The 144,179-nt window shown below is 43.2% G+C and overlaps 1 protein-coding gene and 2 long non-coding RNA genes across 16 annotated transcripts in view; 2 read left to right on the plus strand and 1 right to left on the minus strand.

Annotated features, from left to right (window-relative positions):
* Nucleotides 1–18,980: 18,980 nt before the first annotated feature.
* Nucleotides 18,981–97,537, plus strand: LOC133502110 (uncharacterized). 13 transcript variants are annotated; one of them, XR_009795353.1, is made up of 8 exons: nucleotides 18,981–18,995; nucleotides 19,065–19,142; nucleotides 48,172–48,306; nucleotides 60,694–60,926; nucleotides 68,448–68,615; nucleotides 77,277–77,344; nucleotides 80,350–80,424; nucleotides 89,658–91,061. It is a non-coding gene; the product is annotated as an uncharacterized LOC133502110 (long non-coding RNA). The 13 variants fall into 13 exon arrangements; XR_009795350.1 differs by lacking the exons at nucleotides 18,981–18,995; nucleotides 19,065–19,142 and adding exons at nucleotides 37,698–37,996; nucleotides 91,877–97,537 and having other exon boundaries at nucleotides 89,658–91,773; XR_009795348.1 differs by lacking the exons at nucleotides 18,981–18,995; nucleotides 19,065–19,142 and adding an exon at nucleotides 37,725–37,996 and having other exon boundaries at nucleotides 89,658–90,639; nucleotides 90,718–91,061.
* Nucleotides 60,773–66,681, minus strand: LOC133502111 (uncharacterized). Its single transcript, XR_009795361.1, has 3 exons — nucleotides 66,187–66,681; nucleotides 63,982–64,170; nucleotides 60,773–60,909 (listed from the first exon to the last, which is right to left on the minus strand). It is a non-coding gene; the product is annotated as an uncharacterized LOC133502111 (long non-coding RNA).
* A 2,690-nt stretch (nucleotides 97,538–100,227) lies between the features above and the next one.
* pparab (peroxisome proliferator-activated receptor alpha b) overlaps nucleotides 100,228–144,179 on the plus strand; it is a 44,497-nt gene continuing 545 nt past the window's right edge. Inside the window, exons 1-8 of one of the 2 annotated variants that reach the window (XM_061822527.1) lie at nucleotides 100,228–100,374; nucleotides 120,072–120,216; nucleotides 124,634–124,894; nucleotides 128,621–128,787; nucleotides 132,038–132,176; nucleotides 136,647–136,846; nucleotides 139,021–139,474; nucleotides 140,312–144,179. The exon at nucleotides 140,312–144,179 is cut by the window's right edge and continues 545 nt beyond it. In XM_061822527.1, the coding sequence (XP_061678511.1) occupies nucleotides 124,687–124,894; nucleotides 128,621–128,787; nucleotides 132,038–132,176; nucleotides 136,647–136,846; nucleotides 139,021–139,474; nucleotides 140,312–140,556 (1,413 nt within the window). In that variant the 5' untranslated portion in view covers nucleotides 100,228–100,374; nucleotides 120,072–120,216; nucleotides 124,634–124,686 and the 3' untranslated portion in view covers nucleotides 140,557–144,179. The remainder of the gene's footprint in view (nucleotides 100,375–120,071; nucleotides 120,217–124,633; nucleotides 124,895–128,620; nucleotides 128,788–132,037; nucleotides 132,177–136,646; nucleotides 136,847–139,020; nucleotides 139,475–140,311) is intronic. The other variant, XM_061822526.1, reaches the window with a different exon arrangement.

Consider the following 144,179-nt stretch of genomic DNA (forward strand, 5'->3'; position numbering starts at 1 on the left):
ACGAGCAGCTGATCCTCTCTCATACTGGAGGTGTTTTGTCCCACCCAACTTTAGGTCGATACATGCTGACGTCAGCAACAAAAGACAGGCACATTTCCTCATATTGGTATGCCTTTTTGGCGGCTTATAATATACATATAAATTTTCTCGAACACACAAAATGTCTGTCGTGAAATGTTCCTGTTTTGCGGAAGCCATGTGGCGTAATTGTCACTTGTATTGAAAGTCTGGATCTTTTTTTTTTTTTTTTTTTTTTACATTTGAGTAGGTTTGTTTTGTCAAAATTGATCTCTGCAGAAGAAAGGACATTCATTTTCACCTTTATACACAGGTTTAGTCAGATGATTGTTGCACTGCTTGCATCGATAAGATTGTTGACAAATAGTTTGGAAAGATGATGTAACGGGTATTTGCCTTTGAGAAGTTAAAAGCTTTTCGTTCGTCTAGTGGTGTTGTGGGACAGCAGCGGACTTTGATCGTTCTGGTACTTGGTGTGAACGCACACTTGGTGCGTTGGCGTCATATTCTACCATTTCCATCAATAACAGTATAATAAATGAGCAATATTTTCGAGCTTATTAAATTGGTGAAATCTAGCTGTGCTTTTGTGTTGTGTTGTGAATTTCCAACAGTTTATGATAGCAAATAAGTTAATTTTCTTTCGTCTTGTCCGGTTAGGAGTCGTCACAGCGTAACATCTCAGATGAACGCTCATATTTGTTTGGCACAGTTTTTGCACTGGATGACCTTCCCGACCCCTCTTGAGATACGAACTCACAACCCCTGGTTCACCAAACCAATGGTAGAATATTCTTTCAAGTGGTGTGTGGAAAAACTGAAGCAAAAGTTTTCATTTTGGAGGTGGATCGATTCCACCTGACAGCACCGATGCATAAAATTTGAGGGAATATTGCACCGTTTTCAAACTCTCACTCAAGCCTGCTTTCTTCATTTAACAACCTATCTCACCACACCATCGCGCATCTGCTCCTTTTTTTCATTTCTGAACACATTCCTCCCAAAGAGAGGAAAGCGGGGGGGAAAAAAAAAGACCATCTCGGCTGGGATCGTGTTGTATTTTGGCTCGCTCGGGCTGATGTGTCGCGCTGTCGCTTGAAATGTTATGAAGCGCTCTTGACCGACGGCGAAATAAGCAACGCCAGCCGTTTGCCCCGCGTGTTAGCTTGGGAGTCGCTTCAGCTGGAAACAGTGAGATGACTGAAAGGCGCCACTTGCCAAACCATGGAGTGGCGTCTGGGGCTGGGTCCACCAAATCCGCAAAGGGGTGGGGGAATGAGGGTGATGAGCGAGTAGTTGTGGGGATAGTACTGTATGTACTCCCAACAAAACCCCCTCCCCCTCCTCCTTCTCCCTCTCCCTCCGTTCCATCAACCCCTTCTCCCTGCATTCCCCTCTTCTTCCCTCACGGAACTAAGCTAAGTTCAATCCAGCAACCGAGGGAAATTCAACTCTGACCTGGATGTCACATGACCTATCGTATATCTTACTGTGAGGTCGGAGGTTAAACCAATGCTGCCGCTCCTCCCGTCCTGACCAATAGGTTTGACCTTTTTCTTGCGCCTCCTCACTTTTGGCTTTTAGGGGTCTGGGGGGGGGTCGGGGGATTAATTCTTCGCCAAAATCACTGATACGTCAGGGCCATAGTCGCTCATTGCTGCACAAGTGTATGAATATTGTAACGGTTCATCTTTTAATATCAAATAGGTTCTAGCTTTTATTCAGCACGAGCATCAATGAAAACCAAAAGTGGGATAAATTGAACACCCAGGTAAGTTTAGCCACCCCTTGTTTCCAAGAAACCCTAAAAAAATTGAACGCGATTAAATGTCAGTGTTCTTGATTCAACAGTCAGGAAGAAATTGGGAAAAAATGGCAACCCGAGTTTCAAGTTCCAAAGCAAAAACCGCTACCTACCAAAAATAATATAACGCTCATCTTACAATAGCAAAAAAAAATAATAATAATCTTAAAAAAAACATTGAATGACTTTTAGGAGGGCGGCAATGTGGATCCGCTGGAGTTTGCACGTTCTCTCCGTGCCTACGTGGGTTTTCTTTGGGCACTTCGGTTTCCTCCCACATCCCGAAGACGTGCAACATTTGTTGGACACTCTAAATTGCCCTTAGGTGTGATTGTGAGTGCGGCTGTTTGTCTCGATGTGCCCTGCGATTGGTTACTAACCAGTTCAGGGTGTATCCCGCCTCCTGCCCGTTGACAGCTGGGATAGGCTCCAGCACTCCCTTGTGAGGATGAGAAGCTAAGAAAATGGATGGGTGGACTTTTAGGAAAGTGTTCTAGGGGCTGACGTGACAAAAGCTTTTTGAAGGAATGTTATTTGTCAAACAGTCAAAGATGTTGGTGGGAGTGAGGTGCTCTGGGGTTGCTTTTCTCCTTAAGGACCTGGACAACTTGCTGTGACTGACTGAAGCATTCTTGACCTCAAGCTGACGATCATTTCCCCTGACCCAAGACACACCGGCAAGTCAACTTCTGAATGATGATCCCGACTTGCCGACCACGAGGCTCGCCTTGCCGCTCCACGACTAATTCAATGGCTCGGTGTGCTTGACTTCAGCTGGAATGAGAAAGAATTGCAACCCAATTAGCCATTAACTTTCCTCCCCTTTAAGGCAAACTTTGCGGATACATCAAATGCATTGCTTTGACATTGAAGTTGACATACTTGTGAAAGCTCAACAGAGAGCGTTGACTCAAGGCGTGCCCCCCTCCCCCTGCAACCCCCACTCCTATTTGCACCTGACCACGGCTGCGCACTGGCCCACGGACACTTGGGCAGACACACAAACGCAACCTAGCTTTGACCAGCTGGGAGTGTTTGCCATGCGAGAGGCTCGCACATTGTATACTCCGCCTCGGCCTCGCACAATGGGGCCTGTGCGCTGTCTGTGTTTGCACTTCGCCTACCTCAAACAGCTTGCCTTTCCGCCCCCCCCCCCCATTTGCTCTGATGCTGGCGTTTGTCGCAAACCACCAGGGCTTGGCTTCGGGCCGTGACAGGGGGAAGAAACGAGCGGGGCCAAGTTCATTGAGAAATCAGCTAGAATTTGAGCAATGTGACAGAGTAAATTCGGTCGCCGTGTTTTGCTTTCGATAATATTTTTCCCCTCCCCGGCATTCCGATGAAGGTCACGCAGATATTAGTCCTCGCAGTATTTCATCGCCTGCACAATGGCGGTGACAAAGACAAACTCTCCAATGGGAAGCGGCTCGTCAGGGGGAGGTCAGGAGGAGTCACAAGAAGAGATAAACGGAAATAAAACATGCTTGGTGACTAGGAATGCTCGCATCAGAGTTGGCAAAAATGTGCTTCGACTGCACCTAAGAGACCAAAAAATTTTAAATAAATGTAAAAAATAAATTTGACACACGGCACAGAAGTGTTTTTTTAAGAGCTTGTCAAATTTGAATGAATAAATGAAAAAACACCATTTAGTAGGAAAGTATAATTAAGGCTCTGAATTTATGAAATAAAATAAAAAAATCACAGTAAATGTGATTTATGAAATATACTGCCTAGTAGGCTTTTGGATGACCTGATTGGATGGTTAGTTTGTGCAACTGGGTGAGAAAGAGTCAAATTGTTTGCAAATCTTTGGAATTTTATGATTTAAAAATGGGGGAAAAAAATTTTTGTGTCCCCTGTAGCCTGGTACACGGTGGATCAGCTGGTAAAGCGTTGGCCTCACAGCTCTGAGGACCCTGGTTCGATCCCGGCCCCGCCTGTGTGGAGTTTGCGTGTTCTCCCCGTGCCTGCGTGGATTTTCTCCGGGCACTCCGGTTTCCTCCCACGTCCCAAAAACATGCAACATTCATTGGACACTCTTGCCCTGAGGTGAGATTGTGAGTGCGACTCCTCCTGCCCATTGGCAACTGGGATAAGCTCCAGCACTCCCCGCAACCCTTGTGAGGATAAGCGGCTAAGAAAATGGATGGATGGATATGTGCAATATTAAATGAATCGTTATTCATGTCTGGCTGTTTGTCTCGATGTGCTCTGCGAATGGCTGGCAACCAGTTCAGGGTGTAGCCCGCCTCCTGCCCGTTGACAGCTGGAATAGGCTCCAGCACTCCCCCGTGACCCTTGTGAGGATAAGCGGTGAAGAAAATGGATGGATGGGTGGAATTTTATGATAATTAAAAACAGGGGAAAACATTTTTTGGTCCCCTGTAGCCTGCTAACCAGCCAAGCACAGACACCAGTAAACAATTTTTATTAAATGATCATTCACACAACCCATTTGGTAAATTACGGCAGCATTGTTTTGTCAGCATTCGCACATTACAATCAATAATAATTAACCATAATAAAGACTTTCCGCAAGTAGTTAACTTAATTTCCCTCGGACATTTTCACTCAGGAGACCTCGACATAAATCACCGGCGATGAGCACACTCGCGTCGAAAGCATTCCCCGAGCGTTTGGCAGTTCACGTCTCTGCATGTTGAATTCATACCGTTTATCCTCACCAGTGAGGGTTTTTCCATTCTATCAAAAGCTGTTATGCATGTTAGCGTGTGGTTTCACTTGTTTTTTAGTTTTTGTTTTTTTGCACCGATCAATGAGTCTCCCCATGTACCATCTCGGAATCAAAAGGTGCAATGTTATAGAGGCCTACCAAAGTCTCGGCGCCGTAATGATACCGGATCGGCGTGTACAAAAATGGTGTTTCCTTAGGGTGCTACTATTTTACACCGAGCCCGATGCTAAGCGATATTCAGGCACCGTTTACTGTTGATATAAGGGAGCAATGAGCTCAAGCGATCATCCGTCAAATCATATTAACAAATGCCAAGATTTTAATGTAGTCCAATGCTAGCTTTAATTCTCTGGAGTGTGTGGTCTTGGATGCTTAACGAAAATGATGAAAATCTTCAATTGTATTCCAGGCCTCCTCTTATTAGCTGCATTCTGGATGTGCTCCAGCGCTCCCGTGACCCTTGTGAGGATAAGTGGCTTGGAAAATGGATGGAAGGCAAGAATTTTATATGTTACAAGGTGGAAATTCTGACTTTATGCATTAGTCCGGCAATCCTAATTGTTACCAATTTTGACGAGTGTAGGTCACATTCATAGGAGACATTTTGATTATCGCCGGGCCGTGGATTTGGTTCAGGAGAAATGTACCTATCACTGTCATATCAAAATTATACAAAACAGCAATACTAAACAACACCAAAATACGACAGGAGTAGTTCAGTGTTGATATTTGTCTAATAACATGATGAAAAGAAAACATTTAAATAAAGGATCTCATACTCCTTACACGCACATATTGTGATCTGCAGTGAAAGCAGGGAGCAGGTGGAGGAAGAATTAGAAAGATGGAAGGCACGCACTGGAAAGGAGACGAATGAAGATTAGCTGAAGTAAAACAGAATATATGTGCGTGAATGAGGAAAGTGGAGGGGGAAGAGTGAGGCTCCAGGGAGAAGAGATTGCGAGTGTGGACGACTTCAAATACTTGGGGTGAACAATCCAGAGCAATGGTGAGTGTGGGAAGAAAGTGAAGAAACGGGTCCAGTTGGCGGAAGGTGTCTGGTGTTCTATGTGACAGAAGAGTCTCCGCTCGGATGAAGGGCAGAGTTTATAAAACAGTGGCGAGGGCGGCCATGATGTACGGATGAAATGAGCTCAGTAGAGGGACAGAAAAATTTGATTTTTTTGGAGACAAGGTTCGAAAGAGCAGACTTCGATGGTTTGGACATGTCCAAAAGCGAGAGAGTGAGTATATTGGGAGAAGGCTGGGACAAGCCGAAAGGAAAAGAAGAAGAAGGTACTCACCAGAGTATTAGCATAGCAGTAATCGCAAAAATGTTTACACATGAATACAGATGTTTTGCTATTCGACATCAGCTGTTACAAGTATATTAAATCTTCATTAATATTCTCATCAATTAAAGTAGAAGCAATGAGATGATTCATTTGTTAGATAATAAACCCATCCTGGGGAAAAAAAAACACGATCACAGAAGACTTTGTGCTGAAAATACTGTAAAAGCTTTTGACACGCGGTGCACGGATGTGATGGCATCCACCCCCCACCCCCCCTCCACCTTTACTAAATGTTGATTAAGAATCGCCTGCAGTATGGAAGTAAATTAGTGTCACCATGATTTGAATTTGAAATCCCACAGAAAACAAGATTTGAATTTGAAATGTAAAGTGATCACATTTTCAATAGTTGCTACAATTCGCTGTCTGACATTCAACTGGCTACAATTCGCTGTCTAAAATTCACAGTCTGTGCCACCGGGTAGGGTTACTTCAGGTCAGAAAGGAACACCCAGCCAATCGCAGTCACGCTTTCTTAGTCACATGACATCACACACGAAGAAAGCGTGACTGGATTGGCTGGCTGTTTGGTTTTGACCTGAAGTAACCCTGCCTGGTGACACAGAAGGTGAATTTAGACAGCCAGTTGTAGCAACTATTCAAAATGTGATCACTTTACATTTCAAATTCAAATCCTGTTTTCTGTGGCATTTTAAATTCAAATCCTGGTGGCACTAATTTACTTCCACAGTGCAGTTAGTAACGTTTTTATGATGAAAGTTTCAACTGTGAAATAAATGAATTCACTTTACATTATTTCCTTCATTGAAAAAAAAAAAAATAGCATTCTGCCAGTAGCAACTTTCAACATGTCGTCACTTGAATTTTTATCTTCATGGATCTCGATGGAGTCGCCGTTTTGAGGATATGCACTGTGAAACGTGTTCATGTGGTCTCAAGTTGAAGGTCTTTTCTTGGCTCGGTTGTAGCGGACTTACCTGGGAGTCTCGGGTTGGGGGCTTGTGAAACACTGCCTCTCTTTGTTGTGTCAGACACACATTGAACCTTGCTGAGGCCTCACGCTCACAAAGGATGGATCTGTTACAAAAGACACACACACACACAGACTCGCACAGTGCTTGTTTGCCTGTCTGACTGCGCGACACTAAGCTGACATTTCCAATCAGGTCAGGGAGGTTCTTGAAGTGCTTGGAGGCTCGGCTAAGGATGACAAAGCAACCGGACCTTTGGCCTCGGCCGCCTCCAGCGCCCGAGATCAAATGTCATTCAACACCGACAGGATTCTTGCGCCCGTATGGAATAGAGCAGAACCTGAAACGGTGGCAAAAATTGCTAAACCTTTACCTCTGGCCTTAGCTTTTGTGCTCACGTTTGCTCCATAGCGTTCGAAATGAATCGGAGTCTCGTTTCACCGAGATTGGCGAACAAAACGAAGGTGCATTGCGATACAAACGTGGCGTCACCCGCCCGCCGCGGGGTCTTTTGTTTGGGGAGCTCACAGTCTTGACAACACTGGAAATCAACAGCTCTGAACTTGGAGAAAAATCATAATTGTGGGAATTTTGTTTTTACAATGAAGACGTAAAGGGAGACGAGTGCACATTTCTGACATTCATAACAATTTTTAAACACATGTGGGCTATTGTTTATGAATTATTACATCAATGGGTGCCTTACTAAAAGAATATTTGAGCTATCTCAAAGGTGGAGTCATACAAAAAAATGACCCATATATTGTTCTGAGTGGCCTGATGGATACATTATTGTTCTTATCAGATTGTTGAAGTATAAACTAAAAATTTATTACGGTATTGAATATGTCGCTCTGTATTTATGGTCAATAATCAGTTTACAACCATCCTTCCATTTTTGGATCCACTTACAATGAAAAAAAAAACAAGTATTTGAACACCCAGCTATTTTGCAAGTTCTTCCAGTTAGAAATCATGGAGGGGTCTGAAATTTTCATCGTAGGTGCATGTCCACTGTGCGAGAGATAATCTAAAAAGAAAAATCCAGAAATCACAATGTACGATTTTTTAACGATTTATTTGTGATACAGCTGCAAATAAGTATTTGAACACCTGTCTATCGGCTACAATTCTAACCCTCAAAGACCTGTTAGTCCGCCTTTAAAAGTCCACCTCCACTCCTTGTATTATCCTGAGTCAGATGCACCAGTGTGAGGTTGCTAACTGCATAAAGACAGGACGACTGCACTGTATTTAGGAGAGGATGACCGCAGCCATGTATTGTTAGATTTTGGGGGAAGTACCTCTTTCAACATGACAAACCAAGGAGTGGCTCCGTGAGAAGCGTATCAAGGTTCTGGTGTGGCCTAGCCAGTCTCCAGACCTAAACCCAAGAGAAAATCTTTGGAGGGAGCTGAAACTCTGTGTTTCTCAACGACAGCCCAGAAACCCGTCTGATCTAGAGAAGATCTGTGTGGAGGACTGAGCCAAAATCCCTCCTGCAGTGTGTCCAAAGCTGGTGAACAACTACAGGAAACGTTTGACCTCTGTAATTGCAAACAAAGGCTACTGTACCAAATATTAACATTGTTTTTCTCAGGTGTTCAAATACTTCTTTGCAGCTGTATCACACTCATAAATCATTGAAAAAAATCATACATTGTGATTTGTGGATTTTTCTTTTTAGATGATCTCTCTCACAGTGGACATGCGCCTACGATGAACATTTCCGACCCCTCCATGATTTCTAAGTGGGAGAACTTGCAATATAGCGGGGTGTTCAAATACTTAGTTTCTTCACTGTATGCTCTGAAACCCTTGTTCCCATTTCCAATGGTGATGGAGTGTAGGTCACAGCAGCCATTTTAATAAAGTCAAGTTGTAAGAAAGAATTAAGGAAAAACTTTAAGACCGATTTGTGTAAAACTGTGTTGAGGGGTGATGGGTTCCACTACATTTTGCAGATTGCATAAATTCATTCATTAAATCTCTTTCCCTTTTGGCCATGACTGGGAATATTGAAACTTTACATGCTTTATATATTTTGTTCTTTTCTGGGTTTGCAGTAAGACCGTTCAAGGAAGCGCTTGAATCAGTCCCAAGAACTGTCTGTGATCCCATCATGCTTGCAAACGTACCCACAAAAACATGCCGCTCTCGTTCTTTGTACCGTACAACACGATCATCCATACGTAGTGATATCATTTAAAGCATTTAAAATCGATTTAGAAGTGTAACAATGCAATGTTTAATAACTTGAAAAAAGATCTTTCTAAGAAATAGTGGTTCTGGAGCAACTGGGAACAGAAGTCATAGCGACTTCAGAGGGTGCCTTGACACAGGCCAGAGATCTGCACCTGAAAAAATACTTTTCTTTTCTAAATCATTGATTAAAGGTTAATCGTCCATTTTCCATCCATTTATTAATGCCAGATGGGCTGTTAACACATTTTCAAAAGATTTATTGTGCACCGTTCGATACAGACAAAGGTAATGAGATTGTTCTTGGCCAAGGTTAAAAATAGACCCTGAACGTCATGTTTCATGAATTGGGAAGCGAGTGAACAACGCGTCGGATGTGTCGAGGCACTTCTGCACAGATGCATTTTTATATTTCATTGATTGAACATATCTTGCTTGGTCATTGTTTTTTTGTTTCTCCAACTGACCAATGGAGGCCATTCTCATGATGTCATGATGCCGTCGACACACACACACTCTCAACTCCGGGCCTGCGCTTGGCCTCCCTTTAACCCCCGCGTGTGTGTTAAAGCCCACTTTGTTGTGTCTGAGCGCCGAAGCATCCCAGTGAGCAATGGCTTCCTGTGCTAAGTTATTTCAGCTCCCTCGCCGGACTCGCTGCGGTTTGCCGGCCCCGGAGATATTTTTGATTAGCCGAGTAAGGCCCAACTCCCAACCCGGGTAACTGGAATTTGACAGCGTGAGGTCAAAGGGTACTTTAAAGTTCTATTAGATTTGGAATGGGGCAGCGCTGTTTGGATTGTCCTCTCTCTATCTGCCGTTTGTTTGTTGTGTGGTTGCCCAAAAGGCCTCCGCATATGTGGGCATTGGACGCCAGCCATTCGTCCATTTTCTTCATTAGGCAGGTGAGCTGAATCCTATCCCTTAGTACACCCTGGACCGGTCACCAGCCAATTGCAGGGTAGGTATTGACAAATGGCATGTTCTTCATGTCACAAAGCTATTAAATGCTAGGAAATGTCACACGAAGATGTTCTAGGAAGAAAGTACTGTAATTTCCGGCCTACAGAGCGCACCGGATTATAAGCCTCACCCAGTAAATTTGTAAAGGAAATACCATTTGGTGCATACACAAGCCGCATCTGTGTAAAGGTTGCAAGTGCCCACAGTGAAACCCACATTGAAATATTTACAAAGAAAGACAGTATGCAGAAAGAGTTCTCAAAGTTTTAATACTGTAGTTTAACTTAACATAGCAACAAAACGGTAGCATGAACAGGGCTGGTTTGGAAGAAAAAGAAAAAAACATACAGGTAAAAAAATCACTGAGACGTGGCAGTAACACAGCAGCAACATGCTAGCACAGTGCTAACAAGGCCAGTTAAAAAAAAAAAAAAACATACCGGTAAAAATCACTGAGATGCAGCAGTAACACACTAGCACAGTGCTAACAAGGCCGATTTAAAAAAAAAAAAAAAAAATAAAAAAACATACCGGTAAAAATCACCGAGACACGGCAGTAACACAGCAGCAACACGCTAGTACAGCACTAACACTATCGCAGTGCAAACAGGGCCAGTTTAAAAAACAAACAAATCATACCGCCCGAAGCTAGCTGGGATAGGCTCGAGCTTTCCCGCAACCATTGTGAAGATAAGCGGTTTGTTTAATGACATGACATGACATTGTTCCACAGTGCATTACCTAAGACATCTTCAGTTGTGCTGCAGGAAATGATGAAATTACTATTTATTTACAACAAATAATGTTTTTCTTCAACCGTCTGCGCCAGCGACTTATAACGACAGAACAATTAAGTTCTTCCCGATGGCAGAAGGTCCAACAATGAACTTGTGAATTCACCTGTTCTCGACAATCAACCGTTCACACTCGCGTTTTACTCTCACTTAACGATTTTGGGTTTTCAACGAAACTTAGCTCCGCGACTTTGGAATGCGCGAGGGAGCCAGAGCACCCGGAGAAAAGCCAGGAATTGCGGAGCCGAGATTCGAGCCCGCGCTCCCGTCAACCGGCCGCATCCGTGGGGAAAAATATTTGCGGTACGGCTCCGGAGACAAAACACATCATTCACGTCTCCGAGGCCCGTCCAACCCCCGTTTGCCGTACAACTTCCATTGCGTATTTTAGTGCTTTTTGGCTAACCACGGCAGTGCCAACAGCTGGTGAGAAGCATCCGCCGTCGTGCTTTCTTTGGGTCGGGCCATTACCTCAGCATGACAGTGATATTTTCCGCCGCTACAAACTAAAGGCTTCCCAGCGTGTTTTATCATGCTGTGGCGCAACACTTTATTTACCCATTATTTATTTTACTGCGCCCCTTTATTTATTTTACTGCATGCATTCCCTAAATTAAAAGGATGGACCCGATATGAAAGGCGCCATCTGCGTGTGATGACAGGCCATTGAAAGAGTGGAACTCCATTAATTGTCACATAAAAGACATTTCGAGAGGGGATGTTTGAAGGAGTCGCGATTTTCCCAGATCCCAACTGCCACTCGTAATCAATGAACGCACAAATATGAGCTGCTTCGATGCAACAAACAAAGACGGCTCCAAATTCTCACAGCGGTACATTTACAACATCTGACGATGAGCGGCAACGTTGCATCCGGCAACTGTATACGATTAATAAATACTACTGTGTATATATATGCAGAAGGGAATGGCAAACTCCATATATACGTTAATAATAAATAGATATTACAGATGTAAACAGCAGTGACAATGGTCAGCAGCCATATATGCGGCAACCGCATATGAATAATAGATACTATACAGGACTGGTGTCAAACCCATGGCCTCGGGGCCAGAGCTGGACCGCCACTTCATTTTATGTGGCCTGCATTGTCTTTGTTTCTTTCTCCATTAAGTAAATTGCAAATTGTCCTCACTTAACACATTCTTGGGCAGCGTCCCATTTTTGGGACATCATGATTTTCACGCATTATATCCTTCAGTATAATCAAATTATTTAAGTGTTTTAATCTGAAGCCATAATTTGGTATCAGGAGAGGATAATTCATCGGTCAAAGTTAGCACGGAATTATTTCCCTTCCCTTCCTGACCCAACATGGGGGCCTCAAGTTATCATATAACTTAACCACAAACGAAAAAGATGATTGATTGTGGCTTGTTAGGAGACTTTTATCTCGATAAGGCAAAAAATTGCCACCCTGAATGGGTTAATAATGTTGAGCGAGTGATGGAATTTTTTTGTTTCCGACCCCCTTTTGAAAGAATTTTAATAACTGTAACAGTCACTCACGTTTGACGAGCGCGTTCGCGCCATCCTACTCACAAATCATCACAGTCGAGCACGAAAAATCACGCGCGTAAAATTTGTTACAAGGAGAAAAAATAGATATTGAAAGACGTTGCTTATTTTGTGTAGTCTTGAAATTAATTTATGTGTTTATTTCAGTGATTCCCAAACAGTGAGCTGCGGTACATTAGTGTGCCGTGAGCGCTCTTCAGGTGTGCCGTGGGAAGTTATCCAATTTTACGTAATTGCTAAAAAAAAAAAACATTTATTCCAAGAAATAATGTATCTTTATTCATCTATTTATGCCAGTGAGGCACAATGACAGAACAAAAAAAATCTTCTTCTATTAGATGGCAGGAAATACATGCAGTAATTAATCTATGCATTTTTGGTGATATTTACTTTTGTTGGTGTGCTGTAATTAATTTTTCAATTGTAAAATATTTGCCTTGGCTCTATAAAGGTTGGAAATCACTGGTTTATTTCATAATTGTCGTTAGCGAAACAAGCCTGCTCCTAAACAGTCAGTATTTACCCGGAAACAGGAAATGCAAGTTAAGCATGTACGGAAGTGATGACAAAAGCGCATGTTCAGAGATTCTTCACGTACTGCGAACGCATTTACGTCGAAAGTCATCAACATCATGAGCCATGTCAAAGGAAATTCAGTTACACCAGGGGGTGCTCAATGCGTGGATCGCGAGGCAGTTTTGGTTGATCGGAAAAAGATGTTTGACTATCATCCACCTCGTCGCTTGATCAGGTGTGGCGAATACGTCGAGCGCACTCGCATAAAGGCGCGTTCTAGCAAGCCGTCCTCCTGTTTACGGCAGTTGCGGCAATCGCAAGAGGCTGCCTCCTTGAAAAGTAGATCTTGGGGGATAAAAAATCTGGGCACTCCTAAGTTACATTGAAAACATTTCTGGGATATAACTCAGGTATTGTTTCAATACGTAACTATAATAAGTATGAGATTGTGATTTACTTTGACTTGATCCAAGTTCTAACGTTAGACTATTCTGTCCATATATCTAAATGTGAGTGGTCATTTTCCACCGTGGTACCGCGTTATCTTGAAGTTGAAAACTTTTCCCCTCTCCATGCTTTAGGACGATATAGATCATCTCCTGCTGGCTTTCATCAATGGATTGACAATAGATAGCGGCGTAAATTACGCTAAATTATAACAATACATCATGCTTGAAATAAAATGGTTTGATTCTATGAATATTTAGTTTTGAAATTGGATGTCTGCTGATCTCTTTAAGAATGTCTGTCTCAGTTTGTGCAGTGTCAATAAATTATGATTATGGTATTAGGTAAGAACTACATTCTCGGGTATAACAACTCAGTAAATTATTTTAAAGCCGAAGTGTCACCCCTATAAACATTCTAAAATAGATATTGAAATGAAAAATACATAAAAGATTATTCACTTCAATATCTACACGAAAAAAATAAACATGAGCAGAGAGCACGTCATCCATGCGCAAAGTTGCGGAAGTCTCATTCGACATCCAAGTGGGAGCCATATTGGCTGCATCTCCTGCCCGTGATGTCACACCGCGACATTCGCCATTGAAAACACGCTGTGGGCCCTACTGTGAGAGACGCGCCTTCAGACATGGAAGCTTTTTTCGAACAAGACTTCTCACAACCGAGTGAAGTGAAACACAATATTACCCGATCGTTTCGAGCCGTAGTTAGATGATATGCGGATCACGGCCAAACCACCTCCCCACACTATTCACCTCCGCGCGGCGGTGATAAACGCCCACTTGCGCGGCGGACACGAGCGACCACTGCGACGAGCCACCCCAGCAGACAAGGCCGGTAGCGATCCACGAGACCTGCGGGAGCCGTCCTTCAGTGGCTGCCGCATGGAAGCCTTCCGATGCGCACATTGACACATTTAGCAACCCTGATTTATGGATTATGCCCACCCCCAACTATTGGTTTTTTTTTTAGTACCTCTATACACACCTACCTGTCATTCGGAACCCACGAAGCTCTCGTTCTTTGCAGCCGTGCAATCCATTTTTCACGACGAACCGGGTCTCTTGCAAACTTATGAAGGGTAAATCCATCCTCCCGAGTGTTCAAGCAATATCCAGCAATGCAACGAGCCGGCATTTTGGCTAACAGGAAGGAACAACGAGCTACTTTCCAGCAAGTAAAACTAGTATCAACAGACGAGACCGCTTGAGCACGTTACTGCCCTATACATCACTTCCTGCTTTTTCTCGAAAACAAATCCCTCGAGAGGATTTTCTTGGCGGGAGTTACAAAAAGCTAAATACGTCAAAGTCATTGTGAAAAAACGCATGGGTCCATGTCGGCTGCCGTTTTTTCATTAATAACGTACTAAAAATCATGCATTTCTTGACAGCGGCACTTTAAGGTCTTGAGATTCCATCTCTAATCACACCCGGAACTTTATATCTGCGGGCATGACTGACCACCCCCGTACATTTTTCAAATGTGAGTGACTCCTGTAATCAAAACACATTTTTTTTAATATTCCAGTATGAAGTTATTCATCAATTGGTTGTGTGGAAATAATTATATGAGGTGATGATTCATTTACCGGTATATGGGTTCACAGTCATCATGGGCCTCTGTGGGAAACCATAACTATGGTGATGCGTGGAAAAAATGACTTTGACGGGACCGCGATACAATATATGCACCGTGCACAATGATACACTGTACAGTATGTTGATTAAAAATTAGTCAGCAGTATTTTATGCCAACTGTACGTAAATGAGCACTACCATACACACAAATTATGCAGTAGAGAATGACACCGGCAGTAACAAATCCGAATATTCCAGATCCTGTCGTCAGAGGACTGAGAGTAACTTGTAAGAAAACAGAAGGCCAAATCTTCTCCTGTTTTTCCCCCCAGCCCGTTACACAATTTATTTGTTTTCGGTCAAAGTCGTCCACCTCCGTATCTCCAGCAGGCAATTTCACGCTCGGTAGTGGTCGGCCTATGAGTGGATTAAGACGTTTCCATTGACCGCTGCTATTGCGGACGTTATAATCTTGCACCCCAAAGACAGACTTCCCGTTAAGGCCAGGAAAGTTGTCAGACACCACTTACCGGAATCCCGTGGAATTTGCAGCAAATGCTTGTTGGCAAACGCGGACAATGCGTTTGTGTTCAGCGAGTGGTGCGTGCGCCTTTGTCTTCATTCTTGCTTCGCCGGGAATAATGGTTCCCGAGTGTGCGCGGCCCTGGCGCCGTTCGCCGGCCGACAGATAAATCAATGCTAACTGAGCGATTAATGCTAGCGAAGGGATACAATGATGACGGCGGTTAATGCGCTATCGGGGCTTGGAAGCCGCCGCCGTTTTTCAAACTCACACTTGAGTGATGTCATCAAGAGGCCGTGGCTGCGATGATATGTGCGGGAATGTCGGAATGTCAGCGTGAGCCGGGATGAATGAGGCGCTCTTGAGCTCGTAAATGACATTTAAATGCGTTTAGTAATCGCCACTCACGCGAGGCCTTGGCGTATCTCGCCAGACTTCAGATCAGTGACCGGCTCGAGAATTAGCTCCTGTGTCAGCGCACGACGGGAACGAGTCGAGAGGAGAAAAACGATGGCAATCATCAATCTGGAAAGCGCTACACATCTCTGTCCTGACGTTTTTGGGAGATTTTGTTATGGTTTTGATTGTAATTCTTCAAGGTATCATCAAAAGTACGCCTTCGCTAATGTGAGTCAGGAAAAGCCGACTAGAACAACTGAACTTTATTTGGAGGCACTTCATACGGTAGCACGTGTCTCCTACAACACATTAATTTTGAACATTCTGGTGACTGTTTGCTTGCGTGTTCATTTTTTTTTTTTTTTTCAAAAAATCTGAGTTCCGAAGGTTAAAGGTCAAGTGTCATGCCTATAAACATTCTGGTGACTGTTTGCTTGCGTGTTCATTTTTTTTTTTTTTTTCCAAAAAATCTGAGTTCCGAAGGTTAAAGGTCAAGTGTCATGCCTATAAACATTCTAAAGTAGATATTCTAATGAAAAATAAATCTAACATTATTCACGTCAATATTTATACATGATATATATATATATATATATATATATATATATATATATATATATATATATAATATGAGCAGCCAGCACGTCATCCGTGCGCATAGTTGCATTCGCAATTCAAGTGGTAGCCATATTGGCTGCATCTTCTGTCCGTGATGTCACACTAGGACATTCGCCATAGGGTTAGGTCTGATCCACCTCCGCGGCGGTGACAAACAACGCCACCCGCGAGCGACGACAACGCCGCGGCCAAACCGCCTCCCCGTCCGATCCACTTCTGCGCCGGAGATAAACAATGCCGCCCGCAGCCGCTAGCGGCGGCGACGCCGCGGCCAAACCGCCTCCGCGTCCGATCCACCTCCGCGGTGGAGATGAGCCGCCGTGATGAGCGTCCGCCGATCACGGCTTGTCGCGGCGCCGCCGGGGTGGCACATTGACACATTTAGCACATTTGTCACCTGTCATTTGGAACCCACGAACCCTTTGCACCTGTGCAATCCATTTTTCACGACGAACCGGGTCTTTTGGAAAAGTATGAAGAGCGAATCCATCCTCCCAAGTGTTCGAGCAATATCCAGCAATGCAACGAGCCGGCATTTTGGCTAACACGAAGGAACAAAGAGCTACCTTCCCGCACGAAAAACTAATCGAAACATACGAGCCCGACTGAGTCCGCTACTGGCCTGTACGTCACTTCCTGCTTCTTCTCAAAAACAAATCCCTCGAGAGGATTTTCATGGCGGGAGATCCAAAAAGCCATATACGTCAAAATCATGTTTTGTGGTGAAAAAACAGATGGGTCCATACCGGCTGTCGTGTTTTCATACTTTTTCCAAATATTTGAGTATTTTTCAATAACATACTAAAAATCATCCATTTCATGACACTTGACCTTTAAAGGTCACATTGGCGGTACAATTTTTTCTGTTTTTTTTAAATCTTGCATATCACAGTTCAGTTTTCACACTTCAGTGACACAATGAAATGCTCTTCCTCTACGTTTTGTGTCCTTTTTCTTTTTTTTTTTTTTTTGAGGGGGGGGCTCTGACAAATGACAAAAGAAACAAAACCTGTCATCCAGAGAGTGACGTTTGAGAGAGAGATTTCCAGTAGATGGCGACAAAGTCTCCTTTTCTAATTTTTTATTTATTGTTCTCAATTGATCCACAAAAGATAATCTTGCGTGCAGGATTACTCAATTTGATTTGAGATTATGTAACATATAAGAGAAAAGAGAGTTGGTTATGTTATTTTTTAAATCAACACCCTCACATTGTGTTTTAGACTATCTTCACAATTGCAATTTTATCTGCAATATGACATGTTGATTTATTTTTGCTTTATACTTTATATTTTCTTGGTTTGCAAAGTCTGCGCTTTTATTGTGAAAACGGGCGGAAGTGATATAACGTGGGGCCCTCTCATCAGTCTGCTTTGACTCTGACTGCTAGAGGTCTGTACCTGAGGCTGCAGTAACAAAAAGTTGTTTTCATAAGTTTTATTAATCATTTCATGAAAAAACGTGTTGTAAAAGTTGTAATTCACAAAACGAACTGTGTTGTATTTGATTAAGGAAGCAAGTTGGTAAGCTTTCCCTGCACGTGTGTGTATGTGAGTGTGGGCCTCGGCGCAGGTGCTAATCCACCTCTCCTGTAATTTTTATGCTAGGTGTATGGAAGTGGATTAGTGCCACTAGGATTTGAATTTGAAATTCCACAGAAAACGGAATTTGAATTTGAAATGTAATCACATTTTCAATAGTTACTACAATTCGCTGGCTAAAATTCAGCGTCTGTGCCACCAGGCAGAACCACCAGCCAATCGCAAGCACCCTTTCCTAGTCACGTGACATCACATTCTGAAGAAAGCGTAACTGGATTGGCTGGGTGTTCGATTCTGACCTGAAGTAACCCCGGTGAATTTCAGACAGCGAATTGTAGCCAGTTGAATTGTTAACATTGAAAAGTTACAACTATTGGAAATGTGATAACTTTACATTTTCAAATTCAAATCCTGATTTCATTTCATATGATACAGATATGTGCAAAATTGGTTGGGTTCAGAGATTATGAGATTATGAGAGTTCATATTTAAAATCTATTACTGACTAACATGGAAGTGTTCCTGTGAGAAATGTCTTTTTAATTTTTTTCATTATGTGTATATCTATCTATATATATATATATATATCTATATATATATATATATATATATATATATATTGGTTTGATTAGTTATTTTTTTGTATTTTCTTTATTTCTCCTAATCCCGTCACATGTGAGCCGGTTGTATTATTTTAATACCGTGAATTAAGCACTGCCTTATCATTTGTTATTAATTTTATATACAATTTATTCATACATTTCTTGTTATATTTTTCATAAAATTGTGAGGTTGCAGAGCATAATAAGATCAGTCTGCCAGAACACAACGGAATGTTGTCAGGGTTTGCGGACTGGCCCGGCTACAATTAGTTACCGGCATCACACGTAATATCATATTTTTAAGATAAGGGCAAAAAAAGGGGGGGGGGGAGGAGGGATCCATTACTGATTAAAGGGCGTACTTTTTCTTTCCACTCAGCGTGTCACGTGTGACGAACTCCAGTGCAAGCAGCTTTAAGACAACAGGGGGCGCTGTTGCACAGGTATTGAGTTTCCTTGCAGGCAGAAGACAAAGCGCATGCCCGCAGTGACACTTTAAAATTTCAAAACAGAGGTGACCAAACTCTCCAGAGGGGTTGCAGACGGAAAGATCAAACCCCCCAGAAAGCACTCCAGCAGTGGATGTCAAGGTATGTAATGTGATTATTGTTTTGATAATGTTTTTTTCTAAATATTTACAGTATATGTACAAGGTCAAGGTCCAGTTTTTTGTGATGTTAATATTTATATTATATTTATATTTCATTAATTTGACCTATAACCTGTATAGCTCAACTAGGGGAAAAATGTTCCAAGAGAGGAAGTATAAATAAATGAGATGATATCATGAGAGCAAGGTAAGTGCACACACCCCCTTATACTGGGATGTGGTTGTGTTGAGAATCAACGAATCACAGAGAAACTTTTTTTTTTTTTTAAATGCCACACACTTAAAATGCCTTTCATTGACATCATTTAGATTTCTGGTGTTCTAGTAAGCTTTTCTTTGTAATAGATGACTGAGGGTTTCGCTTTAACAAAGGCATTTAAACATGCGTGTGTAGATCCCCCCCCCCCCACTCTTCACACAAGGATGAGAATTGTCCGCGAAGTTGCAGAAGTATGACTTTTTTTCAGCTGAAAATTTTGTTTTTGTGAAACGTGTAAATCTGTTGAGAAAATTTGGGGCGCGGGGGGGCACGCCATGATATATATATATATATATATATATATATATGTGTACTTATTTCTGAAGTATGACTTGTAAGTGCAGTAGCCTATTTGATATAAATTTCACTGTCTACATTTTTATGTCTGTAGTTTGGCAAAATTATTGTGGTTGTTTGGACTCATATTTTAAATTTTCATAATGTTATGATTGCCCTGTATTTACACTGTTAGAAGTAAGCAGAGGTCAACATTTAAGTGTTTTATTTAAAAAAAAAAAAAATTCCAATGTTTTTCCAAATTGGTCATTCTCATCCTCGTTCACCGTATAGATTACAAAGCGAGGTTATATTGTAAAAACAAAAACAAAACAAAAAAAAACTCAAATTTTTATGGATTTTTGAGGCGCCAGAGGTCCTGTACGCCACTTGAATAGATCGATGCCTGTTCTGAGCAGCAGCAGAATAACAATTCTGCATTCAGAACTAAAACAGGAGCAATCTGTACTCAGATGAGCAAAAAATGGAGCAAACAATTGTGATTTATAGGTGCACTTGTGAACGGTGTGATTGGTGGAAAACAAGGAAGTGGGAGATAGATGGGGATTTGCAAACACGGATCATGCGCTCACAAAATATACTGTAGCTAATAGTTTGTCCTTCCGTGTAATTTATTTGCACCACGGTCACCGTCTTAAACGGGCCTTCTGCTACGGGGAAACCCATGTGAATGGACGGTGGCCAGATGTTGTGAAGTTTGCTGCCGTACTGCAAAATCTCACTTGGCCGAACGATAGCTGGAGTTTTGATAAATGCCCAAGTCGAGGTACTAATATCGCAAGACACCGCTGTAATGTATACCAGAAAAAAAAAGAATCTGACCGTAGTAGCATGCGAGCAAAGTTTCAGCCGCTTTACTTGTTGTCAGGCTCGAAAAAGTGATGCGTGCAAGTCTCCTTGGCTCTTTGCTTCTCTTCTCTGGTGACTGCCAAATGTTGAGACAATCCAGCAGCTGCCTCACGGAGGACCGGTGCCTGCACAAATATCACTAATAACTTCATTCGCGCTCCGTGACTGCTGCCAGGCCTGGGTTAGATTCCACGCTCAAATATCCCCACAGAGGGGCTATCGTGCGTGCGTGCGTGCGTGCGTGTTTTAAGAATCAGAGCAGCAGATCTCGTTCACGTCTCCAGAGTGCAGAGTTAGACAGGTCCAGAGATTGTGGCAAATATAGCATGCAAATGCTCCGTTTGAGATGTAAATCTGCCAGCAACCGTCACACGGAATCCTGGTCCCGTGCCGGGGATTAAGGAGGTAAAAAAAAGCTTCTAAATGCTGATTTAATGAATATTTACCAGGGCTCGCAAAAGTGTGATTAGTCCCCAGTGAGGAAATGTCATTGATGACAGTGATTATGTTTTGTTTAGCTTTCTTTTCTTTTCTTTTGGTCGGAAAATGTTTTCCAGGCTTTTTGTGCGCCACAGGCTTACATTTTCACGTGCATCTCTGTTTTCATTTAAAGGCAACCTCAGTCTCTTATTGGGAGTTTAGAGGGCACACGCCAATGTAGGCTCTTTGTTTGGGAGGAGGAAAAACATGCATTAAGGATACAGTACAAGTATTCGGTGGCGCCAGGAAGTATTAATGACCCGAGTTACATTGAGGTTTTTCAGCTACAAGCTGTCGTGCGAGCAGTTGGCAAATAGTAAACATCCATCCATCCATTTTCTTTTGCCGCTTATCCTCACGAGGGTCGTTGGGAGTGCTGGAGCCTATGCCAGCTGTCAACGGGCAGGAGGCGGGCTACACCCTGAACTGGTTGCCAGCCAATCGCAGGGCACGTACACACAAAGAGCCGCACTCACAGTCCCACCTAGGGGCAATTTGGAGTGTCCAATGAATGTTGCATGTTTTTGGAGTGTGGGGGGAAACCGGAGAGCCCGGAGGAAACCCACACATTCACGGCGGAGAACATGCAAACTCCACACAGGCAAGGCCGGGATCGAGCCCGGGTCCTCAGAACTGTGAGGCCAACGCTTTACCAGTTGTTCGACCATGCCGCCCCAAATAGTAATCAATTTAAAAAAAAAAAAAAAAAAAAAAAGTTTACTGTCAAATTAAGCATGAAACAAAAACTATTACATTCATTGGTGTCACGTTTCTGAAGACCGGGGTTCAAATACCAGCCCCGCCTGCGTGGAATTTGCATGTTCTCCCCGTGCCTGCGTGGGTTTTTCTCCGGGCACTCCGGTTTCCTCCCCCATCCTAAAAACACCCAAATTAATTGGGACACTCTAAATTGCCCATAGGTGTGATAGTGAGTGTGACTGTTTCTCGATCTCTGTGTGCCCTGGGATTGGCTGGCGACGAGTTTAGGGTGGGAGCCGCCTCCTACCCGATGATAGCTGCGATAGGCTCCTGCACTCTCGTGACCCTTGTGAGGATAAGCAGCTCAGAAAATTGATGGATGGGTATTATTATTACTGTGGGTGTTAGAGAGGAAGATCCACGAGATAGTCTTAGATGGAAAAAGATTACACCCTGTGGCGTCCCCTAATCGGGACAAGCCGAAAGGAAATGAAGAAGATTAGCAGCATGGTGGACAAGTGGTTAGCACGTCTGCCTCATAACCCTTGCGTCAGATGGGGGGGCCTTGCTTGTTTCCCTTGGTCTCTTTCTGTTTGCTTATCCTGCCGTTGGACCGTGCTGTCCATCCTGACTCCCTGTGATGCTTTTTTTTTTTTTTTAACTACATAACAGGGGGAGAGCCCGGTGTGCACTTTGTGATTTATTGAGGCCGTTCGCCCTTAAATCTCTGCTGGGATCAACCTTTGGGGGAGGAGGGGGGCCTCCGCTTGGAGCCATTTTGGCTGCTTCAAAACTCTTCTTATCGCCCACTCTGGCCCTTCTGGCTCTGTCATTGAGGCTGAAATGAAGTAGTAAAAAAAAAAAAAAAAAAGGGAGGCGGGGGGGGGGGGGAGTACATTATTTTGTATATGTCTTGCTTGAGGCCTGGGCTTGCACATTGAAACAAATTTGCACTGCTGTCAGTGCAAATTGACACCAGGGGGACCCAGTGTGCTGAATCAGAACAGAGGAGGAGGAGGAAGAAGAGGAAGAGCAAGAGGAAGAGGAAAAGGAAGCGGTGACGCAGGCTGTCTCCATGCCTCAGACCACATCTGATCTTTGACTGAACAGTTTGTCCCCCTTCTGTTATTTTATTGTGCGTGCATAGTTTCCACACTTTAATGTTTAAGATCATCAAATGGATATAAATATTAGACAAAAGATTACCCGCGTCATGCCATTTTTAAATGGGGATTTTTTTATTTGTTAATGGGGGAAAAATTGATTCAACACTACCTGGTCCGGTGTGGAAAAACTAATTCGCCATGAAAAATGAATAAGTGGTTGGGACACGCTCGGCAGCAACAACTGAAATCAAGCGTTTTCTAGAACTGGCGATGAGTCTTTCACATCTCTGTGGAGATATTTTGGCCCACATTTGCCAAATTGTTTATAATTCAGCAGTTTTTGAGCATGGATGTCTTTTTTTTTTTTTTTAAGGTCACGCCACAGCGTTTTAACTGGACTCAAGTCCAGACTTGCTGGTGCGCTGTTTCGCTGCAGAACTCGAGTCCACTTTAGCTTGATGTCACAAACTAATGACTGAAGATTCTCCTTCAAGAGCAGAATGTATGGTTCCATTAATCACAGCAAGTTTTCCAGATCCTTAAGTGGTAGAGGAGTACTAGACTGTCAGACCCCAACACCGTGTTTGACTGTTGGTATGCTGTTCTTTATCTGAAATCCCGTTTTATATTTACATTGGATATAATGAGACATGCACCTTCCAAAAAAGTTCAACTTTCATTTAGTCAGTGAATAAAACATACTCCCAATGTTTTGTAGCAAAAATAATAAGAGCCTTTTTGCTCTTTTAGGTCAGCGGCGGTTTTTGCCTTGGAATTCTGCCATTTTTGCCCAGTCTCCTCCTTATTGTTGAGCCCAGAGGACTGATCTTAACTGAGGGAAGGGACGCATGGAGTTGTTTAGATGATGTTTTCTTTGTGACCCCCTGTATATAGTTGTTGTTTTGGTTTTAGGGTAAATTTTGCGGACTGGCCACCCTTAGGAACATGCACCATTATTCCATGTTTTCTACAATTGAGGAAAATGGCTCTCACCGTGGTTCGCTGGAATCCTTAAGCTTTAGAATTGTCTTTGTAAACCTCGCCAGACTTGAATTAGTGACATTATGTTGCATCGTTTTGAGATGCTTAGTGATAAACTGTCTTTTAATTTATAAACCCTGGAAATATAATACCTATCTCCATATTACATTTATTGCTGCATTTAGAATTAATTAATTTTGCTGCTGGCTGCTTTTCTGTCACGCTGCTCGGGTTGAACAAGTCCACAGAGTCTCGTGACCCAAAATAGAGAGTTCATGGAGTGTGTTATCAAGTCCCAGCCCACATGGCCTTAGAGCCTCCTATCATGGCGCCCTGATGGAGGAGCAACAGCACCCAAGTATATAAATACTTCAGTCCTCCTTCCAGAAGTGTCCTTGCAAAGCAGGTCGTAGGTGAGCTCAGGCAAGAGCCTCGTGTACGACCTCGCTTGACCCCCACGGCGGTGTCAGGCTGACATGCTGGCGAGTGCACGTGGCACCTCGCTCGTCAACAATAACACAATGACGGCCCGGAGCGCAACGGGCTCCCACGTGACGGCTTTCACCTGAGCTGAACCCTGTCGCCGGCAAACGTGACTCGCTCTAATGGGCTTTTCACACCTCCCGTAACGATGTAACGTGACCCACTTTTCACCAATGTCGGCTGCTTTCACTGGCACTTATAAAGATGACAACGAACTGTTGTCTTCTCTTTTTAAATAATGCTGCGACTATTTTGTTTTCTTATTTGTACACACACCTTACAAAAATCTCAATCCTTTTCTGATGATAAACAAACCCTTCTATGTCATTTGAAAAAAGGAGACCCATTTGGAAAAGCGAGGAAATGGCTTGAATTGAGATTTTTAGCCTTAGTCTCTGCCACAATACTTTGGCCGTTTGAAGTGTCAGCCGGAAAGATGCCACGTGAGGTAAATTGCTTCAAAATGAGAGAGTATGTTGGCCGTAATTCATATTTCAAGAGGTAAATGGATTCAAAAAGAGATGTCAAAACTTAGACATAGCTACCATGATCAGTGAGGGACTGGCTAATAATCTCTATAACTATAACGTTATACTTCAACATATACAGTAATGACGATTAAATGGAATTAAAAACAATTGAAATTTCTTTGGTGGCACGGTGGAGCGACTGTTTAGAGCACGGGTGTCAAACTCAAGGCCCGGGGTCAGAACGCGAGCTGCAGCATTCTAAATGAGCTGCAGCTGTTTAATACTTTTTTTTTTAAACTGCCACTACGTATAACAATACTCACAGGCATAAATTCTTTATCCTCTGTGCAAAACCACTATGACTGCATCTTGGGGAGGAATTGTGACAATCTCCTAGTACGAGTGATGCCTCGGTTCTCAACCACAATCCGTTCCAGAAAACAGTTCGAGAAGTGATTTGTTCGAAAACCGAATCGATGTTTCCCATTACAATGAATGGAAAAAGAAATAATGCATTCCAAGCCTAAACAATTGGGCTTTTTAAAGCATTTTTTAGCCTTTCCTGATAATAAACTGCATAGTAGAAATACACGTTTAGTTGTAATATTTTGTATGATAAAATAATTTAAGAAATATATTTATATTTATTTTTTGCTTTAGTAGTAGAGTACGTGAGGCTGAGAGTGCATTACCTTATCTGTAGTGGCTCGGCCTCCAGCCATGTATACTTTTTTTTTTTTATTAACAAAAGTGCAAAATAACTTTAAACAAGCAACTTCTTTAGGGGTTAATACGATAGTCCTCGATAAGTAGAAAAACAGTCACCACTTGGACACATCTGTGTAATACAGGGTGCATTAAAATGAATAACAAAAGTGCGCTGGTTGCCCCGCGCGCGTTATGTCATTTCTGTTTTTTTTTTTTTTTCGGGGGGCGTTCGAATTGACAATAACAAAACGCGTCGTGGGTGGGTCAGCTGGTTGCGCCGCGCGCATTATGTTATTTCCGTTTTCTTTGGGAGGCATGGGAATTGACCCCTCCGTAGAAATTGCGTCATCCACGTCGCTGACCAATCAGAGGCCAGAGATCTGCATAAACCACGCCCCTTGTTGGCGTCCGCTATTACCTCAGACAATGTTGCATGGTCCAGTATAGCTTTTGTTAGCGTTTTATCGCGTATTTGGGTTCTTTAACAATAGATATGGTTAAGAGGTGTAGTCACGGACTTTGTAATAGTGACGACAGGTATCCTGAAAGGCTAGTTGGTGGAGTTCAATTCATACCCTTTCCAAAACCGAAGACCCAGTTCGAAAAAATGTCTTCGATGGATCAAACTTTGTGGAAGACGGCATGATCAACTGAATCCATCTAAAATCAACCGGAACAGAAGACAGAGTACGAAAAATGTTTTCGATGGATCAAACTTTGTGGAAGATCGTATGATCAACTGAATCCATCTAAAATCAACCGGAACAGATATGTTTGCACGAAGGTAAGCCCTATATTTGATTTTCAATACATGTCTCATATAAATGAATTAGCAGTTCTTCGCTTGCATAACATAGCTACGTGTGAATGACTGACACACTTGATCTTTGTTGAGCGATATTTTGCGATGATCTGACTGCACAAACGTGTCCCTTTGTTCGCGGCTAATGAGCTAATCTAAACCGGCCTAGCGAGTCTTAAAAGCCTTCGATGTGCACCGAGACACCAAGACTGAAGGAAGGATGTTTGAGGACACTAAAGTAGTGATTGTCGTACTCGGTCGGGACTTACGTAGGTTCGGCACTAATTCAAGAATAATTATTGAGGGGAGCACGTGACGATACACAAAGAAAACGAGAGAAACAACTCGTAAATCAAGCCTCGCCTTCTTTTCCTTCATACGGCGGTTCACAAACAGCTATACAGATACATATACAGATTCTGCACACAAGTGTGATATGTAACACGAAAATAGGAAACTGTCAATGACGAATTCGTCTTTGGGTTATAATATATTATATTATGTGGCTTCTCGGTCTTCCTCTGACTCTGGAAAGTTCTCGCGCTAATATCAATGGTTTCTCCGTCGATATGCATGTAAATACCATTGAAATACCCCTCGCTGAAATACTTGAAGCCCTGCCGTCTGCTTTTCAACGATATTTCACTATTCGCTAAGAATGCGAGTGAGAAATCAGCTGGTAAATCGGACAATTTCGCTCTAGTCTTTTCTTCCTCCGCCGCCATTTTTGCTAATTGTTTGTCTGAGGTTAGCACACGTGGGGTGACGTAACTTCAGGAGGCGTGGTTAAGTGCCCTGTACAATTCACAACAAAGTGTGTTGTGGGTCAGCTGGTCTGGCCACGCGCAATATGTTATTTACGGGTTTTGTCGGGGGCGTTCGATTACCGATTTTCGTTCAAAATCATGCAGAAAAAATCTCAAAATTTCCAATTTGTTCAAAAACGGGGACGTTCGAAAATGGAGGCTTTACTGTATATGGTTACAGTACATGTGTACACGAGAAGGAGCTGTACAATTGCAATACATAAATGCATTTTCATGGACAAACTGTAAAATCTTTACTGGCTAATTAAACCATATACATAAGAGAAGACCGATTGTGGTACGAGTGTCAAAAAGCAACATGTAGCGCAACACTAGCATACCGTCATGATAGAAGTATTCAAAATGTAATGTTTTGCTTACTCACTCACGCACTATGGCCAGTCGAGAGCAAGTGTCACCCAAACGTCAATAAAGTTTATTTTATTGCAGAACGTGCATTCTTGACCTATCTGCCTGTTATTCCTGGGAGGATCGTGTAGCAACGCGGCAACTTCTCGGGCCAAGTGGCGTCAATCCTCGCCGTGTTGAGTTTTCTCTCTCTCTCTCTCTCTCTCTCTCTCTCTTTTTCTGTCAAAACGTTTAACAACCTGTTGGCAGGGCGCAGCGTCAACCAACACGCATCCGAACGTTCCAAGATAAGCTCAGGCAGGATTTAAACGCTCTGAAGCGGTTTGACTAAATATTGTGTTGCTCTCCCGACACTTGTTTGTCTTTAAAAAGAAGACACGGACCTTTTTAATATGCAGGAACTCGAGATGCCTGATGAATGATGTTTTTTTTTTTTTTTTTTTTTATTTTAGAGCGGTCATTTCGTGGGCTTGTGCGGAATCGTACGGAAAACAATCCGCAAGCCGCAGAGTTTGGAGATATTAACAAATATCAGCTTTGGCTGGTAGCTTATACAGATAATACGGTAATTACCCAAGTGTATTAAACTGGTTATGGAAATGCGAAACTTCAATTTGGCCCAATGAGACCACAAGTAACACAGCACTGATTCTGAATAAAGCAGGAAAGTCATTTATTACATTTGAGATCAGATTTCAGGGCATTTCAATGCCTTCTAAAAGATATTTTTCTTTGTTCTTCCTGTCATTTTTGCTTTATGATTTTTCCACAAGATCTGCCACCAAATAGTTGGCCCCTGCACTGCATTAAGGCCTCGTTCCTTGTTGTGGAAAGCGCACTGTAAATAAATAGGCTTCAAATGTTCCATCTGGTTTTGAGATTAGTCCCAAGTCGGACGCTGTCTCCAAGCGTAAACTGATCAACAAATGAGTACACCCAAAAGGATTTCTTGGAAAACCTGCGGAGCAGGTGAAAATAAAATTCTGTCCACCATGAGAAATATCTGGAGAGCAAACCAAAGCAACAGGTGGTGCTATAATTCCGAACTTAGCGTTGATAGTTAAGTCCCCACAAAATGTTTTAGTTTATGATTACAGTGCTTCAAAAATTGTCTGAGCCCCCCAAAATTGGTGTCAAGCCTACCTTAAAGGGTTTGATCGTTCGCAAAATTGACGAAATGTAGTACAGCGCTTTTCGGGTGCGGTGCTCCAATTCATGTTCTTAGAACCACACATGGATTTTTTTTGGAATGCGGTGCAGGTGGCACGAGCTACTACGCATCAATTGCGATTCTCCACTCCGTGTCTGTGCCATTTATACAGACATAGAAGAGAGTTGGAAAAAAATTCTAGATTTTTTTTCAACAAGCGAATGTGTCATCGCTGCTTTTTAGCCAAGTTTCCCACGAAAAAAAAATGCAGCCAAGGTATGTTGACGTTATGTTTTGGGAGGCGTCGGAGGGGAAGTCGTGGGAAAGGTGGATCGTCGACCAGGGGAGTACACCGTGCCTGTGCCAGCAGATAATCCCTCATCAAGTGGCGTCTGGATCAAAAATAAGGTTTCATGAGGCGACTCCCCCATCGGCGCTGTCGAAACAGAGACGCAGCCCCGTTTAATTAGCGGTCTTGCTAACAACACAGGCCGAGGTGGGACTGCGATGGGGTGAACTGGCGGGGGAGGGAATACCTAACCACCCCCCCAACCTCCTTCACTAACTGTGGAAAATGGGAACGGGATTTTGCACAGAGTGAAATCTCTGCCCCGCTGCCTCCCCTGCCATTGTCTCCCACGTTTTTTTTTTTTTTTCTTTGAGCCTCTGCCCGGCTCGCAATCCGTTCTGAGTCATTCCTTCATCTATCTGTGACAGGGTGAAGCCCACCTACTGGAATCCTGCTGGGACTCTAATGAACATATTATCCTCGTGAGTTGAAATGTGAGAAAGCCAGCGACGGGAGATTCAGATCGGGTTCCAGTTTGGGTTTTGTGAGATTTCATTAGCAGATCTTCAGACTTGTGAGGATGGTGGTCTGGACCCGTGACTTTATACTTGTCAAGTTAAAAGCTAGATTTCCTCATGTTGTTGCTGCAATGTTTTTTTTTTTTTTCGACATTTAAAAAAAGATCTTACTGTGCGATGTAGTAAAGCACAGGTGTCAAACTCAAGGCCCAGGGGCCAGATCCAGCCCACCACACGATTTTATGTGGCCCACGAAGCCAAATCTAGAGTTTCCATTTCCATGATTCTTGGAAAAATCTGTACCAAAATTTCTTATTGTCATACAGTGATGCCTCAGTTTCTCGACCACAATCCGTTCCAAAAAACGCTTCGAAAAGTGAATTGTTGGAAAGCCGAATCGATGTTTCCCATTACAACAAATGGGAAACAAAATAATGCATTCCAAGGCTAAAAAAATTTGGAAATTTTCATTCGAAAACCGGTTTGTTAGAAACAGGGGCCGGTCGAAAACCGAGCCTTTACTGTATGTCATAAGTGATCAAATTCAGATATTACAAGCATTTTTGTGTTACCAAACACAAATAGATGAAAAACACGTTACCTTTAATTTCTGATTAGGATTCTGGTTCATAAATTATGTAAACATGATGAGACGATTAAACATTTTCATTGTTTCACAATCAAAACGGCCCACTGAGGGAAACCTGAACTCCAACGTAGCCCACGAGAGAAATGAGTTTGACACCCCTGTAGTAAAGTGAGGAAGGCGCATTATTATCTTGATATATAACATTGGAAAATCTCCCCAAATACATGTGGGGAAATGTATATTGTCTGATGAAACTCTGGTTGAATATTTTTTCCATAATTCCAAATGGTCAGTTTGGCCCAAGCACAACACTGGTCATTATCAAAAGAAGCATACCTACGGTAATGCGTTGTGGTGTCAGCATCATATGACGCCCATCCCCCCCCCCCAACCCCCCACCCCGCTTTAACTACAACCTTATTACAAAACTAACATCTAGCTTCTGCCATAAAGCAGAAAAAATGAAAAAGGAAAAGCCTACTAGAGGATCTGAACTTGGATTATTCAAAGGCACTATAAATGGTGGCAAATACTGTATGTGGACTCCCATTCATCACTAATTTGAATGTGATTGCTGACTTCTATTTTGTTTATTTTGTACACCGTTGATGATTTGACTCCTCAGTTCACGCATAATGTGATCCAAAATGCACTTTGCGTATGCAGTTATGTGCATTCACCAAAGCTCGGACTCGCGCTCTCAATTCCCATTCAGTAACGAATGACTAGAATTAGAATCACATCGTTACACCTTGTACTATTCTGTCTTCGGTGTAATTATTTGCAAAGTATTGAGAATTTTTTTTTTTTTCGGGAGGGTGGAGTGTTGCACTACTTGAGTAAAAAAAAAAAAAAATCACTTTCCTGAGATGAAAATGTACTCTGTGTTCGTACTGGTAACAAGAGGGCTGTGCACTACTTGAGAAAACTCCTCTTGACTTACTTTCATGTGCGTCCTTCCCAGTTTTTCAATGCATATTTTAGATGTGTGTGTGTGTGTGTGTGTTTCTATTCTGCCCCAAACCCACACACACACACACAGAAAAGGGCACACGGAGCAGCGAGAAGGGTTTCTTTGTGTTACTCGGCGGCTCTCTGGAAAGTGTGAAGAACGTCGTCAAAGCATTCTGTTGACAAATAAGCACGACTTTCCGTATCAAAGACCCTCCAGACTAGTCTGGGAGCGTTCAAGTAAAACAACTCGGAGGTAAGTCTTCTTCAGAGTTCACACGGCCAACCGCGTCCGGCTCCGGCAGAAGCCGTGATCCTTTCTCTTGAACATGGAGCGGTTTTGCATTTCTAAGCGTGTTGTGTCTGGACTCGAGATCAGGCCGAATGAGAGAAGTCATTGTCTGAGGGCCGAGGACTCGCACAGGAGGAGGCTGTGTGCATTCAGGGCTCGCCGCGCAATTGTTGTTGTGACGACCCAACCGAAATGAACTGTTGGGCGCCTCAGACTTTTACACTTGACTCTGAGAAATATTCTCTTGGATTGATATAAAAAAAAAAAAACTGAAGCAATCCAAAGTGGTGTGCGACCCTGCAATAACTAATACTCAGAAAGAACAAGGACAGTGTCTCTGATAAGATGCAGATATTTATTTTAATAATTATGATTGATAGCCTAGCCCAGGGGCGAGTCTTTGTCAAGTACTTTGGGTGGGGTGAGCACCATGACCGAGTTTTGGAAAGTACCCTTCTGAAATCTGATCGAACTTTTTTGACCTCGGCAGAGACCATTTGTTGGATCAACCGAAATGGCCTTGTTGCTTATAGACAATAATAATAATAATAATGTCTCTATTTATTCATCTGGATCGTTGTCAGAAAAGCACAGACCTCTTGCGCCAGTGTGAATATTTCAATATATAATATAATATCAATATTTGTATTTCATCTCAGGAAAGTGATATATTATTTTAATTTCTCAGGACACCATTTGATCAATAGACAACACTGTTGGAATTGTAGTAGATAAAAAAAAGTGTATTTAAAAAACACTTCACTAACAAGGAACAAAAACGAACTCATTGTGTGTGTATTTTTTTTTTATTTTATTTTTATAGCGGATGTCCATCTATTTAAAAAACAGATATTTGCAAATAGTCTTTCATGTAGGCAATGGCAATGAAAGCTAGTTTTTAAAACTGAAAATAAACACCAATACTGCGAAAAAAATATTTAAAACAAAAACACCACCTTCTTTTTAAATAATGATCACTTGTTTCAAGCTCATTTTTACTTGAAAGTAGTTGACAAAAATTTTGCCGAGTCGTACCATTTTTTTATAATCCACCGGATTATTAAAATATATTTTCTATTATGCATTTTATTAATTAGAAATTAAATATTTTCAAGATTTTGCGTTTTTGCAGAACATGATATTTTTCTGCTCCATACGTTTAAAAGAAAAACCAAAACAAAAACCACCACGTATGAATACCCCCTATCTTGGCATAACATACTTCAAGGAGATATTTCGTATTGTATCAGATACTTTGGGCAAAAACTCTTTGCGATTCAATTTGCTTGCGATAGCCCCAAGTGCCTTATTAGCTAATAGCTACACAGTACGCACCATTACAAGCCCCTGCAGAGTAACATAGTTCCTGCATCGCCGTGTGGTCAACTCTCATTTCATAGATTGTCTCGGGATTTAAATTAAGCTTTATGTGGTCATTTGCATTAATAGAGAGGAAATACACGCATTGTAGCAACCCCGTTAAACGACGTCACTACGTGGCAGCCATGTTGGGAAAGTTCCCTTCAAAGGCAATACATGGACATTGAAATTAAGTCATATGCTTTATTTCTCAACCATTTTTCACAGTTAACTTTTTTTTGTACAGTTTAAAGTGATGGAATTGGAAGTGTCGTTGGAAGAGGCAAATAAACATTGAGTAAGAGAAAGCAAAACAATCACTCCTGTCATTTTCAGGGAGACAGCGACCACATAAAAGACATATTTTGTTTGATTTAACATGTCCCAAGTGCCCAGGAACTGAACACTGCGCTTAAAACTTTCAGACTGCACACTGGAAAAACTGCTCTGGGAGAGGTTAGCACTAATTGTCCAAAAGCAAGGAAATGCAGAGAGGACTTGAGAGGAGTCCTGAAATCATTCAGAAATTCTAAATGGCATCGTTGTACGGACGACACGTCGAGGTCATTTCAAAAATGCATGACACGATCTAAAAAGATGCCTTCTCCCCATTTCCTGTTGACATCGCATTCGAAGTCACTTCCTTTTGGCCCGAGCGTGCGCCGCCTTCATTTTGCTCCGAGCCTGCCGCCGAGTGAACCCGTTTACCCCTTCGCAGTAATCCTCGCTCGTCTAACCGCGGCGGTTTTGTCACATGAACTGCGCAGCCTGGAAGCCGCGCACGCAAAATCTGGAGAGGACTCGTCACACCAGCGACAGTCGAGCCGCCCGCACGGCTAATCTCATTACCCTTGTCCCCGTGCGGCACGCGGGTCATCGGGGTTAGCTTGTTCGTGGTGCCGGGCCATCGGTGACTACGCTGGTGAGTTACTGAAACATGATTCAGCTTGTAAGATTGTATTAATAGCAACTGCACAGGCTTTCAAATACAGAAGCGAGCATGTTGCTGGGTAGAACAATTATAATCATAATTACGCAGTTTTGGCAGGACAACCAGTACGTGAGCAAGCAACAGGTGCAATATTTAATACAGTGGTGTTATTTTGAGTTGACATTCGCAAAGTATCCCTGAGGCAAGTCGGCACCCCCCCCCCCACCAACCCCCACTCCCCAATCTTTTATGAATTGCAGATTGATTAAATTGGACACTGAAGCGACACATGGTGCGTGACTGCTGAGATTAACAGTCTTTCTATTCTGACCAAAAAAATAATAAAATAAAATGAAAAAAATCCCCATCGACAAAAACGTGGCTGATGGGAAAAACAGGGACGCTTTAAAAATGTGCTGCGCAGATAATAAATAGTGCATTGCCATCCAAGATGTTTGATTTATGGCTATTCTCTATTGAAACGAGCAGCGGGATGTCAATCTGTCAGGTTTTTTTTTTTCGACCAGCATTCTGCTTTGACAAGATATTTGCGCATACTTAATGTCTGTATTTCATTTTTTGCAGCCTCATGATGGCATGCCGACAATCTTTGCTCCCTCTTGAAAACGTTGAATTCCTCTCGTATAAAGTTCCAGGGCTAGCTTGTTTTAATATGTGCGCAATTTAGAGATATCGATGCCATAACAATCGTAAAATATCTGTAATCAAATATTCTGCATTTAGAAAGGTGAAGTTTGAACATGTTTCTTCTTGTGCTAGTAGATTGCACTGCATCATCACGTTTAATGTAAAATGATCCAAATATTTGCTCGCAGTACAGTTGGGCTGCACACCCAACCACAATAATAAACATAATTTTGCAACTGAGCATTATCGTCTTTGTAAAAGAAGGATTAGGAGCGGTTCGGCCACAGAAAGGCCTGTGCAATGCCGTTAGGGTTTCTAAACGTGAGATATAGACATATTTCAAAATGTCTGCAAACAAATGAAGGATCGACGTCCAGCTGTTTCGCTGGATCCAGAATCGCCATAATTCACCTACTGTAGCGTTGGAATTTATGATCTGCAAAACACATTTTACAACGGCGCTCGTTTTTCAGTTCCCATCCCAAAAGTAGGATTTGCCGGACCTCATTTGCCAAATTGTCTTGCCGAAAGGAAAAGAACCGGTCCAAATATTAGAAGGCGCTCCCAAGTGTGGTGCGGTTGCGGTGCTACAATTACAATAATAAACATTTTGTAGAATTGATACGTCTCCGACAGTGTTAATCAAAGCTGATTATTATCTTTGAAAGGCCGCAATTTTTCATCGAAATCTTAAATTGCGTGTCATTAGACTTGTGCCTGTACGTTAGATGAAGATTTATTTTTCAAAAAGGGTTTGTAGTATGTCTTATGGCAGCGGTTTTGAAAATGTGAAAACTGGAGAACTTCAGTTGAGCTGCAGCAGCTGGGGGCGAGGAACGGGGGGGGGGGGGGTCATGCCGCTTGAGTCATATCAAAAGTCAAAAATGGCTCAAAGACAATTTTAATTGACGCGTAGCAGTTACGCATACCTATAATTGTGTTTTAAGGTCCAAGTGCAAGGATTTGATGGCATTCGGTTAACATTCACATTTCCGTAGCGATTGTTTTTTTTAATACAGCAAGTTGTCACTCATACATTGGATGAAAATGAGGTTTTATCGTGCAGAGCGGATTGGAAATACTGTACAGGCTGGCATGTACAGAAGAGCCTCGGTTCTCCACCACAGTCCGTTCTAGAAGGCGGTTCGAAAGCCGATTTGTTCGAAAACCGAATTAACCGCCGCGCGCGTTCTGTTAATTAAAATTTTCGTTCGAAACCCGATTTGTTCGAGAACAGGGACGTTCGAGAATGTATTTGTGTACATATTTGCGCCAGCAGGCTGTCTCGAGTTAAAAAAAAAAAAAAAAAAGCCTCAAATTCATGTAAACAGCACACCGGTCTCGTTTAGTTAAATGCAAATGATTAGAATAAAATTCTACTACGCAATTACCACCAATAGTACATTCGTAGTACATACAAAGAACGCTGTCCTGAGTCCTGATCCACTTTTCCCATGTACCATGGTGGCCGGTGTCCGCTCCGATGTCACGATTGTCGAAAGGAAAATTATTTGGCACAGCAACCTCAACTCTACCCGTGCTAAATGTTTACAAAAACGTAGCTTTGATAGTTACTAATACTTACTCGGCACCATCCACAGACGGTAAAGTTTCCAACCCGCCTAGCTAAAGCTAAAGAAGCTCTATAAAACATTGTGAAATAGCAAAATATGCTGTAATAAAACGAATAATGACATGCGTGTGTAACCCAGGCCGAACGGAGTTTGGGCCATTTGTTAGGTCACGGCCGAAAATAGCCGACGACAAGCGAAGATGATTCAACGCTAGATTCAAAACGCAGACGACGCTTTCAGTTATGTTCACCGATTTGAACTGCGTTATAATCACCCCAAAATTGCAGTTGTGGTTTGTAGAAGACGTTTCAGAGCTATTAAGAACTTTTAAAAAATAATATTTGCACTCTGACCTTTAATCTAGGCACAGCAGCATGAAAAAAAAAGAAAATTTGAAACCTGCTAAACTAGCTTCAGACTTAATTTGATTACCGTAATTCCCCACCTACAATTTGACTTTTTTCACAGCTGCTGCGCTAGTTAGCGTTACCTCCTCCATGTTAGCATTAGCACCGTCGTGTTAGCATTAGCACCGCCGGGTTAGCGTTAGCACTGCCACGTTAGCGTGGCCGCGCTAGCGTTAAACTCTTTCTGTGTACCGAGGCTTATCACCAGGTGCGCTCTGTAGGCCGGGATTTACGGTACATTTCGATTGACAGCTAACAGACAAATGCATCTTAAAAATTAAAAAAGTGTGCAGGTTAGGAATTTACATCCATCCGTTTTCCAAGCCGCTTATCCTCACAAGGGTCGCGGCAGTGCCGGAGCCGATCCCAAATAAATTTGAGCGAAAGTGAGAATCGAACCCCCAAGTTAGCCGAGTGTAGCACGACACCATCAGTGACTCAAGTCAAGAAATTGTTGAACTTTGACCCCATAGCATTTCAGCCTTTCAACAGTAAATAAGAATTGTCATAAGCAGGATCAGTCTTGTTGGGGAAATAGCGGCAATATTGACGCTGCCATAAATGCGTGTAGTACTTGAAGCAGTCCTCAGAACTATCGGAATTATTGAAACAGTGAAAGAGGCGATTATGCATCCTTAACGTGCAGAACAGAAGTCGTATGGCGGTCCAAGGTCGCCTCGACACAGGCACAAAACCTGCAACGTCGTAAATGCACTTTCCCTTTCCCCTTGATTGAGGAATTAATCATCCTTTTATTTACAAACGCCAGACAAGTAGACGGCTCTGCCGGCAGTCCAGACTTGTCGCTTAATAAAAATGTCAACAAGAGACCCGACGCTGCTGAGCAAATGAAGTTGTTTCGCAAAGCAGGAATGGGAAAGAGTGAAAAAAGCTTTGGAGTACTAGCTTTTTTTAAATGATTCGTTTATTTATTTTATTATTAGTATTACCTCAAGTGCTTAGTGAGTGTTGTTATAAGTAATGGAACATGGTGGTAAACAGTTTAAACACAAAATATCTTGCCTTTGGAGTGTATTCCATTGGATCCGTTTTCAAGGATTTGCAAATATTTGCCTTCAGTTTAGTTTGCTTTATTTCATTTTATGTAATGTAATGTTATCGGAATCGGGGTTTGCAGATAATCATTTTGAGGGTATCGCCGGAAACAAATAACCGAGCGTGTGAGGTTTAACTTATTCTCAAAGGCAGAGAAGTCAAGCGCTGCGCGTTACTAAAAGCGCACTTAACGTTTTGGCCACGTGCACGGCGGACGTCTTTTGTTACGTCACAAAAGCAGCGTCATCAGTGACCCCCCCCCACCCCCACCAAAACAGAAAAATTGATTGATGGGTGGTTAGAGCGGAGCCGTGTAACCGTCGGATTTTGTGACGTGTCAATTATTTTATATTTTGTGCCCCCCCCCCCCAGTAAGAATCATTTCAAAAAAGCAACGTGCTGCGGATTTACGCACAGGACTCGCGTCACGAATGTCGGGGATGGAGGGGGGGGGGGCACGGTAGACGAGATGAAAGAGGATAAAAGAGGTTAAACGCTTTCACTTGTGAGGAGCTTCCCCCCCCCCTCACACACACACACACACACGCGCACACACCATCTTTCTGAATCCTGCTGCTATGATGATGACCACAGTCGTTCTCGCAGCGTTTTTATTTTGGGGGGGGGGGCGCCATGACGCACGCAGTTTTTTGTTCTCTTCCGTATTTTTTATTTATTTTTTTGGGGGGGGTCAGACTGAGAGACTGCAAATTAATACACGCCTCCTTTTTTTAGTGAGCTTTGGACGAGAGCACACGACGGTGAGTGCCCCCCCCCCTTCCCTCCTTATTCGTAGAACGACTTTCTTCAACTAAAAGGTTGAGGCTCGCTGTGGTTGTGTCGTCTTTGATGAACATTTCCTGTTGTTTGGGATTAATGCCAAATTTCGTCCGGTGTGTCACAGGGTGAAACAAAATGGTGTTGAGAATTTTGGACTGATATGTAGATGTTGTATGCTAGCATCCCAAGAAGCCCTAGCTTGTCATTTTTTGATATATTTTTTGATTGTATTATATATTTGTTCACTTTGTAGTCATAAAAACATTAACATTTTGTCTCCGTAACGGCGCTTGCAGTAACATGCACCAAACGTCTTCCATGTTGAAGACTTTATTACATTTTTTTCTGGTTGAAATGGGAATTGTTGTGTATTGATTGATGCGAGGGGCTACCAAGTTGTTACATATTTGTGAAGTGACCTATTTGCTCATAAGACTTTTGATTCAATATATATGTGTGTGGTGTTTTGGGATATATATGGATGTGTGTGTAACAAAACAGAACAGTTTTTCTGGAAACACTCTTTCTGTTTAATATCATTTTAACTATTCCGACCAAAAAAAAATGGTTTTAGGGGACAGAACAGGGAATAGAAGTGCGAACCGAGGAGGCCTTGGGTTGCCCTTTTGGGGATGCCTAGAATCCTCTTGGCATTTTCGATATCAAAGCTGACCAATATGAAATATATTTCATCTAAGGATGTGATTATCACTGGACAAATGTTGTGTGTGTAACACATTATACTTGAGATTGCGACATGTGCCAAACGTGCCCTGAATGAAGAATTTGACTTTTTTTTTGTTTTGTTCAAAGTTAAGCGATTATAAAGAAGTATAAAGAGGGCGTGGATGAGTGTAAAAGAAAGTTTTCAGAGACATCCTCGAGCAGGGGTGCTCAATGCGTCGCGATCACAAGAATTTAAACAAAAACAAACAACAAAAAAAAGGATTTGAGCCGTATTTTTCTGACCTTTAGCTCACCGCGCATGTGCAAACGACGTTTAGTACAGGAAAACACCCAAGTCGGCGAATTCCCCCTATTTTAAGCCCTCGCTTAAGAAATCTCATCAAACGAGTATGGATGATGGAGTAAAGAAGACAAAATTGTATCAATTTCAAATGGAATGTGAGGTGGACTTTTTTTTTCAAAGTAGAGCGAGTATAAATAACTATAAAGAGGACGTGGACGAGTGTAAAAGAAAGTCTTCATAGACATCCAAGAGTAGGGGTGCTCAATGTATCGCGATCGCGAGGAAGATTTGGCAATTTGCGACAGCGTGCCGCAAGAATTTTTTTTTAAAAAAAAAAAGGACTTTGGCCATATTATTCTGACCTTTAGCTCACCGCGCATGTGCGAACGACGACATTTCGTACAGGAAAACACGCTAGTCGACGAGTTCCCCCCTATTTTAATCTCATCAAAAATGTATCAATTTCATTCAGAATGTGAGGCGAACTTTTTTTTCATTTTCGAAGTGCGTTGGCCTCACCTGCCTGCATTTTCGAATTGTTTATGGAAAATGCGACGCCGACATTCCGGCGAAAAGCTAGCTAAGAATGAGAAAAGTGAATGAACTAAAATCCCAACTGGCCGCGCAGCAGTCACTTTTCTCACATTGTAGTTCCTTCCAAGACGGAGATACGGTAAAGGAGACATAGCTGACTCGTTGTTCCGACCTTTTTTTCAAATATTATCTTCAATAAAATCTCTGCAGCTGCAAAAGGAGTACAGTTACACGGCGCTGTGAAGCCAGGGCAGATGTGTGGAAAGACGTCGGAAATTGTGTTTCTCTCTGCAGTTGGACGAATCCATTGACGTGAGTGACACGGCCCAGGTGTGCATTTTCATTCGTGTGGCGTTTAGTGATCATCAACGTGAACTCAGATAGTGACAAAAAATGTTTATAGTCATGTTGTGTTGTGCAATATTGGCTCATGCAGTTATGCAAGTCACACAAACATACATTTACACATAAAGAATCCTCAATATACTCTAAAATAAATGTTTTGCATTTTTGTAGTGGGTAGATCTTTGTGACTTGGTCATTCTATTTCATCATTGGTCATTTTAAAAAAATACCGCAAGAGGATGGCTACTTGAAAAGTAGATCTTGGGGTAGAAACGTCATACATATGTGATTATTATTAGACAAATGTGTTTACCATATTATGCTTGAGATCGCAATATGTGCCAAAAGTGCTCTGAAGGAAGATTTTTTTTTTTTTTTTTTTTTGCTCAAAGCAGAGCGATATAAATAAGTATAAAGAGGACGTGAACAAGTGTAAAAGAAAGCATTTGCTTATGAATCATAGACATCCCAGAGCTTGTCAGTGAACCGTTTTCGCCACCAGGTGGCGCAACGACACATCGTGTTGACGCAATCCAGAAGAAATCTTCATTAGCTGGATGTTTTGTTGTTAGCTGAAAATGAAGTTAACTGCTGAAAAGTACATCAAAAATAAAATAAAAAAACATCTAAATTAAAGGAAAACGACCTCCCCTTTGACATACATAATTGACATTGAGCAAGTGGAATGGATAAAATAATAACCGCACTTTAAATGTGTTCTTCCATTGCCGAACCCTCCGAAGAGTTTTAATGACCTAACGACACTGCATTGCTGGTTTTTACAAAAATGGTATATTTAACAAGTGCTTAAAAAGTTTGTCCAATCTTTTAAGTATAGTCTCGTTTTTTCAAAAGTGTTGATTAATTAAATAACATAATTTAAGAGCTACAAAGCCACCTCGAGCTATGGAGCGAATATACACTCCAACATCAACTAAAAAAAAAATAGATCAATATCATTTGAGGTTTAATATGCAGCAGAAAAAATCCTGTAGATGATCATACTCAGCGTGCTGTGTAATTATTATTAAAATAGTAAAAAGTTGGAAAATAACTATAACTTGGCAATAGCGACTAACCCTAATTGGTGAAGCGTGGCCAAAAACGACTAAACTGGACAGTCGCTAAAACAAATGGTCGACGACAACTTCCCGCCGCACATACAGTATAATATTACTCAGTACCAAGGGAAAACTGTGACGCCCCCCCCCCGCCCGGCCCCTGCGTACATACCCGGAAACCGCAATAGCCCACATAACCTTTGTATTAATACAAATGGAGGAAATGGGTGAGAAATACGAGTGTGGATGTTTTCCAGCGACTCCGTTCTTTGAGCGTATCGCTCTACTTTTTTTGAAATATGCTTTGTTGTTGTGACTTGTCACCGGTGGCGTCAGGCCACCTCTCGCTTTATAACCACAAACCTCGTATCTTGGTTTTGAACGCTCCCGTGGTCCGGCTTTTTTGATTGAACTTTACTTGTGCGGCATTCCAACGAACGACGTTCGTAGTTCTGGATGGCAGCAGGCTGACATTTCGCCGCGTGTGGAAAACCGAACCCAGCGTACTGCACGAAGTTGGTTTTGGCTGGGTCGCTTTATGTGCGGCGAACCTTGGAAAAAAAAATCCTGTTATGATTTTTTTTTTTTTTTGGGGAGCGATTAATTGAGGTCGAGGTACCTAGAGTATTCATTACAAATACTGTGGCAGGAAACAATTTGGGATTAAACCAAGGACTTAATACTTGACTACTGTAATGGTCTTCTGACTGGACTTCTAAAAAAAAAAAAAAAGAGTATTAAACAGTTACAGCTAATTCAGAATCCTGCAGCTTGCGTTCTGACCAAAACAATCCTAAAATCCTTGCACTGGCTTCCAGTCAGCTTTAGAATAGATTTTAAAGTTCTGCCTCTTGGTCTATGAATCACTAAATGATTTAGGTCCTGAATACATGAAAGAAATGCTTACGGAATACGAACCCAGTAAAGCTCTGAGGTCGACTGACTCGGGTCAGAGTCCAAAGCAAACTTGCTGAAGCAGCATTTAGCTATTATGATGCACACAAATGGAAAAAGTTGCCAACTGAGGTGAGTTCAGCCCCAAGTGTGAATATTCTTAAATCCAGGTTGAAAACTCTTCTTTTTTCTCATGCTTTTAAGAATATATCCACTTTTTGATCACATTACTTGCACTGTATGCGGTTTTAATTGTCTTTTTTAAATATTTTGTCATTTTTATTCTTTCTATCCCGTTGTAAATGTTTTCTCTCTTTGTTTTCAAATGCCTTTAATCATGCAAAGCACATTGAGTTACACCGTGTATGAAATGCGCTATACATATATATATTGCTTTGCTTTGGTTCGCGGGCTCCATAAAATCATGTGGCGGGGGGGATCTGGCCCCCGGGCCTTGAGTTTGACACCTGTGCTCTTATCTAATCAGTTGCTCCACCGTGCTGCCCAAGAAAGTTGAATTCTTTTAAATTCTATTTAATTGTTATTACTTTATATGTAGAAGTATAATGTTGTACGGTGTTATTTTTTTATTATTGTTATTAGCCAGTCCCTCACTGATCATGGTCGCTATATATTTTAAATATTTTGTTTGTCATTTTTATTGTTTTTATGCCATTTTAAATGTTTTATCTCTGTTTTCAAATCCCTTTAATGATGTAAAGCACATTGAGTTACTTGGTGTATGAAATGCCCTATACAAATACATTTGCTTTCCTTTAATGGTTAGACAAAAAAGAAAATATTATTAAAATGTTTTGTTATTTGATGTGACAGTCAAAAACGCAAACTTTTCCAAGTCGTGCAGACTTTAGAACAAAAAAAAAAAATACACACTGGTTGTCTTGCAGTCACGTAACGAGCGGCTGGTGCACTGCATAACATGGCAAACCCTCCTCCGGCCCCCCCACCCCCCCGAGTTCCAGTGCCCTTATTTGGCTTCTTTTTCTCGCACGGCGCCCGTGTTTGCGGTCCACGTCTGCCACTTTGAAGATGTCTTGTTAAAACGGCGCATGTTTGGGGCTTTTGCGCACATGACCTAAATCCACAGTCGAGCGAAGAATCTGAAGAGAAGAACACGTGTGTGTCCATTTGCTGCCTGGGAAATGCTGACTTAGAGCTCACTGAGTTCATCTCTCGACGAGGAAAGCGCTCTCTCTCTCTCTCTCTCGCTCTCTCTCTCTCTCTCGCTTCCAGTTTGAATCACTTTGCAAAAAGAGCCTCTGGATTGAATTGCTCCGGCAATTTGGCGTGTTGCTTCATTCTGCGTTATTGTCTGCTTTGGCCGAAATTGCACTTCACATCCCGCGGGCCGAGAACGCCTCGGGGGTCCGATACGACGGGAGGCCGAAAGCCGGTCCGGGTCCAGCCGGGGCCCGAAAAGGCAAATCAGCGCCGTCTCGGCAGTTTGCTGCTTCCTGTTTAGCTGGGAATTCCAAAGAAAGACGCGGGCCAAGTTGGTGCAGCAACTGCGGCCCCCCCCCCCCAACTAGACTTCAAAGTACAAATGTCCACATCCTCCTCCAGTGTCATAAGACGTATCAGTCTTGCTAAGTGATGCTGAACACTTATAATAATAATAATAATGGAAGAATAGCATGTCTCCAGTTTATATTTTGTGTCCAAATCAAAACTGGAAATGTTGTGTGTAGGATGGATTTAAGTTGACATTGAAATCTTGACGTTGACTAATCACTGGTCGCGTACTTTTGACATCTTGTCTTCCAATCAAGCAATTTCCCTGAGAACTTTTTTTTTTTTTTTATTTATTTTTTTTTTTTTTTGGGACACAACTTCACATTATAGTCGACTACAAAAAAAATCTTTTGTCATGAGCCATGATGACTACGGCATCTTCTTTTCTTTTCGGCTTGTCCCGATTAGGGGTCGCCACGGCGTGTCATCTTTTTCCATCTAAGCCGATCTCGGGCATCTTCCTCTCTCCCTCACAACATCCATCAACCTTTTCTTTGCTCTTCCTCTCGCTCTTTTGCCAGGCAGCTCCATCCTCAGCACCCTTCTACCAATATACTCTCTCTCTCGCCATCCAAGTCTGACTACGGCATTGTAATTGCTTTTTGTCGAAGTCTTGGTTTTCGTCTTTGTTTTGGCTGCCATCTGAAACATTTGGTCCGCCTGACAAATCCCCCCCCCCCATTTCAAAATTTCTAATTCCTACCAGCAAGCCGCATAACATCCCCTTTGGTCAACATTCCATCTCAATATTTCATATGGCCTTTGTTTTCCACTTATCCTGTCTTTCCACATTTTGGTGGTCTTTAGATGGGTTGAAATCAGGTGAAAATCAAAGCCTGAATATTTTTCCTTGAAGGCATCCTTGTGACTGTTAGCTTATAACACTGCAAAGAACTTTGTCCCTTGATGTCTTTGCCGGCTTTCACAATATGACCCACTAACTTTTCTGCACATCTACCGTAATTCCCGGCCTACAGGGCACACCTGGCTATAAGCCTCACCCAGTACATTTGGAAAGGAAAAACCATTTGGTACATACATAAGCCGCACCTGTGTAAAAGCCGCAAGTGCCCACATTGAAACACGAGATATTTACAAAGAAAGAGGGTACGCAGAGAGTTTAATGCGAGTGCCGCCGCACTAATGCTAATTCTAGCGCCGGACTAACAGGGCCGGACCGGTAAAAGTCACTTCCTCGGCACATGTATTCCACCGGTCTCACGCTTACCTTTTCCGCTCGAGTGGCCCCTTGCAGCCGTTTGAAAAAATTAGCCGCATCACCGCATAAACCGCAGGGTATTTACAAAGAAAGACTGTACAAAGAGAGTTTAACGCGAGTGCCGGTGCACTAATGGTAATGCTAGCGCCGGAGTAACAGGGCTGAACCCGTAAAAGTCACTTCCTCGGCACATATATTCCACCGGTCTCACGCGTACCTTTTCTGCTCAAGTGGCCCCTTGCAGCCGTTTGAAAAAATTAGCCGCATCACCGCATAAACACCAGGGTATTTACAAAGAAAGAGGGTACACAGAAAAACTTTTCAAAGTTTCGATACCTTAGCTTAGTTTAACATAACAACAACACGGGAGCACGAAGAGGGCCCGGTTAAAAAAAAAAACAAAACATACCGGTAAAAATCACTGAGACGTGGGAGTAACACAGCAGCAACATGCTAGCACAGGAGAGCCCGTTGGGGGAAAAAAAAAAAATTGGTAAAAGTAACTTCCTCGGCACATATATCCCGTTGGTCTCACTCTTACCTTTTCCAGCTCAAGTGCCCCCTTGCGGCCGTGAGAAAAAAAATGCACAAATTAGCCGCATCACCGCGTAAGCCGCAGGGTTGAAAATGTGCGAAAAAAGTCACGCCTTATAGGCTGGAAATTGCGATATTTCAAATTTAAAATTCCTAGCAGAAGCAGCATAGCCTGCATTGTTTGTGCCTGTTGTTGTTGTTGCCGCACTTCTGTGGCTGTGTTCCTAAACCAATTTTTGCAGGTTGTTTCATTTTTGCTGTTTTAAGTCCAAACCCTCCAAAATTTGGGGTCGTGTTTGGTCCACAGATTTTGACACATCTGAACACAAATCTGACAATATATTGTAATTTTCAACTTTGTGTCACTGTACCATGCGCTGGTGTGGGTATTAGGGATTTTTGGCTTTTTTTATTTTTTAGTATCAGGCCACATGTTTTTCATTTTCCAGCAGTCTTTGATTTTAGGTTCCGTAGTAAAAGAATTTGTGAGACGAGCGCTCTCAACCGTCACGTAGATTGTAAAAACAATGGCTGCAGTGAAAAGAAGGGGGGTGGGGGGGGGCGAGGACAAATGGTAGGGAGGGAGTTTTAATTTTGTCGCCAGCCCACTTTTAATTCATCCGGCTCCCCCTTTTTCTTTTCCCGCCCGTTCCCCAGGCACAAACATCAGAAAATGTAGAGGGGCGTGGCCTGCGTCGAGGTTCGGACGAGGCCCGGTTGGACTGCTTGCAGTCGGCAGCTGGCCTCTCGCTTTGCTCGTTTCAGACGTCGTCCAAACGCTCGCCTGAATCGTTGCCGGCCGGCAAATTGCAAGGACTCGATTGCCCGTGTGTTGTTCCTCACGTCGTGATTGTTGGGCGTTTCTCTGTGACTCTCGGTCGAGTCTGTTCGTTCTTTACATGGGGATGGGCAGATAATGGTTTTGGGGGGGTGGGGGGGGGTCATTTTTGCCAAGCTGTCATGTTGTCGCTTTTAAGTATTAATTAAAGTGACGTTGCAAGTTTGCAAACACTTTTTCGTTTTGGGCATGAATGAATGAAAATAAAAACCCTTGAGAAGTGCAATTTAAGACAAAACATAATTAGGTCTGCCTAATCCCCTACCAATGCTAAACAAGTTGAATCAGCACCAAATTATGCATTCCCCACGAAATCTGACCCAGAATTTACACAATTTGGAACCGTTTTTCACTGTTCACATCAAATTGAAGTCATTTTAATCATGTTTTTATACTTGGGCCATTCCACCGACTCACTACCACTTGCACCCCCAAAAACAGAATGTATAAATGCTTGATGAAATGACCTGTAAAAATAATAATAATAATAATAATAATACTCCACATTGGTGTGATAGCATATTTCCGCTTAACCTCCTGTGGGGTCACGGCTGTGCTGGCGCTTATCCCGGCTGACTTGGGGCGAGAGGTCGAGTCCAACCTGAAATGGTAGCCATATCTAATCAATACAATTAAGTTTTCGAGGTTTTTCGAGGTATCGTGAACACTCGAAAAATAGCATTTGTTGCCATTCACTGCTTCCTAAATCATTGAATTTAGTCATTTATATTTTTTACGTACAACCCATGCAATTTTTTTTTTAAATGAACATTCATAGACGTCATGGCAGTTTTTAATAATAATGATTTACAAAAAAAAAGCTGTATTATGATACATCAAAGCACAGGACAACTGTACTTTTAAGCTTTTCTTAAAGAAATTAAAATTACACTTTACTGTGGAATTTCACTCAATCCTGATGGCCTTTAACCCCCCCCCCACAGTACACATCATACACAAGGAGTTGCGCATTTATTTTTATGTATATTTGATATTTCAACTATGACTTGGGGATGTTAAAAAAAATAGTAGCTCAATTCTCTTCCCTAAATACATTTTTCTGAGTTCTTTTATTTTTTATTGTCTCACTGTCACATCTTAGTATCAACATGCTATTAGCATAAATGTGGCTATATTTCATGCACTATTCAGTGACTTTATGTTTTAGTCTTGTCTCTCAAATGAGGAGTTTCAGTACAATTAAGCAAGAACATCATGAAAATAGTTGCCATGGATGGCCCAACACGCATTTTTAGTCGTCAAACATGCACAATTAATTATACGAGAGTTAATAATAAAAAAAAAGTTATGAGAATAGGACAGAATTTATGGAATTCGCTGGAAACCTATATAATTTTACGTTTTTTATTTTACTTATTTTTTAATGACCCTTTTTAGTTGTGGATTGGTTTGCCGTGAGAAAACATGTTTGACCCAAAGTATCGTCAGACTGATTTGGAACGACTTCAACTTAACGTTTCTCCGTCTTGTCGTTTGAGGACGTCCTCAAGAATGCCAAACTCGAACCTGTTGAGCCGTGCTCGTCCGCGGCCGCCGGACTCGAGAAGGCAGACGCAGAAGGCAGGAGATAGGGGAGAGGTTTAATTGGCCATTTGTATGTCAGCAGAGCACTCGGAGGTGTGATGTGCGTGTTAAGTGGGAGCTGGTTGGAGTCGGTCTGCCCTGCTTTGTCCGCTGCCTTTGGCTTTTGTTCCTGCCGTAATGAATGGCTGAAGCCTTGGCTCCGGCTGCAGTGTCTCATAGCAACTGGAGGGCGAGGGCGCGCTGGCGAATGGAGGAAAGGCCAAGCGAGATCATGTGCTCCCTTCACAAAGGGCACACTGCAGACAACCGCACTTTTGGGATCGTTGGAGGACTTCACCAAACTGTAAATCTCAGCTTTATTGCAAAAAGAAGTCCATTGTCATCATGTGAAAAATATCAAATTCTAAACTTACTTTTTTTGGACGCTCATAAAGCCGGAAAAAAAAAATATTGCTGTCGTGGGATTATGCCAAAAACCTGAATATAATTCTGGAAATGTTTTAGGCATTGCGACAGCACACAACACACAAACTGGATCAAAAATTTGTACTTGTTGTATCTTGATGACTAATTATTGACTTTTGTAAACATTTTCTTTCTCAATCTTCTTGCAAAATATTTAAAAATGAAGCAATCGCATCAACTTGGGTGTAATCTTGTTTTTTTTCAACATTTTTTTATAGAACTGGGAAAAAAACAAGGATGCATAAGTTCTGCCCTGAAGAGCCGCCGGTAACCCAAAAGTTTCTCCACCGGGATCCATGTTTGCAGCGCATTTTTTCCAGATGGATTACAACCGACATTGTTGGGCCACGTCTGTAAGTCATGTTGTATATATAACAAGAATGAGTTTTTTCTAATCTAAAATAGTAATAGCTAACACGCTAATCCTTGTTGCAAATGCTAACCAGTCAGCAAAGGCTGATTTTGTTGTTTCAAATTCTGGATACAGTTTATGCCATACTCAGTATCAGCATATGCAGTTGAAGAAGAGAAGTTTATCGCCCCTGATTATTATTATTATTATAATTTTTGGGAGGGGCGCGGGGGGGGGGTGTCATTTACTCACGTTTTGGCTAAAATATTTTGAGGGTAGTTGAGATCCGATCATGACGGCCCTCGATTTTTACGACTTTCTGGGCTCATCGTGCAACGGAGCTCCCTGTGCGTATATTTAGTGACTGCAGATGGTTTTTCGGGTGCTGAATATCCAGTGGCGCTGTTCATGAAGTGGAACCCAGCTGGCACGTGTTCAACAGTATTCACCTGCCAATTTGTATTCACGCCTGTTTCATTATTATTATTATTTTATATATATATATATATATATATATATATATTTTTTTTTTTTCATAATGAAGCCAAGGGGTCCGAGTGCCATGGCTGCCCCGTGACCCAGACACTACCTGTCTGCTGCCATGGTTACAGGGACAGAGCAGGTTTAGCGGGCCGACTCCGGGGATTACTTTCCCTGCTTCTTAACAATCGGGTCCGTGCCCTGGCGACTGTTAAAAAAAGAAAAAAAAAAATGGGCACCCGAAAAAAAGTTGAGCACATTGTGCCCAGGTGGCCTTTTAAAAAGTGCTTTAAGTGCTGTGTAAGGGCTAAGACCTGCGCTGCATAATTGCTTTGGTTTCAGCGTCTGTCCCTTTGTTGAGCTGCTTCACTCCCAGCGATTAGTGCTCATTAATAAAAGCAGCACAGCGTTACCGGACTTGTTTTTGTGTGTGAAGACTGGAAACTTGACGCTGGAACATGATTGGGACCTACAGCATCGAGCTATGATAATGTCTATATAAAAAAAAGACATGGCACATCATTAGGTATGCATACACAGTAGCACGCTAAGGCGGTGGTTCACAAAAAGGTTTGATGCCAAGTACACCCCGCCCCAAAAAAAATTCTGCCCTCCAAGCACCAGCAGAGTGACCAACATTGAATCAATATCCAAATGTTTTATTTTTAAAAAGAAATAAGTTTTGTTTCCCAACATAATGCACTAATAACCCATCAATCCATCCATTTTCTTCGCCGCTTATCCTCACGAGGGTCGCGGGGAGTGCCGTAGCCTATCCCAGCTGGAGGCAGGAAGCGGGGTACACCCTGAACTGGTTGCCAGCCAATCGCAGGGCACATCGAGACAAACAGCCGCACTCACAATCACACCTAGGGGCAATTTAGAGTCTCCAATGAATGTTGCATGTTTTTTGGGACGTGGGAGGAAACCGGAGTGCCCAGAGAAAATCCACACAGGCACGGGGAGGACATGCAAACTCCACACAGGCGGGTTCGGGATCGAACCCGGTACCGCAGAACTGTGAGGCCAACGTTTTAACCGGTCGCCTGCACTAATAACCATTTATCTGAAATGTAATGCATACAAGTTAAAATTGTTAAATCTAAATGTAAATAGTTTGAAATCAATTGACCAATTATGTCAACAATACTAAGGAATTAATTGCTGATAGTTGGAGCTGTAGTTCGATGACGGAACAGACCGAAACATTATGAGAACAGTCACAAAGCAATAAAGGTTGCTAGTAATCTGGCAATGACTGTGCAAGATCGTAATTGTAATTTTAAAAAATTATGAAATATTAATACAAATATTAATACAAGTGGGCGGCACGGTGGTTCAGCTGGGAAAGCGTTGGCCTCACAGTTCTGTGATCCCGGGTTCGATCCTGGACCCGGCTGTGTGGAGTTTGCATGTTCTCCCCGTGGCTACGTGGGCTTTCTCCGGGCACTCCGGTTTCCTCCCACATCCCAAAAACATTAATTGTTTGACACTGTAAATTGCCCGTAGGTGTGATAGTGAGTGCGGCTGTTTGTCTCCATGTGCCCCGCGATTCGCTGGCGACCAGTTCAGGGTGTATCCCGCCTCCTGCCCATTGTCGCAACCCTCGTGAGGATAAGCGGCTCAGAAAATGGATGGATATTAATACAAGTATGATTGTAAGTTATCTGTTAACAAGACAAATCGTGGCGACGATCTGAAAGTCGTGACATCTGCAAAACGTTTTCTGAGAGGAGCGCACCGGTGCGGACCGGTTCAACAGCGCCCGGTCCAGTTTTGCAGCCAAGTACTGTGCTCAATTTTGCTCCGATAGCTTCATGATCCAATTACTCAAAAGTCAATTCCAAATCGACACTGCGGCTTTTTTTTTTTACGTCCATCGCGAGGAGACCTTCAAGGTGACCTTATAAAGTACGAGCGAAAGAGTCGTCAACACAAGTCACGGGTGGTCATGTGGTCGACCGGGCTGCCGTCGGCGAAGTCATCGCGGGTTCATTTCGCGCTCGCTGATTGTCTTAAGAACTGTACGTGACCTGTCCCGCGTGGAGTCTGCTTTTGGTCCAAAGTCAGCTGAGATAGACAAACTTCCTGAAGCCTTCAACAGATCACAGATAAATGCCATAGAAAATGCATAATTCGAAGAATCAAAACTGTTTTCAAAAACTCTTCCAAATAGTAAAATAAAAGCTCATGACGCCGTATATGTGTTGTTTAGTGAGAATAATTTCCAGTTATGATGAATGTGTGTGCTAATTTAACAATACCGTGGTTATAGGCAGTTTGTAAAATCGGCATTCTGACTCGCATCCATGTCGTATGTTGTTAGCGGCACGTGTGAGCTGGAGACTCTTGACTTTGGATGAGAGGCGGGGTACGCCCCGGACTGGTCGCCACACATGCAAGAAACTATTCAAACTCACATTCGCACCTACGGACAATTTGGACCACAGGTGTCAAAACTCGTGGACCGGGGGGGCTGGATTTGGCATCGTTTTATGAGGCCTACGAAAGGAAATCTTGTGCGTTTCCTTCATGTTTCTTGTTAAAATGACAAAATTGAAAAAAAAAAACTTGGTAACATTGAGAACTCGATACTGTCAGCATTTTTCTTTTTTTTTTTACTAATAAAAGAAATGCTATAATATAATATTGTAGTTGAAAATATAGCCATTGTTCTTGGCTTCTGATTTCAAAACTTAGCCATCATTTTGTTTTGTGTATGTAATTAAATGAGGCAATCATTGATCGACAGGTTCACAGTCATAATGGTATAATAAATAATGAATAATAATAATAAAGTCATAGCGGTCCTCCGTGGACAGCCTTAACGACAATATGATGGACCGCAGCCGGTTTGGTCTTCATTTAGCCTAACTTGCATGTCTTTCAAATATGGAAGGAAACCGGGGTCGAAAACCCACCCAACCACGGGGTCGGATTCCATCCTCCTCAGAACTGTGAAGCGAATGTTCAATGTGCCACACGTATTTGTCAATTTTAAAAAATATATCCTGAAAAGCGTGCAACGGTGGGTCAGCTGGTAAACCGTTGGCCTCACAGTTCTGAGGTCCCAGGTTCAAACCTGGATCCGCCTGTGCGGAGTTTGAATGTTCTCCCCGTATCTGCGTGGGATTCTTCCAGGCACTCCGGTTTCCTCCCACATCCCAAAAACATACAACATTAATTGGACACTCTAAATTGCCCATAGGTGTGATTGTGAGCGCGGGTGTTTGTCTCGATGTGCCCTGCGATTGGCTGGCGACCAGTTCAGGGTGTAACCCGCCTTCTGCCTGTTCACAGCTGGGATCGGCTCCAGCACTCCCCGCGACCTCGTGAGGATAAGCGGCAAAGAAAATGGATGGATGGATATCCTTAAAAGAACTGTTTTGAAGCAGCCCCAGCAATGCCGGAGATACTCAAAACAAGTCAAAGCGATACGACCAACATTTTGGTGGTCTTGCGTGAGCTGGTAGGCGCCGACATGTTCATTGCCTCTCCAGGTTCACCTCGTTATTTATGCGACCTTTGATTTGGGCAGCGCTCAGGTTGAGTGCCGCCACATGGCGTCTGCGCTTGAGACAGCCGAGCGGGTCGGATCACGCTGTGAGGGTCACGCCCCCCCCCAACCCCCTCCAGGGTGCTTGATGCTGGAATGGTGGAGGCTGTCGAGACTTGCAATCTTCCAGGTGTCCAGCAGATGCTGCTTACTGCCTTGCAAAAAAAAAAAAAAAAAAAGATGGTCCACTCTGTTACCGTGACGTTAGGGTTAAACGCAATTTAATGGCGCGTCATCGCAAATTTGGGGCCATTAAGGAGCTTTGATGACGTGCTTTGTTTTAGACAGTGGCTTGAGGGCAGCGCGATTGAAGACGCGTCCTTTAAGTGCAGACAGAGGCCTGGTTCAAGTATGCGGCGACGTGATGAAAGTAGCAGTTGGATATAAAGCATTATGTCAGCTTTGACCAATGTTGGGAAGTTTGGAAGCGGCCATCACGCCACCGCAACGTTCAAATTATAGTCGCGCATGCAAAGGAAGAAAACAGCCTCGCGAGACGCGCTCGAGAGGACATTTTAATTAGCGTAAAAATGAAAGAGAATGTCAGTTGAAGGGTTGTAAATCTGCATGAAAACTTAATTGTGCTGACAGTGTTTTGCAGCTCACATATTATAGGAGAAATAAGTGAAATGAGCACCAGAGCTCACGCAGGATGTTGCTGCGGGGGGGGGGGGGGACAAGGCATGCTGGGAAATGTTTTACTTTTTGTTGTTTCTCTTTAAATAAGATTATGCCTAAAACAGAAGAAAACTTTTCTAGTTTTCATTTCTATACATATAGCATGAATCTGATTATTTTCAAATTCTGGTCTATGCATATCTGTCTTCCACTGTCAATTTTATATTAGTATATAGCATTACCTCAAGTTACTAGTGACCTGACCTGACCTAGACGTTTTTCGAGGTTTTAGGCATCGCCAAGGCAATCTTTTGTTTTGTGTTGCAAGCAGAATGTGGTTTGCGCATAATGATTCCAAAAAGAAGTACTTGCCTCGAGCTATTTATTGCCTCTTCCTAGTTGAAGTTTACTGGCTGAACATGTTCAGAATGTAACCAAAACACATTAACTTTGTCTTAAAAGTCCGCTAGCGTAATGCTAACAACACCAAACACCACAGACGCCGTGCGAATTAAACTAAATACTCGTTGTTGCAATAATTATAAACCTTTAAACCAATACACAAAAGTGGTAGGAACACCTGGAGCCAGGAGAAAACAACACTCACAGACATATACCACATTTTCCGCACTATTAGGGGCCCATTTTAAAATTTTTCATATATAGGGCGCACCGCGTTATAAGGCGCATGGAATAGATGCTACAGTAGAGTCCGGGATTATGTTATGCATTCATGCATCCATTAGATGGCGCTGCACTAAAGGCTCAATATTGATGCATATATAAGGCGAACCGAAATATAAGGCGCACCGTCGGCTTTTGAGAAAATTAAATGCTATTAGGTGCGCCTTATAGTGCGGAAAATACAGTATTTTTCATCCTCTGCGTAAAAAGGGACTTTTTGCTGATTAGTTGAGACGCTCTCCTTGGTTATTCATCATTGACGGTACATGTAGTATATATATGTATGTATGCATGCAATATACACACAAACACACACCAAAATGAGCAGCACAATGCTCCATGATCCGCAAACGGTTCAATTGCTGTATTCTTTTGCAACATTCCACACTAGATTGTTGTTTTTGTTCGGGTGCTGGAACAGATTAATGTTATTTCCATTCATTTCAATGGGTCCAGCTGATTCAAAGTTTGGGTGCTTAGAGTTACAAGTGTGGCCACGGAGAAAATTAAGTTCGTGGGTCAAGCCACGACTAATTAACTGGAGTGTAAATCCCAATGTCGCTTGCGTTCAATACTATCACAATATTTTGCCAACATTGACAATACTATTACGGTACTGTGATAATTTGGATAAAAAGGCCACCACAGTGCATCGTGATAATCTATTGAAACAAATACAATTCGCTTTAGGACTTAGCTGTGCTGACAGGACGTAGTCAATAAAATGTCACACTCCTCATTAACCCTGATATAGATGGACTGATAGTGTGCACTGGATGATAGTGTTTTCCTCCACTTTAAATTGTAAATGGTAATAACATGATAATAATTAAATTTTTTTGGTTTTTCAATCGCTGGTGCTACTCAGAATAGCGCCTCTCCATTTCATCGGCGCTACCATCAGTACTCACGTGGTTCAGTTCAATTCCTCGGGTGGAAATAAAAAAACATAATACCTTGTGAGAGCAGCCTCGTAGGAACATGCAGAACTTTGCCATGATGTCCCCAGTTGTATTGTCGTATAATGATATAATTATAAAATGTTAATCAAAGGCTCATAAACCCGGCGGAGTTGAGTGACAGGTCAAAAGCCGAGCTAAAGTTTGCACATTCTCAGCGTGTCCGTTTCCTAAAAACAGGCAGGTTAACTGCAGTGGTCAGTCCAAATCCCTGGCAGGTGGGGCTGTGAATAATTCTCTCTGTCTTTGCAGATGTAAGCTGCGCTGCGCTGCAGGCATAATGTGACGTCGTCGCGTGTGCAGTTTTAATATTTATCGAACCGAGGCCACGCTCAATAGATGCACGCGTCTCGTGTGTTGCTCGTTTCTTTTTATAGGAGCTCCTCGGTTTAATTAGAAGGGAAAAGGGACACATTTTTGTTAATCTCCCGGAAACGTGTTTTCTGAACAACAAGTAGAAATGTAGGATTCTAGACACGCCCTTTTTTTTTTTTATCCATAAAACTGTATTATTACTATACCTAATGTCGAAGTTTATAATCAAGATGTACAAATATGGACGTCGATACTATTTCCCGATACTTGATAATGCCATTATGTCTTGCAATTCTGATGGAAATGTGTTTTATTTTAACCAGATAGTGTTTAAAAACACAACACTGAACCTGGCAAAGTTTTCACTCCAATTTCTGGCGCTTTTTCGGGAAACATGCATGCGCATGTTTTGCTAACGGACTTTTCCCACACGCAGTCTGTCATACCAGGCATTTTTTGGTCTAAAATTAAACCGTCAGGACAACGGAAAGGACACAACATCACACAATCATGTAGTATTTGTCTTTATTTGGATTCAGTTTTAAAAATGTGAAGGGCAGTGAGTGATGTTTGTAAATATGTACTGAGTGGTGTAAATGTGCTGTGCAGAATGAGCAGAATGTGAGTTGAAGAAATGGAACAAAAAAGTGATTATTATTCTTGTGGATTTATTCAACTTGTGTCCGGATCTTGAGTTAATAAAGATTCTTGAATGAGTTCTAGAATTCCACTATCGGTTGCAGAACGATGAAACGAACGATTGATTTAATGAGCTATTTGTAGTTTTCAGCAAGTCAAAAAGCCTCGTGCATTTGTCGAATTAGGTGGCATTTTTAGGCAATGTTGATTTTGCTGTGGTATTATCGATTGTACAGCAAAATATTGACTCAAAAAATACTGTGCAGACAAATACATCAGCCAAACTTTGCTTTTATTCAGGTACACCCACTGGGAATGTCCCACAACGGCGTCACTGAAAAAATGGCCCCAAAATGGCCACGTGGCTCCTTTATTGATTTTTCCTCCATGCTTTCATGATGAATTTAGTGTAAATCTGATATTTTGTGGGTCTCCAGGGGGTGCTACGGAGCTTGTTTGAGGTTGGTGAATTTACGCTGGGTTGAGTTTTTCCACTATCCTCAAGCATGGGTTCTCAAACGTTGTGGCCCCAGGGACTCCTTACTGGGGAAAACCTTCAAAGTAATGAAATATAACTACCGTATGTACCCCTTAAAGCCACAAGATTTATTTTTGTTTTAACTTTAGGTATTTATGAACTGTGTAGTAAAAATGAACTAAATTAAACTTCTGTATCCCGCTACAAGTGCTACCTACATGCACACAGGGGAAGTTGGTTTTTGTTTTTTCGGACCCCCAAGCTGTGAATTATTTGAGAGCCCTCTGTGAAAGCACTCAAAACGTTCCATTTGGTTGTCAGAAATATTGTGATTTAGAAATGACAGACAAGAAGAAAAAACATTGCATTTTCATCCGTGTGTTTTTGTGTCTTAAAGTTGTCCAAAGGAAAGCACTTTTTTTCCCGATTTTATGAAAAGACATTTTGGAGATACGTCCCTGATTTCCATCCGCCAGTGATTGACATTTGACTCGGCTCTACCTGCGGATCGGGGTTACGAGCCGGCCCGATCGTACGCTCAGCGAGCTTTTGCGGCTCCGCCCACCTTTTTCCCTCCTTCTCCCCGACGAGCCTGGCAGCGGGGTGACTCGGTTTGCCCCTCAGACCCCCACCCCCCACCGCCAGACACAGTGATGGCACTCAACGCCCCCTCGCCCGAGCTCCCTCCCTCCCCTGGCGGCCGCGGGTAGACCGAGGCATGGGATCTCCATCTGTGCACAAAGGAGCCTCCTCTATCTGCATACGCTGCACATAAAAGGGCCTTTTGTCATGAGCCCTGCACACATGACCGCCAGCCTTTCACTCCGCTGCAAAATCTCTCTCTTGCTCTCTCGCTCTCTCTCTCCCGGGCAAGCTGACCCCACCCCCAACACCAGACCCCCACCAACACCAGTGTGTTGAGCAAGTGAGACGCAGCGAGTGAGACGGCCAACTTTTTTTTTTTTTTTTTTTTTAAAAAAAGGGTTTTCTCCTTTTTCCACTTTATTTTACACATGTGCTCCCTTATTATGCCCCCCCCCCCACACCCACACTTTTCAACCCGCCCCCTCCCTCCACTCCCTAATCCTTGTGTCACAGGGTGCACCCGCTAGCCTCACTAAAATATGAATGTGCTCTCTCTCTCCTGTCCCAATACGTACCGGCTGACATTTAAGGGGCATTAGCGTTTGGTTGTGTGCCATCTTATCACCCAAACACCCTCTGCCAATCCGCACTGCCCCCCCCCCCGACCCCCACCCCCCCACCCCACAATTACAGAGCAATTTGATAGCAGTCAAGAGAGCTGCTACTGTTTTGTTCACTCAGTCGAAATGGAGTTCATTTCAAAGAAAAAATTATATATATATGCATTCTATTAACATCTTTCATACACAAGAATGATTGTTTGTCTGCAAAATATGTACAACCAAGCTGTTTTATATTTTCTTTATTTTGAGCACATGAGCAGGTAACAGAAAAGAGACCAAATTTCAACAAAAATAGAAGAAAAGTAAAATAAAATATACATAGTCGAAAAGGAGTAGCAAGAACTTATTTACTCCTTACCGCTATGTCTACTTCCTTATAATTTTATGCAACTTTTTAAATACTGGCCAAAAAGAAAAACAAGAAAAGAAGATAAATATGAATATATATTTATATAATATATAAATATAATAATGCTTGATTAATTGTGTGGATAAATACAGGAGACTTCAAATGAAAAAATGAGGATTTTTTTTTTTCCATTTGACAGTAATGATGATGCACTGATAGCTACCGAAACAAAACTAAAGGTTAACAATATGATCGAGTCAACTGATACCAAAGATACAATATGAATGCAATATTTATTTTTATGTACTCCTTACAACCCTTCAAATGGAAATCCCACATTTATGTTGATCGCACGTGAATGGGGCGCGCAAACCGTGCTGCACCTTTTAAGTAGGGAGGTCGTGAGGGCCAGTGCCTTGCTCAAGGGCACCTCGAAAGTAATTAGCAGGCACACCAGCATCTCTCCAACTTTGGTAGTTGCCACGTTATATTAGTCCTCGAACTGTGACCTTTGGGTTGCGAGGCCTTTGCAAATGAGCTGCATATGAAGCAGTTACATGAAATAGATATGATATGCAAGTTACATTTTAGCAAGTTGATGAAGATAAAATACAAAAAAATGTACATTATTATTACAATTACATTATTATTACTGTTATTGTGATTTCACACTGCGTGAAAGTAAACTCATTTTGGCAACATTTTTTTTTTTTTTTTTTTAGTGTAGCAGGTGTAAAAGATAATGAATCCACATTCCAAAAGGAAAACTTTGTACGTGTGCCATTTTGGCTCCACAAGATGGCCGACGTCGCCGTTTACAGCGTTTTCGTGCCGCAAAGACACGTGGGGGCCGGTGCGCCCGACGCCGTCGAGCGAAAGGGCGATTGCCCCGAAAGTGCTGAGTCGGCGTCAGCCTCACGCCTCCTCGCCGGCAGCCGGAGGCACAGTGTGAACTCCCAAGGCCGCGTTTGCCACGTCCGTGTGGATGACGACGACGACAATGACAAGGGGACGGGGACGGGGCCCTGACCTCTCTCTTCGCGCGACTAATATACGGGATCGCGTGAAGAATGCACCCAAAGTGGCAGTTATGTTTTAGTATCAAAACACCGCAGTCGCACTGTACAGCCAGGGCTTAATTCACACGATAAACAAAAAATAAATACTATACATAAACACACACACATATATATATATAAATATGTACAGCTAACTTAAATATTAAAATGTAACAGCTGTTTGTTTACAAGCAAACTCTAAAAAAAAAGCACAAAACATAGTGAAAATTTTCTTTCATATGAAAAAAAATATTCCTAATACTGCAATATCTAAAACAATTATTTTAAGATTTATTGCTTCAAATGTAAATAATTAAAATAGCGCATCCCTATTTTGGTGAAATTCACCAAAAGGGGATCTTTTGCTACATTTGGAACACAAATGGAAAATGTTTCATTCTAAAGCCAAACAAGATTGCAAATTCCGTCATTTTGAAATGAAATAATGTAGTAAAATTAAAAAAAAAAAAAAAAAGACTTACACTTGCACTTGCAGACAAACTTTTTTTTTTTTTAAAGGTTCCGGTCAAGTTTGTGCGGCAACCAAACTGGAAGCTTATGTTGCTCCTGCTAATTTCAGTTTAAAAAAAAAAAAAAAGCCCCAAAATGGCAGCTCACGTCAAACCTGTGATTAGGCAGCTTTTACATAAAAAGCCCACCCGACATGAACATCACACTTGCCTGCAAAATTGCGTGCGAATTTCAATGGAACAAAAATGGGATGCATTCGAGCCACAATTTCTAAGCAGATAAATAATTTTCCATGCGGGCATGGCCTCGAGATGGGTCAATTATCACCATGTCTTGTCCCTGATTTCATTCCATTTTTTTTTTTTAATATCTAGCAAAGAGCTCTATGTATTATGACTAATTGAAAAGAACTGGCGTCTTACTGCTATGTGTAATTACATTGTGCCAGCATCCGGGAGTAACTTTCTCAAAATGGTCGAGAGGTCGTGACCATTATGGACGTTTCATAGCAGTAACATGCAGAAAATATTTATGGCATCGAAACAAAATCGCAACCGAACTTGCACGTTTAGTCGTGGGTTTGGTATCATCAACATCATTGTGCATTTATATTATTTATAACAGCGATTCTCAAAATTGTGGTACACGGGCTTCCTCTTGTGAGGACGGCAGTTCATTTGTATTGAACTTTTAATGTTCAAGAAATTAGTATTTATTATTTTGGATGTTTGGGTTATTTAGGCACTTGTGTAGTACATTATATGTATTTTTATTTTCCTTTGTACAAGCACAGTGTTAAAATGAAGTCTCATTATTGATGAGTGTGACTAATTTATTTATTATTTTTATGTTGCTCAATATGTTGTGTAAAAAGTTTCATTTGTGAGTTACACCATCAAATTATTCTGTAATTTTTTTTTGGTTTTTTTTTTCCTTGTACTTTTTGATGACCTGTAGTATTGCAAAATTTGGAAAAACTTAAGCTGAAGCAATATCAATTATATTGTCATTCGGACAAAGTGAGAGTTTTGAATGTTTGAAATGAGTTAAAAAATTGTTCACGTGCAACCACGAGGGGCCTGCGATGAGTGGGGGGGGGGGGGGCAATTGGGACAGGGTGGCCATGTTTGAATGCTATTAATATTCGCATCACTGAATTCTACGTAATTTGATATTCTTAAAAATGAATTTACATTTTAATATGAAAAAAAATACTGGATATGTTTGATTTAATATGATAAATACCGGTGTGATGGCTTTGCATGGCAACCACTCGATTAATCAAACTATATTTAATGCCGCATCACACACGGAACAAATATTCTGACCCCCTTGTGCAGCCAAATAACCAAAATAGTTGGAATATGGATTCATCTTTTGTGTGTGTGTGTGTGTGTGAGAACAGGATTACAACAATATGAAAATAAAAAGAAAGGTTTGGAAATGCAGTCATTACATAAGCCAGTAAAATGCACCATCATTCACTAATATAATAATGTTATTAATCACATTCTGTTCACATTGATTGGTGTTTTAATGTTCTTTTTTTTTTTTTTTTTTTTAATCATTTTAGTGGCCACACAAGTACGATGCTGATGCAGGACAAAACGTGTGATCGCTGACTCGTCGCCAGCACGAGCTATCGCGAGGGGCGCGTCCGTCCCTCTTGGCCGAGGTGGACCCGCACGCCGAGAGGTCCGAACGCCACCGGGTCCGCCGCACTCCCCCCTCTGCCCGCTCGTGCTCAGCAGAAGCTTTCCTGCCGCTCCTCGTCGCTTTTCTGCTGCTCCTGCCAGACACGATGAGGTGAGTCTTATTAAATGTTTACAAAAAAAATGTCTCACCGAAGATAGAAAGATGACCCCTGTTGCTCTCGCAGGCGTTTATAATCTGTCCTTAAATTGCGTGAGATGTTTGCCACTCCTAAAAGTATTTACACGTCTGTTTACGTAACGTTTGAATTGAAGATAAAATGTGGGAAAAGGAGAAAAAACGTCTTGAACAAGTTCTGGAGAACTTTTGGAGTGGAAAAAAAATCCACACACACACACATGCACACACAGACTGTGACCACATGACTACTGGAAAATGTCATTATAGTGGTATACATCGTTTTTTAATGATCAATCCATTTATTACAACAAATACATTGAGATGTATAATGTTTTTACTGTAATATAACAAAAAATAGACCCTGAAAAAAAATTAAATGCTTTATTAACTTATTTAATAATTTCCAACAAGTGAGCACTTATCAATTCTTTTTTTTTTTTAAATGTTATAATCAAATCACAAATAGACTCAGCTTTGAATTTTTGGCTTGTGTGAAATATTATTCTTTGATTCACAGTCATGTTTCCTATTCATCACCTAATTTTTTTTTTTGTTTGATTCCAAAAGGACACGATGGTCTTTCCTGGCTTTTTGGCCAAAACAATCGAGGGTGAATTTCATCCCCCCCCCCCCGATTTCCTATTGTTGTCGTATTTGGACATCGCAGATTTGCTTGTGGTCGCTCCAGAGAACACACGCGGCCTGTTAATGACTGAAATCGGGAGCCCACAGTTGAACGCGCCCGTCCGGTACTTGACTGGACTCGGCCCGCGCAGTCGCAATGTGTCGATGCGGCGCCTGTCTCACGGCGGCCATTTTGTGCTGATCAGAGCACGCGCGCCCATTTTAAGACGTTGGAGGGCACGTGCTCGCAGAAACCCCTCGGAGCCCGGGCTTTTCGTTTTCTCTTTGCTGCCCTTGTGAAATAATCCACGAAGAGGGAATTCCAGCGTCCAGGAATTTTCCTCGTCATTTTGTCTGATTGAACATTACTTGTCATATTTTGGACTGCCTGTGGTTGAGGCTTGATTACAAAAGAGGAACCTGGCCATTTTTTTTTCCCCATTTCTTTTTTTTACTCTGACGTGGTGCAATTTGTTGACGCTGCGCATGTTTCTTGTTGGTCCTCGAGGGATGGGCAGACATCCGCCCACATTTCCAATTGTGGACCACGTGCTTGCTTTTTTGAACTGCACGGGAGCTGCAAATAAACGACGCGGTGTGCTTACAGAATCGTCAGATACCATATTTCTGAAAAAAAAAATGTTAATTCGGATTGATTTTGCTTTTTAAACTTTTGCACAAATAGAGGCCTACAGGAAAAATATCATCATTTTGCCGTCTCTCTTGATTTTAATAGTGTGTGTTTGGACTGCCAGGTAGCTTTCATTTTTGATATGGTAAGGATGGAAAAAGACTCGAGTGCATAAAGGGTTAACGATCCAAAACTTGAACTTGAGCTACAAATTTGAATTTGACCAAATGTACAATATATTGATGTCGGACTGAACTTTTGATGTGGTGCAATTTGTTGACGCTGCGAATGTTTTCTTGTTGGTCATCGAGGGAAGGGCAGACATCCGCCCACATTTCAAATTGTGCACCACGTGCTTGCTTTTTTGAACTGCACGGAAGCTGCAAATAAACGACGTGGTGTGCTTACAGAATCATCAGATACCTTATTTCCCCCCCAAAAAAGAGAGAGATGTATTTATATATTTTCTTGCGACCCTTGTGAGGATAAGCGGAAAAAAGAAAATGGACGGATGGATTTATTTACTTACTTACACAAATAGAAGCCTACAGGAAAAATATCATCATTTTGCCTTCTCTCTTGATTTTAATAGTGTGTGTTTGGACTGCGTGGTAGTTTTCATTTTTGATGTGATAAGGATGAAAAGGACTCGAGTGCATAAAGGGTTAACGATCCAAAACTTGAACTTGGCTACAAATTTTCGAGTTTGATGCTGCACTTATCTTTTGTTTTAAAGTGGTCATAGCACGGCTGCCCATTTTTACGACACTCGCAGAACCTTCATACTTTATTCACATTTATTTTAAAAACAAACGGGAATATACTTATTTTGTTTGTATGGCATTTGTTCAAAAAAATTCTGTGAAGATTCTTATCATTTCGACTTTCTTCGCAATTTCAATTTTGTGTATTTGGATGTGGTTAATGAAAATAAAGCACGTAAATGGTTAATTTTTATGCGCTTGAATTTGGGCCACTCCTTTTTTTTTTTACTTGAATCATGTGGTCCGATATGGCGATTTTGTGCTGATCGTGGCATGTGTGACCATTTTAAGACATGGCAAACATGCTCGCGGAACTTGCTCATTTACGAAAAAATGATTTTGTGTTGCTTTTATGACTTAGTCAAATAATGGTGATGGAACTTTACCAATTTATTTTTTGGGACACTGCTCGCAAGAGGGTACTTGGGTTTTCTTAGTAGATCGTCCCAAAAATAGGACCTTGCTCATTAAAGGATATATTTTTCAAGGGAAAAAAAATGGAGGATATAATGCGTGAAAATCATGATGTCCCAAAAATGGGACGGTGCCCATGAATGGGTTAATATATTGTGTATTTGGACTGCATAGAAGCTGTCATTTAGTTGTGTGCAAAGGGTTAAATCAGAAAAGAGCCTACACTTGAACCTGCCTACCGTTGTCTACGATCACTTGGTACGATACGTCGATACTGCGCATGCCCACCCCCCCCCCCACACCCCGCCCCTCTCGTCAGCCATTTTGTGCAGACTTGCGCGCGTGTGCCCATTTTTAGAAGAGGGGGAGAGCACGTGCTCCCGGAACCTCCGAACTCATTATTTGGGCTTGCGGACCGTGTACGCTCTTCAACTAGAGAGCCCGAAGCGGCCGGTCACAGTCTGTTGCTCGAGGTGACTGCTGGGGTCAAAGGTCAGGGCCTGTTAATAGGACGCGACATGCTCCCGGGGGACCTCCGACCCCCAGCCGGGATCACCTCCTAATCGGCATTAGTTAATGTGTTTGTAATCTTTACCTTCTTTAAGCAAACAGCGGCAGCGCGCTCAATGGGCTCGCCCGGCCTCCCCTTGTAACGCTTTTGACCCGGGGGTCGTGACCCCTCACCCTGACTCGGCGGGGCAGCGCCCTCAAAGGTCTGGGGCGTAATAGAAAGCTTGTGTTTGAACACGTGCGCCGCTCACGGCCAGAACGCCTCCTCCCAACGCTGCGAAGAGGATGTCGACTTGTGGTTAGTTGTTAAATATTATGACACACACACACGCGCAAACAACTTGTTTCAACCTTGGCCCCGATTTAATGCAAATAAATGTAGTTCTCCAAAGTAGCCTTCAAAATTAAACGGCTGCCATGTTTGAAACATAAATGCGTGTCAATACCTGCGTGATGTACATTTTGGAGTACATCACGTGAGAAGGGAAGTGAAACGAAGTGTCCAAATTGGACAAAAGGCCTCAAACGTAAACATTTCACATATGAGTCATTAAAATAATGCACACTGCACAACATCAATAAGGCCACAAAGATATTTCAAAAGAACATTTTAAAAATCATGAACTGTATTCATATCCTTTAGTAATTATTATAGATTTCTGTCTCTCCTCTAAAAATCAACTCGAACTTTCCAAAAATAATTTCCAGTGCTGACATTTTCAATATTTTTGAATACAAAAATTCTTAACAATTGAAGCAAATTATGCGTTAATTAAATTAGATTTAGTGTTGCAGGTGGCGACCCAGCCGCTCGAGAATCAAAAAGTACGACAATAAACAAATTTTCATTCATTCACTCGGACCATAACGAGCTAATGACATCAACCTATCCCACTTCTTTGCCCCCCCCCCGCTCAATATTTTGCATTGATTTCAAAAGCTATGGATGCACATTCAATTTACACCTGTGATTGCTTTCATTATTTATTTTTCGACACCTCCCAAACCCAAAAAGCCAAATTTACAAAGTATAAACAGAGGTTAATGAACCTTATTTATTGTACCCTACCCTGCAGTAAAATCATGTGACTTGTCCTGGCCAATCAACTACGAAATAGCGAAATATAATTTAATAGAATAAATAGTGGAAATCAGGAGCAGCAGCCAGCAGCACATGAGTGAATATGAATATTGAATATTATTCAGCTCTGGGGAAAAAAATACAACATCAGTGATAGGTGATGACCTTATGCTAATAAATCTTCATTAAGATCCAAACGTTGTTGTCATTATCTGTAAGAATAGTGACACGTGAACTCCTTACTTGATTTTGAAGTCCTTATTTTCTTTTGTGGTCTTTTTTTATTTTAATTTTTTTTTCCCCAGAGCTGTAGATGTACATATTAACAACACAATGCAACAAGAATGGGAAAAATGGCCGTTGAGTGATGGCTTGTGTAATAAGCCGATAATAACTAATATTCTGTATAGTACTAAACCGTTTTAAAGTATTTATGTGAGCATTTGTCTTTATATTGTTTGTACGTGATCATATTTGCTTAAAAATTAACTGAAAAGATGCATGCAAATAAAATGGTCTTGTAATACACAGCAATAGCATTGGAAAGCATTATGCTAATGATGTGCATGTAACACAAAAAACACGACAAAAACTGCTTGTCGGCTCAATCAAAAGACGACCCAGTTTAAACTTAATTGCGTTTCGGACCCCTAGACCCCCTGAGCCAAAAGTTTGCCAGAAACTTCCGAAGTTATTTTATGCACATAGATAATGACCCGGCGCCATCTTTTGCGTCACATTCGGGCCCCGTTTACATTCCATTTGACTTTGTTTTATTACGCCTCTCTTAATAACTTAACAACCGGAACATAATGTTAAATCGTTGATGGCTAAATAATATGTTTTACTCAAGTCATTCAAGTTTTGGAGACTATAAAAGTGTGCGGGCAGCTTAAATGTGCTGAAAAAAATGACATGGCGGCCTGCGAGGGGCACCGCATCAACTTCGTGTGTGTGCGTGCGTCATTTAACGCACGCGCACACACGCTGGATGTTTGCACGTATCGGCGGCAGCTTCATCAATGCTTATTTCAAAACAACTTGCACTTTGCATGACTTTTGCATTTTGCGTCGTCGTGGTTTCCGTGCCCGCCTCGAAGACCACAACAAGGCCAGACCGAGCTTCGCGTGGCACCGCCGCAAAAAAAAAAAAAACACAACGCGACAAATTCGACGGAGTAAAAGTGAGAAAAAGCTGGAAACCCCCACCTTGTCTCTTTGTACGAGGTGCGTCGTTCCCCTTACTGAGCGACGCGCTCGCGCTACGAGCGCTGCCTGGTTTTTTTTTTTCTTTCTTTTTTTTTTTTTTTTGTTTTTTTTAAACCGAGGCGAAAAGAGGCAGGGTGTTGTCGCACAATAGCGTTACAGTAATGTGCCACAAGAGTGGAAAAAGCCAAACGCTGGTGGCTGAGATGGCAGGGAGCTTGAGGGAAGAGGAGGGGAAGGTACGCGGGGGCTTGAAGGACAAACGGGTGGAGGGCAGGAGGGGGGCTAGTGTGCTAACAACAGAGAATATTCGAGAATAATCGTAAAAAATCCAGTTGGGTTGCCTTTAGACCAGCTCTTATTTTGGAGGGACCCTCTCGGCGTCTGTTTAGTACAAAACGGGGCAGCTGTTTTTCCTCTTCTCCACTATCCACCCCTGAAATAAGGGGTGGGAATGCTTATCAGCCGTTTTGACTCGGTGCCAGCAGCAGCGAGGCTGCAAGCCATCAGCTCGCTTGGCGTTGACACAAGAAGGCCGGGCACACGGGCGGCCGCGCGCTCGCCGCCGCCGCGTGTTCCCGAAAGCGACGCTTTCTGGAAGCTTATCTTCACCCCCCCCACACACACACACACTTTGTACGTGTTGTGTTTGCGGTGCTGTGGAAGTACAAAGTTCATTTTTGGTGACATTATTTTGAAGGATCATTTATTTAGGTTTGCTGTGTCTTCCCCATCCCCTCTCTCTCTCTCTCTCTCTCCTTTTCTTTTTTTTTTTGTACATCGGGAGATGCTGCACCGGATGCCATTATGGCGCTCGCCGTTTGCACTGCGTCTGCGCAACTCGTGTAGGCGTGTCGTCCTGTTCTCCCCCCCCCGCCCGCGCCTCTCTCTCGCTCTCTCCTTGGTCTTCATGGCTGCGCCTCCTGTTTCATCATCAGTCTCCTCCTCCATCTCTCGATCGCTCTCTCTCCCTCTCTCTCTCGTTGCTTCTTTTGCAGTCTGTTTCGTTCGCGCCTCTCTTTCTGCTCCAGCCCCACGCAAGGGGGAGACTTAGAGTGGAAGAGAGAGAGAGAGAGAGAGAGATGGGGAGAAGGGGAGGGAGGGAGGAGGGGGGAGTCTGCTGCTATTTCTACAGTCGGGCCTCCCCGCCGCCGGCACCCTCCCGCCCTTCCATAGACTGCCCCCCCCCCCCCCTCCTCTCAGCTCACTTGGATTTTAACCCTCTGCCTCCAACTTGCAGCTCTTGCAGAAAAAAGCTGGCAACAAGTTACTCCTCCACGAGGTCTTTTTCTTTCACTTTTTCAGCGCAGCCATTTTTTTCCCCCCACCGTGCTCTCGCGCTTTCGGACCTTGCTCCTTCCAAGTCTGCGTTATCGTACATTTTATCGGCGGAAAAAAAAAATGTCCCTATTTGTGTTTGAGGTGTTGATGATATGTGAGGATTTGAGTCAAAAATAGAGGTTTCTCACCCGCTGCCATCGGCGGCCGGACGGGAGGTGCTGGTTTTACAACCCTTCCGCCATCCCGACGACCACGACGGCGAGGGAGCGTGGGCCGACCTTCGACGATATTCAACATTTTTCCCCTCCTCTTCTTCCTCCTCCGCTCTTCCCATCCCTTCGGCTCCGTCCTCCCCTCGCGACTCCCCGACAGCGCAGGCAGACGAGCGGCTTTGGGCTCAGCCGAGCCGCCGCGACGCTATTCTGGGACGGCTGCCAAGTGCGAACAAAAGGGGCCGAAAAAGCGATGATGAGGGATCGAAAACGTTAGTAATCGTGCATTTATTTTTTTTTGGGGGGGGGGGCGTCGGAGGGGCTTTTCTTGTATCAGATTGCCTTCCTCGCATGTTGTGTCCACTTGGTGCACTTCTAGCCTGTGTGTGTGTGTGTGTGGTGTGTGTGTGTGTGTGTGTGTGTGTGTGTGTGTGTGTGTGTCTGTGTGTGTGTGTGTCAGGGGGGGTGGGGGGTTAGATTTAGCAGGCCGGGCTGCAGCTTTGAATACTTTTGTCAGTCTTTGCACGAGAACTGAAGGCATCTCGCCGGGAGACGAAGGAGAGAGGGCGTCCTGCCAGAGAGAGCGAGCACATAAACGGTTTAATTTTTCACACGTCGAGCCGTAAGACCGAACCGGAGCGGACCGGCACGCCGTGTCCCCCTTTTTTTTTTTTTTTTTTTTTTGTCTCGTACATCAGACACAGCGTTTTTATTTGCTAACATTCCTCACGCGCACTGGCACAGCAGCCTCATGGCCTCCTATTGTTTCAGGCCCAACTTGAACTCAAAGGCTCAGCCCGCGGGATGGAGGTGGCCCGGAGCTGAGATTGCGGGCCCAAACCGGGAGATGGAAGAAGAAGACGAAGAAGATGAGGGGGAAAGACGGACTGAGAAGGAAATCGGCCTGGCTCGGACGGAAATTCCACATTCTCAAGACGGGTGAGTGACATCTGACTGACTCGGCTGTTTTTTTTGTTTGTTTACGATCGGAGTGATAATAAGCACTTGTTGTATCAACTTCACTGAGGAATGTTTGCCACGTCGAAGTGCTTTTGTTGCCGTAACTTTTCCGACACGTCGGTGGTTGAGGAGCAGTTTGCTGGTGCTGGTGAGAGGATGCAGGACAAGGCCGAGTCCCTGAGCTACTTTGTGAGACTGATGCGGGGGCCGAGCGCGTGCGGACAGCGAGCGAGCGACGGGCATACGTGTGCTGTGCCCGTTGGCGCAAACGCACCGCATTTGGTGAATCTGGACCATTTTCGGACGGTTTTAGCCCGGCTCGTCGAAAGGGAGCGTCGGATAATTCGGAAGATGTTTGTGAAATCCTGTCGTTTCCGGTCCCTTTGTGCAGCCATGATGATTTATGGCTGCATACGTGCTTTTTTTTGTGTGCGATATACGCCCAAATGAAGCTCATAAAAAGTGCGGTTGAAGAATACGTTAAGTGTGATATGAGCTACAAGTTGAAATTGTGCTAAAATGAGAATCTTGCATGTGGATCAAATGTCGAATTGTGCATTTCTGCTTGTTTGGTGAAATCTTTTATCACTTGTTGTGTTGCTCAACTGCGCATACACGAGCGCACTCGAGTTTCATCCAATATAACTTAACATTTGCAGTCAGACTTAATTCAGACATCGTAAGCCTTCCCCCCTCCCCCAGCCCCTTCCCCTCCCTAACGGTATGCCCTGCTTGTTGGTGCATGGCGCGGCCTCCACGGCGAGCTGGCACGCGAAGCCTCACATAGCACCATCCTGTAGCTTTTTGCGTCTCACGTGGAAGTTTTACTTTCTGAAACGGAAAAGTTCGCGAGGCACACGGGAGCACATTGAACAAATGCATATGTGTGACTTTTTTTTCATTAAGTTCTTTGTCTCTTTTCACATCGGGGGGCTTTACTCAAACATTTCTCAAGTTAATTTTGTACAAAGTGTACCGTTACTTTTAAACGGGCGAACGTGACGTGTGCAACGGGCCACAAAGGACACGTTGGTGGGGGGGGGAAGCAGGCAGCCGAACTTGAACTTCAACCTCTCGGTGACTTTGAACTTGAACATGAACTGGGAGAGAGGAAAGTGTATTTAATGGTTTAAAGATTTTTTTATAATTATTAGTTGTATTTTTTAATGACTGTGTACCAACTACTTGTTTGTCCAAAGCAAGCACATGAGAGGAAAATATATTCATTTATTTATGGTCTTGTTACACGAGGCCAAACCATTTTTATGTCAAAGTTAACTGAAATGGAAAGTGTGTGTGATTTTTTTTTTTTTTTCTTTTAAGCAAGTCATTTTTTCCATTTTAATTTACTTTAATTGCATTATAATCCGAGCAGTACAATGTATTTACTAGCAGTGCTTTGTTTAAAAATGATAAATTGTGGAGAAGTCACTCTGATATCATATTAACCCCTTTTATCCACAGGATACAATATTGCATATTGTAAAATGGAATTTGCTATGCTTTGATTTTTTTTTTTTTATGTTCACATTAACTAACATCAAAAGACATTGTAAAAAGGCAAATTAGTAATTAAATTCCAACGGCGGAGAAAAAAAATGATAAAAAAAACAGATGCGAAGCACCACGTATTCATTGTTTGGCTATTTTAAAAGAGTACATTTAGAAATAGTTAATAAGATTGATTAAAATCAATTTTTAAATTTAAATTATGCAAGGGATAAGAGTGCAATGGGTAGATCTGATGTGTGTGTGTGTGTGTGCGTGCGTGCGTGCGTGCGCATGTTTGTGCTTGCAATCAGGGAAGACGTTGATATTTAATGTGTTGTGATATTTTGTTTGTTTTATTGACGGTTACACTTTGTGCCCTCTCACGAGGTCCCAAAACGAGCCGTCGCTAAAACGACAATGCTCGCTTTTGATTGACGGCGTCAGTCGCGCACCCTCAGATGAGGCTCGCGATATCAAAACAGGTGCGAGGGAATATTGTCAATCAAGAGGGAGACATCTTCGTCACGGCAGATTTTTGGATGCTGCTTCTTGTGTCGGCTGTAATTGGATTGCGCGGCTAATGAAGTGGAATGGGGCCTCCTCGTACTGGCTCGCCAACGCCGTGCTGTGTGAATTCACTCGGCTTTTGTGCAAAAAAAAAAGGAAAGTATTGTCCTTTGGAAGGGAGGTTCCGAAAGCAAATTTCTTTCTAAATTTCTCAACGCTATTTAGCTATTGTAATAACTTATCCAAACCCGGCCCTCGTGCTCACTAACGCGTGGGTGCCATGTTTTAAGTGGATGTTACGGAAGGGCTCGTCACGATGTTGCAACGTTGTTGTTGTGTACTTAATGTTGTATACAAGCAGCATGTCACCCATACTTGTAGACTTTATTACAACAGCACTTTCCATATGATTTGGAGTGACTCTTATGTCGTGTGGAAAATATTCCCAGGTACATAAGTATATGTGCAGAAACTTTGGATCATGTCCTTTTCCGTGGTTTGGGTCAACTAGTGCCGTATTGTAACACAGTAACCTGTAAATAATTGTATGAACAAAAAGATACACGCTTATTAAGCGCATTATTTGTGTGGTTTTTTTTTATTTTCAACACAACTTTTAAATAGTCAACCCATTAAAATAGGCGCTTGCACAGTAAAGCTTGTTTTAGCTACACACAATTTCGTAGCGATGCTCATGTAACCGTGGCCGCTTATCCTCACGAGGGTCGCAGGGCTTTAGTATCTTAAACCATGGCAAATGTGTACCCCCTGTCAGCAGAATTTAGTAGCATGCCATAAAAAACGTCGCAAACGATTTGCATTTTTAGCGTTGCGTAATTGTGTGAAGCGGTGCCCGGAAATGATAATGATCACGTGTCATAACGTGTCATGTACTGTAGCCTGCCGCCACGGGATTTTCTATTTAAAAAAAAAAAAAATGTTACTGCAAATTTGTCATCAAAAAGTTGAATAGTTGAACTTAGCAAGAAGCGCAGATATACGCCAAATCAAACTTTATTCTGGTGGAATTTGTTGCAAATCAAAGCGTTCTCAAGTTGTCCAATGAAAAGCGTGTAACAGTTTATTACTAAAAAAAAAAAAAAATTGGGGTGAAAAAAAAAAATCTAGCAATGTGTAAATGTAATTATTGCTCATGTTGCTGGAAAAAAGGAAATGTGGCGGCCTCCAAATGTATCGCACGGAGGCGTCAAAATAACTTTGGTGCGGCAAAAAAAAAAACACAAGCAGCCTTTACCTTCTTTTCTTGCCACCAGACGCAGCGGTCATCAAGTCCATCATACTGTCGACTGGGGCGGACTGGGGGGGCCCCTCGATTTTTTTATTTTTTTTTTTTTTTTTTTTTTCCCCGTCTGTGTTAATCTGAATGTCAGCTGGGATGTGGTCACACGTGATTTTAACCACCGAAACCACAGCAACATGATGTCATGGTGACATCATGCCGAGCTGAAAAGAGACCTTTCACATGGACGCAGGGGCCCTCAATGGCTGCTTTACACAGCTGGAGCGCGGCCAGCTAGCGTGCGGCCAGCTAGCGTTCACTACATTCGAGCAAATTTGTCAAATTACATGTATTATTACTTTTTGTGTGTGTGTGTGTGTGCCGGTGACCGCTAATGTCATCCAGTGTGCGTTTTATAAAAGCGAGACGCTTAAGTCCGCAGTGCACACGTGTGTGTCTCTCAGGGCTTCTATCTGCCTGGCAACAGCGACGTCCAGATAACAGCGAGAGGCGCCCACTCCACTTTTCCTTTCCATTGCTCATATATTTCTACAGCTTTTGGCGCTCGCTGTTGCCAAGGCAATTTTTGGACGCTGCAGAAGCGCACCGTCGGCCAAAATTGTTTCGCTCGGAGATACGGTTGCAAGTTTAGCGCGGGGCTTCTCCTGCAAAAGTAAAAGAAAAGAAGGGAAATGGTGCAGAATTAGCTCTCACACGGAGTTTTGGTACCATTTTTACCGAGGGCCAACATTTTTCAAGGGATTAGCGACCGGTCTCGCTATTGTGGCCTGGAAACGTGGATATACCCATGCTAACATAAGCAAAGAATGTTTTGACGTTCGGTGTACGATTATCAGCAGAACCACAAAACACTTTGTATGGACTTCGTAAAGGAAAGGAATTCATTATTAACTCCCAAAAATAGAAGTCGTATTTTTATCATTTATATGGAGGACGATTTATGCGTTGCAGTGAGCTGTTGGACAAACATTTTGCCATGATGCCGGCTTATTTATTTTTTTTTTACTTGTCTTAGCAAGCAAGTGCAGCAAGTATTGTGTACTGAAAATATGTAATTACCTGCGCTATTCCAAGTCGAGAATGTTTTTTGCCTAGGTTGTGTGTTTGTCACCATAAACTTTTGACCATTTACAAACACTTAATAGAAGAAGGAAAGTGGATATTTAACTCCTGGAAATTACATTTGTATAGATCACTATCACGACGTTCCTTCGTCAATTGGCTGTGAGGAGTCACATGGTTCGACTGCATAATAGAAAAAGCCATTTAAATGGCAATAGCGTGAGTGTAACATAATAATGTGCACAAGGTGAAATTACGGCCTTGACGTTTTGCTGTTTATTTGCCAAAAAAACTCTTGACAGCAAACAAGTATAAAGTATTGTGTACTGAAAATAGGTAATTACCCTTGCCGACCTAAGCGGAGAGTGTTTTTGCCTTCTGTGTATGTATTGTTACCAGCGGAATGAAAAAACTTAATACCTTGCATTATATAACGCTTGGAAATGGAGGTTTTATGACGATATATCAAGAAATATCAAGGTTTGTAAACATTTTTTTTTCATAAAGTCAAAATGTCAAACAACAAAAGTACTTATTTCTCAGAAAATATGTAGCTAATTGTTTGCTAAGATATGCTAGTTAGCTTGTAAGTTTTCTCATTAGTCTTTCTCGCAGGTTTTGAATATTTTATATCATGCAGCTCAGGGTGCCCAGACTTTTTTTTACCCCAAGATCTACTTTTCAAGCAGCCAGCCTCTCGCGAGCTACCGACGACGGTATGGGTTGGAGGGGAGGGGGGCTTGTGCACTGTATTGTCTGTGCTTTCATCCTGGAACAGGCTGTGCCAAGGTGGAATTTTAAAATGACACACCATCTCATAATTCTGCACTTTCTACTTTGGCTTCAGACCAGACCTTTCCCACTCGAAAATCTCTTTAATCACTTCTTCTTCGATTATTCGCATACTCCGACATTCAATGCATCTTAAAACTATTTTTTTTAACTTTCTCCATTAATATCGAAAGTAAACATAAGCAGCATGTCAAGCTTGTCTTTGCTCTACGTTGCCCAGACTGGGTTGCTAACTAAAGCAGCGGTGGTGGACGCTGTCATTATGAAACACATTGATGAGCTGCATAAGTACTGTAACATTTGTAATTATGCATGTTGGAAACATTCAGTTGAATTTTACTTAGTAATATATTCACATTACCTTAAATTTTTCAAAGAGTGATGGGCGGAGATCACATTCTGCATATCCTGCTCTGCTGAGAAAAAAAACGGATTTCAGTAACAAGATACCTGAAAAAAATCTCAAACTTTTCCGTGGGGTGAGCGGTAGCGTCGCTTTGCCAACGCTGATGACTCCAAAAAAAAAAAAAAAAAAAAAAAAATCCCATACCACTCCAAAGGAAAGATTTTGTGGTTTTAAAACAGGCTTTTAAAAATCATTTTATACCCTGAAACCAGTAACTGGGTCATACCTTCTGCCTTCGGTGGTGGACTCAAGGACCAGTCATGAGGTTTTACTGCAATATACCATATTTTCTGCACTATAAGGCGCACCTAAAAGGCATTAATTTTCTCAAAAGCCGACGGTGCGCCTTATATATGGATCAATATCGAGCCTTCAGTGCAGATCCATCTAATGGATCTATAACGTAACCCACCTGCCTTTAGTGTAGCGTCTATTCTATGCGCCTTATAAAGCGATGCGCCTTATAATGAGGTGTGCCATATATATGAAAAAAGTTTTAAAATACGCCATTCATTGAAGGTGCACCATATAATGCGAAAAATACGGTATTCCGCTTTCCGTTTTACTGCCTCGCAGAGTTGCAAGTGAATATTGTTCCTGACGTTCGAATCTACTTGTATTAGTTTTACTGCCACCTACAGGACTGGGGTGCTGTTCTAGCAACCAGAACTGTCTTAAATCTGCATTATTTGTGGACAAGCTCCCCATATCTAGGCCTCTTTTGTCTCTTAGTGGTGGTCTGCTGAGTGCTGTTGCTGACTGCTTGTTCCTTTTATTCCTTGAAAAGCTTAAAATAATTTGATAATTAGTTTCCTTTCTGGTAATTCCTTGAAATGTAAGCGATCTGTCTTAGAACGCTCGAAGCCATTTGTTGTACTTTCTACATGCATATTTGTACTGCACATACTGTACTTACCCAGGGTTCTTGAGTCATACGCATAAGCGTGCAAACGACGTATGCACACACACACACACACACACGCGTGCACTACACAGAGTGCATTGAGTGCATCGAGTTATGGACATGAATCTGTCTCCACGGGCCGCGGGAGTTGGGTTACTCATGAGTCTATAAACATGTGCTGGCGGTGTTCCGAGGCGCTGAACTGTAATTACAAACGTTCCAAACAATATATAAAAGAGCCTCGGCAGCAAGGCCGTGCCCTGCGCCACAATTAGCGTCCCTGTACGGAATTATCACCTACTCAGTGAAGGCCTCTAATAGGCAAGTGTCCTCCACGGACAGTCGTAAGTTGGACTGGGTGTCCGTGGTGCACCCAAAAAAAATACGTGCACCTACACACGCACGTGTCAAAAGCACAATTGGACGTGTCACGTGTGTGCGCGCCGTGAGGCGCCACCTCGCCGATACACGTGACATTTGCCCCCCACCCCACCCCCACCCCCATCAGTTTGACAGCGTCACCACAACGTCTGCATGTACAGTCAAGTGATTGATTGATAGCGGGCGAGGGTGGAGGGTATGCGCTGGTGCATATAGCAAGAATGCAAAGACCGGCTTTCGTGCGCCGTCCCTTGACTGCTCGCTGTTAGCATCTCCGCAGCGCAACAGCCGAAGGCCGTCAGCGTTGTTTGAATTGCAGTTTTTAAGCGCAGTTTGGAGCGTAAGTTAGCCAAATAACCCAAATGCTACATAACCAGTTAGTCGGTTAGCATGTTTTGTCAGTGCTGAGCAACTGAAGGAACTGCGAGTGCGATTAATTGACGTCCTCAAAATGTTTCAAATTGCCTAGATTGACAGTTTAAAGTGTTAATATATCATAAACAATGGTTCTAGAATATTTGAGTGTTTGCCTTACATTTCTGAGGACCGGGGTTCAAAATGTGGAGTTTGCATTTTGTCCACGTGGCCGCGTGGGTTTTCTCCGGGCACTCTGGTTTCCTCACACATCCCCCCAAAAAAACATGCATTGATTGAAGGCTAAATTGCCCGTAGGTGTGAATGTTCTTCATACGTGCCCCTGCGATTGGCTGGCAAACCAGTTCAGGGCGTGCCCAGCCTCCTGGCCGAAGTTAACTGGGATACGCTCCAGCACTCCCGCGTGCCTTGTGAGGGAAAAGTGCCTCGGAAAATGGATGGATTGACGCATCGTAAACTTTTTTTTTTTTTTTAATTTCAAACCCATGTCACATTTAACTTAAGAAAATAAATGGCTTACATCTTGGGCTTTCAGCAGCTGCTCAGCAGAGCAAAAACAGACGGAACTCCTTGCTAACAATAAAGGCTAAACTTAGTCCCTCCCCCGTCACTTCAACATACTTCTTTGACACTAATTGTGACTTTCCCTTTAGCCAAGGCTCTGGCGCCATCTTGTAGCATTTTAGGACATTGCAGAAAGAGGCCAAAAATATCCAGAGATTCTGCAAATAAATGCGTTTTTAAGGGAAAAAAAATGCTGAGCATGTGTTCACGGAAAAAAACGGACCACTGAATTTATGAATTGCAGACTGCGAAAAGCTGGCTCACTGTCCTACATAACCATTTAAGGGGATTATGCAAATGCTACATGTTTAGAAGATTAGAATAATAATATAAAGTGTTAAGCAATCAAAGCTGTCATTTTGAATCAACTTTAACAAACGAGTCCAGTTGCCTTGACTCGACATTTGCAGAATACCATGACCCAAATAAATAGAGAAACAACAACAAAAAATACAAGCCTTGGTATTTATTTTTAATCAGTTCAAATGTTAAAAAATGAAATCGGCAATTATGCTACTAACTAGGCTAACAGGACCAGTGAGTTAGTTGGGGAAATGGTTTAGTTAGTTTGTACTGAGTTAATAGGTTAACACAATTAGATGAGAAAACCTGTTTGCTACTTAATGAATGAGCTAGCGGGCTACCTCGTTATTTGGCTAGCTGGTTCAGAAGGTAAGAGAAATGACAAATAATCTTTTTTAGAGTTGATGTGGTAGTTGTCCTAATTTGTTTTCTAGCTCACAGGGCTGCACAAACGTCATTTTTAGGTTTTTACTCGTCCACCCTGCACCATGCTATTTGCGTTTCCAAGTTTAGCTAGCAAGATCCCAAAGCCGCCGCTTAAATTGTCTCCTCTGGGCCGCCATAGCTGACTTTTTTTTTTTCCATCTCTTTCAGGCGGGTTGACTTCTAACGTCATCAAGAGGCCCAAAGCTGTGAAGTCGGGCGCTGACGCGCCCTCTGTCGTAAGTACCCAAAGGTGTTCTATCGCCACCTGCTGTAAAAACGCCGCCATTCTGTCTGCGTTGCCTTGTTGTTAGACACAAAGATCATCATCTTTAACTTGCAAAATAACGCTTGAGGTGCACCCTTAATTGGCCACCAGGCGCAGCCCGCCCCGAACTCTTGTTAGAAAATGGTTTCCACTCTCTTGCCTTCCAGCGCCGCCATTTTGTGCGGTGCTGCCAAACTAGTCGGGCGGCGGGCGGGGTGGGAGGGAGAGAAAAAGAAAATGGGTCCTTTTCTTTTTAACTGCTGTGTCTATAGTGCCTTTATCCCCTGTAGTGCAGCCTTCCGTTTTTCCTTGAACGGCACTCAAGCGCCTGTCAGTGTACCTGTCTCCACCCGAACCGCAGCACCCTGCGTCAGCTCGAGTCTCGGCTCTCCCGCCGTGCACTCGCTAACCTCGGGCCCCTCCAGCAAGCTTGGCTTAAGTGCCAGGCGTTTGATTACATGTGCAGATGTTACTCGGATCCTCCCAACTTCTCTCCACTGCAGCGTGTCTCTTGTTCGAAAAAAAAAAAGAAAAAAAAATGAGTCGCACGAGTTCTTTGTTTTTTTTTTTTTCCTTCCCCGTAGCTGGTGTGTACGTGAGGAAGGAGTTGGCCTCTTAAATATTTAACATAGTGTCTTATCTTTGGAAAATGTTCCTGATTATTTTCATTTTACATCAGTTGCCCTGGGTTCAAGTTCAGTTAAAAAGAGGGAATGGCCTGCGTGTGCTTGTGTGGGAGGGTGAAGCTTGGTGGAAAAGGAATGAGGTACAGTTTTAATATTGGGGAAAGAAATTGTGGCTTATTCAAAATAAAAACGGGCAGTGCGATCGGTACTCAAGACCAACATGTTTGCATTTAGTCATGCCCCCAATAATTGTTTTTTTTTTTTAAAGAAAACTAGCTTTTCACTGGAAACTGGAGGATGTCAGTTAAAATCAGTTTTGGCTATAAAATACTTTTTTTCGGCGAAAAGTTCTGTTTCTCCCCAGAAACATGTTGTTGAACTTGGCAGATTCATTGTGAAATTGTGCAAAAATGTTAAATTTCCAACGTACAAAACAAATTAAAATCAAGCAAAATTACTCATCCTTTGAGGGAAGAAAATCAAATATAAAAATGAATAATCCTTTGAAGGATGTATGACTTAACGACAGGAAAATGGAAGTAATAGTGCAAGTGTTGTTGCATAGGAGTAAGTATATTGAAGTGCAGTAAAAGTAATATATATATATGTAATTCATCCGTGTACACCAGTACCTTGAGATAATTTTTCCCCCCTTGAGATTTTTTTTTCCATGTTTATAACCAACGTACTCATAATCTTTCCCTATCGAAATCAATTGAAATGACATTAATCCATTTCAACGTTCCTAAAAAAAAAAAAAAGAATTTTTTTTTTAAGGAGAACGAACATGCTATCATTTTTAAAAACACATTAATGCACGTTTGAAAAAATATTTTTAGGCATCAATCATAGTGGTGTACATGCCTGGGGACAAAAGCATACTGAGAAAGGGACATACTAAATCCCTGAAAGCTGTCCTGTAGTAAGATGCAAAAAAATTGTCAGAAAATATACACTTCGGGGTATTGTTTCATAAGACCGCCTACGGTATTTTGCATTGTTTAACATTAAATTAAGCAAACTTACCTAAAGCTGTGCTATTGTTTTTAAATACAAAATGAATAACTTTTGGGTTTTGTTTAGTAGTTTGACTGTTAACCTAACTCGGCAAGTAAAAAGGGTAAAGCTTTTTTTTTTTTTTTTTTTTTTTGAATTATTAACCCATTCCCCGCCAAACCATTGGCTTCTGTATACTGAGTTGAGTTGCATTCACTGCCATCATATATAGCGCTGGCTTTACAAATTATTGCACATGGGTCAAAAATGCATCACTCATATCTCAAGGCACCCCTATATTGCTCATATAATCCTCAGCAAGCCAGCCTTTCATTAGTCCTACCCCCACTTGTGGAGTCCTGCCGTTGTGCTCGCTGAGCTGAAGTCTTCCAAGATGGTTTGTTTGATGACATGCGTTAAAAAGAACTGAAGAATTAGTAGTACTTAGCAGATTCATATTCTAGGTGCAAAAATACAACAATTATCTTTTAAGACCTACTTAGTTGGGCCCATCTCAAGCTCAACGGCTTCTTTTGCGGGTCAGAAAGTCGCCTTTGGCTCCATATTGGAGCGCTATTTGCACATATGGGGTGCTGCGGCGTCCATATTGTGTTTATAGAATGAATTATAAATGCTTTTTTTACATAAGCGCGGTGTTTCTGGGGCATGTCTGTGAGCTCGAACCATCACCCTATAGCGAGCAGATGGCGCGCAACATGTAACATGTCGCGCGGACGGCCTCGTGGCGACGGCGCGCACGCACGTGGGCACGAGTGTGCGACGACATGACGCCGTGTTCAAATCCACAAACCTTGTCCAACGCACGGTGGGGGGATTATGAAAATGGCTTAATCAGAGTACATTACTTTATATTGCGCTTGCTTTTGGCAGCGAGCCCGGAGCCGGTGGCTGCTGCCAAGCGTCGCGATAGCAGCCTTCGCCGCGTTTAGCTGCATTCTTGCTAGCTAACCATCGACGCGCCTCCGAAAACGGGGCGCAATCAGCTTCTCAAGGTTACAGACGGGCGACGTCGCTGGCCTGCCCGCTTCAGCGCGGCGTTTTGTCAGCTCAAGTTCATGTACACGCAAGTCTGCAGCGCTATCTGACGCGGCCGCTAAATATAGCGGGCGACAGATGCACCTCAATGGGGCACTGCCCGAGCTGACTGAGACTCGGCAGGCGAATATGAACGTGCAGACGTGACTTTTTTCTTTTGATAAAATCAAAGTGAACGTAGCCCCTTCGTGATAGAACCTAAACCTATCCTTATGCACCACCGCGTAAACTACATTTCTGTTGGGGGATTTTCATAAGAGAAAATGGAACTAACGCAGTTGAAAATGATCTGTTGCAGGATGCCGGCTGACCTCTGCTGGTTTGTTATTGTCAAAGTTCCCATTGGGGGGAAAAACAACCAGTGGAAAAACAGGTAATGTGTTTTTTGTTTTTTTGTTAGTTTATATGTGTTCATGAAAACTTAAAAATAAGGTAAGCACTGGCGGTAAAATCATTAAAACACTCAAGTCTTTCTCGACGAGTGACAAACGTGAATCCATAATTTATCTTGGGTCGAAAGAGATACCAAGTAGTTTACATTTTTATGGTGATAATTGTTGCATTTTCCTTGTACAAGACATACAAGGAGTTCTTTACAATACAATTTTCTGATCCACATTTTCATCATTTAGCATAAGTTCATTGTAGGAGGTGTGTTTCTGGACTGGTGCCGCACAAGATAAAATTTAAAAAGTACAAATGAGAGATTTTAACATTTAAATAAGTAGAAATGTTAGCTTTTCCCCTTCTCAAGCTATTTCTTTGGAGTCTATGAACTTTCCCATGCCCTCCCTGGCCTGCCTTCATGTACTGCTGGAAGGATTCCACCCATCTTGATGACCCCCTTGAGCATGAAACGGGGGGAAATATGATCGCACAGGGCCAGGTGTGGTGAGCGATCTTCTTGGGCAGGAACTGTCAGATGCTCAGGGACTGCTCATTGCGAGCAGCCACGAGTTGTCCTGCAACAACTCTCACCTCCTTCTCGCAAACTGAATGAATCCAGATCGTTGACCGTCTGGCCCGCATTCAAGGAACGAACTCATAGTTTGGGTTTGAAATATATATTTTGTGACACCAGTCCCGGAGCTTTTCTGAGTCATTTCCTCTGTTACAATAAATACAGGATTGGAAATTATTGGAAAAATACATGCGTGTAAAATGCGGTTGTCCTGAGTTGCTGTTTTTGGGACCCGGTTCCTGACTTCCTACTTTGTAGCCAAGCAGCTGAGTGTTCTCATTGATCAGAAAGGCAGCGGGAGCACGAATTTTGCCTATCGACAATTGGCAAAATCGAGCAAATCTGCCGTACTGCGCCTCGTTTAAATTTTAGAACCAATGGTGAATTATTATTAGAAATGAGAATTTCAGGAGAGGGCGCAATGTAGTATATCCTGGCATTCTTCTTAGGTATCGGTGTCCAAATTTACACGGATTTTCCAAATATATAGGATTGCAACACGTACTATATCCTCCACACTCCGGTGTTTGCATCCCGCACAATTGCGTGTCAAGAGTCTTTATGTACATGTGACTGTACGCAGCGTGTGAGAGATGAGAAACAGCTGCCAAGGCTGGGCTGCCTGAGTGGTCTGGTGTGACCCCCACCGCGTGCCCTGTCATTATAATCATCAGGCTCGTTTTTCTGTTTTGTTTTGTTTTTTTTTTTTCAACGCCAAAGATGTGGATGTGGGGCCGCAAAGGGACAGGCTAGCTCGGTCTAAGCCAGCCCTCTTCGCTTAGCATGTTTACGACCCTGCTTGGTGGAGAGGGTAAGCTGCCGGGGGGGCCGGTTCGCATCTCAGTTGGACAGGGCTCGCGTTAGCCGCGTGCGTGCATGTCTGCGCTTCATGCGTGCACACTAAAATAATTTTGGATTTTCTCGCACATGACCTCGACGCTGAATCAAAATCTGCTTCGTGTCGGTAGGTGACTAAGAGGTCAGCCTGTCTGACTTTGCGAGCAGTCGCCCTGTGGCTCGCCAATCGCCCCCCCCCCCCCCTTCACATGTGTAACAGGACCATGCTGCACATGCTGCTTCTCCTCCCTCACTCCTGTACTCCCCACCATCACCACCTTCCCCTCTAGTGTGCTACTCTCGGGGTCCTGCAGAGGGGCGAAGCTTTCCAAATGCTTCACTTTGTCTATTCGGATTCCCTTTGTCTGCACCGTCAGACAACTAACATTCAAATGTACCGTGTAGAGATAGATAAAATAGACACAGCGGGGCTCGAGCTACAGAATATTTTTCCCACCGATGAATTGACATTTAGAATTAACATGTATTGTTTATAATAAGGCGGCACGGTGGATCAGCTGGTAAAGCTGCGGCCTCACAGTTCCGAGGTCCCGGGTTCTATCCCGGATTCGCCTGTGTGGCGTTTGCATGTTCTCCCCGTGCCTGCGTGGCTTTTCTCCGGGCTCTCCGGTTTCCTCCCACACCCCTAAAACATGCAACATTAATTCGACAGTCGGCGTGATTGTGAGTGCAGCTGTTTCTCTCTTTATGCCCTGCGATTGGCTTGCAACCAGTTCAGGGTGTACCCCGCCTCCTGCCCGTTGACAGCTGGGATAGGCTCCAGCACTCCCCGTGACCCGTGTGAGGATAAGCGGCTAAGAAAATGGCTGGATGTCTATAATAAACAATAACATGCAAGTGAGGTCCAGTTATTATTTCTTCCAGTTAGGTCATCATCCTCAAGTTCTACTGTAATAATCTGTGACTTTGTGTATGCATAGCTTTAAAAGGCGGGGCCTAGCCTGGGGAGTGACTTGGGCATAAGCGAATGAGTTGAAAGTTGACTGGCAGTTAACCTGCGAGCCAGTCTGCGTGTTGAATGACTCGGCGTGAGTTGTGAGGCCATCGGCAAATTGTGAGTTGAGTTTCTTAATATTTGTTCCACAAAGTAATTGATGGTTTTGGGCATTTTTGTCTATCCTTGACCGCTTCCCGGGGTGTTAGAATATGTTTTAACTCGTCATATCAGGTTATATTAGTTAACATCGATCTGCTGCCTTATGTTATCTATCCATCATCTGCATGCTGTCGGGGTTCACGTTGCACATTCTTTGTTCAGTGTGAAACGACGACTGTCGCCGCACCGCCGACCCTTTGTACTCAAGTGTTGGATGCCGTGACATAACTTAACATTTGTCTGCTGGATAATAATCATGGCGAAGCATAGATGTAGCTTATGCCTCTTTCTTGGAATGAAAGGATTTGAACTATGCAATTAGTCATTGCTGACCTGAACTGTCGTTGGTTTTAAGTACAATTCAACACTCTTAACTGTTATATCCAAGGGTTAGGGTTAAGATCTAGTACCGTAATTCCCTGGTTATAAGCCTCACCGAGGACATTTGTAAAGGAAATACCGTTTGGTACATACATAAGCCACACCTGTGTAAAAGCCGCAAGTGCCCACATGGAAACCCGCATTGAAACACGAGATATTTACAAAGAAAGACGGTACACAGAAAGAGGGCCGAACCGGTAAAAGTCACTTCCTCGGCACATATATTCCACCGGTCTCACTCTTACCCATTCCGCTCGAGTGGCCCCTTGCGGCCGTTAGAAAAAAATGCACAAATTAGCCACATCACGGCATAAACCTCAGCGTTGGAAGCGTGTGGGAAAAAAAGTCGTGGCTGATAGACCGGAATTTACTGTCATTGCACTTATGGCGATGCGGGTTTTTCTCACTAACAACCCACAAAAATCCAAGCAAAAGGAAAACCAGCATTTCCCCATTAATAGCTCACAGTACTGAGCTCTGTTCTGATATCGTGTGTGGTCTCAATCATGGCGGCGGTTCAAATTCTTGAAGATTTGGGCGACTTTCGAGGATCCATTGTTGTTCTTTATTTCTTCTTTAAGCACGAACTCAGTTTCAATCTTACCTGGGAAAAAAAGGCTCCATCCAAAGCCAATGAACGATTGTACCGATTTAATTTGGTTGCGATATCAAAGTAGAACGCTGATTCAAAATGTTTTGGATCTGTTCCATCTAAGCATCCAGATGCGAAGCTACCCCACCACACTGACCAAAGAAGCCCATAGATCACATTACAAGGTTAGAGCACTTCACTTTGTCCTACCACTGCACCGAGACCGAGTATTGATCGATAGCACTTAGACCTAAGTGTGATTGAATTAAAGTCGATTTTTAAACCGTGCCGGTCTCTTGAGTGGAGGCCGGCTGAAGCGCCGATGACGGAGTTGTGCTTTTGCGTCGTGTGTGGCGCATTCATATGCCGCTACCGGTGCGCGTCTGTGCGACATTATGAAACGCGGAGGTGCCGAAAGAAAAGCGGGTCGTCAGCTGCTCGCGGAGGTGCCCGGCCAAAGTGGCGATCGGATACAAGCGCTCCCCTTTCACGCGTTTGAGCCCATCGTGCTGACTTTGCACACTTCCAAGAACCGCTCATAGCAAAGGGGTGTTTTTTAAGTCTGCAGTGCGCTTGGGCAGCATTTTTCTGTTACTGGATGATAGCGACTGGCTACACTTGAAAGCGGACTGGACTCGGAGCCAGCGACTATATTAGAATGAGCGATGTTTCGTCAGCAGCCAGACGGGACCGCATGCCTCGACCTTCCCAGATCAAGCAGGGACTGTGGCTTTTGTGAATGATGACAGTAAAATATGCAAAATTTACTACATGAGCAACAATCAAGACACCCAAAGATCCAAATTTGTACCAAAATTGAAATACGGTGTCACCTGTGACTAGTGTATGCTAACACACAAGTCTGAAAAGAAAACTCAACAAAATGGAGCTGCATCTATCATATCTTTTAAATTTGAGTAGGCAACCGATTTTTGCATCTTTTAATCAAATATTTTTGTTGTCCACTTGTCTGTTGGCCATTGTTAGCTCAGGTTAGCCCGTCTGCTTGTTGAGGGAGTTGAGTAGCTCGCATATGGACGTCCACGTACCAGGAACTGTGGCTATCCTTTACCGCTTGCAAAGGACTTAAAATACGTTACCACCAGAAATGGGAGCCTGTATGAAATTACCCAACATCAACAAGTTACCTTGTCACACGTTTGTAAACCGAAGACCCTGTTGTACTTCAGAAGTAGCACAGTTAAGAGACCAAAATTGTAAAATCTGCCCAAAAAGTCATTGAGTTCAAGCTAGCTCACAAATCTTAGGAGCCTCCAGTTTAGCTAGCATCAGAAATTGTTTGGTGATCTCTTGTGTGCGTTTTTACCACATTGGTGTCCAGTAGTGGCAATGAGCTGTCAGGGAAAAGAAGCCATGACACCATCAATAGAGCTCGTGCACCTACGTCATAAAATCACGTGACCTTTGTTTAGCTCGCCATATTGCCGCTCAATATAAGCATTGCTCAATGCTAAGTCGGTTGGAGGCGGCACGAAAATATGTCATATAGCAGGACGATACCGTCAGACATTTAGAAGGTGAAATAAATGACGGTATGTGGAAAAATTAGATAAGCTCGGCATAGAAGACCCGTGTTTAATGCCGAAGTCGATGTTTTCGCCGATAAGAAATTGGACTGTTAATTTGCTTCCGCTTGTCTTGGACAAGTCGACATACAGATGCATCTGGTGAGTAAATCGTTGAGATTTACGCAGAAAAGTTTGAAAGCGTATAAAAGTCTGGACGCAGACAAATACTTTGTTGCTGGATTTGTTCTCAATCAAGAATAAATCCCACATAGTGACAGTTTTGACGGGTCGTGAATGCAGAAGCGTGTTCGGCCAAACGTTAACCTTTGCCGGAATCCATCAATCTTTTCCGCTAGTATTCAATACAAATACAAATATTTAAATAAATGACCCCTGGTTTTACAGACACTCGCATTCAAGAGGACGGAGTTGTCTCCACGGAACGTACACGGAAGCGATTGCGGCCACACTTAACCCCCGTAAACCTCTGTGACAGTTTTTTTCTTTTTTTTACACGCATAGTTATTTTGGGATTATAAATTCGTTTTGGTAATTTGAGATTGGGAAGAATAATTCCTACCTGGAATAAAGCGATCGCTTCACAGGCATGTGTGTATTTTGGTTGGGGACTATCCATCACGTTTAATTGCCAAAAGTCCATCGATATTTTCTGGTCTTTTCATCTGGTATTCCAGAGAATGATCTTTTTGAATATCTGTCTCGTTTGTTAGTTTCAGGCATTGAGAATATTCGGCTCCAGTTCAATGTCCCCCACACTGTCGAGCAGCTCTTTTTGACCGGCAATATGGCGCCGTGAAAATGATGACGTCACGTGCACGAGCTCGATACAAATGACAAAAATAAATAAATAAATAATAATATTTGCATGTGCTCATATAAATAGGATAACCCGAAAGCGTGATGGCCAGCGACTAGCCTGGTATATTTTGGACAATTATATTCCCCGTAATCTGTCTTCAAAGCAAAGGTATGTAATTTTAGTTTAGTTTTATTCATTTTTAGCATACAAACGTTTTTTTGTACTTGTAGGACATATAAGATTGTTAAATGGGGTGCTGGGAAATTTGCCTGTAAAATGTCACTCGACATTTCACGATGGCAACAAAATGGACCCTGGAACAAATTAATTTTATCATTTCCTTTTGGGAGAAAAATGTTTTCAAACTGGAACAACTCGAAAGTCAATCGGCGCCACAAAACCCACCGCGCTGACAATTTTCCGACTCCCGTCGCCAGCCCGAGCGGCTTCCATCGGCTTCCACTTTTTTCTCCCGTATTGACGGCGTGTTACTCGTCACGTCAGCGTGACAAAGGCCAGATGATGTCTTGTGGGTGATAATGTGGTCATCCACAACCATGCAGTTCCCCATTTAATTATGTCGGCTCTACCACCCTGCGTGGTCTCTTTTTCACCCAAAGGCACGGTATGTTGAAGTCGTCAGAAATGCCATCCGACTCGCGCAAGCGTGACAGGGCGCACTTATCGTCCTCTCATCAGCGAGCGGCACGGTTTAACACGACTGAACTGGAAAATCGCAAACAAATTGCAGTTGGCAACCGAACGCCCCGACACCTGGCGATTGACCCTCGGGCGCATACCAAATCTGCGTCGCAAAAACAACATTTTGAGGTGCCACAAACATTGCGCAGTTGTCAGGGAAGAAGCAGATTTATCTGCCCGCTGTAGCTATCCATCCATCAATCCATTTTCTTTTCCCACTTATCCTCACGAGGGTCGGGGGGAGTGCCGGGGCCTATCCCAGCTGGACACATGGAGACAAACAGCCACACTCACACCTAGGGACAATTTATCCATCCATTTTCCTATCCGCTTATCCTCACACGGGAGTGCTGGAACCTATCCCAACTGTCAACGGCCAGGAGGCAGCCAATCGCAGGGCACATCCAGACAAACAGCCGCACTCACAATCACACCTTGGGGCAATTTAGATTAGTGTCCAATTAATGTTGCATGTTTTTGGGATGTGGGAGGAAACCGGAGTGCCCGGAGACAACCCACGCAGGCACGGGGAGAACGTGCAAACTCCACACGGGGGGCGCCGGGATCGTACCAGGGTCCTCAGAACTGTGAGGCCAACGCTTTACCAGCTGAGCCACCACGCCACCCGCTGTAACTGTATTAGAATAATTCAAAGTGAAGAAACGGGTAAGCAAAGAAGAAGAGTGTGGGTATTTCAGGCTCGTGGCCATGATCGCATGCTTACCACACCCCGCTTTTTGGGCCAAAGAAATTATACATTTAGATGAGTATTAATTTACACAACATAGAAGGTTGTCATTCTATCCTTTTTGTTGTTCAAGCTTGTGTGTTAGGATACACGTCATTTTTGATGGGCTGTTAAATTGCGACGCCGTTCGAAAACGAGTTTCAGAAGCATTGCAGACTGCGCGACAACTTGGCGGTCATGCTGTTGATTACGCGGCAGGCCGAAGACATGACGTGCTGCCCTCGCGCATTGTGACGTGGTCCCTGTTGATGAATTTGCTGACAAAGGCGGTCTTTGTGTATTTCGGAGGACTGCGAGACGCTGGAACACGGACGCAAAGCGAAACGTTACCTGCAACTAATGACTTTTAAAAGTGCGGTTGCTCGGGGAGTAGTCCGGGGTGTACACCACCTCTTGCCTTCTCATCTTGGAGAGCTCACCTGTGAACCCATTAAGAACAAAAGGCACGATAAAAATTGCCTTTATGAATGCAACTGGTTGTGATTGACAGTTGCTCATTTAAAAATGTTTTTATGATTGCGGTTGACGGTAACTTGAGTTTTTATCTTAGCGTAATTTCCGGCCTACAGAGCGCACCTGGTTACGAGCCTCACCGAGTACATTTGTAAAGGAAATACCATTTGGTGCATACATACGCCGCAGCTGTGTAAAAGCCGCAAGTACCCACGTTGAGACCCGCGGTGAAATGCGAGATATTTACAAAGAAAGACGGTACACAGAAAGAGTTTAATGCTAGCGCTAATGCTAGGCCAACGCCGCATTAACGCTTGCGCTCACACTAACAGGACTGGTTAAAATAAAACTTACCAGTAAATATCACTGAGACATGCCAGTAAGACGGCAGCAACAAGCTAGCACAGCGCTAACAGGGCCTGTTAAAGTCACTTCCTCGGCAGATGTATTCCACCGGTCTCATTCTTACCTTTTCCGCTCGGCTGTTAGAAAAAATGCACAAATTAGCCGTAAATTGTAAGGGCTCTCAGTATGATGCAGCACAGTTCTATAAACTAAACGGTACAAATTGTGGTGAAGCCTGTGTGAGATTGGTGTGAATGTACTCAAGAACTATTTCGAATGAGAACTCATCCAGTAGCTAAGATGCTAAAAGTTGGTAAGATACAGTATATCACGATAACTGAGTACAGAAAATGCATAGACGGCGCAGTCGTGATTTTACATCACGCCTTGTAGTGTAGTACTATTTCAAAATAAAGTTACCGTAATTTCCGGCCTACGGCGCGCACCTGATTATAAGACACACCCGGTAAATTTGTAAAGGAAATACCATTTGGTACATACATACAGCGTAGCTGTGTAAAAGCTGCAAGTGCCCACATTGAAACACGAGATATTTACAAAAAAAGACAATACACAAGAGAGTTTAATGCTAGCACTGCCACGCTAACGCTAGTGCCGGGCAAAGGCTAGCACTAGTGCCACGCTAACAGGGCCAGTTGGGAAAAAAAAAAAATCATACCGGTAAAAATCACTGAGGCACGGCAGTAACATACTAGCGAAGCGCTAACAGGGCCAGACCAGTAAAAGTCACTTCCTCGACACATATATTCCACCGGTCTCACGCTTACCTTTTGTGCTCGAGTGTGCCCCTTTGGGGTAATCAATTGTCATCAGTTGGTAAACTGACATGTAGTGTATATTAACTTGGTCACAGAGTTAAGGAGCAGAATTTATGGCAGCCATTCTTTTACAAGAGGAAATGTTTTTACTTAATTATTATAATTATTTTCGTACGCACAAACAATATATTCTTTCTTGTGGTTGTATTATAACAGTGTAACGCGATGCTCATCAATTATAAAAACAGATGTTTCCACACGACTTCTCCTACCTTCAGATGAGTTATTTGATTTTGTCTTTTTGTGGGAGTAAAAGATGTTTTTCTTCTGTGGTTCTTTCAGGTTCGCGTCGACGTTCCGCCACGAGGTCCCCCCACCGTTGTCATACGGCAGAGGAGGTGACAAACAGAACACCGAGTGGGGAGTCGCAGGACAGCACAGGCTAGTTTTGACTTTGAACCAGTTCTGTTTCTCTTTGGGTTCATTTTTTTTAATTTGAGTTGCAAAAATAATGCACAATTCCTTCGAGACGGATTAACAAATCTGGCATCTAACACCAAATGATCAACAACATGTAGTCAGACATTGTAACTGTATTCAAGGGTGAAAAATGAATAATAATACTACGGCTGATGAGTGCTTATGTACAGGTAGGTGCATCTCAATGATTGATATGGTCAAAATTTTCATTTATTTCTGAATTGCTATAGCACAGAACTCACCTGGGAAATTATTGTGAGGGCAAATTTCAGCCTAGTTTTTACATTAAAAATAACTTCCATTGTCCTTATTTTTGTTGTCCAATATTGAACTTTCTGGATATGGCAAATTTGTATTTGTTGTAAGGTTGAATCATCAAAATTCTACATAGATTGCAAAAAAAAAAAAAAAAAGTGAAGTGTACATATCTTGAGTTTCAGTTTTGAATTGAACTAACTGAATTAACTTTATGACACCAATTTAATCATGTCCCTGTATATACATACGCATGAGTGCACTGCCCCCTAGTGGCGAATGCACGCACTCCACTAGGAGCTGCACAATTAATACATGAAATCGTGAATCACAAAACTATTTAAATATTTACATTTAAATTCAGTATTTTTTCCAAGTCACATCTTTATATTGAAACCATAAATGCAGGATTTCTTGGATGCCAGTGATCCCGTGCTGGCTAGTCCTGCTTGTTCAACACACGGGGCGGCGTCTTAAATTATCTAATAAATGTGACGTGTGTACAGTAAAAAAATGTTTTTGTGTGTCAAAGCGGGCGAGCAGCGCGAATCCCAGGAAGAAGCCAACGTTTGCCAGACTGTCCTTTGGGGTGAGGTAGTAGGTTGTATAGTTTTAGGGTCACGCCCTTCCTGTCAGATAACTATACAACTTACTGTCTTTCCTGAAGTGACCGTAATGTCGTCTGATCGATTGGACGCCCGCATGACCGCCCCGTGACGTCCCCTAAGCTTCGGCGCCCCCGTTTAGCGACTTTGCACTCAGCGGCCCGTTTCGTGCCGGGGCGTTGTGACGTCCCGCGAGACCTTCGTGATGTTCGTACGGGGTGAGGTAGTAGGTTGTGTGGTTTCAGGGTAGTGATGTTGCCCAATCAGGAGATAACTATACAACCTACTGCCTTCCCCGAAGGGCAGCGATACGTCAACAGGGGGACGCTCAACAGGTAAAGTTGTGGAAATCGTTGCCATCATTGGATTTTGTTTTTGTCTCTTCAATAAAAGGTTTGAAAATGAACTTGTTTCTCCACTACTACTACTGGCAATTATTGTGTTCTAGTTGTTTTTCCCAATGGTGGCACGGTGGATCAGCCGGTAAACTGTTGGCCTCACAGTTCTGAGGTCCCGGGTTCAATGCCGGCCCCCGCCTGTGTGGAGTTTGCATGTTCTCACCCGTGCCTGCGTGGGTTTTCTCCGGGCACTCTGGTTTCCTCCCACATTCCAAAAACACGCAACATTAATTGGACACTCTAAATTGCCCAAAGGTGTGATTGTGAGTGCGGCTGTTTGTCTCTATCTGCTCTGTGATTGGCTGGCCACCAGTTCAAGGTGTACCCCGCCTCCTGCCCATCTACAGCTGGGATAGGCCCCAACACTTCCGTGACCCTCGTGAGGATAAGTGGCTAAAAAAATAGGTGGATGAATAAATTGTCCCTAGGTGTGATTGTGAGTGTGATTGTTTATCTCAATGTGATTGGCTGGCGACCAGTTCAGGGTGTACCCCCCCCCTCCTGCCCATTTACAGCCGGGATAGGCTCCAGCATTCCCACGACTCTCGTGAGGACAAGCGGCTAAGAAAATGGGTGGATGGACAAATTGTCCCTTGGTGTGACTGCGAGTGCGGCTCTTTGTTTCTATGTGTCCTAGGATTGGCTGGCAACCAGTTCACTGTGTATCCTGCCTCTTGCCCGTTGACAGCTGGGCTAGGCTCCAGCACTCCTCTAACCCTCGTGAGGATAAGTGGCTAAGAAAATGAATGAATAAATTGTCCCTAGGTGTGATTGTGACTGTGATTGTTTGTCTCTGTGTGCCCTGCGATTGGCTGGCAACCAGGTCAGGGTGTACCCCGCCTCCTGCCCGTTGACAGCTGGGATAGGCTCCACCACGCCCAGTGACCCTCGTGAGGATAAGCGGCTAACAAGATTGGTGGATGGATAAATTGTCTCTAGGTGTGATTGCGAGTGCGGCTGTTTGTCTCCATGTGCCCTACGATTGGCTGGCGGCCAGTTCAGGGTGTATCCCGCCTCTTGCCCGTTGACAGCTGGGCTAGGCTCCAGCACTCTTCTAACCCTCGTGAGGATAAGTGGCTAAGAAAATGAATGAATAAATTGTCCCTCGGTGTGATTGTGACTGTGATTGTTTGTCTCTGTGTGCCCTGCGATTGGCTGGCAACCAGGTCAGGGTGTACCCCGCCTCCTGCCCGTTGACAGCTGGGATAGGCTCCACCACGCCCAGTGACCCTCGTGAGGATAAGCGGCTAACAAGATTGGTGGATGGATAAATTGTCTCTAGGTGTGATTGCGAGTGCGGCTGTTTGTCTCCATGTGCCCTACGATTGGCTGGCGGCCAATTCAGGGTGTATCCCGCCTCTTGCCCGTTGACAGCTGGGCTAGGCTCCAGCACTCCTCTAACCCTCGTGAGGATAAGTGGCTAAGAAAATGAATGAATAAATTGTCCCTCGGTGTGATTGTGACTGTGATTGTTTGTCTCTGTGTGCCCTGCGATTGGCTGGCAACCAGGTCAGGGTGTACCCCGCCTCCTGCCCGTTGACAGCTGGGATAGGCTCCACCACGCCCATTGACCCTCGTGAGGATAAGCGGCTAACAAGATTGGTGCATGGATAAATTGTCTCTAGGTGTGATTGCGAGTGCGGCTGTTTGTCTCCATGTGCCCTACGTTTGGCTGGCGGCCAGTTCAGGGTGTATCCCGCCTCCTGCCCGTTGACAACTGGGATGGGTTCCATCATTCCCGCAACCCTCGTGAGGATAAGCGGCGAAGAAAATGGATGGACGGGTGTTTTTCACCATTGACTCCTTCCAAAGCCTTTTTCAACGTATTTTGTGTATTATCGGTACATTATTACCGACTAAATGTGATTCGTTTTTCTCCCACAAGACAAATTCCAAATTCACAATTGAGCATTCGGTGAATGATGAAAATGTGAACATTAATGACAAGTTTCCAAAATGACTTTGGTTCCAGAACCGGCCGTTACTGACTTGCATATTCTGTGGCAAATGGAGCTCTCCTGTGGGGGGAATAGAGATGCTTAAGCATTTTATAGTAGCATAAACAAAAAAAAAAATGTCTTGGTTTCGAAATTGTGGTAGGCGGCCGCCGGGAGGAAGTACCGGTAGCGGCAGTAATGAACTGATCAGCAGTCAACGTTTAAAGAAGCGCTCACATTGACGCCTTGGGACAATTGAGTCTTTAAACCTGTCCTGCGTGTTTTTGGAGTGTGTGAGGAACCCATCGAAAAAAACAACACAAGCATTGGGAAGAAAAGGGGCCAAAGATTCAAACCCAGCATCTCGACTGAGGCCAACGTGTTAACCTCGACTCCACTGGCTTGCATTGTAACCAAAAGATAAAATTATAAAGGTAATGTACTTGCTGTAATATCACACAGCTGAAAGCGGTCAAATACAGTGAAGAAAATAAGTATTTGAACACCGTCCTGTAACCATGTGCAGAAAAATACCCCCAAAGCACGATGCTACCACCCCCATGCTTCACAGTAGGGACGGTGTTCTTGGGATGGAGCTCATCATTCGTCTTCCTCAAAACACAGTTAGTGGAATTATGACTAAAAAGTTCAATTTTTGTGTCATCTGACCACAAAACTTTCTCCCATGATTTTTCTGTCATCCAAATGGTCATTGGCAATCTCAAGACGGGCCTTGACATTTGGACTAACAGGTCTTTGAGGGTCAGAATTCTCGCTGATAAGACAGGTGTTCAAATACTTATTTACAGCTGTATCACACAAATAAATTGTTAAAAAAAATCATACATTCTGATTTATGGGGTTTTCTTTTTAGATTATCTCTCTCACAGTGGACATGCACCTACGATGAAAATTTCAGACCCCTCCATGATTTCTAAGTATGAGAACTTGCAGTATAGCAGGGTGTTCAAATACTTTTTTTTTTTTTCACTGTATCTAGCAAACTTGGTACTTCACAGAAGTGTTTTTAAAAGGGCCTTCAAAATTTGAACGAAAAAGACCCAACCCTGTGCAGGCGTTGACATTTTGGATGACCTCGCAGTCAAGGGACCTGTTGAGCTCGTTAGCTTGCAGGTTAGCTAATGAACAAGTGTTTTGCAGCTGTGGCGTATCGGACGGCGCCAAGGCCAAGAATACATGAGCCCACTTTTACGGATTAGCTTAGCTACTAGTAGCTGCTACTTCGCAGTGGCGCCATCCAGTTTTTTCTGAGCCGCTGATCCTCACAAGGGTTGCGGCAGTGCTGGAGCCTATGGGTCACTACAACTGGAGCTCAAATAATAGCTCCAAGATGTACTTGTGATAAAAATGTGTCAGGCTAAATTCTCAACACGCAGTCCCGGTGGAGGGCCTCAAACGAGAAAGTGCACATCCAGCCTGCTAAATAAAAATAGCAGCTAACTGCGTTTTAAGCTACGTGTGGCACGTGCAAGTTTCCAGCACTCAAAAACTACTGGTTCAACTTAAATGACCTACGTAACGTGTAAAACTTTCTGGAAATTGTATTTTTAAAAAGGGGAAGGAACAGCTGAGGTGTAATTGCACAAGTGTGCACACCCTCGAGCAACTAGGTGTGGCTCTGTTCAGAATGCGCCAACCTCTTTCAACTGCCACCGTTTCAAGTGCCTCTGATTAACCCCAAATAAAGTTAGGTCGTCTTGGCGGGCGTTGGGACAGGAAAACACCCGCAGACACCACATTGAAGCGATTTAAGTCTGATGATGAGACAACGGCCCGAGTGTGCATCCTGTCTACCAAGTCGTCTGGAGGGCATCCTCGGGTAAACGTCGGCATCCGCTTGGTGGGCTTCATTACCTCAACGTGAAGCCGGGAAGGATGAAAAGCCGTCAATTGGTCTTTGGCGTCGGGCAATCAAGGAGAGCAGCGATCAAATATTAAGACGGCGGATTTGATTGAAAACACTCCCAATGATGAAATAAGTACACGAGACGTTCATATAAAGTAGATTCAAAAATAGAATACATGGAAATTTGTATTTCTTTGGATTATTGTGTATGAATAGAAATTCTAGGCTGATGGAGAACGCCATCTAGTGCATACTTGCTCAACGATTATTGTAATTTTTTTTTTTTTTTTGTCGCGGGCCACATGTCAGTTACGATTTCCATAAGAGGGCTGTTATTAATGTGAAACCATGAAAATCTTTTGCCTCATCAGATTTACACATGCTAGTTTCGGAATCAGAAATCAAAGGGTAATGGGTTTTTGAACTATTGCTGATGTTTGAGCACACGATAATGCTTGCAATATCTCAATATTATCAGAATTCGATTTAATACCCAAGTGTGTAAAAACACACACGACACACAGAACAAGGAACAACATAGCGACTAAAACAAAGAACAAGAGACATTTCTCTTCATAGGGACTATACCTTATTCATAAAGTCACAATTTGAAATTTTGCGACAAGATTTTAATACAAATCATGGAAGTGGATACTCATAATTTGCCTTCGCAGGCCACAAAATCAAGCAGTGCGCCAGATCTGGCCCACGGGCCTTGAGTTTGACACCAGTGATGTAAGTTAAGACACTGCTGAATATACCATTATTATTATTGTTATTATTCTCAATGGCCTTTTTTGTAAGTGTGGATTGAATTGAGGTCTCCATATATAAAAAAAAAAAAAACATTTAATAAAAAAAATTTAAAGAATTGAAAAAAGGTAGCCATTTGTCCCTATTGCTAATATGACTAGTACTGTTTATGATAATAAACAAAATGAATATTATTGGATGGTCACTTTTAACACTGGAGGTGATTAATTTTGTGCACTAGTATTTATTAATACCATGAATTTTTGCACTACTGATAGTTTTGTTGTTGTTTTATTGTGCAGAAGTAGCAAAATCTCGGGTTTGCAGTTTCCATTTTGCAATGGCAGTTTACCATCGCTAGATGGCAGCAGCGATCACTTTCTGTTTCTCTTAAGTCGTCTCACCCCCTTTTGGTCCACTTGTGTGTACTGTACACGCTTCCTACGTACTACTTGACAATGAAAAGAAGCTGTGTGGAAAGAAGTAGTATTCTGAAACACAAAACACTTTGAATACAGCATATGCTTATAAGCTCCAGTCATAAATACTAGTTATTGCTGGAATATTATCATCCAATATGTGAAATCCTTTATCTACTTTGATCATGTTAGACTTTACCGGTGCTTGGTATACATATTACTGTATGCCCTAGCATGCTACCTGGAGGTGCCGAAAGGGTGTGGCTAACATCTTCCAGTTTTTGGACCACCTCGTGTTCAGCTGCCCTTGGTTCCAATTCTTCAGAAATGGACGTTTTGGCTGTGATGGTTATGCAGAAGACACGCAGTTATGTATATCTAGCAATGTCTTCAGATGATTACCTTGTCTCACTCCTTAACACAGGTCATTAAGTGGTGGATCTGAACTTTTCTTCAGCTAAACCACAACAAAACTGATTGCTCTTAGTATATACCTGGACTCACTACCTTTAAAAACCAATGACCAAGTCTGAAACTTGATGTTCTGATAGATTCCGACCTGACTTTCATCAGTTATATCAAATCAATTACTAAAACTGCCTTTTACTATATGAAGAACAGATCCAGAGTGAAGGCTTGTGTCTGTCAAGTCGACTTGACTGTTGTAATGGTCTTCTGAATGGACTCCCCAAAAAGAGAACACAGTGGTCAGAGCATCTAACTCCAATTCTAACTTCCTTACACTGGTTTCCAGTCAGCTTTACAATATCCATCCATTCATTATCTGAGCCGCTCATCCTCACAAGGGTCACACGAGTGCTGGCAGCCTATCCCAGCTGTCATCGGGCAGGAGGCGCGGTACACCCTGAGCTGGTTGCCAGCCAATCGCTGGGCACATGGAGACAGACAACAGTCGGACTGAAGTGGCAATTTAAATAAGCAGTGTGGAGGGAAACAAGCTAAACGTTGCTCTTGGATTTGTTCCTGCCCGAATGATGAAAATGTGGCTTTGCTATCTGTCGGGCGAGGTGGATATGTTTGCATTTATTTCATACAACCCTGACAGTGGGTCGTGCGGTGAACTCTGGCTTTCCGGTCTGCAAATGCTCAACAACCCGCTGACCTAGCAGCTACGCTGGGATTTGCCTACCGATTGCTTAGCAAAGCTGCTTCTCCTGCATCCCAAAGGAGCTTCCTTTTCCTAGTGAAACTCATCAGTGCGGCAGTAGTAAGGCACAGCGATTTGAGTAAGTAACTTCAGAGAGATTACTGGTCTGGAAATAGTGACAACACCTTAGATTAGTCATCACCCCCCAAAAGTGGTCATATCTGTAATGTGTCGTAATTTCATCAAAGCCTCCTGGCATGGATGTTAGCATTATTAAAATTTTCATTTTGTGGGCCCGATGTTTAAAACGGTTCTAAAGATGTCGATTTGCCTCTTTGGGACGAGCGCACGTGCCGAGATGCCTCAACTTGCCGGTGTTGAGTAAAGCTTTGCATAATCCTCTCAGTGGTCCCAGGGCCTCCACTGGGGGGAGTTTGGGGACTCGAGCTGCCACCAGGAGGCAAGCCAGACGCTGCTGAGGAGCCAAAGATGTGTCCAGAATGTGATGGAGGGCCAAAATGAGGAATGGGATGGAGAAACCAGAGCAGAGGGATCCTAACAAGTTCGCTCACTGAATTGAATTTGGGTTTTTTTTCTTTTTTTTTTTTGCTTTAATTTTAAATCGCAACAGCAAAACGTGGCCTCTTCTTCGCCTCCGTGGCGTAATGTCCAATTTCAATATACAAAAGGGTTGATTGCACGCGCAAAATATTTCTGGTCCCATTTCGGGTCAAAGGTTAGCGTGTATTACAATATTCCTCTTTCTGTCTGTCTTCTGGCATCACCTATAAAAAAAAAAGACCACATTTTAACAAATGTAAAATGTCTTCATGCCGCCAAAATGATGATAATGCTCAATTTTAATTAACAGCTCAAGAGGTATTAAATATGAAGTTCCTGTAAAGTTCATTTTTCTTAATACGTCATACGTGTTTAGATAATTGTCAAAAACTTGTGCAAAGACTGAACTATGCAGATTTTTGTGGAGATATTGTTGACATTTTATTTACTATTGGGCACAACTCACCCCCCACAATATAAGAACTGAACGTCTTCATTCGCAACGAAGAAAAAAGAACGACAGAAATCATCTTTTCTTCTTTTTATTTTTTTTTCTTGGTGACCCAAAAGAATGTCAGCGGTTTATTTTTATTTTATTTGACCTTGGTTGCTCTGAGTGAATGTCAGTGTTAGACTCCAATTCTATTTTTATATTTCTCTCATTTACTTTCTCTCAGCTGGCCTAAAGACCGGTGGACATCCAATTTTATTCTATTTAATTCCTCTCTTTTTTAAATATATATTTATTGGTGTTTTGATAAATTCAAGTAATTGAATATTTGTATTGCAATTTTTTTCCTTTTTTCTTTATTGGCCTGAAACAGTGGTTCTCAGTGTAATACATGAAAGAATCACTACCTAGATCCGGTTCAGTTGTATTTATTTTTTTAGGACGATATTTAAAATACATTTAATCTTAATATCTTTTTTTGTCTTTTATTGGAGTACAATTTTGAGTTGACTTTATTGTGCATTACATTTTTAATTGAGTCATTCAAGTACACTTTTTGCATGTTCCCATACATAAACGTTCATGTTCAAGCAGTGGATAACGTTATAGTGGCTTATGATAACAATAAATGTGATTTTTAAGACTAAAAGATGAATTCTCATTTTTATTGAACACTATTTAAGGCTTACTGCGCCGCTGCTTGTTGGCCATGATCGGAGTGCTTGAAGTGTTTGAGTAAGTTTATTATTATTATTATTATTATAAGGAACTTGTAAAAAGTTTTGAGAGTAATTTAATTTTTTTTACTTCATGTTTTTTGTCATCTTTTTATACTCTTTTTTTTGTTCATTTTATGATTTTTTTTAACCAGGAATTTGTTTTATAGTAGTATTTATTTTTTTTCTTTCTCCTTAAGAATGGCATTTATTAATTTTCAATCTATTTAGTCGTCCTATAAAATGTGAAGTATAGAATGCCAGCAATGGGGATCTTCTTTTTTTCTTGGTTGTCCCAAAAATAAATAGCTGGGGTCGATTTTTATGCCGTTTAACTTCATTTTATTGACTTTTGGGAAAGTGTGAGGTGGTCGTTTGACAACCCAAGTCCATTTTTACATCATTTTATTTTTTTAAAGAGGTCGCCAACTTCTCATTGGCTCAAATGGGAGGTCTGTCAATTACAGACGCGGAAGTAGGCATGATATATAAAATACGTTTAATCTTAATATCTTTTTGTCTTTTATTGGGTTATAATTTTGAGTTAACTTTATTGTGCATTACACTTTTAATTGAGTCATTTAAGTACACTTTTTGCATGTTCCCATACATAAATGTTCATGTTCAAGCAGTGGATAATATGCATAGTGACTTATGGTAACAATAAATGTGATTTTTAAGACTAAAACATCCATTCTTAATTTTATTGAATACTATTTAAAGCTTACTACCCTGCTGCTTGTTGGCCACGATCGGAGTGCTTGAAGTCTTTTAAGTAGTTTTTTTTTAATTATTATTAATTTGGTACTTGTAAAAAGTTTTGAGAGTGATTTCATTTTTTTGTCATCTTAAAAGAATATTATATTTATTTTGTATAATTTTTTGTTCATTTCATGTATTTTTTTTTTTTACCAGGAATTTGTTTTATAGTAGTATTTCTTTTTTTCTTTCTCCTTCAGAATGGCATTTATTAATTTTCAATACACTATTTAGTCGTCCTATAAAATGTGAAGTATAGAATGCCAGCAATGGGGATCTTCTTTTTTTCTTGGTTGTCCCAAAAATAAATAGCTGGGGTCGCTTTTTATGCCGTTTAACTTCATTTAATTGACTTTTGGGAAAGTGTGAGGTGGTCGTTTGACAACCCAAGTCCATTTTTATTTCATTTTATTTTTTTAAAGAGGTCGCCAACTTCTCATTGGCTGAAAGTGGAGGTGTGTCAATTACGGACGCGGAAGTAGGCGGCCTCTCGCCGCGAGTGCCGTTGCCGACGTCACTTCCGGCGGGCGTGAGCCTCGGCGGACGTCCCTCGCCTTTTGTACGGACCCGCTGGTCCCATTTTTTTTTTTTTTTTTTTGACAGCGGGGCAGGCGGGCAGGCGAGAGCGCCGCAGGGGGAAACAAAACGAGCGCTCGGCCGGGCTCTGCTAGTCCCTCCCTCGGCCTCCCGACTGACGTCCACACACACCCGGGCGGCATGCTGGTTCCGGTTCGAGCCTACTCTTACCAGGTAAGACGTGTTGTTGTTGCCGCTTTTTGAAACGATCCCCAAACACGCGCGCGCACCGTGATGATGTTGTTCTTTCACGCACGTGACAGTCAATTGTCAGTCGCCGTTTGCGCGAGCACTTCTGCGTGGCCTTGTGACGGCATTCATCTGATTTCACTTTTCTTGTTGTCGTTGTCGCACGCCTGCGCGCTGTGCGCAGGCCGAGTGTGCGGGCTGCCCGGTGATGGCAGCCCGGCCGGTGCATCGTCAATATCGTGGCTGCGCCAGTTTGCGAAAAAAAAAAAAATATATATATATATAAAAAGCATAATTTCAGTCTGGCATGCGTACACATGTTTCGGTAACTATATTGTATAGTACTGCGTGTTCATCAGCAGAGCAGAGGTGTACACTACAAATACTTGTTTACTAAAGTCTTTAACACTCAACAAATTCCCAGCAATGAACCCGCATAGCAGCTTCACATCAAAAACGAGACATAACTTTATGGCATATAATTGGACGGAAGCGCATCAAATTATCCCATGCGGCAGTTCTCAAAACATTTCTACACCAGGGAAGTCAAACTCATTTTTCTCGCGGGCCACATTGTTGTTCCGGTTTCCCTCCGAGGGTCGTTACGACTGCGGAACAAAAAAATATTTACTCATCATATTTATGAAGTCGTTTTGGAATCAGAAATCAACGGTAATGTCTTTTTCAACTATTCACATTTGGTAACACAAAAATGCTTGGGAGTAGCTCAACTTTATCATTTATGAAATTTTGGTACCGTTTTTTTTTTTTTTTTAACAAGAATCGTGTAAATTGACACTCTAGATTTGGCTTCGCGGGCCACATAGAATCATGCGGCGGGCCGGATCTGTCCCCCGGGCCTTGAGTTTGACACCCGTTTTTTACACCAAGTACCTTGGGGTCAATATAGTTCATATTATAAACCATGATAACATAATCCATTGTCTGACCATGAAAACGATATGGCATGGGGGATTTATGAGTATAGATACACAATGTTTCTACATCCATCCATTTTCTTTTACTGCTTATCCTCACGAGGGTCGCAGGGAGTGCTGGAGTCCCAGCTGTCAACGGGCAGGAGGCGTGGTACACCCTGAACTGGTCGCCAGCCAATCGCAGGGCACTTCAAGACAGTTGCACTCAAAATCACACCTACGGGCAATTTAAGTGTCCAAATGTGTTTTTTGGGTTGCGGGGGGAAACCGGAGTACCCGGAGAAAACCCACAAAGACACGGGGAGAACATGCAAACTCCACACAGGTGGGCTCCAGGATCGAATCCGGGTCCTCAGAACTGTGAGGGCAACACTTAACCAGCTAATCCACCACGGCAATTTTTCTAGAGTCGTAAAAAATCTGAAGTGTTTAATATTGAGGTGAGCTGTCCCTTCAAAATAGACTGTTTTAAGAAAAGGCTAGCGGTCATATTCATATTTGATTCATATTTGGGAGGGGCCGGGGGTATTTCAAAGTCCAGGGGAACAAATGTATCTTGATAATGTGCATTATTTTGCATCTCCGTCACTCACTCCAGCGGACGCTCGCTCGTGTGATTTCGCCGATCGATCGTACGAGTCGGCACTAATCGGCCCAAAGGAGGTCAAGCGCTCTGCTGACTCGTGGGGGGGGGGCTAAAAGTGATCAGCTGAAGTCAGATCAGTCTTCCGGCTCACTTTCTAAATATACCATTCCCCCACTGTGAAATGCGTCGCCGCCTCAGTGACGTCGTTTTTACTTTTTGGACCAAAGTTAATCGTCCTTAAGAACCTTATCTTAAAGCACTAGTGTCAAACTCAAGTCCCGGGGGCCAGATCCGGCCCGCCACATGATTTTATGTGGCCCTCGAAGGCAAATCATATGCATCAACTTTCATGATTTTTGTTAAAATCTGTACCAAAATTTCAAATTTTCACATCATAAATGATAACTGTGAGATATTACAAGCAACAACAATAAAAAAAAACATTACTCTCGATTTCTGATTCCAAAACAAGTTCATAAATTTCGTATGTAAATTTGATGAGGCGGTTAAAGATTTTTATGGTTTCACAGTCATTAACGGCCCTCCAAGGGGAAACGTAAGTAAAATGTGGCCCGTGACAAAAATGAGTTTAACACCCCCCCCTTTAAAACTTAAAGGTTCACATATTAGTGGAGTATTTGTTTTTCTTTTTTTTTTTTTAAATCATTAGAGGTTTTAAGACAATTCTAAAAGATAACATGAAAATGCCCATACTACTCTCTGGTCATAAAAAAAAAAAAAATAATTCCCATCACATCAATGCATTTATATTCGATGAATGTAGATTAGCTTTTTACTCACTCTTTTGAGTATGTAAAAAATTACAATAAAATTCTGAATAACAATTTAATCCCGGGACGGCTCATCAATAATATTAAGAATAATTTTTTTTGGTTTGATGGGACACATTTAAAAAAAAAAAAAAAATTGGGCCACATCCAGCCCACTGCCAAATTATTTTGTGCCCCACTAGAGCAAATAAGGCACGGTGTCAAACTCAAGGCCCGTGGGCCAGATCCGGCCCGCCGCATGGTTTATATGCGGGCCGCAAAGGCAAATCATGTAATTCAACTGATTCTCAGCTCACGATTTTTGTGATAATCTGCGACCAAATTTATCATATCCTAAATGATAAAGTTGAGATATTGCAAGTATTTTTGTTTTACCAAACATGAACGATAGTAAATATGATGAGGCGAAAGATTTTCATGGCTTCAAAGTCATCATGGCCCTTTGAGGTAATGGATTTCATTCCGCATCATAGAACGGCAGTTGATTTTTGACTCCATATTCAGTGGCGTTTCATTTTTAACTTTGGTTTTGTTAACCATCAGTTTGTCATTTTTGAAATATCAGCGGAAAGTTATAACTGGGTGCATTTTAGGATTCCGCTGTCTTTCCAGGACTTGTGCGCCATAATGACTTTCAAAGAATTGTTGTGCTTGATTCCTTGAACAAGTGGACTCTCTTTTTTTTTTTTTTTTTTCCAAGGGAAAGCCTAAAGGGGAAAATGGCAGAGTATTGAAAAGAACTTTCTGGGCCGCCATACAATTTTTTTCCCAACTCGGAACCCGAGATTTATGTTATCGGCGTCTGCTTCTTAAGAGGCCGTTTAATAGTTGCGCGTACGTAAGGAGAACAAAATGAGAGGCGGCGTTTTCTCCTCTTATGCAGTGAAACTGGACATTCAGGTTTCGGCTCCCTGACGGAAGTTTCCAAATGTTTAGGACTGAGGTGGGTGAAGAGGGACTATTGTCAGCGAGCGAAGCGACGACCGTAGAGTTTCACATGCCTCCGCTTCGCGGTACCACTTGGTGAAAGATGTTTGCGCTGGAACAGGTCTTGGCATTGGACCACCGCTTTAAAGTTTTGACACCGCCATATGGGAATGGTGTCGCTTTAAATGTACATTGGGAGTAAAAAGTGTTTGCTTGACTTGATGCTGAGCTCCGTGTTAGCTTTCTGTGCTAGCTGCTAGCTGACTGCCAGATGCTGTTCACCTGCGGCACAAAAAAAGGTAAAACTAAGTGTGTCTTGCTCAGCCTCAGTCGGTAGTTCCCACGTTTTTGTGAGAGAAACGCTCAAAAAAATCTTTTATGACTGGTGTTATTCCATAATTTCCGGCCTTCAGAGCGCACCTGGTTATAACCCTCGCCCAGTACATTTGTAAAGGAAATACCATTTGGTACATGCATAAGCCGCACCTGTGTAAAAGTCACAAGTTCCCACATTGAAACACGAAATATTTACAAAGAAAGATAGTACACAGAAAGAGTTTTCAGAGTTTTGATACCTTAGCTTAACTTAACACAGCAACAACATGGTAGCATGAACAGGGCTGGTTAAAAAAAAACAACAACATACCGGTAAAAAGAAAATATAGCCAAGGCAGCTACACAATAGCAACACGGTAGCATAGCACTAAAAAGGCTGGTTAAAAAAAACATACCCAAATCACTGAGACGCGGCAGTAACACATTACCAACATGGTAGCGCAGCACTAATAGGGCCAGTTAACAAAAACATACCTAAATCACTGAGACCCGGCAGTAACACATCACCAACACGCTAGTGCGGCGCTAACAGGGACTGTTAAAGAAAAAAACAAACTGGTAAAAATCACTGAGACACGGCAGTAACGCAGCAGCAACACGCTAGCACAGTGCTAACGCTAGCACAGAGCTAACAGGGCAGGTAAAAAGCAAAAACAAAAAAACATACCAGTTAAAGGCACTTCTTCGGAACATGTATTACACCGGTCTCACTCTTACCTTTTCCGCTCGAGTGCCCCCTTGCGGCCGTTAGAAAAAATAGACAAATTGGCCGCATCACCGCAGAAACGGTGTGAAAAAAGGCGCGGCTAATAGTCCAGAAATTACGGTATATTTGAGTCAATCTGTTAATCAGTTTTTTTTTGACAAGAAGTACCACTGAATTGTGATTTAGATTACCGCGTTAGCTTCCATTGCTAGCTGCTTGCTAGCTGGAAATTGCTTATTACATGTGAACAAGAGTTAGAGTTTGATGTATCCATCTCTGCATTTTCTACCACACTTTCACACAATTTCGAGTGAATTTATCTCAGCTGACTTTGGGCGAGAGAAGCGAGTTACACCTTAGACTGGTCGACAACCAATCGCAGGGCACATGTAGACAAACAAGCGTCCACATTCACACGTCTGGACATTTTCGAGTCTTTCTGAACCTAACATACGTGTTTATGGAACATATTACTTGCCTGCTAAAGTTAAAATTTACATTAGATTGTGTGTAAAACAAAGGCCCTTCCATTACAAACAATTGTCCATCGCTACTAGCTAGCTTGTCTACGAAAAGCCTACCCTGTCACGTCTCACCCTTTTGAGCGCTGTCTAAACAACACGTTATGCCCTCGTACGCGCGCGTCCGTTCTTTGTTGTGCAACTTGTGACCTCTATCGACAAGGTTTTGACCTTCACGCGGCCCCCTCTTGAGCCTTTCTTACGCTAAAGTCGTCCTCGCGGGATTGGGAATAGGATTGGGCCCTTCCAGCCAGATTTACAGTAAGCAGCTCGAGAGGAGATTGTCTGTTCTTATGATCAGCAGAGGGTCAGCGGACGCTCAACGTGAATTAGTTTCCGTTCAACCGTAAGGGCCACGTAAAATGTCAGTTCGCAAGTCCTCCAGCTCCGAACGGAGACGGGTTGAAACCCTTTGCACATCGAGTCAGATGCAATGCGGTTGGCGGAGTCCGTATCTGTTTTGCACGTTTTCAGATTGTCAACAGCATATAGCGGACATACCACGCACCCGTATTTGCACAGATTTATTAATAAAGCAAACATACCAGCGTTGTCACTGCTGTCAGATGAGGAATGTGGGCCCTCCCTACCATAGAAACTAAAATATTATCAGGGTATTTAACAGCTGAAGGTGGACAAGGGCTACTTCTGTTTCCATATCATGTTGGGTTTTGTTAGTTTTGTTCCAATATCGCGACATTTAGCCTACCGTGCACTCGTACGTAGCTCGTGCACGTGACGTCGCCATTTTCACGGCGCCATATTGCCGGTCAAACAGAACTGCTTGACATTGAACGCAGAGGAGAATATTTACAATACCCGAGACCTGTTGTGCTGTTGGTCTTCACAACAGACGAGACAGATATTCAAAGAGATCATTCTGTGGAATATCAAATGAAAAGACCAGAAAATATCGATTTTGGAAATTAAACGTGATGAATGGTGCCCAACTAAAATACATGCACGCCTGTGTAGCGATCGCATCATTTCAGGTAGGAAGTATTTATAATGCCAAGTTGGCTCATTTGAGAACAATTTGTATTTGTAAATTAAATAAACCGTCTGTCGCAGCAGAAAGGTTAACGTGTGGCCGCAGTCGCTTCCGTGTACGTTCCGTGGAGACGAATCAGTCCTTTTTTTTTTTTTTTTTTCCAATCATAGATAATGAATGCGAGTTTGTGTAAAACCAGGGGTCATTTATTTAAATATTGGTATTTGTATTGAATACGAGCTGAAAAGATGGATTCCGGCAAAGGTTAATGTGTGGCTGAACACGGTTCCACGTTCACAAGCCGTCAAAACCGTCACTATATGGGATTTATTCCTGAGGAGGACAGATCCAGCAACAAAAGTATTCGTATGCGTTGTGACTTTTATACGCTTTCAAACTCTTCCATGTAAATCTCAGCGACTTACTCACCAGATCCATTTGTAGCTCCAGTTGTCCAAGGCAAGCGGAAGCGAATTAACAGTCCAATTTCTTATCGGCGAAAACATCGATTTTGGCATTAATACGGGTCATGCCAAGTTTATCTATTTCTTCCACGTAGCTTTGGTTATTTTCACCTTCTAAATGTCTGACGGTATCGGACAAGACTCTGGGCGTCGTGCTATAAGACATATTTCCGTGTCGTCTCCAACCGACTTAGCATTGAACAATACTTAGCTTGAGTGACAATATGGCGAGGTAAACAAAAATCACGTGATTTTATGATGTAGGTGCACGAGCTTTATTGATGGTGTCGTTTCTTCCCCTTGACGTCTCTTTGCCACGACTGGAAACCAGATTTGTGAGCCAGCTTGAACTCAATGACTTTTTGGGCAGATTTTACAATTTTGGTCTCTTAACTGTGCTACTTCTGAAGTACACGCGGCGTCTTTGGTTTACAAACATGTGACAAAGTAACTTGTTGATTTTGGCTAATTTCATACAGCCTCCCATTTCTGGTGGTAACGTATTTTAAGTCCTTTGCAAGCGGTAAAGGATAGCCACAGTTCCTGGTACGTGGACGTCCATATGAGACAAATCTTATACTTACTTACTCACCATATCATATGTGTAGATCCAGTTGTCCAAAACAAGCGGAAGCGAATTAACGGTCCAATTTCTTACCGGCGAAAACATCGACTTTGGCATCAAATACGGGTCCTCTATGCTGAGTTTATATAATTTTTCCACATACCTTTGTTTATCTTCACCCTCTAAATGTCTTAACGGTATTGGACAAGACTCTGGGCACCGTGCTATAAGACATCAATTCATGTCGTCTCCAACCGACTTAACTTCCTGCTATGCTTTGCTAACAATGCATTGCTAGACTGGCAATATGGCAAGGTAAACAAAGTCACGTGATTTTATGACGTAGGTGCACGAGTTCTATATAAACACAGATTATTTAACTCATGAGCATGCAACATGAGCACAGTTAAACGCTGCTTGTGGATGAGTGTTGTTCTTTGGCCCTGTTGACACAACATAAGACAAAGCCACATATCAGCTGGTGCGGCTTCTCTGTAATTTGGTTTATGATGTGATCATGTGCCTTATGAACGCAGCGGTTGCACAACGGCAGACTCGCTATTTGCCTGCTTTCTGGCCGACGCCAAAAGGAACATCGGGTTCCCGCGTAAGCAAATGACACAAATGAGCGTCGGCACGGCGTCGGCGTTAAACCTGAAGTTCAAATAAAACCAAATTAGGTGGTTCATGAAACCCTGAAATTAATTTTTTTTAGAAAATCAAGTGCCTTAGCCTGTCTCAGTTCTTGTGTCATTGTCTTACCCCAAGCTATGACCGGCTTGTCGACGTAAAACGAGCGCAAGGTCGCCCTCTGGTGCAACTACTCCATTCATCATAAATAGAGAGTTGTATTTTTCATCGTATGTTTATATTTTGTTTCTACACTGGTCTGTGATCGGCGGTACAAATAAAGACACGGACACGGGCAAAACGAAGCCACTCGGCACTCCGGTGTCACGCTTGGAAAATGTAATCAGAGACACAAGCAGCTGTCATAGCAAATAGAAACGTCCTCCGCGTCCTGTCGATGGTCTCGCTGGGATTGTAACGGCTCTCTCTGAGCGATTGCGCCACTGCCGTCTGCTGTCCTTGTAGTCCTCTGCCGCCGCAGCATGGAGGCCGTTGAACCTTGGCACACAACAGCTGGCGCGAACATGACAGAGCCCCGCTGAACATTCCCTCCTCTTTGGCACTGCGGCACGACTTGATGTTCATTGTGGTGGTCACATTGACACTATTTTTGTCTCTAGGGAAGAAGGTAAAGGTGGATTGAGGTTAGACGGCAAACGCGGTTCATTACATGCATACATTTTTTTTGTCTTGTCCTTTAAACGCACTACTACATACCGCAATTCCTGGCCTACGGAGCGCACCTGGTTATAAGCCTCGGTACACAGAAAGAGCTCAACGCTAGTGTGGCGCTAGTGTTAGCGTGGCGCTAGTGTTAGGGCAGGGCTAGCGGTAAACTCTTTCCGTGTACCGAGGCTTATAACCAGGTGTGCTAACGCTAGCACCGTGCTAACGCTAACGCTAGCGCTGCATCACCGCCTAAACCGCAGATTTCAAAGTGTGTGGGGGAAAAAAGTTGCAGCTTGTAGGCCGGAAATTCTGGTAGTTTGATGATGCAGGGCAGTTGATTTGGCAGCACAGCGGAGTAATAGTGGGCACGTTTGCGTCACTCTGGGCTCTGTCCCTTATTTGAAGTTTGGATGTTCTTGCAGTGCTTGTACGGGTATTTGTTGGGTACTCTAGCTTTCTACCACATTCCTAAATCAGATTAATTTAAGACATTTTTCTCAGGTTATGGTTGGGAGTGTGAATTTGTGTATATGTGCCCTGTGACCCACTACTCACCCACTTGTCTGTAGAAAACGCAAAGATCTAGATAGGGGGCTCAGTTTGCTTATCTTGGTTTTGCAACACGAGACAATGATTTTGTGTTGGCGTCCGGAAGAATAAACTAATAAATAATTTAACCCTCTCTGGACCAAATAACATTTTGGAGAAAATGATACTCTGGACTTCAAATTTTCGATTATATTAAACCTGTTGCAAATTTGCAACCCCTGCCCGGAAAGGGTTAAAAAAAAATTTTGGAGTGAACTTTCTGAACTTTAGAACAATCCATAGCGCCAAATCTTGTGTGACCAGACGCATGCATTAGTGTCTGTCTCTTTATGATCTTTGACAAGAAGGAGCACTGAGCGATGTTGACTCCTACGTTAGCTTCTTGCTAGATATCAAATCAGAATGTGCCCGGTTAGGTACCGTAATCTTGATTTTTGTGATCTCGAGGTGGAGTGTTAAAGCTGAGCGGCAGAACCCGACTGAACTGTTGAGTAGAGTGTGTGGTTTGGCAACTGTTTTCCTAATACACCATAATTAATAAATCTATCTATGTATCGTTTAATAAAGTACAATTATAGTGTGTTTGTATATTTAGCACAGGGCTCAGCAACCTTTTCGAGGCCGAGGGCTACTTCGTGAGCACCGATCGTATGAAGGGCTACGTGACCTGTTTGCGGCAAATTTCAGACTCAGTTCATTACACTTACAAAAACTATTTTTGTTTTAATTTATTGTAGTAAATGACATTACAGATATTTTAAAATTTTAGTCCACGTAAGCAAGTCAGATTCAGAATTTAAAGCACAAATAATAGTAACAATTTTGTGGCCTATGGTATTTTTAGAACGTACCTTGCGGGGGCGTCTTAGATGGTCCTCGCGGGCTACCTTTCGCCCCCGGGCACCGCGTTGGTGACCCCTGATTTAGCATCTAATAGATATAAAGGCTCGTTGTCCAGGGCGTCCGTAAAGCCAGCCGCTAAATGTGCGTCATTGAGCCGGCAACTCTCATTTTTATGCAATCCGATCGTCAGGCCTTGTGTGTGTGTGTGTGTGTGTGTGTGTGTTAAAACTCACAACTTTGTCCCTTTTTGGAATTTGATTAGGATTTGGAATTTAAAATGTATTTGCACTCAGCCCTCCCAGTTACAGGGATGAGAATTTTCAAACCAAAATGACCATTCTCGAGATAAGCGCAAATCCGTTGAGAAAATTTCAGGGCGGGGTTAGGGTATCGTGCTCCTGCCTTAGTTCAACTTAGTGCGAGCACAAGCACGACTATCATATGCCGTTCTTAACTCGGTAGTGTAAATATTTTGCGACATAAACTTTAAAACTTGTTTGCGGCAGATTACTAGATTGGACAACAGAGTTATACAGTACAACGATCCAATCGTGTTAGTGGTTAATCGAGTTTCACCATTGCCATGTGCATGTGTTCTCGGTTCTCAGAAATCGCAGTGTAACTTGTTAGTTAGCCAAGTAATGGCGCGTGGGACTCGGATAGCGCGAACTGACCGACGGTGTGTTCAAAGTTTTACGGTGGCGAAAGTGTTGGGGAAAAAAGGATGAAGATCGAGCGAGGGCAATTGACAAGGATGCTGGAATCAAAAACTGTACCAGACGGGCATGGCTCGAAGAAAGTGTAACCGTGCAAATGGGACCGAAAACGGTAACAACATGTGTAACCGAACGCATACAAAAAGTGGACATTCCCGGCAAAGTGCTGTGCACTCTGTGTTCCGATAGGAGCAAAAAATATCCAAGAGGAAACTCAACCCCCCCCCCGATCGACAGACATTTTCAGGGTTTTTCCAAATTGGTCATTCTCATCCCTGCAGTTAACATGGAAATGACTCTTCTAAATTCGTCAATGGCAGTCAATAGCACATGTAACGACGACTGTATTTCCATTGTTGTCGTTACAATAGCTTCAGATACGAATTGGTCGTTTCATATTGGCGAACAGGGCTTATCGCTGGACAGTGATGATATGCCGGTGTAAGCGAGTGAGGAAGGAAAACGAGAAATTCAGCGCAGCACAGGGCTTTGAGGAGCGTAGTAGCCCCTTTTTCTGCAATCCGGTGGCTAATTTCACTCACTCAGTTCGTGACCATCCACTGGGAACATGAGGAAACGTTGCGGACGTGCGCTAGTTTTGCACGATTTACAGTCCGGATGAAGTGCGAAGATGTTTGACAACAACCTCGGGACGTTGGATATTCAGCGGGCTGGCGCGGAGCGGACGAGTTGCTCAAGGTCGGCGACACAAGCGGCTGCCCGTTTTAACAGCTGGCGAGCGCGAGGATAAAACTCGCTGTCCGTACAATGGCGGTTGCGTAATACGCGGCGCTAAGCCCGGTCTGGACTGTGGGTCAATCTTACCTAGAGACCTTGTCAACTCTCTTTGACTAACACATCATCTTCTATTTAAAGCGTGACCGATCTGTGGCTTACGTAAATAGAGCCTTCATAACTATTTTTACCGTCTTATCTTCTCCTCTGTTTGTTGTGAACACACACACACGCAATTTTTTTTGCAGATATTCAACATCGGGTAGCGCTCTGCAGGGGTTGTGTGAACTTCAAGTTTTGGAAGTGGGGAAAGTACTGCATTGTGAAATCACACGTTCACGTCGTCTCCTCCGAGTGTGATTTGATTGAAAAGGCTTTTAAAGGCTTTTTTGAGACCGTGTGTGGGAATGAGAGGGGTGTGCTAACTCGGTGGGGGTGTTGAAGTGGGTGCCTGCGCTAAAAGGTTTGCTCTTTAAAAAAAAAAAGGCTTTAAAATCCTGTCAGATGAAATCAGAGAGATGTTTCTGAATTTTTAAATATACATTAAAAAAATTATTGCTGTGAACTTGCTCAGACTGAGAACTGTGTGGTACACTGTTGTGGAAGTACAGCGTTAAACTTTTGTTTTTCTTTCCATTTTCGATTTACAGTTTTTAAAAAAAATTAGATTTGTTTTTGGGCGGCACGGTGGAGCAGCTGGAAAGTGTTGGCGTGACAGTTCTGAGGAGCTGGGTTGAATCCCAACCCTCGGTGTGTGGACTTTACATGTTCTCCCCGTTTCCTCCCACGTCCCAAAAACATGCAACACTATTTAGATACTCTAAATTGCCCCTAGGTGTGATTGTGTGTGTTCTTTGTCTCTATGTGCCCTGCGATTGGCTGGCAACCAGTTCAGGGTGTACCCCGGCTCCTGCCCGTTGACAGCTGGGATTGGCTCCAGCACTCCCGTGACCCTTGTAAGGATAAGCAGCTAAGAAAATGTATAGATGGATGGATATATGACACCTACAGGAGATGTAAATACCTTCACTGGATGGATGGGATTCTGACCTCTTGGCACTCTCGAGACCAGCTTTGTCACCTCCGCTGCCAGTCATTTATGCGCCAGCACTCCTGCGACCCTTGTGAGGATAAGCGGCTAAGAAAACGGCTGGATGGGTGTTTATTTTTGTGGCTCAATGATGCACTCAGCAGTCACTCACATTTGAAAAATGGACGAGTGTAGTCAGTCATGCCCGCAGATATAAAGTTGCGGATGTGTGTTCTGTTTTGTAATTATGAGTGTACCGCTTTAAGAGCGGAGGGCGGCGGTGTCAGGTAAACTAGGAAGTAGGAGACCGTGTGCTTCCGTGTTGCGCTGGATCGGTTTTTGTGTGCGCTGAGAGTGTGAGGCAGGTGCGCAATTGCGCAGCGGCGCAACTTAGAGGGAACATTGGTCAAGATGACACAAAATAAGCGACTTCTTTCAATATCTATGTATTTCTACTCCTAACAAATTTTACACGCTTGATTTCTTTTTTTTTTTTTGTGCTCGAGTGTGCAGATTTGCCCGCCCGTCAAATCCCAGTGACTGACTCGGGGTCCAGTATGTGTCCTCCCTCACCCACTATACAAGAAATTTTGTGCCTGCATTCGCATTAGTGGTGATCTGCTGCGATTACGATGCCCAGTAGGCTAGCTAGCTGCGAAACACTTACACTGTTAAAATGCATCTTCCCTTTCGATGGTCCACAGGCATGGTCACTTTAGAGCGCCTCATTGTCAGCTGTGAGCGTGCGCACGTCACAGGGAGGATGACGTTAGAGCGAGGGGCTGGGTGGGGTGGATATGATATGTATTGACGGAGGCTTCACCTTGGCGTGGTTCTTTTAGAGCGCCTCATTGTCAGTCATGAGTGTGCGCACATCCCTGAGAGACGGACTAGAGCGAGGACCAGGACTTTGTGGTAGTGTGGAAGTTTTTGAGTGTCTCATTGTCACAGTGTGGAAAAGCCCCGTGACGACCCAGGGAGATAATTTTCAGCCACCTGCGGCTTTAAGTTATTATATTTTGGAGCTTTTTTAAAAAAAATAAAATAACCATTCAAATTTGGCTTGGTTCTAAACAGCTCTCTTTGATGTATCAAATTTGCAATTCATTTCAATTTACCGTTTTAGGCTGTCAACAGGTTTTGTGCATCAACTCTCTCGGGCCGTCGAAGGGGGCACGTGACGTAAAAAGTTTGGGCTCCGTGACACATTTGGAGGCGCAGATATTTTTTTTTAACCCGTCACTTTGCTATAAAAAGCACCTCATCGTCGATGTTTCAAGGTAACACGACGCCTTGCCACTCGTTCGTGTGGTTTCACGGTCCACTCGGCTTCTGTCGTTTGTGATCCTCGGCGTTTTTTTTTTTTCAACACGCTTCGTTCCTATTCTGGAATCTACCACGCTGTCAATGCAGGGGTCGGAGTCCGGCACCCTTTATGTAACATAACTTTTAAAGTCGAGAGTCGCGAGAGTTCGTCTTGAGTAACACTCGGTACTTAATGAAAGCCAGTCCTGCCTCGTTGGCTGTCAAGTGTGTTGATTTGCGGCTGTTTGGGGAATAAAACATTTATGAGCATTTATTGTGTGGTTAAATTGTGGAGTTGAGTTGCAGTCATTGTTTTGCATTTAATCATACCACTATATTGATCAATAAATTTTAACTGAGACCAAAATGCGCATCTCACTCTGTACGAGCTCAACACAATGTGAGACGTTAACACAATTATGTCTTACCTGTTCTAAATGAAGAAGATTTGACACGTTTTTTAAGGAATAGTTTCTATAAACGGAAATGTTCTTTGTTCTTGTTGCAATGTCGTTCTTTGTTCTGGATGTCGTACCGGCGCAGCACCGACCGCCGGAGAAAAATTCCTCGTGTGTTTTTACACACTTGGCCAATGAAGCTGATTCTGATTAATGTTTACTTTTTAAAAAATATATTCTGAACACCGGCGGCAGGGTGGTTCGGCTGGAAAGCGTTGCCCTCACAGTTCTGAGATTCCGGGTTCAATCCTGGACCCACCTCTGTGGAGTTTGCATATGTTCTCCTCGTGCCTACCTGGGTTTCCTCCCGGCACTCCGGATTCCTCCCACCTCCCCAAAAACATGCAACGTTAATTGCCCCTAGGTGTGATTGTGAGTGCGGCTGTTTGTCTCTATGTGCCCTGCGATTGGTTGGCAACCAGTTCAGGGTGTACCCTGCCTCCCGCCCGTTGACAGCTGGGATAGGCTCCCCGTGACCCTCGTGAGGATAAGCAGCTAAGAAAATGGATGGATGGATTCTGAACAGCAGTTCTGAATTAGTCGACTTTTGTGGCAAAAACACGCAGGGTGATGATCAATGGGAGAACAGTAATGTCATGGCGCCGCCTCAAAACAACCTCAGCCATGACCCTAATGAGGGCAACAGCAGTAGAAAAATGAAGGAATGCACAAAGGGAATGTTGCTGCATTGGTATTCAGCGGTACCTCGAAACTAGAACAGCCCTCACACCCCCCTCAAAAAAAATCTGAATCAGATTTAATGACCAATTATGTAACAACACACAAGGAATTCGTCCCCGGCATTCGGTGCCGCCCTGGTACGACATTTGAGTACTGAAAAGAAGAACAAAGAAGCAAACAAGAACGACAAACATCTCAGTTAATAGGAAATGATTCCTTAGAGGAGTCAGTTGCGCAAAAGATGCAGAGTGTTCTTGCATTTAGGGCAGTTCGAGTATGTCAACCCCCCCACACATTATGTTATGATTATAGCGCATGCCCTTACCCGTACGCGGTTCACCATTTCGGACCCTTCACGTCCCCGCCACCAGTTTTTCCAGCTCCGTCTGTCGGGTAGGCGCAGCTGATCAATGCTAATCAAAACTAGCAAGCATTCAAACAGTTTTTTTCCCTCTTGCAATGAAGTCATTAAATTCTTGATCAGCGAAACTGCTATTTTCTGCCTTGCGCTGTAGTTGGGACACACCCTCACATCCCGCCGGTCCAATCAGTGTAGACCATGGGTGTCAAACTCATTTCCATCGCGGGCCACATCGTAGTTACACTTTCTATGAGTAGGCCGTTTTGACTGAAACCGTGAAAGTCTTTAATTGACCCGTCATATTTACACATTAAAATTTATCAACTCGTTTTGGAACCAGAAATCAAGGGTAATGGGTTTTTCAACTACTGTTGATGTTTGGTAACACACCAAAAAATGCTTGCAATATCCCAATGTCATCATTTATGATGTGACAATTTTAAATTTTGGTCCAGATATTACAAAAATCACATAAGTTGATACATATGATTTCCCTTTGCGGGCCACAAAAAAATCATGTGGCGGGCCGCATCTGGCCCCCCGGCCCTCGAGTTTGACACCAGTGTGACACCTTTTTGACACCTCGACTATAGCACGATTGGTCACTTTGTAACTCAACCTTAGTTGAACAAAGACGCACATTTTCACTTTACAAATCTCACGGCATACCCCCCCCCCCCAAAAAAAAAAAAAAAAAAAAAAAATATATATATATATATATATATATAATGAAATAATGATGCTCTCATCTACATGTTCTCACAATTTTACTTAGTAAATTATATCTGAGTGGCAACAGGCAATAGTGAATAAATACAGCCATCCATCCATTTTCTTAACCGCTTATCCTGACGAGGGTCGGGGGAGTGCTGGAGCCTATCCCAGCTGTCAACATGCAGGATTGAACCGGGGACCTCAGAACTGTAAGGCCAACGCTTTACTAGCTGAGCCACCGTGCCCGCTGAATAAATACAGTGGACCCCCAAATGTTCACGGTTTGGCATTCATAAATTCATCTAGTCCTGATCTCCCCCACCCCGCATCCTTTTGGCATAATACCGTAAGCGTTTGAAATGTTATGAGGTTGTTCTCAAGGATTTTGGATGATTGTTTGTCTTTTTTTTGACAAATTTTGGGTCAACGCCGCTGTTCACGGAGATTCACAATTGGCCCTTGGGTTTAGTCGCTATCCTCCGCGAGTAGCAGAGGTCGTTTTTATTGTTTCGGTGCCATCTGGTGCCGCCAATGTTGAAAGAAGGGGAGGAGCTTCAGTTATCTTTAATCAGGCAAAGAAAGTGCTTTGCTGCCAATGTGTTGCATCTATAGTCAATTACAAATCTTTTAGAATGACCATCAAAAATTAATTTCCCGTGCCCCGACGATTACTGATGGTTGTGTTGTTGACCGGGACCGTCCGATCCAAAAATAGCGCTCCAACTTGTCTTTGTCCGCTGTCAACGATAGCTGCTCGAATGATAAACCCATAAAATAATGATTTGTCTTTCACGTCACCCATCTGCCATTAACCACAACTAAAGTCCAACGTCAATCAGTCTCCCGACGCCTTGCACTTTGCGCCGTCGCCATGGCGACACGAGCGGGGCCAGCCCGGCGGATCGGCTCCGTCTGATAAAGTTCCGTTGACACTGCGAGCGCGGTGGGTCCGAGAGGAGCGTGGCGAGACCCTTACACGAATCATCGGGCGGAGCGCGTCGGCCCACGTTCACACTCCGAGACCGCCGCGGTGACCCCGGTGGTCCTCGTAGGCCTGTCGGGGCTCACATTGCGGGAAGTGAGGATTAAACATTAACCTGAGAATGAGCTCTTTAGAAGGGACGGACGGGATGTCATATTTTGTCGGGGGACGCTTGAGCGCAAGTTTTCCGAAGTGGAAGGTAGGAGAGTTAGCATTTTGACTTCCTTTGTCGGTACTGTTTCTTGGAGACATTGGGTTTTGTTCTACGAGCGAGTTCCGGGGTCGCAGGGCCACATTATTTCCTTCCCAGGGCCGACGTTATAAACGTAGAATTGCCTCGTAATGTTATTACATACACAACTTGACTACATTTTTAAATCAGAAGTCAAGGAAAAAGTTTAACCGTTGCTCAATGTATTCGAGAAGGGTTTGGGCTTGCGACATGAGATTAAAGTTCAAGTGTTATGAAATGGACGATTTTTAGTATGTTATTAATGGTTCGGACGGGGAGGCGGTTTGGACGCGGTGTCGTCGTCGTCGTCGCTCGCGTGCGGCGTTGTTTTTATCACCGCCGCGGGGAGGTGGTTTGGCTGTGATCCGCATATCATCGAAACATGGCTTGAAACAATAGGGTAATATTGCCCATATTCACTCGGTTGTGAGATGTTCTCTTCTTCGAAAAGAACTTCCGTGTCTTCAGGGGCGTGTCCCATAGTGGGGGCCACAGCGTGTTTTCAATGGCGAATGTCGCGGTGTGACGTCACGGGCAGGAGATGCAGCCAATATGGCGACCACTTGGATGTCAAATGAGACTTCCGCAACTTTGCGCGTGGATGACGTGCTCTCCACTTATATCTTTTTTTTTTTGTGTAGACATTGAAGTGAATAATGCTATATGTAGTTTTCATTTCAATATCTATTTTAGAATGTTTATAGGGATGAGATTTGACTTTAAAAGTGAAGACAATTTGTCATTTTGGTACAGTAGAGAGATCAGTCAGCGTTTTGACTCACGGGTGTGGTCACGAAACAAACAAGTCTAGACAACGTTGTAGGTGAAACCTGAAAAACAAAAAAAGTAGAGTTTAGAAGCTGTTGAGTATGTTTTATTGTTCAATACAGTACTTGCTGCAGACGCTGTATGCATAAAGGACAACAGGTGATTTTTGCGAATCCTTTGTTCCCCGCGCCGGCTGTGAAAACCAACCTCTCGCTCTTCCACTTCCATCCCTCGAGGGGTTGAAGAGCCTGAGTGTCGTGTTCTCAGGGTGTTTATCCGCCTCAGCTGGAGCTGCGCTAAATGAGCGCGTTAAGCCATTGAGAACAAATCCGTGGGACTGTATGGATTATTTATGGCGCATGTAACCTATTTTTGGAACAAAATTGTGTTTTTTTTTTTTTTTTTTTATGAATTGAAACATTGGATCCATTTTTTTTGTAGGGATGAGAAACGTGTGGCGCACTGGCTTCAGACTTCCATCCGCTGAATTCATTTATCAGTTTCTTCCTACAGTTGGTTAATTGATTAATCCTCTGTTTATGCTGTGGTCAAAGTGACCCACGTTCATGTGTAAAACTAGCAAAAATATTTATTGCCACCCATATACCGTAATTCCCGGCCTACAGAGCACACCTGGTTACAAGCCTCACCGAGTACATTTGGAAAGGAAATACCATTTGGTACATACATACGCTACAGCTGTGAAAAAAAGCCGCAAGTGCCCACATTGAAACACAAGATATTTACAAAGACGGTACACACAGAGTTTAATGCTAGCGCTGACGCTAGTGCTAAAACTAAGAGGGCCGGTTAAAATAAAACTTACTGGTAAATATCAATGACGCACGCCAATAATACAGCAGCAACAGCAGCTAACGCTAGCATAGCGCCAACAAATCTGGTAAAAGTCACATACATGGCACATATTTTCCACCGATCTCACTTTTTCCGCTCGAGTGCCTGCCTTGCGGTTGTTGGGGAAAAAAAATGCACAAATTACCCGCATCGCCGCATAAACGGCAGGGTTGAAAGCGTGTGGAAAAAAGTCGAGGCTTGTAGGCCGGAAATTACGGTATTAAGTGTCAATAATGTTTCAAAGTATTGCCGTGGAAAAGGGGTCTCGCTCATCTTGTGTGTGAATACGTTTGCAAACGACTGTAATGGGGTGGCAGGTTTATTTGTATAGCACTTAATCACGGGTTTACATTGATTGCAGGGGCAGTGATGTCTCACCATATTGTAACTTGTAAGTCCAGTCAACTCTCAAGTAAGGGGCAAAAAGAGCCGAGTTAGAATTTTCAGATTTGAACGAAAGATCCAAGTTGCATGGTTGCTTCCAAAGTTGCATGCGAGCTTCCAAGTCTTGTAACTTACCATGAAACACTGATGCATGTCGCTGTCTCCCCTGAGATCTTCCCGGATGTCCGACGCAAACTGCAAGCGCAGCCAATGAAATACGTTATGCTACATTTGGTTAACAAACGGTGGCAGATGACTGACGAGAGCTAGCCAGCTACCGCTAACTAGCTGGCTTGCTAGAATTGCACTGGTACAAAACAGCCTGTGGCCACGATGCAGTAAGGGAACCTGGTTTTGAAGTAAGCCACTTTCAACTAAAAAGAAGCGATTTAGCACCTACCTTTCCCTTACATATTATATACACTTCCATGATTTAATTTATGGGAATTTCCAGTATTCACTGAGACATCCATCCATCCGTTTTCTTTGCCGCTTGTCCTCACGAGGGTCACGGGGAGTGCCGGAGCCTATCCCAGCTGTGAACGGGCAGGAGGCGGGGTACACCCTGAACTGGTCGCTGTCCGATCGCAGGGCACAACCCACGCAGGCATGGGGAGAAAACATGCAAACTCCACACAGGCGGGGCCGGGATTGAACCCGGGTCCTCAGAATTGTGAGGCCATCGATTAACCAGATGATCCACCGTTCCGCCTCACTGAGACATTAATGTAAAAATAAATGATTAGCATGCAGTGTTTCACATTAACCATTATCATGTTTCCTGTATCAATGAAACTACTAATACAAAGGGTTACTTTATTGTTTTGTTAATTAATAAATGCAATTACATTTTGTTATGTCACCAAAACAAGATTTGTTCTTTTTTTTTTTTTTTTTTACTTAATTGTGTGGAATGCTGAGCTACTTCGACTTTGTTTTGGTCAGCCACGTCACAAGGAGAGCGCACCACTTGACACTGACCAGCGGAGGGCACTTTTTGGATCAGACTCATCAAATCGGCTTGCGAAGGAAGAAGAATTTGCAACAAAGCCAGTTTTTAACCAGCTAAACCGTTGCTCAGGGTTACAAGGTTAGTGTCGAAACAAATATTGGGAACTTTCTAAAGGGTGCTGTGAAAAGCTAAAAACGCTGAGGTGCGCTTGAAAGCGAGCAGTGCTTGGTCAAAATTTTGCCACTACTAAAATGATCAGAGACGATGCTTGTCAGTGGTTCGCGTTTATAATCTTCATCTAACTTAAAAGTAATTACATTTTGGCTACTTGGTCATTTGTCAACAATTGTACATAGAGCGCTGTTGATTACCGTAGTCTGAGGTCAATTCCACTTTACATCCGTGCATTAACCTTTTTTGATCAAAATTCAAGTTTCAGATCTCGAGAGTTTTGTATTCTCAGCCCCATAGTCGCGTGTCCATCTACTTCCTACTACATTACAAAACTGATGACTCATAATTTTCCATAGGTATGAATGTGCACGGTTGTCTGTATGGTGCGCTCTGCCCCCCCGCCCAGGTCATCTGTGACTCTGAAACGATATCGAAAACGGATGGATTGATTGAAGAAATGCTAAACTCGATTTCACAGTCAGACAAATTACTATTTTTTTTTTTTTGTTGCTGTTTGACACTTGTGCACAAAGGCTTTGTTGCCATAGCAATAAATTGTTGGGATATTTTTTCCTGCTGCTGCAGATGTCTTTGGTGTTGCATATAACACCTTCCACTCTGATCTTATTATTCTTTATTATTTTATACACTGCTGACAAAAAAGTGAGAAATTACGTGGCTTGCAGCAGAAATTTCAACCGTTTCTACAGTTCGATGTTTCTGTCATTTTTGTATATGAATTCAGTATCCATAAATCAAACTCCTTTTTGTTAGTGTTTGAATGTTAAAGAGCAGCATGTTGTGCAAAAAAATAAAAAAATCAAACATTGGACAGTTGGACATGTGAGTTCAAAGGTTAACAACAATTCAAACAGATTTCACTACATGTGCAACATTTTGTGAATATATTTAGCGCAATATTTAGCACCTCAAAGGCCATACTTACGTTCTTGCATTGTATGCCGGTGAGGGGACACAACAAAGTCCACTCTGTTCATTGCCGGGCCGCGCAAAGTATGTAAAACATAACGTTTGCACCGGGTGTCTGTTGACACAACACCCCGCAGTCCACGTTACGGCGCGCTGCGTCGGTGTCCGCTCGGAAACGGAGCTTGCAGACAACTCTGGCTTATAAGGTGCGTCAGTGTTAAGTAGTAATTAGACGCAAGGACATGGCGGATGACTGGTTACAGCATCTGCCTCACACTTCTGATGACTGGGGTTCAAATCCCGGCTACGCCTGTGTGGAGTTTGCTTGTTCTCCCCGTGCCTGTGTCGTTTTTTTTCCGGGCAGTTTTCTTCCACATCTCAAAAAACATGCATTAATTGGAGATTCTAAATTGCCCATAGGTGTGATTGTGAGCGTTAATGGTTAGTTGTCTTTTTGTACCCCCCGATTGAGTGGCAAGCAGTTCCGGGTGTAATCCTGAGACAAATCCTTCCAAGGATCGCGGGAGTGCAAGACCCGTTCCCATTGTTTCCTATGAAAGTGAAAAGAAAGAGAATTCATCCAGTACAAAGTTATGTTTTTTAAATTGTTTTTCAAATCCTTCTCATCATGTAAATCACGTTGTTGCCTTGTGTATGAAATTGGTTTGGTTTGGTTTTCGTTGGTTTGTATTTAAAATTAATATAATACAGCGTAGACATCAGTTAAAATTATTTTATTTGAAGATGGTGTCATAAAATGGGCTTTGTGCGTTCACGCCAAGACTTTTTGTGAGCTGAAGTGCAGTACGCAAAACCGAGGCAAAATTTGAGTTTGGAAATGGATTTGTTCATGAAACGTTTGCGAACTGAGGAGCTGCTGTATAGAGCTCGTGCACCTACGTCATAAAATCACGTGAGTTTTGTTTACCTCGCCATATTGCTGATCAAGCTAAGCATTGCTCAATGCTAAGTCGGTTGGCGACGACACGGAAATATGTCTTGTAGCAAGACGCCCAGAGTCTTGTCCGATACCGTCAGACATTTAGAAGGTGAAAATAAACTGGATCTACACATGGATCTGGTGAGGAAGTCGTCGAGATTTACAGGGAAAAGTTTGAAAGCGTATAAAAGTCTGGACGCATACGAATATTTTGTTGCTGGATTTGTTCTCATCAGGAATAAATCCCATATAGTGACGGTTTTGACGGCTTGTGAACGTGGAAGCGTGTTCGGGCACACGTTAACCTTTGCCGGAATTCATCGGTCTTTTCAGCTAGTATTCAATATAAATACCAATATTTAAATAAATGACCCTTGCTTTTACACAAACTCGCATTCATTATCTATGATTGGAAAAAAAAAAAGGAGGATGGAGTCATCTCCAGGGAACGTACACGGAAGCGATTGCGGCCACACGTTAACCTCCGTAAACCTCTGCGACAGACAGTTTTTCTTTTTTTAAATACGCATTGTTCTTAAATGAGCCAACTTGGCATTATAAATACTTTTCGGTAATTTGAGATTGAGAGGAATAATTCCTACCTGTAATGAAGCGATCGTTACACAGGTGTGTGTGTATTTTTGTTGGGCACCATCCATCACGTTTAATTTCCGAAAACCATCGATATTTTCATGTGCACGAGCTTTATAGGTTTATACTGCATGTCCTTAAAAAATATGGTAATGTAGTCTTTCCCTTCTACTAAAGAGGCGGCACATCGACGAAACAGATATTTCTCTTTTTCTACTCTGGACTGAAGGCCACAAGTAGCTGTGCCAATGGAGTACCGCTCAGTTCTGTCTCGCTTTCCAAAAAAGGAGGCAGAGAGTTGAGAAGGTTTCGACCGTTTGGAGCATGCATGTCCTGTTCTGTGGGGCCAAAGGCAAGTTGAGGTCAAACTCGGGGCAAACGATGTGCAAAAGTGTCGAGCGGCCCAAGAGAACAAGCGGCAGCTGCCATCGGACCGCTTCATAACCACCGGCTCCAGTGCCCCCCGACCCCCACCCCTAACTCCGTCTTTGATGGACTTAGCATGGCCTGATGAAAGGGGTTTACCGCCGATTGACCTAGTTTACATGCGGAAATCTTGACGGTTTGCGTACCAGGTGGACGGCGCGCGTCGAAATTTTTTTTTTTTTTCCCTTTTCGATTGGAGCCTCCTCCCGTCTGCTCGAGCCCGTAGACCCGGTTCCCCTCTCCCTGGACAGCCCCGGCCAGCCCAGTGACCTACATTCTTCCTCCCGCATGTCTTTTAACCCTTTCGCTGCCTCCGTACATTCAGCATTATCACAGTTCTCTCAGGGATGGTCGTCTGATATTGGTATCGACCCCACTAGTACTTCCGGGTGAGAAATACACAAGGGTTATCATAGGAAGCCACGTTTCACGTGATTTATTGCAGAATATTTTCTTTATTGCAAATAAATGAGTGACTGAGAATACATTATACGTTAGTTATTTTGTACACCCAATTTATACCTTGCACCCAGTACCAACATACGCAGTTTAAGGATTTAAGTCCATCCCGCAAAAGTGAGATTTGATTATATATAAGTAACGTAATGTATGTAATAGAGGGGAGGGGGCAGTTATTATTATTTGATGATGCGTCAGTAGTAGAAGTGATTCTAAAAATATTGGATAGTGACAGCCCTACTCGCGTGTTCCCTTACGTCGGCAGATCAGTGTTTGTGAGTCATCCCAAAAACAGAACTCAAAGGGGAGCCGCACTTTCTTAGTTTCTGGCCCAAAATTGTGCAATCGACAGCCTCTGCACCTGCGACAGGCCGTGTCACTCGGTTCCCTGGAAAAAGCGCAGGTGGATTTTTCTCAGGAATTCCATTATGGCTCCGACTTGGCAATTTTGCAGGACCCCTGTTGAAAAGAGTCTCGAGTCTCTGTGTTTACGGTACAGGAGTACACGAGTGCACGAATCAGACATGCAGTACTTTATCGTTGATGCAGTTTTTAGCGTCAGCATTTCAGACCGTTATACGAGAGCCAGCTTGTGTATTTGTCAGGAAGATTTGGAAAAGCGCTTTGGTGACACCTGAAGTTGAATAGTCGCCACTTGAATGTTTGATGACTTTACATCACAGGCGAGGGTACGCATACAATTTTTTAAAATCTCAAGAATGATGGGCGGGAAAAACCGATGATGCACCTGAGAAGACCAACGCGGCACACCACATACATAAAAATATCTCTTCAGGTTACTTTCTAATTGGCTGTCGTTCCATTTTACGATCACCAAGCCCCGACGTGAACAGAACATTTGCGATTATCTTCCTTGAGTGTTGTCTGAACAGATTAATTTTACACACCCCACCCACACCAACGGCTAATCGCTTAGGAATCAGATGATACTTCAGTGAACAAAGTCTCAAAAAGTAACACCTAAAATCATAGCGTCTGATCATCCTAAATGTCTTTATCCATCCCTCCATCCAGTCTGATGAGTGAACTCTCCGGCCGACCTTGCCCCTCGCCCTCTCAACGCAGCCATGGTCGACATTGAGAGTCACTACCGCCCGCCGTCGCCCCTGGAGGACTCGGTTCTGGGCAGCCCGCTGTGCGCCGATGACGACTTCATCGGCGGGATGGAGGAGCTCCGCGACATATCACAGTCCATGGACAGCAACGCCCTAAGTCCCTACGACGCTCCCGAGTACCAGTCGTCCAGCAACGGTTCAGAGGGCTCCACTGTCTTTGGTGAGGAATGCGTTCTTAGTCCATCCATACATCACGTGGGTGAGCTCGAGCCAATCCTAGGTGACTTTGGATGAAGGGCGGGGTATGCCCTGAAGTGCCTCCCTTATTCCTTGCTGTTGACTATGTACATTTACCGTAATTTCCGGACTATAAGCCTTGACTTTTGTCACACGCTTTCAACCTTGCGGCTCATGCAATGATGCGGCTAATTTATGCATTTCTTTTCTCCAATGGCTGCCAAGGGCGCTCGAGTAGAAAAGGTAAGAGTGAGACAGGTGGAATGTATGTGTCAAGGAAGATGCAAGTTTAACGTAACTTCGCGCTTTGCGCATGAATAAATTGAGCGTGACAGACCCTCATCGTGGAAAATGCAAGAAGAAATGTATATGACGTAGCTTTCAAGTGAAAAGAAATCGAGCTGGCCGATAAAGAGGGAAAACAGAGCTGCTGCACGTAAACTTGGCGTAAATGAATCGATGGCGAGACGCTGGAAACGGCAGCGGGAAGAACTGGACCAATGCGAAAAGACGAAAGAAGCTTTCAGAGGTAATGAAAGCAAGTGGCCCGAACTTTTTTTTTTTTTTTTTTTTAAATCTCGTGTTTCAATGTGGGCACGTGTGGCAAAAGGGGTTTTCCTTTAAAAATGTACCGGGTGAGTCTTATAATCAGGTGCGGCTTATAGTCCAGAAATTATGGTGCACACGAAAGCGTCATCTCCACAATCCGTTCCGTGACACTGGTCACACTTCGTGTTGATCGACTTTCAAGACCGAATTTCTCATAAAGCCTGACAGGAGATGTACAAGGCACAAAAACAAGCAACCACGCCCACCTACATTTACACCTCTGGATAATTTAAACGCCTTCAAGACCCTGATGTAAAAGTTTTTGGAATGTGGGAGGAAGCCAGAGTACCTTGAGCAAACCGATGTTTTGCGACGGCGGATTTTACAAACGGTACTGCAGTTTGTAAGGGTGACTGGCGTAATTGTGGAGAGGAGATGTCCCAATGTTACCCCGAGAACGCCCGATTTCGTCAGATCTCGGAAGCTAAGCGGGTATGGCCCTGGTTAGTACTTGGAAGGGAGACGGCATGGGAACACCAGGTGCTGTAAGATTCTCTCCCCGGCTAAATGCAGAGGGGTTGCGTCAGGAAGGGCATCCGGCGTAAAACTGCGCCAAACAAATATGCGTTCATCTAAGATCACACGACCTAACGGGACAAGCCGAAAGGAAAAGAAGATGTCCCAATGTTGAGATGGTAAAGGAAAAACGACGAGCGACGAGGAAAACGGATCTTTTCTGCTCGTGTTGAACATTTTTGAAATGCTAGAAACAATTATTATCGCAACATATTTCTTAGGCAATTCAGCCGCAGCTTATCGGACAATTCATCAAAGCACTGACTTGCAGTCGGTCACAGGAATAACTCACGGCATATTAACGATGGAAAAAAAAAAAAAACCCTCATTTCATCTCCGGATTCCCGTGAATGTGGGTCGTTTCAAGACGCTGTGCCAAGGGATGCCGGCCTCTCTCGCGCTCTCTTCATGGGAGAAATTTAAATGCAATGTTACCACACTCCAGGTGAGTTTAATCAAACGAAACTTGGTTTTTTTTTTTTGGGAAGAATTTCAGCGAGCAATATGTCTTTCATCCAATTCCATCACTTCAAACTTCATATTGAGCTTGTCGTAGACGACCAAAAATTCGGCGGTGAAGAATCATCAGAGCTACCTACACTGCAAAATCATCGTGAAATGAATCTTTTGCCAACGGCACCCGGAATCCGCGAAACTGAGCGAGCGGGCAATTTCCACGCCCGCTGTTCGAATCTTAACCAGGCTCTTGTGCGGCACTCCCACGCGGTAATTTCTTGAAAGGCGTTTCCGCGGCAGCTCAGTGTAATCTCCTTGAGATTGTTTATTTTTTTTTAATCCCTAATTTGCTCCAAGTGAACGCGCATGCGCAACCGCGACGAGGGAGATCCGACGATGACTCAGCCTGTAAATCCTTGATTTCGAAAGCTTTCAAGGCCTTTCCTCTTCATTTGTTTAGGACTTAATCTTCGTGTGCTCCCTCGTTCTCCGGCACAATGAGGAATCCCCCTCCTCCGCCGCATTCCTCAAACAGCCCAAACCACCTCTCAGGAAACATCCACAGGGCTTCTGTTTCCTCCCGAATGGTGGATGCGGTAGACAGCTGGGAAAATGTACACAACCTCCAAATTATGCAACAGGAGAAGATGCTGCAAAAAGGCCTACGAAGGCGATCATATTTCTGGGTTATGAGCGAGGGAAGAAGTGCGTGATTCATAGTCTGTGTTGCTGTTCAGGAAACGCAGGGTGTTTGGCTGGATGTGTAACAGGAAGGACTTTTTGGCTGCCGTCCTGGCATCTCTCGAATCATGCGGACCGACTTAGTGCCACACTTTTGGACTATTTCCGTACCACGTTCCCTCCCGCGTGACGCAACGGGCAAACTGGTGACCGTCACATGAATGGAAAATAACGTCTCGTCACCGGCAGAATGCGAAACGGCAAAAGTGGTGCGCGCTGGGCAAATTGACGTGAAATCAACACCTAATAACACTTAAAAGCATAACACGCCCGCAGAACAGTAGCTTTTCATCACAGCTTGCCGGAAGCTAACATTTCACTCTGTCAGGTGGGGGCACGCAGGTCGCCCGTTAAATCAGGGGTGTCAAACTCATTTCCCTCGCGGGCCACGTTGTGGTTCGGGTTTCCCTCAGAGGGCCGTTCTGACTGTGAAACAATAAAAATGTTGAATCGTCTCATCGTGTTGACATCATCAATTTATGAACCAGAATCCGGTAACGTGTTTTTCAACAATTCATGTTTGGTAACGCAAAATTGCTTGTCATATCTCAACTTGATCATTCATGATATATGAATGAAATTTGAAATTTTGGTACAAATTTTTACAAGAATCTTGGGGCCATATAAAATCATGTGGGCAGGCCCGATCTGGCCCCCGGGCCTTGAGTTTGACACCTGTGCATGAAATTATTATTTTTTTTTTTTTTAATTTCAACACCGGTATAAAATTTTGTACTTTTTATGGGCTAAAAAAATCCATTGCAGTGCAAAATTAGTGTAAATAAATATTTTGAAAAAAGCTTTCAAATGTATGAAATGATTCACTGATCGGGGTAGTGGTACACACGGCTGACTTTGGTGCGGGCAGCGTGGGATCGATTCCCGCTTCAGCGATTGTGTCGATATTTGGCCTGCGACTGCTAACGCTAACGCTAGTGACGACGAGCTAACGCTAGCACCACCGTGCTAACAGGGCTGGTGGGAATCACTGAGACACGGCAGTAACACGCTACCGCAGCGCTAACAGGGCTGGACTGGGAAAAGTTACTTCCTCGGCACATACATTCCACCGGTCCCACTGTTACTTTTCCGCTCGAGTTACCCCTTGCGGCCGTTAGAAAAAACAAATGCACAAATTAGCCACATCACCGCATGAAAGCGTGTGGAAAAAAGTTGCGGCTTATAGGACGGATATTACGATATATTAAATTAGAGTGACAGATTAAAAAATTTGTCGCTCGCACAGCAGATGTTTCCAAAGTGCAATTGTATTTCAAATCCACTTGGTGGTGTATTAAAACAAAAATCTGAAGCTCCCGTGAACCAAATACTGCTGAACCCGAGTAATGACGCACTTCATCACATATTCCGCTCTGGTCCTCGGCAGATGCCCTGACGCCGGCGTCCAGCCCGTCGTCGTCGGTGGTCTACGGGTTGGCAGCGGGCCTGGAGGACGTCTCCCCTCCCTCGTCATCGCTCACCCTGGAATGTCGGGTGTGCGCCGACCGCGCCTCGGGCTACCACTACGGCGTCCACGCCTGCGAGGGCTGCAAGGTGAGGAGACGACTGCGCATGCGACGTATTCAGACAAACCAGCGCTCCTCCGCTTGAGTGTCACGTCGTGGAAGATAACCTTGCGTTTCCGTTCTTCTCTACTGTGACCCTGCTCGACCTTTGTTTACTTATCATCTTACAATTAGTAGTACAGTATTCCCCCGGTCGCTGTAACCACAGTTCGAACCATTCTCAGCAGGGTACGTATTTTGAGTCCTCCCGTGAGTCTGTCCTTACCCTCGATGACCGATTTTATGACCGAGCACTTCAGTATGAATAATTAACCCACAATGCAACAGTCTGGTTTCATGCCTAGAAAGAGTACCACAGATGCATTATTTACCTTGAGGATGCTAGTGGAAAAGTACAGACAAGGTCAGAGGGAGCTACATTGTGTCTTCGTGGATCTAGAGAAACCCTGACAGAGTACCAAGACAGGAACTGTAGTAATGCATGTGCAGGTCTGGTGTGGCCAGGAAATATGGACATGTATGAAGGCAGCAGAAGGATGATGGTGAGGTGTGCCGTAGGCGTGACAGAAGGATCTAAGGTGGAGGTGGGAGTGCATCAGGGATCCGCGCTTAGCCCCTTCCTTTTTGCTGTTTGTAATGGATAGGCTGACAGATGAGGTTAGACTGGAATCCGCTTGGACCGTGATGTTTGAAATTATATGGTTTAGTCCAACTTTTTGGTGTTAAACTACATCGTTTTGTGCTCTTTTTTTGTGGACATTTTTTCAGTAACCATCAAGTGGGATGGCCCAACAGCTTGAACTCTTATGGTCTCGCTATGTTGCAGATTTTGACCGATTGTGGGTGGGTCAGGAATGTAGGGCAATGCTGGAGCGTGGAGGTCACCGCGGACCATGGATCTGATGCGCTTCGTCACTTAACACAATCATGTTTGAGTTCATGTTTTCAATTCTGCTTTTAAAGGGGAAGTCCGGTCGTTTTAATTAATTGCCACCTGTCAGGGAGGTGGGAAAGGTTGTGTATAAATATTTAAAAAAACTCAACATTTAAAATCCAAACGCAATATTTTCAGTCTCCTGAGACTCAACTGGCTCCACTTCGCTTTTTGAAATTCAACCGACTACAATTTGCCGTATAAAATTCACCATCTAAATTCTAGGTGAAGCCATAAAATATTTCAGTACTGAGCGACTTATTTGGACGTATTCCTCCGCCTTCCCGACCAAGCGATTCTGCAATTTCTTCATCAGATGAGGATAAATCCGAGAAATCAGCGCTGGCCATCATTGTGTCCCATCGTAATCGAGCCTTTGTTTGCGTGCCTATTGCGTCACATCCACGCACGGAGATCATGTGACTTGCCAAAATGGCGGCGCCCATGAAAATTCGTAATTAAATCCTCTCAAAACATCATAAAATGATATCGGATTAATCTAAAATTTTCAAGGTACAGTAAATATGACATGATCTATCCGATACATTGTTAATCGAAATGACCGGACTTCCCCTTTAAGTGGTCCTGGAGGAATATGTCACGTTTATTTTTAAAGTAAGAATATTTGGTCAGTCATAAGCTCCACAATGCGTCAAGCACGGTCCATTCTTAACTTTCATACAACTTAAAAAAAAATGAAAATAAGAGTGAACTACAGTTTCTAAGTCAAGAGTTGTAATGACAAGTGTTTTAAGTATTTTTGTCTGTACAGTCCAATATATGAAGCAACATTCTTTTCTCATTCCATCTGCCTCACGTAGTTGACATTTTTTTTTTTTATTTATTGTATAAAATCAAGTGGATGCAGCTTTATTTTTTTCACAGAGGCACGTTCCCAATCAGAGGTTATTTCAGCGTCTCGGAACGCCGTCGTACGCGCCGTAAATTCGGATCAAGCTGTCAAGCCGGGATCACGCGCAGGCCGCGTGGGTGCGTGCGAGTGTATTGAACCGTCGTCTGGAGCAGAACGCGTCCGTGGACGTGTCTGGAATTTGTCAAACCAAACACTCCTAAAATCATTCAAGAAATATCACTTTCTGCTTGTGTTACGTGACGAATTGAATATAAATGATGAAGATGAAAGGTTAGATGCAAATTACACAGATTACACATTACATAGATGAATCTCTTGCGTATTAATTTGCATAAAGGTGGCTTGATGAGTGTCCTTGGACTTGCCACAAGGAGTGAGGAGTTTTGCTGTGTGCATTTGAGTCTCTTCCGGCCAGACAGAAAGAAAGTTAATGATGATACTTATATGTTATTAGAGAATATTCAAAACAAAAAACTCAAACTCAAGTTTCAAAGCACTACTTTGCAACCTTAATTCCAGTGGTGAGCTGGTGATACATACAATACAATGATGCTTCGCTCCTTGACCACAATCTGTTCAAAACGGTTTGAAAAAGTGAATTGTTCGAAAACCGAATCGATGTTTCCCATTACAATGAACGGGAAAAAAAAATAATCCGTTCCAACCCTAAAAAAATTGGCCTTTTAAAGCATTTTTTCTAGCTTTTCCTGAAAATAAACTGCATAGTGGAAATACAGAATATGTATACTTTAAATACTTATATATTAAAATAATTTAAGAAATATCTTCTTTTTTTTTTTTCCTTGAAATGTATGCTTTAGTAGTAGAGTACGCTAGGCTGGGAGTGCATTTTCGTATCTGTAGAGACTCGGCTCCCATCCTTGTAAACTTTCTTTATGAACAAATGTGCAGAATAACTTTAAATAAAAATAATGACGGGGGTGGGGACAGACGGACCATTCTTTGGAGCCATGATTGGGGGTTAATACGAGATGATGAGAATGAGATGAGAAGAAAAACAACAGTCACTACCAGGACACGTCTGTGTATCGAGGCTGCGTTATGTCATTTCCGGGGGGTTTTCGGGTGGCGTCCGAATGGACAATAACAAAGCCTGTCGTGGGTGGGTCAGCTGCATGCGCCACCCGCATTATGTTATTTCCGATTTTCGTTCGAAAACGGAAGCAAAAAAATCTTGACATTTCCGTTCGAAAACCGAGGCTTTACTGTTACTTAAAATGTACATATTCTTTCCAAGTGAGATGACAAGAAATAAATAAACATATGTTCTTTGGTAGCATGAAGAAAATGGTTTTCAGATGTATTATTTTATTATGAATGCTGTTCTGCTACTCCTGGCATCCTGAAATTAGACTGTGAGTTTTCAGTGTAGTTTTCCGCTTTACACGTCCAAACACGATGGATGCGTTTGTGGCTCCGACAACGGGTTTGTTTTTGTGCTCCCTTCAGGGCTTCTTTCGGCGGACCATCCGCCTCAAGCTAGACTACGACAAGTGCGAACGGCGCTGCAAGATCCAAAAGAAGAACCGCAACAAGTGCCAATACTGCCGCTTCCAGAAGTGCCTGTCTGTGGGCATGTCCCACAACGGTGAGTTGAAACGGGCCGAGTTTGGCAACACGCGCTCGCGCTTAAAACGATACTGCAACTGTGTCACACGGCTGCTGCCACGGGGGACTAATTGCCACTAATAGGCTTAAGCGTCAACGCACATCATTGCGTGGAGTATTTACGCTTAACTTTCATTTTTTTATACTGCATGAAATAGGCCTTTGAGTCATGTTCAGTGCCTCTACATTAATAAATTACAAATGGAAAACCAGGTCTTACTCTCTGTAGGCAATCGACCTGTATTCTTTTTCCATCGCCGTCCATCCATCCATTTTCTGAACTGCTTATCCTCACGAGAGTCTAATCCCAGCTATCAATGGGCAGGAGGCAGGGGGGAAACCCTGAACTGCCGAACTCGTAATTACACCTAGGGGCAATTTAGAATTCTGTGGCCCACGCCATAACCAGTTGCTCCAACGTGCCGCCTCTTTCCATCTCCGTATTTTGAAAATACACATAATAAACATACCGTAATTTCCTACAAGCTGCAACTTTTTTCCACACGCTTTCAACCCTGCGGTTTATGCGATGATGCGGCTAATTTGTGAATTGTTTTCTAACGGCCGCAAGAGGGCATTCGACTGGTGGAATATATGTGCCGAGGAAGTGACTTTTACCAGCCCTGTTAGCGCTGCGCTAGTGTTAGCGCTGTGCTAGCGTGTTGCTGCTGTGTTACTGACGTGTCTCAGTGATATTTGCCAGTTAGGTTTATTTTAACCGCGCCTGTTGGCGTTAGCACTAGCATTAGCACTAGCGTTAGCATGGCGCTAGCGTCAAGCGTTAAACTCTTTCTGTTTAACGTCTTTGTAAGTATCTCGTGTTTCAATGTGGGTTTCAATGTGCTCACTTTTACATAGCTGCGGCGTATGTATGTACCAAATGGTATTTCCTTTACAAATGTACTGGGTGAGGCTTATAACCAGGTGCGCTCTGAATTACAGTATATTTATTTGAAGACTAGTGACTTGCGGGTGAACGGGTTGTCACGTTGTCTGGTAACGTCTCCCAGACATCTTTCTCGTGAGACTCCTAGCAATATTTTTGTCTCCCGTGTACCGAAATGGCGCCGACTCATCAACGTCGATATCGTCTCCGTCAGTCTCCTTTTTTTTTTTTTAACCGCTCTTCTCACCGCGAGCGGTCAGTCAGCGCGTTCAATAACGTCGCCTTTTGTGCACACATTCCACGTCGTCAGGGCTTCTGATCTTGGGCTGCACTCCATTGATTTTTGGGGTGATTTCTTCAGCCCTCTTGTTCTGGAGTTTCACGGTTTTTTAGTGTAACAAAAGTGCACGGGAAGGCGGTTTGGGAAAACGGCCACCTTTGACGAATCCTTTGGAGTCTCGTGACAGACGACGTCTAATTTTGGACCGTTGTCTTTCGACCTATAATGGATAGCAGAGCTAAATTTGACTCAGTAACAGATAGCTATGTACTGTATGTGTACATTACATCATATACAACTAACAAGTATTTCAATCATCGCTTAATCTCTCTATTTTGAATTTATTATGAATAAAATTCAGAAGTCAAGCCATCACTGAAGCTGCATCTACATGTGAGGCTTTAATGTACAAGTATGGTGTCACAGTGGATCAGCTTGTCATGCGTTGGCCTCACAGTTCTGAGGTCCCGGGTTCAACTCCCGTGCCTGCGTGGATTTCCTGCGGGCACTCCGGTTTCCTCCCACATCCCAGAAACATGGAACATTAATTGGACACTCTAAATTGCCCATAGGTGTGATTGTGGGCATGGCTGTTTGTCTCCAGCTGCCCTGCGATTGGCTGGCAACCAGTTGAGGGTGTACCCCGCCTCCTGCCCGTTACAGATGGGATAGGCTCCAGCACTCCTGCGACCCTCGTGAGGATGAGCGGCAAAGAAAATGGATGAATGATTGTAGTGTATTAAAATCAGTTTACTAATATGTGGTGACCATATAATTAGACCACAAGGGTGAATTCAAATATTTACATTCATTAATAATAAATCACCACTCTCTGTGGTGTCAGTCAAAAGTGAGCACGCAATATTAATATTATCATTGTAAAGCAGGGGGTGTCAAACAAATTTTTGTTGTGGGCCACTTTGTCGTTACGGTTTCCCTCATTATGACTGGGAAACCATAAAAATCTTAAACAGCATCATCATAGTTACACATTAAATTTATGAACCAGTTTTGGAATCGGAAATCAAGGGTAATGGGCTTTTCCAACTATTGTTCATGTTTGGTAAGAAAAAATGCTTGCAATATCTCAATGTTTCATTTATGATATGACTCTGAAACGTTGGTACAGATTAAAAAAAAAAAAATCAGAGAAGTTGATTCACACGATTTGCCTTTGCGGGCCACATAAAGTCATGCGGCGGGCCAGACCTGGCCCCCGGGCCTTGAGTTTGACACCCGTGTTGTAAAGGTTCCAGACTGCCCGCCGAGCTTAACGTCACCCACTTCCTCTCAACTTAATTGGGTTTGGCTCCTTGCCAGTCACCTGCTGTGGACGTTTTAGCACCTTCACATGATCCAATCGCCTTGCAACCACCAATCTCATCGACGAGCGCGCGTGACGTCGCGCAACCGTGCCGCCGTTCGCTCGCCTACCGGCTCACGTCAGAGCTGTTCGTACAACCCGATGTCGTTTGCGTGCGCGGGCTCGTGTGCGAGGTCAAAGCGCAGTCCGCTTGCAATCTCATTAGGAAGATAGGATCAGGCCGTCTGAGTGTTCCCTCGGGGGGAGAAAAAAAAAATCAAGTTTGAGTGGCAACGTGTAAATGCAACACATTTTTGTCACACTTCCAACAGTGACGAGACAGTCTGCCAAACTCCCTTTTCGTGAGCCAGGAAGATGAGCAATCCTGCCTGCGTTGGTCAACTTCCACGTGTTGACAAAAAAATAAAACAAAAAAAAATCACTCACTTCAAAGGCGCATGGAAAAAAATACATGGGCACAACACAGGCTGATAACTTCTTCTTTTTTTCCTTTCGGCTTGTCCTGTTAGGGGTCGCCGCAGCGTGTCATATTTTTCCATCTAAGCCTATCTTGTGCATCCTCCTTTCTAACAGTGTCCTCATGTCCTCCCTCACAACATCCATCAACCTTTTCTTTGGTCTTCCCCTCGCTCTCTACCATGGTAGCTCCATCGTTACCATCTTTCTTCCAATATACTCACTCACTCTCTCGCCTCTGAACATGTCCAAACCATCGAAGTCTGCTCTCTCGAACCTTGTCTCCAAAACATCCAACTTTGGCTGTCCCTCTAATAAACTCGTTTCTAATCCTATCCAAGCTGCTCACTCCAAGCGAGAACCTCAACATGTTCATTTCTCCTACCTCCAGTTCTGCTTCCTGTTAGTTCTTCAGTGCCACCGTCTCTCATCTGCACATCCTAACCGGGCCTCACCAACTGTTTTATAAACTTTGCCCTTCATCCTAGCGGAGACTCTTCTGTCACATAGAACACCAGACACCTTCCGCCAGCTGTTCCACCGCGCTTGGACCCGTTTCTTCACTTCCTTACCACACTCTCCATTGCTCCGTATTGTTGACCCCAAGTATTTGAAGTCGTCCGCCCTCGCCATCTCTTCTCTCTGGAGCCCCGCTCTTCCTCCTCCGCCCGTCTCATTCACGCACATATACTCTGTTTTACTTCGGCTAATCTTAATTCCTCTCCGCCGCTCGGCGGGATTATTTACAGCCACAGGTTCACATCTGTACGGACGTATTCCTCCGTCTTGCCGATCAACCGATACTGCTATTTCTTCATCAGATGAGGATAAATCCGAAAAATCGGCGCTGGGCATAATGGTGTCCCATGTAATCGAGTGTTTTGAATGGCACGTAACACGCCAAATACCCACACGGTAGGTCATGTGACTCACAAAAATGGCGGCGACCCTGAAAATTCGTAATTGTCGATTAAAAGTCTTCTCAAAACACTTATAAATGAGAAGATTTAACATCACATTGTCAAAATCGAGTACATATTACATGACCTATTGGTTACATTGTTAATGCAAACCACTGGATTTCCCCTTTAAGCTAGCACGCCAGCGAATCCAAATAATAAGCTTCGTGACGTTGGTTTATTTGATTTGATAAGTTTATGTACTGTATTTGGTCATTTATGTGACATCTCTTCATGATTGTATACTTCAAATCGGAGGCTTGATGCTTTACGTTTGTCCGCTTTAAATGATTTGCCCTCATCTTTTGGCATGTTACAAACATGTAATTAGAAATGCCAGACAAACGGGATCGGCTGTCAATTATTCCCCAACCTTTGCTATTCGTGACAGGGCTCGGTCCATATCCATCCTCTCTGCAGTTCTTTTGTTACAGTTTGAAGAAATAATTATACCCCCAAATTACCCCCAATGTACATCTGATTTCCATGCTGGCCCCCTACGGCAAGTAGTACACTTGTGAGCACATGCGTTGCGTTCTGTGCAGCAATCCGCTTTGGCCGAATGCCACAATCGGAGAAGCTGAAGCTGAAGGCCGAGATGGTGACGGGGGAGCGCGAGGTTGAGGACCCCCAGCTGGCCGACCAGAAGACGCTGGCCCGGCAGATTTACGAGGCCTACCTCAAGAACTTCAACATGAACAAGGCCAAGGCTCGGACAATCCTCACGGGGAAGACCAGCACCCCGGTAGGTGGATTTTGAAAACGTCGACGGCGGGCGATTTCGTCACAGGTCGCCACCTCTCGTTGACGCTTTAAATATATTTCTTCTCCGCTGGGGGGATTTCACTCTTCTTAGCACATTTTCAACTTTGCACTCAGACTTTGTGTCTCAATAGCTGGCAGCCGGCAGCGGCACAGATGATGAGCAGCGACTCCAGCGCGAGGCCATGCCAAAGACGCCATAAATAGGAGGCCATTATTTTCCTCTCCATCCCTGCACTCTTTCAAACCTCCAAAACGTTCCCCCGCGTCGTCTCCGCGCTTGGTCTCTTTCAGGAGTCCAAATGAACTCTGCGCGATGACTCAGCGTTTTTCAGTCCTTCTGCCAAATGAACTCAAACATCTCCAAAGTGAACCCGACTGAGACAACCCCGGCACGGTCACGCACCACCGCACTCGCAAATCTGCACAGCCGAGCACGAGATATCACGCTCGTGAAATTTGTTACGAGTAGAAATACATAGATATTGAAAGACGTCGCTTATTTTGTGTAGTCTTGACCAATGTTCCCTCTAAGCTGCGCCACTGCGCAATTGCGCACTTGTCGCGCACTCTCGGTGCACATGAAACGCGACCCAGCGCAGTAAACCACAGCTTCTACTTCCTAGTTTACCTGACACCGCCCCTCCCCGCTCTTAAAGGGGTACACTTGTAAATACAAACAGAACACACACCCGCAACTTTACATCTGCGGGCATGACATTTTTCAAATGCGAGTGACTGCCGTCATTAGCAAGGGGACGTGATGGCGTCTCTCTTCGGTTATTCATGAAAACCGCTTCCGTCCACGTTAGAAGTCAACGGAGCTTTGATAAAGAATCCACATTCCAAATATTTCATTCCACAGTACGTATCATTGTTAGCTCCCAAGTGGTGAATTATTGTTTTTTTTTTTTTTGTTTAAATAAATTGACTTATCGTCTTGTAAAGTGAAGGTCTTCACCTAAAATACTCTTTTCACTCAGTTTTTGCTTGTGAAATTACTTCTCATGAGTATTTTTCCCCATACAACTTTGTGTAAAATTCAGACCGACCCCCCCCCCAAAAAAAAAAACAAAAAGCTCGTTTTCTCCGTGATTTGCGCTGAAAACAATTCATATTTCAATGCTGACTTCTTCTTCTTTTCCTTTCGGCTTGTCCCGTTAGGGGTCGCCACAGCGTGTCATCTTTTGCCATCTTAGCCTATCTCCTGCATCTTCCCCTCTAACCCCGACTGCCCTCATGTCTTCCCTCACCACATCCATAAACCTTCTCTTTGGTCTTCCTCTCGCTCTTTTGCCTGGGAGCTCCATCCTCAGCATCCTTCTACCAATATACTCACTCTCTCGCCTCTGAACATGTCCAAACCATCGAAGTCTGCTCTCTCGAATCTTGTCTCCAAAACATCCAGCTTTGGCTGTCCCTCTAATGAGCTCGTTTCTAATCCTATCCAACCTGGTCACTCCGAGCGAGAACCTCAACATTTTCATTTCTGCCACCTCCAGTGAGGCTTCCTGTTGTTTCTTCAGTGCCACCGTCTCTAATCCGTACATCATGGCCGCCCTCACCAACTGTTTTATAAACTTTGCCCTTCATCCTAGCGGAGACTCTTCTGTCACATAACACACCAGACACCTTCCGCCAGCTGTTCCAACCTGCTTGGACCCGTTTCTTCACTTCCTTACCACACTCACCATTGCTCTGGATTGTTGACCCCAAGTATTTGAAGTCGTCCACCCTCGCTATCTCTTCTCCCTGTAGCCTCACTCTTCCCCCTCTACTTTTCTCATTCACGCACATATATTCTGTTTTACTTCGGCTAATCTTCATTCCTCTCCTTTCCAGTGCATGTCTCCATCTTTCCAATTGTTCCTCTGCATGCTCCCTGCTTTCACTGCATATGACAATATCATCATTTCAATGCTGACTGAACAGGAAAAACGGGGCAACTTTTTTTTCATCTGCTCTTTCTTTGGGCAGTTTATGTGCATTTATTATAAAAGAAAACAATAATCTGAGAGTCTCGAAAGGCCCGTGAAACCGCTTCCGGTTGATCCGATTCCAAAATACGCCGGATATTTTTCAACCGCGATGAGCACCGCAGCGCAACGTGACGTTCCGACGCCACTCCTAACGCGGGTTCGCGGTACCTTCCGGCAGCCTTTGGTCATCCACGACATGGACACGCTGCAGCTGGCCGAGCAGACCCTGGTGGCCAAGATGGTGGGCTCGGCGGGCGTCCTGAAGGACCGCGAGGCGGAGGTGCGCATCTTCCACTGCTGCCAGTGCACCTCGGTGGAAACGGTGACGGAGTTGACGGAATTCGCCAAGTCGGTGCCGGGCTTCTCCGGCCTGGACCTCAACGACCAGGTGACGCTGTTGAAGTACGGCGTGTACGAGGCCCTCTTCGCCATGCTGGCCTCGTGCATGAACAAGGACGGGCTCCTGGTGGCGTACGGCTCGGGATTCATCACGCGCGAGTTCCTCAAGAGCCTGCGGCGGCCCTTCAGCGACATGATGGAGCCCAAGTTTCAGTTCGCCACCAAGTTTAACGCGCTGGAGCTGGACGACAGCGACCTGGCGCTGTTTGTGGCCGCCATCATCTGCTGCGGAGGTGAGGATGCCGTCCCCCCCCCCCTCAAAAAAAAAAAAAAAAAAGCATAAATGGAAATTAAATAAACTCAACAGCCTTTAACCTTTTTGGACTAAAACTGACTTTTTACCCACCCAAATGTTTTTTCTTTGTAGTTGCCTTTTTGACCACAGTATAGTTTTTTGATTTTATTTATTTTTATTTTATTTTGATCATACATTTTTTTTTTTGTATAGTTATGACTTGCAGCTCATAAAACTACAACTTTATTCTTTCTAAAAGAAGAATTGTTTCAAAACCTAAAACCAGATTTTTTTTTAACCCCCTCTGGACCAAATAAAATTTTGCAGAGAGAAAAATCTGATACTTTCAGAAAATCATACTCTGGATTTAAAATTTTTTGATGATATTAAACCTGTTGCAAATTTGCAACCCCTGCCCGGCTTAAAGTTCTACAGCAGGGGTGTCAAGCTCATTTTTGTCGCGGGCCACATTGTAGCTACGATTTCCCTCAGAGGGCCGTTACGGTGAAACCATAGAAAACCTGGATTGCCTCATCATATTTACATTTTTTGGAATCAGAAATTAAGCATAATGGTTTTATCAACCATTGTTCATGTTCGCTAACACAATAATGCTGATAATATCTCAACATGATCATTTATGATATCAGACACTTTGAAATGTTGGGACATAATCACGGATTTGACACCGATGTTTTGCCTCCGCGGGGACCCGTGAAATCACGTAGGGGGCCGGATCTGGCCCCCCGGGCCTTGATTTGGACACCCGTGTTCTACAGCAATCCGTATTTTCCTTTCAGTCTGCGACGATCTCTTTTTCTGGTTTGGTCCGCAGACCGTCCGGGCCTGGCGAACGTGGCGCACATCGAGCGCATGCAGGAGAGCATCGTGCAGGTGCTGCGGCTCCACCTGCTGGCCAACCACCCGGACGACGCCTTCCTCTTCCCCAAGCTGCTGCAGAAACTGGCCGACTTGCGGCAGCTGGTCACCGAGCACGCTCAGCTGGTGCAGGAGATCAAGAAGACGGAGGACACGTCGCTGCACCCGCTCCTGCAGGAGATCTACAGGGACATGTACTGAGCACCGCGACGGAACTTCCACAAGCTACGGGTCGGACCCTCGACGCCCCTCTTTCCTCGCGCGGCGAGCGGCTTCCTTTAGCTTCTGCTAGCTAATTATTAAGCCTCGTTTCCACCAAGCGGTGCAGTTTTAGTCGCGCCGGAATAAACGTTGCACTCCCTGGCTTTATTCCAACAAACCAAGCCCTTTGAGCCTATCGGGACACCGTACCCCAGCGCCGAAGAGACGCTAGCGCGGCCTCGTAAACCTGATGGGGTTTACTGCAATGACCAGCAGGGACTCTAAAGACCTGATTTCCACAATTATGATCAAATCACGATATTGCCCACACAAAAATGGGATTTTCTCCCTTTTGCCCTAGAACAGGGGTCTCAAACGCAATTTAACTTGGGGCCGCTGGAGGCGGAGTCTGGTTGAGGCTGGGCCGCGGCCTCAGCGCACCTGGACTTATGTGGAATTAAAATTAGAAATTAAAAACAATCCTATCTTCTCAAACATCTTTTTTTAAACACAAAATAAGATGAAGGATGCCGGTGTTTACAACTTGCGTGTAAATGTTTTTTTAAAAAAAATTCTCCTTGTAACTTTCTTATTGAAATCGCATCGAGCCCAGGCGATGTCACACGCCCGATAGCAATCTACCCCTCCGCGATTGGTCTGCTCCGCACACAACACTGTAAAAGTGCCATCCATATAAAAGTCAAGGGCCGCACCACCGTTATACTTTCATATTAAGGTGGGGCCCGCAAAATATCATCTCGCAGACCCCAAATGCTGCGCGTGCCGCATGTTTGAGACCCATGCTCTAGAATACACACATTTAATTTTCCTAAAACTACAAATTTATTCTCCCCAAAATTATTTATTCCCCTCTCCCACAAAAGTTTAAGAATATATTCTTGGAAAATGGACTTTTCCTCCTAAAATCATGACTTTGACTTTTTACAATAAGTAAATGATTTTTTCCCCCCTCCTAAAATTAGGACTTCTTCCTCGCAAAATGACTTTGTTTCACCTAAAAGGATGAATTTGTTATTTTCAAGTTGTGAAAATTTCTCCTAGAATTATGACCGTATTCTCCTAAAATTAGGAATTTACTCTTGTAAAAAAAAAATTAAATATCTTCCCCTAGAAATTACAATAGCATTGTAGTATTTTTACTACTTTATTGGCATACATTTATTTCCCTCTCCCACAAAAGTTTCAAAATATATTCTCGTAAAATAGACTTTTACTCCTAAAATCTTGACTTTGACTTTTTAACTTTGACCTCCTTGATTGAATCATTTTTCAATAAATAAATTATTTTTCCCCCTCCTAAAATTAGGACTTCTTCCTCGCAAAATGACTTTGTTTCACTTAGAAGTATGAATTTGTTCTTTTCGGTTATGAAAGTCTGTCCCAGAATTATGACTGTATTCTCCTAAAATTAGGAATTTACTCTTTTAAAAAAATAAATAAAATAAAATGTTCCCCGAGAAATTACAATAGCATTATAGTATTTTTACTACTTTATTAGCATACAGAGTATCCATTGTTTATTCTCCTTTCCCACAAAGGTTTCAAAATATATTCTTGTAAAATTGACTTCTCCTCCTAAAATCATGACTGACTTTTTACTTTGATCTCCTTGATTAAATAATTTTTCAATAAATAAATGATTTTTGTCCCCTCTTAAAATTAGGACTTTTCTTCCTAGCAAAATGACTTTGTTTCACCTAAAAGTATGAATTTCTTCTCCTAGAATTATGACCGTATTCTCCTAAAATTAGGAATTTACTCATGTAAAAAAAAAAAGAAAAAAATTCCCCTGGAACACAGGTGTCAAACTCAAGGCCCGCAGGCCAGATGCGGCCCACCACATGATTCAATGTGACCCGCGAAGGCAAATCATGCGAATCAACTTCTGTGATTTTTGGTTCAAATTTGAACCAACATTTCAAGCTCTCATATCATAAATCATGACATTTTTGTTTGACCAAACATTGACAATAATTGAAAAAAACCATGACCGTTGATTTCTGATTGCAAAAGTAGGTGATAAATCTAACGTGTAAATATGATGGGTCAATTAAAAGATTTTCGTGGTTTCAGTCATAATGGCCCTCTGACAGCAATCATAACTACAATGTGGCCCGCGATAAAAATGACTTTGCATTGTAGTATTTTTACTCCTCCAATATTTGGACTACTTTACTAGCATACAGAGTACAAAATAGTTTGTTCTTCCCAAATTAAGACCACTGAATCTCAGATAAGTACTTCCCCCCCCACACACCGACACCCGCATCAACTTAATGATGGGGGGAGGGGGGCGCACTTCCTTGCAATAAAGACTCGTTACAAACGAAAAATAGAAGAAGCCAAAGGTCACAAGTCAAGACGAACAAACGAAGGCGTCCCGCTTACAACGTGGACTCGACCGGGCTCCAGATCAGGATTCGGAACGGTTCTCGTCATCGCGTATTAAACTAAAGTGCACTTTTTTGTGGCTTTGGAGGCAGGCGTGGGCGAGCGGTTGATGATCATTGGTTTGGGTCGGGGGGGGGGGGGGGGGTTGACTCGGTGAATGCTTGGCACTCCATGGTGGCGAAATTACAAAAATATGAATGAAAAAGACGTTGTGAGGTCAGCCGTCCCGGCGTCCCCGCTCTCTGAAGCACCCGAAAATGAGGAAGAGTGAACTGTCACTCCAGCAGAATGTAGATTTTTTTTTTTTTTAAATATTCACACACAATATATTCATACGAGTGATCAAAAGCCATAATCTTTTGCAGTTAAGTGACGTCCGTGACGGCGGCCAAAGGCTGGCTCGCACGTGAAGTCCTGTTCTCTCTGTTCTCTTGTACTCGTTTCATGTTTCCCGTCTCAACGGTTGTACGCTCGATAACAAAAGTCAACACACCCCTCTTCAAATGTCAGGTTTGTGTACTATTTAAAAAAAAAAAATAGATAAATGGGTTGAAATCTTTTTCCACCAGTCAAGTGATCTGTACGTTTGACTGTTGAAGCAATAAAAGAAATCTTTTTGAGAGGGAAAGTGAAAAATAACTACAATAATGTGGTTGCATAAGTGTATACACCCTGGGATTTGTTCAGAATTCACCACATTCAAACTCAATTTAAATGGGAGTCACCGCGTACGTAGCTGCCACCATTTTGAAGTGCCTCTGATTAACATCAAATTGAGTTTGAATGTTCTAGTAGGTACTAGTACAGAAGCTGGATGTCTCATTAAAAGGGGAAAGCATTTTGAAATGACTGCTTGATCTATTTTCTTTTTTTTTTTAATCACGAAATTCTGGCATTTGGACAGGGGTGTGTAGACTTTTTTTGTTTTTAATGTCAAATATATGAACAACTAAGATGATTTTATCAATGTCTTTTTCTACTGGATCCTTGGCAAAGCACACTCGTGTTGGAAGTGCTTTGCCGCATCGCAGCTAACACTAAAAACCCAGAAGCACAATCGCAATACTGTCGTTCTCACTTGCGTTTCTGTTGTCTTTTACAAAGTCGGCTAAATAAGTGCATTTATTTAGCGTTTGAATCCGTATGCATCCGGTTAGCATTCAGGGCTCTTTTGTATGTTTTTAAAACAAAATATATATATATATATAAAT

Source organism: Syngnathoides biaculeatus, chromosome 6 (assembly GCF_019802595.1).
Source record: "Syngnathoides biaculeatus isolate LvHL_M chromosome 6, ASM1980259v1, whole genome shotgun sequence".
Classification (NCBI taxonomy): Eukaryota; Metazoa; Chordata; class Actinopteri; order Syngnathiformes; family Syngnathidae; genus Syngnathoides; species Syngnathoides biaculeatus.